General features: G+C 34.3%; 10 protein-coding genes across 13 annotated transcripts; 2 read left to right on the top strand and 8 right to left on the bottom strand.

The window, feature by feature from the left end:
* Positions 1 to 3,693: 3,693 nt before the first annotated feature.
* Positions 3,694 to 5,350, bottom strand: LOC133314551 (protein PHLOEM PROTEIN 2-LIKE A10-like). 3 transcript variants are annotated; one of them, XM_061516037.1, is made up of 3 exons: positions 4,673 to 5,350; positions 4,183 to 4,630; positions 3,694 to 4,104 (listed from the first exon to the last, which is right to left on the bottom strand). In XM_061516037.1, exons 1-3 carry the CDS (start codon positions 5,035 to 5,037, stop codon positions 3,772 to 3,774), a joined length of 1,146 nt encoding a protein of 381 aa, XP_061372021.1. In that variant the 5' UTR covers positions 5,038 to 5,350; the 3' UTR covers positions 3,694 to 3,771. The 3 variants fall into 3 exon arrangements, with proteins under 3 accessions (XP_061372021.1, XP_061372020.1, XP_061372019.1); XM_061516036.1 differs by having other exon boundaries at positions 3,694 to 4,087; positions 4,181 to 5,350; XM_061516035.1 differs by having other exon boundaries at positions 3,694 to 5,350.
* A 3,753-nt stretch (positions 5,351 to 9,103) lies between these two features.
* On the bottom strand, positions 9,104 to 12,831 carry LOC133314555 (uncharacterized). Its single transcript, XM_061516041.1, has 3 exons — positions 12,098 to 12,831; positions 11,581 to 11,768; positions 9,104 to 10,196 (listed from the first exon to the last, which is right to left on the bottom strand). Exons 1-3 carry the CDS (start codon positions 12,723 to 12,725, stop codon positions 9,681 to 9,683), a joined length of 1,332 nt encoding a protein of 443 aa, XP_061372025.1. The 5' UTR covers positions 12,726 to 12,831; the 3' UTR covers positions 9,104 to 9,680.
* A 3,895-nt stretch (positions 12,832 to 16,726) lies between these two features.
* LOC133314531 (U-box domain-containing protein 30-like) lies at positions 16,727 to 22,338 on the bottom strand. Its single transcript, XM_061516015.1, has 2 exons — positions 21,798 to 22,338; positions 16,727 to 18,057 (listed from the first exon to the last, which is right to left on the bottom strand). The coding sequence occupies exons 1-2, from the start codon at positions 22,336 to 22,338 to the stop codon at positions 16,727 to 16,729; spliced, it is 1,872 nt and encodes a 623-aa protein (XP_061371999.1).
* Positions 22,339 to 31,814: 9,476 nt separating this feature from the next.
* LOC133314550 (lecithin-cholesterol acyltransferase-like 1) lies at positions 31,815 to 33,717 on the bottom strand. Its single transcript, XM_061516034.1, has 2 exons — positions 33,066 to 33,717; positions 31,815 to 32,938 (listed from the first exon to the last, which is right to left on the bottom strand). The coding sequence occupies exons 1-2, from the start codon at positions 33,596 to 33,598 to the stop codon at positions 32,017 to 32,019; spliced, it is 1,455 nt and encodes a 484-aa protein (XP_061372018.1). The 5' UTR covers positions 33,599 to 33,717; the 3' UTR covers positions 31,815 to 32,016.
* A 6,540-nt stretch (positions 33,718 to 40,257) lies between these two features.
* Positions 40,258 to 40,954, top strand: LOC133314563 (uncharacterized). Its single transcript, XM_061516057.1, has one exon. It carries the CDS (start codon positions 40,432 to 40,434, stop codon positions 40,909 to 40,911), a length of 480 nt encoding a protein of 159 aa, XP_061372041.1. The 5' UTR covers positions 40,258 to 40,431; the 3' UTR covers positions 40,912 to 40,954.
* Positions 40,955 to 50,556: 9,602 nt separating this feature from the next.
* On the top strand, positions 50,557 to 56,016 carry LOC133314542 (serine carboxypeptidase-like 11). The gene is made up of 14 exons (XM_061516026.1): positions 50,557 to 50,764; positions 50,899 to 51,053; positions 52,793 to 52,869; positions 53,009 to 53,131; positions 53,258 to 53,360; positions 53,572 to 53,609; positions 53,863 to 53,961; positions 54,067 to 54,153; positions 54,509 to 54,658; positions 54,979 to 55,050; positions 55,139 to 55,257; positions 55,376 to 55,489; positions 55,578 to 55,623; positions 55,725 to 56,016. The coding sequence occupies exons 1-14, from the start codon at positions 50,595 to 50,597 to the stop codon at positions 55,806 to 55,808; spliced, it is 1,437 nt and encodes a 478-aa protein (XP_061372010.1). The 5' UTR covers positions 50,557 to 50,594; the 3' UTR covers positions 55,809 to 56,016.
* A 780-nt stretch (positions 56,017 to 56,796) lies between these two features.
* Positions 56,797 to 114,816, bottom strand: LOC133314541 (calcium-transporting ATPase 3, endoplasmic reticulum-type). Of its 2 annotated transcripts, none has more exons than XM_061516024.1 (34): positions 114,610 to 114,816; positions 114,078 to 114,128; positions 113,912 to 113,945; positions 113,429 to 113,446; positions 112,780 to 112,916; positions 111,923 to 111,997; positions 111,616 to 111,661; positions 110,286 to 110,345; positions 110,106 to 110,186; positions 108,465 to 108,550; positions 107,313 to 107,414; positions 99,746 to 99,799; positions 99,177 to 99,278; positions 98,813 to 98,871; positions 97,694 to 97,838; positions 97,478 to 97,585; positions 96,859 to 97,011; positions 96,650 to 96,754; positions 96,286 to 96,482; positions 84,685 to 84,796; positions 82,871 to 82,969; positions 82,638 to 82,783; positions 82,437 to 82,494; positions 76,374 to 76,466; positions 76,224 to 76,274; positions 75,969 to 76,100; positions 75,532 to 75,633; positions 72,129 to 72,183; positions 64,719 to 64,804; positions 59,493 to 59,641; positions 58,497 to 58,602; positions 58,328 to 58,381; positions 57,973 to 58,021; positions 56,797 to 57,325 (listed from the first exon to the last, which is right to left on the bottom strand). In XM_061516024.1, the coding sequence occupies exons 1-34, from the start codon at positions 114,640 to 114,642 to the stop codon at positions 57,258 to 57,260; spliced, it is 3,006 nt and encodes a 1,001-aa protein (XP_061372008.1). In that variant the 5' UTR covers positions 114,643 to 114,816; the 3' UTR covers positions 56,797 to 57,257. The 2 variants fall into 2 exon arrangements, with proteins under 2 accessions (XP_061372008.1, XP_061372009.1); XM_061516025.1 differs by having other exon boundaries at positions 96,286 to 96,478; positions 96,646 to 96,754.
* A 7,644-nt stretch (positions 114,817 to 122,460) lies between these two features.
* LOC133314532 (protein SOB FIVE-LIKE 6-like) lies at positions 122,461 to 123,292 on the bottom strand. The gene is made up of 4 exons (XM_061516016.1): positions 122,975 to 123,292; positions 122,783 to 122,863; positions 122,608 to 122,683; positions 122,461 to 122,489 (listed from the first exon to the last, which is right to left on the bottom strand). Exons 1-4 carry the CDS (start codon positions 123,290 to 123,292, stop codon positions 122,461 to 122,463), a joined length of 504 nt encoding a protein of 167 aa, XP_061372000.1.
* A 9,345-nt stretch (positions 123,293 to 132,637) lies between these two features.
* LOC133314533 (heptahelical transmembrane protein 4-like) lies at positions 132,638 to 134,071 on the bottom strand. The gene is made up of 3 exons (XM_061516017.1): positions 133,800 to 134,071; positions 133,402 to 133,696; positions 132,638 to 133,318 (listed from the first exon to the last, which is right to left on the bottom strand). Exons 1-3 carry the CDS (start codon positions 134,069 to 134,071, stop codon positions 132,638 to 132,640), a joined length of 1,248 nt encoding a protein of 415 aa, XP_061372001.1.
* A 1,337-nt stretch (positions 134,072 to 135,408) lies between these two features.
* On the bottom strand, positions 135,409 to 139,024 carry LOC133314534 (putative nucleobase-ascorbate transporter 10). Its single transcript, XM_061516018.1, has 14 exons — positions 138,931 to 139,024; positions 138,519 to 138,616; positions 138,231 to 138,407; positions 138,030 to 138,130; positions 137,861 to 137,936; positions 137,651 to 137,710; positions 137,223 to 137,407; positions 136,932 to 137,028; positions 136,667 to 136,753; positions 136,512 to 136,570; positions 136,227 to 136,318; positions 135,974 to 136,051; positions 135,729 to 135,883; positions 135,409 to 135,627 (listed from the first exon to the last, which is right to left on the bottom strand). Exons 1-14 carry the CDS (start codon positions 139,022 to 139,024, stop codon positions 135,409 to 135,411), a joined length of 1,578 nt encoding a protein of 525 aa, XP_061372002.1.
* Positions 139,025 to 144,179: the final 5,155 nt, after the last annotated feature.

The raw sequence follows: 144,179 nt of genomic DNA on the forward strand, positions 1-144,179 counted from the left end.
GAATGCTGCAAATGGAAAAAGAGGGAGATAAAAGAATGAAACAGATCTGAAATTTTGCTATAACAATGAAATCGAGAAACACAGAGGTAAAAAATAGGAAAATGTGGGGCTCGGACGGCTGGAGTTGTGCCACTTAGCATGCCGTCCGAGTTTCCCAGGGGGATGACACTCAAAAAATATAAATATAAATATTTTAAATGAGTGTCGTGAGGGTGATGGGCGGCACTTAAGAAATAAAATAAAAAACTGGTGCAGATGGAGGGTGTTGGCGGCACTGTGTCCGAAAAAGAAAATCACATGAGTGCCGCAGAGGTTTGTGGACGTCATTTAGAGTCCCGCGGCACTCAAAAACCCCAAACAGTAATGTCTCTTAACCAAATATCAAATTGGTATATTCAAATGGAAATAACTGGTCAAAGAGCCAATATTCTACCATTGATTTTGCGATTATAGATATCGAAATCCATTATGTAACATCCAACGTTTTCCATCCAAATTCCAACCTCTGTTGTAATTACCCTCGATTTCGGGATATTCTGTCTAATATTCAAATGTAATTTTTAATAAATTTATTTTGATTAAAAAATATTTTAATTTTTTTAAAAAAAGCAATTATTTATTTCTAAAAAATTACCAGCGACTGTTAAAAAATTGAAAATAATAGTTTCTTTTTTAAAAAAAAGTTCTAAAAAATTATTAAAACAGACTTTTTAAACCTTAAAATAAACTAATCCAAAAGTACTATAAATCTTTTTTTTTAGAAATATTCCAATCGATTCATTGCTTCGCAACTAATCCGATTCGGGACGGTCTAGGATTAAGGCTTTAAACCCCTCTCAAAGGTGGTACTGAAGAGATTCGAAAAGTACTATAAATCAAACGTTAGTATAGTGTCAAACATGCAGAAGTGTTTTATACAAGAGAAAGTTCAATGCGTCGACCATAAAAAAAAAAAAAATCGAAGTCCTCCCAAAAAAAAAAAAAAGTGAGGAATCTAGTGAGTAGTGTTTATGAAATTGGATAATCTTGACTCACGAGTCCAAAGTAGATTTCTAATGACCATCGTTAGCCAGTAATTACTGCATTACTTTTCGAAATGTGTGTGAAAACGGATACTGATAACAACTTATAATTGGTCTACTACAGAGTGGAAGAATCATTCATCTTTTGGGAAGAGATGTTTATTATTTGAGATGCTAAAAGCCTAAAAGTACAACTAGGCGTGTAAACTTTGAAATAAGGCTAGGGAGAAAATCACCAATCTAATGTTCACCAAAATGATATCGTTTTGGGAAGAAAATCACGTCGTTTTGTAATTTTAATTTATTTCAGGATTATAATAGTCTTTATCATTCTAATTTTTTTATTTTTCAACCCCAAAACGACGTCGTTTCAATGAATATAAGACAAAGTTATTTAAAGTAACATTAGATATTTTTTTTTCCATATATATATATATATATATATATATATATAGAGAGAGAGAGAGATAAAATTTTACATTCTCAATCTTATTTATTATTTTAACTTATATTTAATAGCTTATATGACTAATAAATTAAAAATAATTTGATGTAAATAGATCAACTATTGAAATTTAATGTTATTTTTTACACCAGTACAAATTCATTCTTAACGATACATATTGCTCGATCATTGCTAAACTTAACAATTGAGGATAAAAAGGATCGAACTGCAATGACAATTTCTCTATGATCGTATGGTTCTAAAATGCAAGTGGTCTCCCCGCGGATGGCATATTGTTTACTAGATTCCTAGACCTAAATTTTGCTGTGCAAACTTGCAAGAAGATTTATCCGGGCTCTATATAAGAATGAATGGGTTCTGTAGTTTACAGAAAATGTGATAACTGATAACTAATGAAGCAAGCAAATTATAATACTCCGAAAAGACAACCTCTCAGTCACAGATTTGCAAAGCTTTTTAACTATTAAGTCTTAACAACAGCTCATTCATGGCAAAAGAAAAAACAGAGCAAGAGAAGACAAAACTATAGCTCAGGCAACATCCAAGGAAGAAGGCCTCAAATCATAGTACGTTCATTATTGAAAACTACAAACCTATTGGCCCTGTACTGGAATCAGTGTTAAAGATTCCCAAATATCTACAGTTAGTTATAGTATCAATAGTTAGGTAAAAAAGTAAGAAGGACAGGAGTTTAGCTTGAATAGGAGAAGAGGTAGAAGGGAGTAGAGAGTTGTTAGCATTGAAAAAACAAAGCTCCACATTTCGGAAACCCAACCATATCAGGCGGGTCCAGAGGAAGCCCGTGGCGCGAGACCACCACCAATGAGCTAAGTAGATCAAATACATCAAGTGGGTCCGACACTACATCTCAACCCAAAACCTTTAGGCATTGGATTTATGGGTCCTTCCACTTATATACTCTTCACACATTACCAACCAATGTGAGACTTATCACACTTGAATATCCTAACAAACCAATCTTTTCGTGAATCTTGAGGGGGAAGGGGAGTATTGTTAGAGATTCCCACATATCAACAGTTAGTTACAATAGAGTATCAAGATAACAATTAGCTAGTTAGAAAGTTGGAAGGGTACGAGTTTAGCTTAAATAAGAAGAGGGAAAGAAAGGAATAAATAGAGTTCTTAGCTTTGAGAAAACAGAGCAGTGGCTCAGTCCTAAGGCGAAACCCTTAGAGGAGATTTCTCTCCTTCTCTGATTGGTATTCAATCATCAATAAAGATTCGCTCTTTTTCTTTAAATCTTCCGTGTGGTTTCAGAAAAACTGCCATGAAGAGAAGGTAACTGACCCATTTTCAAGTGTAGTGTATAATAACAGTCAAGAATGCTTAGGCACCACAGAGAAAACACTCTGTTAGGTTACTCACAAAGTGTATCACTGCTTCAACAGAAGTGACTAAATGGTACACAACAACTCAAAATAAAGACATGTTAGCCTAATCTCCATAGAAATCATTACAGAATAAAGAATGCATAAAACAGGAACAATACTCGTTCATAATCAGATATATTAACCGTGATGCACAGAATTTAAAGATGCACATGCTTGTGGTATTCTAGTTAGAGAAAAATGTATCAGGCCATACAAAGTATGCAGTTTGTTACACGTATACAGTTATTGACAAAACATGGTCTCACGCACAAAAATCTGGAATTGTCAACAGGAGGAAATGGATTCACACTCACCCATAAGAGAAGCTAAACTCACCTAACGAGGTCAACAGTCTCAAAATTCGTGAGATATATATCCAACAGAGTCAAATCTGCTACGTATTCTCAAATTTATAGAGAAAGGAAAACAATATAGTCAATCAATTATGATTGTCAATTTGTCATAAAAACCAAAAACAAATATACTTAATACTGAGTTTCTTTGTGACGGAGGAATAAGATTAAGAGGACTGAGGAGGCAAATTTAAATTGGAAGATTTTTATTCATATACTGCTGTATATGAATATAAATATTACAAGGTTAGAGCTGCTTACTTTGTTTCCATTCCAGAATGCACAAAGCAGTATAAAAAATTAATCCAATTTTCAGACGCGTTATGTTATACGCATCCTGCAATGAAGCAATGTTAATTAAAGCAACCTTTCTTTTCTTTTTTTGCATGGAAAAAGACTAAGAGGTGACTTGAAGATTACAACCAGAATTTTTTCACCCACTTTTAATACTTGGCAAAATATATATAGGCTAAAGAATTAATTTTGCTTCCATTATATTTCAACTACATTACAAGCAAGGAGTTGGGTTAATCACCATACTAAGCAGGCAAGAGAATCCTACTACCACCCAGAATATGTAAATACAAAGCAAGACAGAAGGTAAGAATAACTGATGACTTAGCTCCAACATATCTAACGACTTCCAGTCCTTTGTCCACAACTTCATCATGAACTTTACTAAGACTCCTTTTGAATCCCTCTGATATTCTCCATAACAAACACTCCACAAACGACCTCACTGTTTCAAATGTCACTCTCCCTGTCACGTCAATCACGAATCTTCGATTGGCTGGAACTGACAGTGTTGATTTAATCTGTTCAACCCACCCAGCATCCTGAGCCCCAGAAATTGAGCTTCCAAGTCGGAGTTGCTGAAGAAATGCTTCAGTTTTCAGGCACCCATCTTCAGTTAAAGTTGGATCTAAACTCTTTTGAACAATAGAAGACACAGATGAATTTGAATTCGATTTCACACTTGGATTTGTCAAAACCTGGTGAGATGTTCTAACAAGAGTTTCAACAGCACCATTACACAGAGAAACCAGAATGCCCTTCATCTTTTCCTGGTGTTTCGGATTGGTCAATCCAGCAAACACATCATCGTAGGGATTGACATCCATTGTTTTGTCAAGAAAAACAGCGACAGCAGTGCTCACAAAAATTTGTACACAGTCCCCAATGAGCTTCCCACACCTATCATCAGAAATCACACTCACCCATCCAGGAACATCCGATTGAGCCCGCGCATTGAGTTTACCATCGACCGATTCAGCATGAGAGCAAAATCCCAAAACCAAATTCCTTGCAAAACTTCCAACCACAACCGAGACGAAACCGGTTCCAGCCTGGGAGAAAAGCCTATCCAACACCTTATCCGAAAAGCTAGAACTGTCTACACTGATTTCCGAGGGATTATCGTTGCTCACCTGAGATTTATGCCCTAGCAAAATTCCAAGCGTTAAAGACTCCGAAACCCTTGCCAGCGACGACGAGAACTCATTCGATGTTGCAATTTTGGATAACTGCTTCAAACTGTTGGGGATTTGGTCGGAATCAGAAGTGAGGAATTGATTCAAGTCCTTAGAGAGAAGGGAAACGGTGTCTGCAGAGTTGGAAACCAACTCGGCAACAGAAACGAAGGCTCTGAGAAGCTTCACGAGACGGTTCCTCTTCTGAACCACGGAGGGTAAATGGTAGGCCCTGTAAGCACCGTAACCGGAGGCTCCGAACATGGCAATTAGGAGAAGCCACTTTTTATTTCTTCGAGAAAAATCGAGACCCTTCCTTAGCAGCGGAAGGTCCATGAAGAATATCGGAGAGGTAAATCAAAACCCAAGAGGAGGGGTGGTAAAGAGAGAGAGAGAGAAGAATCCAATTTTAGGGTTTCAGCAGTGGTTGACTGTGGTAATAATGTCTTGAATTCAGTACAAGAAAATAAATGCATAACAATTTAGGGTAACGAAAACGAAGAGACGGAAGAGGGAAATAAATGGAGCTGTTGGGGGTTTGTTAGAGGGTGTGAACAGCAATGTTCTGGGAAATCTTGCAACTACCGTTGGTAAAATGGTATCGTCCGTTTTTGTGTTTTCGCTTTTAAAGATGAAGACTTGTCGAGGCAAATAGCAGATACCGCGCCAAATAAGGGGTTGTTGAATTGTTATGGTCTGGTCAATCCTCTGTTCTTGCTAAGTTAGCACCAATGGGATACAAGAAATAATTTGTTGTAATCAATCCACGTTGCCGTACACGTTTGTAGACAATCTGGATCCTGTTAAAAAAAGGAAAAAGTTGAAAAAGCTCGTATCGTATTGCTCATCACTTACATTTTTATACCTTTTTGTTTACGGTAAAATTTCTCCCAAGATAAATTATTTTCGGTGAGTCTTAAATAAGGTTTTGTTTTTCTCTTTTTAAATAAGAAAATAAATTCTCCTGTAAAAAAACAATGCACAAATATCGATATATGAATGACATGAGAAATGTTTTCTCCATCAACATAAGAAAGTATTTTTCCGTCTAAAATAATATTGTTTTGGGACGGAAATCAAAGTTTTTTTGTAATTATAATATATTGTAAAGTTATATTAGTTTTTATCATTATAAATTTTTAATCTTCTAACTCAAAGCAATATCATTTTGAGCTCATTGAAAATAATTTTATCTTAGTGACTGAAAAAATACTTTATCCTTTCTTTAATCACTTAATTTTTTGTGATTTTTTTCATCGCATCCTTACTTAATATTATTATAAAATTAATAGAGTATATCTATTTTATCTTTCTTAAAAGAAAAATAAGACTAAATATTATTAAAACTCAAAACACTTAATAAAATATAAAAAGAAAAAATAGAAAAAAAATCAAAGGTGTCTAAATAAAAAAATAAAATAGAAAATAAGGTCAAATATGTTAAAAATAACAACAGTGACAAAAAAGACCAAAACTAAAAAAATAAAATTAGCTCAAATGAAAAAAAAATTACTAAAGACGAAGTATAGAAAAAAATTAAGATAAAAAATAAAATAAAACAAAAAGAAATCACAATTATGAGTTTTCAATATATTTGATTTTCTTTTTTCTTTTTTCTTTTTTGTCCTTAGTCTATTTTATTCTTTTTTTTATTTAGATATGTGTGGTCTTTTTTCTATTTTTATTTATTTTTTATTTTTTGGTCTATTTTATTCTAAATCTCTTTTCTCTCTTTTTTTTAGCCTTATGTCACCCAATCTACTAAAAAATTTGGTAAAATAAATTTTAAAAAAAGAGAAAATAAAATAGAGATATAAAAAAATCAAACATATGCAATTAAAAAATAAAATAGATCAAGAATACAAAGAATAACTTTTTTTGTCCTTATTCTATTTTTTTATGTAGACACGTTTGATATTTTTTTTATTTTAGTCTTTTATTAAGTATTTTAAGTTTTCATAACAGTTGATCTTATTTTTTTTTTTATCACTTTATTTAGAAGGATAAAATAGGTATATTTAGTCAAGTTTCTAATGGTGTTAAGGAGGGGCTGAACAGAAAGAACCACGAGAGGTTAACAGATCAAGTGATTAAAAAAAATATAGAAGTGTAAGTGATTCAAAGTAATGGCAATGGCATGAGGTTTTTTTGAACTTTTCCCTGAAAAAGAATGTCATAATCATGTAAAAAATCATAATTATACAAAGATGGATCAATAATAATAAAAGAATAGAAAAATATATATTAAAATAAGTAGTTATAAAACTATAACCTTTGATTTAACTTTATATGGTTATATCTTCCCATATTATCATGTTATTTTTTTTTGGCACGAAAGGATTCATTTCCCGTTTGTATATTATCTCTACTAACGAACTTAATTCATTTAATATTTGTTCAAACTTATTATATTATTTGAAGGAAAAAAAATAAAAAATTGCAGAATCGAGAAAGAGTCTAACATTCATCCAACTTGTATAATGATTTTATTTTCCTTTCCAGAAAAAGCTTATTAAATTCAAAATTAATTGATAGGAAAAATATCTGTCCTTTTAAATGACACGACTTATGTTATTTTTTTTATTTTTTTTTGATAACATATGTTATTTTACTCTTATAAAGAGATGAGACCCACACATTTATATTTTTTTATCAACTCTATCTTCTCTTTTATCTATTTCTTTCTCTCATTTAAAATGACATGACTTTACATCATTTAAAATGATACACACTTTTCTCTTAATTGATTTAAGATTAAAATTGTTTAATATATGTTTAGATTAGATTACTGTTCAATTGATGTTAAAATAATTTTTTTAAAACAAGTGATTTATCTTTAACAATGATATTTCAAATCAAATCTTTTGAAAATTTTGATTTAGCATGAATTTTATAAGTTCAGATATATAAAGTGTTCGGAAATGAACATTAATGTCTATCAAGATAGTTAATATTTGCATCTACGGAACTTATAATAAAGATGACAGGTAACGAGAAGTTCTGCGTCTTACTAAGGGAGAGTGGTTATTGATAATGGATGAAAGTTACGAGAGAATGGTGAAATGAAATGTTCCATGCAATGGGAATAGAGAGTGGAAACCACTAGATCCATAACACAAAGTAATCTATTATAAACCATGAAATTGTTAGACATGAAGTGAGCAAAGAGTTAAACTTAATACTTACTACAATTGAAAAGACAATATAGAAAAACAAACATCACTAAAGTGCCATGACATACTGTGAAAGTTCAACATGGTATCAAACGTCTACTCCAGAGGGAATAAATTGCAGACATCTGCAAGTAACTAAATAGGTTAGTTTCTAAGTCCATTCTAACACAGTCAAAAAGTAAAACAAAAGTACCCCCCGTTAGAACATCCCCCATTGTAAAAACTACTACTGGCGTTTGGCAGAAGAAAAAAAAAAAATTATCAAGGAATCATAATTATTAAAAATATGGTAGGAAAGTAAATTTTCAGAAATTTTACCAAAAAGTTGTTTGGTAAACTAAAATTTTACTGAAAATATTGGCTCAAGATTACTACTTCTATGTTTGGTTGATATTCAAATGCTAATAGGAATATGATATGATTTTACCAAAATAGCCTCGTGTGATTTTATCAAATATTACTGGTTGAAGATAATTTATTTCCTTTTTCCCATCAAGAGAAATTTTCCCTGGAGATGATTTTTGCAACTTATATAATGCAGATGAAGAAAATCATAACTAGACTTGCTGACACCATTGCCAAATAGCAGAAGGATCAAACTCGTGAATCAGAACCAGAGAAGGTTTCTGGTTTGTTTGATTTCTGGGTTTTGATTGGGACCCCAAAAATGGACAGTGGTTTCTGGTTTGTTTGCAGATCTGTTTTGAACAATGATTTTGAAAGAAGAACCTAGAAGGATATAAGAATGAAGAAGAAAGGGTTAGTTATGTCCAAAAAAAAATACAAAACAATTCCATGGGGTCGGATTTGCAAAATACGACCGATTCATTGGTATTTCAAATTGGCTTTTTTCTTCATAAAAAAGAATCTTGGAAATCCGGTTCATCTGGGGAAATTTTTGCAACCCTTCTACCAACATAGGTAAGTATGATTTCTAATATCAGTTTCTCAGGATTTTAAAAAAAACCTCCTACCAAACACCTCCTAATGAATAGTGATCTTTTTTTCAAATTAATAATCTTTGGTTCTTAACTTTCACCCTTTATTTTTTTTAAAAAAAGTAGTATTTAAAATGTTACATAATAATTAAATAATTATTAAACAATTATTAATTAAAAAAATGAATTTATTTAACTATATTATCTTCTTACTTTATTAATACTCTTTCAAAAGAACAAATAATTTGAAATAAATAAAATCTCTAAAATAACAATTATTTTGACCATTGGATCAGTCATTGTCATTCAAATAATCACTTTATTGTTCTCAAACACAGTTGACAGCAAGGCAATCAGGAGGACAACACCAAAAAAAGAGAAAGAAAGAGCACCCCAAACCCTACTACAACCGCCATAAGAATAGGAGAAAATTCAAATTCTGTATTTGACGAGACACATAACATTTTATATACACTTCTAGCACCTATATGATGTATGTTCTGAAACAGCTGTCGGTCGGATTGATGCATATATTTCAACCCACAATCTCGTTTCCGATCTCCAAAAAACACGGATCAAAAGTATCAGTCTTAGCTCCACTTTTCCTTTTCATTTGAGTTGTTTCCGGCATCCACCTTGCGGCAAAAAAAATGTAAGGAAAAAAGGCATAACAAGTTCGTTTTACAGCCTCAAATAGCATCTTGGAACTTTCACAACTTCGCTTACCATTCATTACGTACAGAAGAATGCTCGAGACACCAATACCCAGGTTTTTCCCAACATCAGGCAACTTTCTTTACTGTTTTTACTTCTGAATGAGAACCTAATGGCCCTAAATAACCACAATCATGTCATCTGGATTGAAGTTTCACATCACCTTTGAACCTGTGTTGGAACTAACAGGTTTAATGCCATAATCATCATCCTCGAGATCACTGAAAGATATGTCTTCTCCATTCACCACCGGGAGAGTTGTTCCATCATATCCCCCTAAATCAGAATCTTCCTCTGGCCAGTCATCATCATCATCATCACCATAGTCCTGAATAATAATTTGAGAAGATCGACCACATCTTAGATCCTTGTTCTCAGTTTTAGTGATTGGATTTTCTTCAATAACAGACTTATCAGTGAAATGTGTTTCAGAACTTTCAACAGCATGCTTCTCAGTCTCGTAATCTGCCATCGTGGACAAAGAGGTCGTTTCATAACCATATGTCCGATGTGGCATGTCATCAGGATAGGTGTCATGTGATAAGCTGGGAGCAAAATCATCGTGCTGAGCATTGTCTCTCGAGTAGAGAGTATTTCTTCCACAAAATTCAAATTCAGGCTTCATTTGTTTCTGCAATTCTTGCATCCACATTGCTCTAGCTGCCATGACCTGCAAACGTTAAAACTGAGACATAAGAAAAGTTCATCTACCCATACAGGTAGATGTAACATACTAGCTTAATGTAGGTGTGCTAGTAAACTTTAGACACGAACATTAGAGACAAATATTGCTGATGATACTGAACCAAACTGAGCAAGAGAACACTTCAATAAACCTCTTAAGAAAAAGTGAATTTTCTTCATGGCTAAACAATAATGGATCCAACTGTTAAATAGCCATAAACATTTCAGACTGGAAGAATAAGCAATTTACGTTACCAATTCAATTATGAACCATTCAATTATATTGAATAACTATAATGAGTCAAGATGAGAATAAAACATATGGAAACCTAACCTATAAAATGGCAAACTTTTCTTCTCCAGGCTTATTTTCAAGTATGAGATTTAATATATAGAAGTGTACATCATAAGTACTTATAATTTGTAATATAATACTAATAACACATGCCATCAAAATTCATTAAAGACAAACATCAGTGCTAATATCATTTTCGTAAAAGAGAATCACGTGTGAATAAAAATAATCAAAGATTAGAAATTTTCAATGGCATCGAAACATTGTTCAATGTGTTTGCAAAATGAGAAGAAACTGGAAAAATAAAAATAACTATAAAAAAATTGAGCACACAAGAAATAGATATGTGCTTTTCAAATGAGGTCCAAAGAGACAGAAGAAAGACTAAGATGAACGGGTAAGGAGAACATATTTTTGAAGCCCAAAGAAATCTCCCAACTGACATAGAAGTTTAATATATTTTTAATTAAGAGATTGAAATGGCTTCATCTTGTAAGAAAAAACATATCATAAAGTGCATAGTCCCCCGGGATTCAAGAAAAAGAAACTGAATTATCTAAACTTTTAGAATCTAAAAATTCTATAATAAAATAAATCTGAACCACTGAAAAGGACCTTGAATTGTATTAAGCATATAAGCCTTCTCAGCTCAAATGATCTTATTCCATAATGTACAAGGTTGAGCACCGAGCAGTGTGAACCAAAGGAATAAACGCAACAGTAAGGTAACTTAACCACTTCATATTAGTCTGCCTGGCTTATGATTTACCTGATTACTTATAATTTATAATTATTGCCAAACCATAGTACTTTGCAATACACTCCCCAGTTAATCATAAAGGATGATTGATCATACCAATTCCGTAATTCCCAAAAGAAGACATTTAAAACCACCTATTTCCAAATTGCGAGCTTGCTCTTCCATCAAATAAAGATACTGGAATATTCGTTTCTAGTGCAGAGGATCCAAGCATTTATAATTACATAAATAAAGAGCAAAAACAACTAAAAATGACTTCATCAACAACATCTTTCAAGAGATTGCAAGATCGATGCAAAAGCCAGTGTAACTGACCTGGGGTGTAGACAAAATCACTGCATCTTGTTTATTGAGCCTTGAATGCAAAAGTACAAAATAGACTTTCCAGAAGTAACTTTCACTCATATGGCAAGGACATAGTTCAATTCTGAGAGCAGCTAATCTAGGGGCAAGTCTTTCAATGACCAATGCATGCTCTCGTTGGGCGTCGGACATGTCAAAATCTACAAGTACAATGCATCACTAGAGAAATTGAAGCATGTAACAGATGACCAAAAGAATTGAATTAAAGCATGCAACACATGACCATGCGAAAACTAACATTGTCAAGAAGACTACCATAAATAAAAACCAACTAATGATAGGATATGATTATCTAAATTATGAAGGCATGTACAATACACTATAATTCACCTTTAAGAATGGCTACAAATACAAGCAATTTAAAATTGTAATGAGTAATGACCATCCTGTGATTTGATCCACTTAAGAAACAATATGAAATTCAACTAACTACAAGCACTACAACGATCATATAATTTAAGAAGGTTACCCTCGGTGTCTTCTTCCTCGTCAATAGGAAAATCCAACCATGTCTCGGGATGCATGGAGATATTCATGGCGAAGGCTAATACCTCCTCTGTAATTCCAACCGCGCGTTCGAGAGCACACTCCGGTTCCCGATTCCCTTCCGAATCCGATCCAAAGGAAACCAAATTCGGGTCCGGATTCGGGTCATCCACGGGGAATGTTCCTTGTTCCACGTCGGAAGAATAAGATTGATTGGAAATTGCAGCGTCAAACACTTCTTGTTGTTCATTTCCATTCTCAGACACAGAGTAATCGAATTGATTGGAAATGAATGGGGCTGAGGCTGGGGTGGGATCATCAGATTGGGAACCTGTTGGGGGCGGAGCGAGGAAGGAAGCCATTCCCCAAAATTGACGAGTTAGGGTTTGCTTGATTTCGTCAAGGTCCTCTTTGACCCCACGCCCTTGCGTTTCTTCATCATCACCTTCTTCATCTTCTTCTGATCCAAGTGCATTTTCTTGTGGTTGACGTTGGTGTTGCGGGTAGCTTCCTGATGAGGTAGTTGGAGGGTCGAGTGCGATGTCGTTTTCATCGTCGCCGTCGCCATCGAGTCGGAGAGAGTTTGCCAGGGAACGAGCCAGCCATGACATTTTCTTTTTAAAAAAAAATAAAAATTGGGGGATCCGTAGAATGTGACCTGCCAAAGGTTTATCGTTTCGAAGAGGTTAAACAAGGGGAGGTTGCGGCTGGGATCAGGTGCTTTATGCACTACTGTGGTCGCCTACCAATTTTAGACAAATCGCTCCAACTTGTCACCACCCAAACTAAATACTCAACAGTTGGAATACATATATGACACTCTGAAGAAATCGATCCAAGCACGTGCATTGCGTTGAGCTTAAATACATTTTGCTTAAGTGCTTATTTTATTTTTATTTTTACAAATATTATGGGGTACCTGAGTCAGCATTGGGCTATTCATCTGGACCCGAAGTTAAGCTTTTCTCAGTAAAAACACACAAACCGATCATGGAAGCACCAAATAATTTGAGGTACTGTGGTATATATAAGTATTCTTTGGGATTTAATGGGACAATATATAAATGGAGCTAGGCTAGCAACTCTTTTTTTGCTAATTAATAATCATATTTCAAACCCTCAATGATAGCTCAATTTGCAATTGAGTGTAGAAAGATTTGTTTTCGTCATAGATTCAAAAATAAATTCTTGTGAAGTTAGAGGGAAATTGTCTCTCTTTGAAAGGAGGATTATTCTCATCATTTATTCTGTGGAAATGGTCCAATGCACTGTCTGTTCTAACGAGAAGTTAGTATTAGGGTTGTATTACGAGTAGGGATGTGCATGAGTCGAATCGAATTTTTTGAAAAACCGAACCGAATAGGTTTAAATGATTCGGTTTGGTTCGAAAATGGTTTGATTCGAAAGTGGTTTGGTTCGGGTCGATCCTATTTTAAAAAAAAAAATTAAAAATTTAAAAAACAAAGTTATAAAATCAATTTGATTCGGTTTAAAAACGGTTCGGTTCGGTTCAAAACGGTTCGGTTCTTAAACTGATTCTAAAATTCGGTTTGGTTCATGAACTGGTTCTTTAAAAACTGATTTGGTTCATGAACTGATTTTTAAAAACCGATTATTTTAAAGGCGGTTCGGTTTGGTTCATGGTTCGATTCAATTTTTTGATTATTTTGCAGACCCCTAATTACGAGAACAAAATAGTCGGATGAGATTGTATCTCCATGTTATCTATAAAAAAAATATATTATTATTATATTTCAATTTTATATTTGCAATTTTTTAAAGAGTGGGATTATTGATACTTATATTTTTTGCCTTTCCACGCTAATCATTACCCACTTGTAGTTGTAATTTTTTAAATTACACTTGCCAAAATAATTTTTTTAGTAAAATTAAATTTTGATTGAGTGTATAATATTTCTCAATTACCCACTTGATTGAGTGTTCCCAATAGCTTAGTTAAACGATTAAGAAGAAGAAATAATGGGCCTGTTTGATTATGTTTTGGTTTTTTTGTTCTTAAAACTGTTCTGTAGAATAGTTATAAAAACAGTTATTTTCTGTATTTTTTTTGTTTTGAAAATTAAAAACAAAAACAAAAAACAAAAACAACTCAGACATATTTTCTAAATTTGATTCTAAAAACAAAAAAAACAGTTATAGCTTTTAAATTATTTTTTCCAAAACAGACTTTACCAAACAAGTTTTTTTGTTTTTTTGTTCTGAAAACTAAAAAACAGTTTTTAAAAACACTAATCAATCAGAGCCAATGCTACTTGAATAAAGCACAGAGGAGGAATCGAGGGTATGGATTAAACCCGATAGGTCAATAATCAATCCTCCAAAATGAAATGGGTTGGGTTACATAATAAAACATTATATATAGAAATTAATGTGATAGCTGTGTACGAAATGCTTGTACGAAATTTAAATTTAAACATAATAAAACATCATATATAGAAATTAAATTGGCGTTCTTTTTGTTAGCATTAGAAATGCAAGCATCACCAACAAAGCTCAGCACAGTTGGTAGATAGCTGTGTTCCTTAAACATGCTGACAGGGGTTCGATCACTGGCCGTGTGTATGAAAAAGGCTTTGTTGGGAGAGGTTTACCCACTTAATGTGACCTTCCACCTCAAAATGATTAGTCTTCGACCGTTAGCTGGAGGATACCTTGAGAAACCAAAAAAATAAAATAAAATGCAAGCATCTAAATGTGTGACATGTAAAAAATTAACTGCTTGTGTAATATGTTTAATTTTTAGCTTATCTTTCTTTACAAGCAAAAATTTAACCAAATAAAACTTTATAAAAGTTATTATTATGAAAAGAGTATTTTTTTTATGGGAGATGATTTTCTCATGGGACTGCTGAGAAATCATCTCCTGTTGCCACACAATTTTTTTTTTAAGTTTTTTCTTTATTTTTTTATTTTTAATGGTGATGGGTCTCATTATGCAAATGTCTCTATGGTAGAAGATATATATTAACTGCACTGCAACATAAGAGAATGTTTGCCCTTTTTTTATAGTAAAAAAAAGTTATAAGTTTCGAGAAGGAGCTGTTTTTTAAAATATATGTTTTAATATTTATTTTATAGTTTTATCCTTATAATAAATTTATATATATAAATTTTATTATTTATCCTAGTAATAAATTATTTTATTTTTTCTCCTTTAAAATCATGACAATAACTTTATATAATCACCAAATAATTTTAAATTTTATTTTTTAAGTTTAACTTAAAACGAGCTCTAGATCTTTCTCATTAACATTGTCAGTGCATCTAAAATTTAAAGATTTATAAATGGGTAATATTTCGATTACGTAACAGGAAAACAAAAAGTTTTTCTCCACACACAAGAATTGATGTGGGGTCCATTAAAACTTTCTCTCACGTTATATTTATTTACATGACCAATATATTACCCTTATAAATTGATGTCAGTCAAGCTAGAACTCTCAACTAAGCTATAACCTATTTAACAGAAATGGTATAATATTAGAGCTAACAGATATACTACTATATTTTTTTATTTTGATAAATTATTACTATTGTTTTCGTTTGCAAAACTCATCAACTGAGCGCGGGCTACAAAATTTTTGAGATCGTTCAATTCCACGAGCCCGCCCACACCACGGAAAGACAAGATTCCTATCAAAATTGAAATACGAATAACACATGTCATAAATGATAAATCGTTTCTGTTGTCTTGTCTTCCCTTACTTTAAAATTTACTACAGTTTTAAATAGAGTCGTATTACAGACTATAGTCTCCACTCTCCAGATCCTGACCATACCTCTACCCACCCAAATCAGATTATTATCGACCCATTACTTTGTTTGACAGGGAAAAACCATTTTCTGTCCTGTCAAAAACAATCGCTTCTTCTTACAAGAACACAACCATATAAGTGAAATAAAAAATTGGGTAATACTTTTCTTATATTGCATAAGAGAACAATATAAGAAAAATTATTATCTGCTACTCAAACAATAAATAGAAGAGAGAAAAAAATTAGAGGTGAGAGAAAAAAAATTTGTGAGACCCATTTAAAAAAATGTGAGGGTAGAAGATAATATTTCTCTTATGCAACATAAGAAAAATATTCTCCTAAAAAATTATATGTTAAAGAGATTTAGAGTTTCTTACAACTGTGATATAATAATATTAATGATAATAATAATAACCCAAACATACTGAAAGGTTCCACATCCAGGCAAATCTCAGCATAAAGGCAGAAAAAAAAAGTGGGGTTTAGTATAAATTGGACCATTACATTATCATTTTCTAGGATCTTACAACTCAGCTTCCAACAATTTCGATTTCAAAGGCAGACAACGTTATCTGGTGGATGGACATGAACCAGCTTCATGCTGATTTCGAATCCCCAACCAGCGCTAACCTACCAAGTACCAACTAGCAACTAGTTATATTAACGTCGATATGCAGTTGCTTTATGTTAACCAAAAAAAAATAAAAAAGAAAAATCGTATATTTCATAAAAGATAAAATTTCTGTATGATACACTCGAAAATGGTACCGAAGTAAACAGAGTTGGATGTATTAAAAACGTATATGAAGCTACTATGAACAAATTTCTTTTGGTTTTCATTGTATTGTTGTAGTAAGCATACACTGGGAAATCAAGACACTAGTAGAGTAATCCAAACTGCACATTTTCAAAAACTCAGCAGACATCTGCTTCAACACCGGGTTGCAACCACTCTGAATCACTAAAAGTAGCTTTACCGCCAACCCTGCCTCCACAGCCTTTGAGGCACATTCTTCTGGGGCAAGCTTGTAGATAGCCCACAATATTGACAACGCGAATTGGGTACAGTTCTCTGAGACCCTCATCAATAACTTAACCACATTGGGTATAATGTTTGGACATTCTTTCAAAGCCACTCTTCCCTCTTGAAGGGTTGACAACACCTCAAGAATATATAATGCTATTTCTAAGCACTCATTATTCAAAGTGGGCAAAAGCTCAATCAACTGGGGCACTGCTCCTATGCTTACAACGGAGCTTCTAACTGATTCCTGAGAACATATAATCTTGAGTAATACGAGTCCAGTTGAAACCCCAGTTGGGTGCTTCTTATCCCTCACTAACCTCAGTAACCCAAACAAAAGACTCAAGCTTGAGGCAAGTTCTGCCTCCGAGCCATTCCCTTCCATCAATAACATTTCAATCAATTTGGCACAATTCATCTTTGTCTCAATGGTTCCCTCATTCATAATATCCACCAACAACGATACCTTCGCGGGATGCATCAGATTTTTCTTCAACTCCGAACTCAAATCCAAATTAACAAGGATCCCAATAGCCTCGGACCCAACGGCGTGGGAAGTGAAAGGACCCAACAAAGAAGAAATCAAAGCAAGCCCACCATTTTCTACAACGTTCTTCCTCGTGTACGCATGGGAATCAACAATCTGACGAAGTTCCTTAAGAGCTCGAATTCTAGCTTGACCCTTTACCTTCTTGAGCGTGTCCAAGAGCTCCAGGGCTGTTCCTTGCACATCCTCGAACTGCTTCTTCATTGACAAGTACTTTTGAGATAACCAGCTAAGGATGAAGTGGTTGAGAGTCCTGTTGGGCGTGACAGAATCATCCCAAAGCTCTTGCATTGTTGTGGGACAAGTATTGTGACCGAGGGAGAACCATTTGAGAACATTGCACCTGTCATAGGTTTGACCCGTGCAAAGGGTCACAGGGTCTCGCATAGGCTCAAGAGAGATTGGACAGATAAAAACCGAAGGCACATCAATTGCCTCAAGCTCCTCAATCAACATCTTCAGATCCAATTTGTCAGGGATGCCACCGTCCACAACACCACCTTTCATGGTGGCTTCTAGATTCAGCACGTTAACCTTCTCATCCCCTTGTCTTCTCCCTTTTTTAGGTGGCTGGTACAGAGGCATTGTTGCATACCCTTTTTATGTAAGTGGAAGTTGAAGCCCAAATGAAAATTAGAATTGAAAAAAGGCCAAAGTGACAAGGATAAGAAGCGTGTGGGAAGGGTGAAAAGAAAGAAGGAAGCAATAAAGGGTGAGAGAGAGAGAGAGAGAGAGAAGGAAGAAATGCCTTTCAAAGGGACACCTTTTTTTTCTCCGCACTTTGCTTTTTCCGTCTTTAACTGAAAATGTCTTTCTCTGGTCAAAAAGTAGTGCCTTGCTTATTCATCATGAACGACATGATTGACTCTTAATTTTCATCACCAATACCGAAGCTCTCTTCCTCTTCAAGCTCCGCAAAAAGTAAGAGATCATCAACCCCGGAACATCATTAAAAAAATAAAATAAATGAAAGAAAAATACTGTTTACGTAGAACAAAATGATTCCTACAAGTCTACAACTACAAAGGCTTCAAAAACAGTTACTGCAGGTCAATGTAACAAAAGTTACATAAACATAGGTAGAGGGTAGAAGGAATAGAGATAGACATGAAAGGAGCGAGAATGAAGAAGAATGCTTCCCTGCGGCAGAACTTAGGTAGTGTTTGGTTGAAGGTTTATTTTGAGATTGCTTGAGAAAGTGTAGGTGGATATTGAAAAATATCACGTTTTATTCAGGTTTTTTTAAAAAATACTAGGCAAATAGGATAGATGGGAAAATGACTTTTGCGTTGATTTTTGGATGAAATTCACTGTTACAGAATACCACTTGAGATGTGGTATTTTGAGATAACCGGGGAAGTGAAAAAATAGGTGCAAAGTTTCTCCCGAACATAGATTTTGCATATTTAAATAAATTTCCCTGTTAATATTTCGGTCAACCAAACAACTTTTTTTAGATTTTCCTACTAAACTCATTTTCCAATCATTTTTCTATCAATTACATTTTCCTAGTAAAAATTTTTTTCTCCCGAACCAAACACTATTAGAAGCACTTGCTGCTTTAATTAATTTAGTTTTATTTTCATAGTGACTGGCTACCGGCTCACCTTGGAGCTTATGCGCGACCCTGCCGCACACGTGCACACATATGTAGTTTTAACTTCTTCTTTTTCAAGTAACACAATACCGTGTGTGTTTTTTTTCTGTATATTTTTTTTAAAGTGTTTGTCATTTTAAATGACATAAAATTATGTCATTTTAAAAAATAGATAGACACAAAAATTAATTTTTTATTTAAAATTTAAATTAAAAAATCACACACTTTCTCATTCATAATTTTCATTTTTTGTCTCTATCTCTCTCCTAAAATGACAATTCGTAGTCAATCCTATTTTCGATAGGAGTAGTTTTCATTTAAAATGACAAACACCAAACTCATTTTTTATACCAAAAAAAGAATAAAAATGAATAGATATCTTTAAATATAATTTCACTTTAATTAATTCCTAAGTTTCAATGTATTATTACAATAGATGATTTTATAAACTTGAAATTAATTTTTAGTGAATAAAATTTAATTGTTCATTCTTATTAAATCTAATTTATATTTTTAATTGAAAATCGTATTATCTTATTTTTTGAATTTCTTAATTAAAAAATAAAAATGAAACTCAAAATCAATTATTTTTCCTGAATCAATGAAAATAAAAAATATTCAAAATTTTAAGTAAAAAATAAATTAACTGTTTAAATTCAATAAAGATAAAAAGTTAAAGATTTATTCACCGTTATTAACTTAATCTCAAATTAATAAAAAAATCAGTTATTATCATAATTAGAGTTTAATAATTAATTTAGATAAATTAAAAATATCTAGTCACAAAAGACATAAATTTTAAAATGGTCCTACAATATTTTTTTTTATCTGATAAAAAAGTTCGATTCCCCGATCATGAGTCGGGGACCTGATAAGGGACAGCCTTGAACTTGAAGGAGCAATATGGGACAGATAGTCAAAAAGGTAACTAGATACCGCCAAAAGAATAATTAAATTATATGATCACGACGAGAATTATTGAAGACTGTGTTATACCGACGTCGTTTTTGTGCATTCTATTGTTCAAAGCCCAATCTTCTAATAAAATTTGGAAATCACTTTCTTTCATTCATGTATGTGTAATTTTGAATAACTACTTGAAAATAAAAACTATCTTTACCATTTCATTTATTTTTTCAATTGACTTGAATTGTCAAAAGTTTTCTTCTTTTTCTATTCACTGAACCGAAATTATCTCAATTAATGAATTTAGTTTAATAAAAAGATACCCTAAAATAGCCTTTTATTTATATAACTTTGAACAATTACGAAATTGTTTATCGTTTAAAAAATTATTTATTCTATATATTATTTTTAAAATACATTTTATTTTCAAATTTTATTCTTGTACAAAATATAGTTATTATTAAAGAATTTTAATTTTCATGGAAAACCTTAATTGAATGATATTTGAAGGATTTTATGAGTATTCAAAAACATAAATTTAAAATCATTAGTATCTCTAATTAAATACTTTTTAGATTTACAAATAATTAGTAAATTTTAATTTCCAATCATAACATAATAAACTTATTCACCATTTAACAATCTATTTGTTTTATAGTTTTCCCAATGCAATTGTTTGACTCACGCGTTACGACACAATTTTATTATAAGGAAAAAATTTCTTTATTATCACCTTGCCCAAAATTAAAGGAGCACCGCAGGTGAATCCAGACTTTATAGGCACATAACATACACCTTAGTCCGTGGCCACAAAAAATATTAAGCAAGTGCACGAGGGCATGGAAACACCGATTAAAATGTCATTTTTCACTAAGGTTTTTTATCTAAATATTACGTGAACAGTATTATTTTTAATATGCTACGTGAAAAAGTTTGTTGGACACTGTAGCAAATTATATTTGCTGACGTGTCATATTTCTAGTGGATAACAAGTATCAAGTAAAAAAAAGAAGTACCAAGCTCGTTACATTGGGCAGCAAACTTGGTTGAAATATGTATTTCAACCAAGTTTGCTATTCTGTGTAGCGAACTTGTGTCCACTAAAAACGTGACATGTCATCAAACTAAATTCGTTACAGTGCTCAACGAATTTGCTCACGTAACATATTAAAAAATAACACTGTTCACGTGATATTTAAATAAAAACGTAATAAACAGTGACATTTTACACTGTTTCCGAGGGCATCGCCCTCTTTCTCTTTCCATCAAAAGTAGTCAAAATCAACTATTAGAAAGGCAAATGATGCCTGCAAACGAAGAATGAATTATAAACAAAAGTAAAACTGGTCAAAAAATTTGGCTGGCACTTAGCCGAAGGCCAAAGGGTGCCTCGGACGAAGCCTGTGAACCTATGAGCTATTTTCTGTATTACAAAAATACATACTCTTTGCCAAAAAATAAAATAATATGAAACATAGGTAAATAAATATAAAGACAAAAATAATGTAAGAATATTACTTTTTTATTATATTTGATAAAAAGATATATCAAATATTCGGTTCAACAGAAACACCGAAAATATTTTCCTTATCGATGAAGCTCACGGAGGGATTCCACTTTAATTTCCAAGTTTCAACTTTGAAGTTCGGACACCTGCAACCCGAACCAGGATACAGAAAGCTACAAACTAAGCCTATATGTCCGTAAGTCCGTAACGTACATTTTTAGATAATCTATTTTTTTTTTTGATATAAATGGAAGGTCTAACCCAAAAAAACTACAAAGTCAAGTGATGTAAGCTAAGAGAAGTATGCTCTACCAGCAATCTCAAACAAAAATGATTTCCAATGGGTCCTATGCTAGCAGGGGGAGAGGGAATCAGCCTCGTCTCTTCACCCTTGCAGCTTAAACCAAATTTAGCTAAAATATCAGCAACCTCATTCTGCTCTCTAGGAACAAAATCAACATGTACCTGATCAAAACCCGCAGTAGCATTCTTGATCATACCAATTAAACTAGATAGTCCACAAGTTACAGGTTCAGCCTCAAGACATAAGATAGCTTCCTTACTGTCACAACCAATCCATACCTTGTCTATTGCTAGCCTTTCAGCAAGTTTAAGGCCATGAAAAATCCCCCTGAGCTCAGCTTCCAGAGGTGAGCAAGGGCCTATGTGTTGGGAGAACCCACTCATCCAGGTACCATTCGAGGAGCACACCACCCCTCCACAAGCTCCTATACCAGTTGCATGAATAACAACACCATCCACAAAAATCATAGCATCATTTAGCACTTCTCCTTGAACAACACCACCAGTTAGAACCACAGACTCAGAACCTGCTGAAAATGGGTCAGCACCACCAATCCTCTTCATACCTTCCAGATACTGCAAAATTTTAAAGATTGGATCCTGGGGTCTAGTAAATGAAGCATCATGAACTGTGGAGTTTCTCTATTGCCATAAGTACCAGCAAGTTACAAAAAAAAATTCCTTCCAAGAGTTCCATAAATGGGAGAAGAAAGGTTTAAGAAGATTAACTCCAAACCATTCTCTACCATCTGTTGAGATGAATTTAGCAGGGATTTTTCCTCCAAACCACCTCCCCCAAATAGACCTAGCTACTGTGCAGTCTCTAAGAGTGTGTATCACAATTTCCTGCTCCAATCCACACGAAGGAAAAGCTATTTCCCCACCACTCCAATTACAGGTAATGCTCCTAACAGGCAGCCTATTAAGGCAGGCTAACCACAAAAAACAGCAATTCTGAATGGACCCCTCCATTTCCAAATAAATGGCCATATTCTGTCTTTATCAGAATTATAGCTTATCAAAGTGGTTATAAGCATTTTTTACAATAGATTCACCTGGGTTCAACAACTTCCAGTTCAGCCAATCATCTGAGTTGCCTGGTTTTGGAGGAGTAATATTACTCAGCCTATTGCAGGTAGGAGTATCCAAATACTTGATCAAGTATTCCCACTTCTAGTCTTCAGTGCTAGGTTCCACAACATCCCACACTTTAAGATCCATATCAGCCAAAAGAGGCCAGCTCAAACAAGGTACTCTGCCATCCTCCCCAGCAATCTGTCCAGAACCTCACAGATTTACCATCCATTACTACCCACTCTAGATGACAAGATATATTAGAATGAGCTAAGCAAATGCTCTTCCACAAAGGTGAATCACAAGATTTAGCTATTAGGTTTCGGTTAGGATTTTGCTTCCTCCCATACTTTCCTATCAAAACCCGAATCCAAAGGCTATTTTGACCTGTTATGAGATTCCATGCCAGCTTCTGGATGAAGGCCTCATTCTGAATCTTTAAATTAATAATGTCAAGACCTCCACACTCCTTAGGTTGGCACATAGTCTCCCATGCAACATAATGGGCTCTTCTTTTGTCCTCTTGATCACCCCAAATAAAATTCCTCTGCAACCTTTCAATGTCCTGGTAAACATGAGTGGGGATAGTATATTTTGCATATGATAACTAGGAATAGCAAAAATCACACTTTTTGCTAATGTAATTCTGTCTGCCATAGATAGGCACTTGAATTTCCATCCTTGCAGCTTATTTTGGACTATAGAGATAACCTCAGCATAATGATCCTTCTTAATTCTTCCATGTCTCAACATGGACCCCAAGTAAGATAATCTATTTTAACATCTTAGAATTTTAATTCCCTGATTTGTTTAAAGGGAATACAATATTGCACGACACTTGTTATTTCATGTCATAAATATAAAATATATGTATTTTATTATTTAAAAATAAATAAGTATTAACATATTTTCTATGTATGAACAGAAGTGGTATGTTATCTCATATAATATAAAAAATAATAATTTTCTTATGTTGTAGAAAAATAATTATCTTATATTATAAAAAACAAGATTGCAAGTGAGACCTATAGATAAAAGGAGAGGAAAAAAAAGTGAGACTCGTTCATCTTTTGTGTGTAAAAAATTTAGTTATCTCATATGAAATGAGATAAATATAACTTATATAAAAAATATATAATTGTTTGTTTAAAGCATATACTACTTTCTGGCATTAACTTCCATGGAGTACAAGTAGAGTTATTTTAGTTGCGTTATGTAAATTACAACAAATTATTATAAAAGCAATTTAAAGAGTAAATATCCTTTTTGTTCCCCAGAAAATTTTACGATACCCGCTTTAGTCCCTAGCAAATAAAGAGGCTATCCGTTGTACCTGAAAATTCAAAGTGGACCCATTTTAGTCATTTTGAGAGACTATTAAGTTTATGAAGGACCACGATTTCAATTAAATAGGTCTATTTTGAATTTTTTAGGGATCACAAATAGCCTTTTTATTTGTTAGGGACTAAAGCGGCATCGTGAAATTTGTTAAGGACCAAAAAAGATATTTACTCCAATTTAAATATTGAATTTCACCTCTGTAAAATGTCTATTATGATATAACAGATCAAATAGTCAATATAATATAAAAAAATTCATAAAATGATGGAAATTAAATAGATAACATGATATAAACTACCTAAATTCTTCGTCATTAGACTAATTTTAATGACTTAATAATCAATATTTTTTAATCCTGTTTTAGTAAAATATTGTTAATCAAAAGGAAAATACTGTAACTACGAAAGATGTAATTTTTTAAAATCTTTTTGAAATACGACTACAGACAAAAAGAGAAATGCTCATTGGTTGGTTGGCTTTAGTTAAATATTGAGAAAAATATTTGTCCTTTTAAATGACATAACTTATGTCATTTCACTCTCACAAAGAAGCAAAATCCACTTTTTTATTTTTATTTTGCCTATTCTCTTTTTTCTATAATCTATCTCTTTTTCTCACTTAAAATAATATAATTTTACATCTTTTAAAATGACATATATTTTTGCCTTAGATATTATAAAGTGATACTTTCCTGGATGAGCTTCCCGAATCCCTGCCTATGAAATGGATTACGAATGCTTTGAAAAGGAAGAAAATGAACTAAAAACTGTTATAGGCTTGTATCACACATCTTTTGAATTTTTTTAAAGTATTTCTCAGTCGAAACTTAAATACTAATTTTTTCAAGATATAGAGATTATTGAAGTAAATTTTGCTTCTACCAATAAAGTTTTTTCATACACACAACACAGCATGTTTAAAGGACTCAGTCATCTACTAACTCTGCTGAACTTTATCGATTATATCATACCTCTTAGTTTGAAAAAGAGTTGAATTGTTATTTATAACAAGTCTAAAATGACGATCATTACTTTGTTAGGAATGGTATGTGGGAGCATAAAACCTTTTACAAAGCATATTTTCATAAAAGGGCCAAGCAACAAACCACGATAAGTGAACCGACACCACATCTTAACCCAAAATCTTAAGGCTGTAAGTCTATGATTTTGTCTAACTTATACGATCCTCACTTGATTCATGTTTAACCGATGTGGGACTTCATTACTACTCACATTTGAATATTTCTAACACCATTCCTTCAAGTGTGAGGCCCGACATTATGCTCTCCCTAAGGGCAACTTCTATAGAATTCTCTCATCTTCAAGTATTGAAATAACACTAGCCTTCTACGGAATGCTTGATACATCACCATCTTCAAATACTTGACCCAGCCAAACCCTAAATCTCTGATATCATATAAAGAACTAATTTATAAATCCAATATCATGTATATGATTATAAAATGGGAAATAATTCTTATGTAGTAGGAAATTGGTTATCTTATGTTGTAGAAACAAAACTATAAGTGGGATCCACAGATAAGAGGAGAGAAAAAAAGAGAGGTGGAACTCACCCCTATTTTGTGTGTGTATGAAAGTTGTTTCTCTTACACAAAATGAGATAAGAATAACCATTATAAAATACCTAAATAATATGAAAACAAAGTTGAGATTGTGTGTACTTTGTTGGACCATCACAAAGGCAGAGGAAAGAAGAGACTACATGTCAGGATCTTCCTCTTTATGACCTCTTCCGAAAATGGCATCCTCATATGTGAGCATGATAACTTATGGGAGTTAACCCCAATATAAACAAGCTAGAGAGGGGACCTAGCCAGATACCATGAAAATAGTTTGTGTCCACTGGGTCCATCCATCACGGAAAACTAAGGTCACACTAAAGCCTACACTGTTACCCAACTAGGCCCAATACCAACAGATGTCATAAGCCCAACTCAATATGATCACAATGAGCTAGTCAAAATAATACAATTGAAATATCCATTAACTCGAGTAATTTTAAAATACAAAACTAATTAAATAATTTTGCCCACATAAATAAAATTTTCCAACATTCTCCACTTGGGCTATATTAATTAATTTGATATTATTTTGAAGGTACCTTTATTTTGAAAACGACTCCATGTGCTTAATAACTAAAAATCATTTTACATGGCCACGATTTGAAAAAATAATATTCCAATTTTAGCATCTCAATATAATTTAATCTAACATAACTCTATCATAGGAACACGACGGTCAATGTACCGAAAATATCATAGCATATGACATTCCATACTCATATACAATAAGTATTATATCTTCACGAATCATGAGCCTAGTAGTATAGTAAGAATTAGTGCCAAGATATGATCAATAATATAACACATTAATTCTTATCGTTCTTCGATGTAATTTCTCAACAACATGAAATTACATTTGTGCAATTTCCAAGCAATATGAAATTACACTCCATAATGCAATTTCGCAACAACATGGAATTGCATTACCGCAATTTCTAAACATGAAATTGCCCTTTTCAATATAATTTCTTAATAACATAAAGTTGAATTAACACAATTTCCAAACGTCATAAAATTGCTGAGGTTAGATAAATCAATATGTCACAATACAATATGATATCTTAAAATTTGTGACATCCAGACATCTTTAAGCTCACAACATGCTTAAAGATATTATTCATACATATATTTATCATTCGATGGGAGAAATAACAATAACGATGATCATCAATTGTGAAAATTCAAACAAATGTCACAAAATCATCACCAGTTTGCATAAAAAAGTGATTATAAAAGCAAACTGGATATGACTCCCACTGATCAAGGGAATTAAAAGACTCTAAAATACTCAAAAAAGTCTTGAGTATAACTCCCACTAATTAAGGCAAAAGAATGCATCAAAATAAATTATAGGGCAAGATACAACTTTAATCAAAACAAGTTATTACAACGAGACCAACACAATACATTCCCCTTTGGTGAAAATGCACATACCAAAGTTGTGACCATGGTTAGAACCTCATATAAGTTACCCAATGAGCACAATAGGTTATCACAATAAGGCTAACAAAATAGTGCATTCCTCTTTGACCATAATGCACAAACCAAGGTTTAAACCAAGGTCATAGCCTCAGAAGAATCAATCAATAAGCACAACATTGAGTTTAAAAATCTATCCCCTTTCGACAGACAAATCTCTAGACCAATGAGCCTCCAAAAATTTTATTTATAACCTTAAAAAAGATGTTCAGTGAGCATACATTGACTTCAGAGATTTGTCTCCTATGGGCAAACAAATCACCTAAATTAATGCACCTCACTTCATATCCAACAAGCTTTCAATCAAAAGATTCAAAACACACAATAACCCCATTTAGACAGGAAATTATATAAAATAACTAGAAGCATTACTCAAATTACAAAGAAATTTTCATAAATTAATGCAAGCAATCCCACTTTGGTGGTAATCATCCATAGTAATTCCTAAAAACTTTTGCACCTCTTGCACAAAATCATGATGCAGTCCACAAGAAGATGTAACATTCTCACTCATCATAAATTAAAATACGTTAGCATTCTCAAAAAAAAATTGCACTTAAATAATTCAAACAAAGACATACAACTTGATAAACAAGAATATTCTATAAATTGTACATATTCATTTCTAATAATTTGACATAGTCAATAACTCAACAATAACATAGTTGTTGTTAACAAAAAAGGTAACTAATTGACATACATAATACAATAAATTAGTCATGGGCGATAACAAAAATAATTAAATATCATAAACTCTCCTTTCGGTAAAGTATATAATATATAATTATTTTTCATCACACGAAGATTTAAACAACAAAGAGGATTATATATAGTTGTCTAAAATTTATTCCCTTTGGACAAATAAATTTTATAAATTATATATCTTCAAAATTTCAACATAAAAGCATCACATGTAATTTTTAAGAATTTATTCCCTTTGACCGGATAAATATTTTCAATTACATGTTCCCATCAATAAAATTTTATCTTCATGTGATTTTCAATTATTATATATTAAAATCTCCTTTGGACGAGTAATTAATATATAGTAATCATTAAAAAATAATAGCACAACAATCAAGCATGCTCAAATAACACAAAACAATTTTTCGACATGTGTTTCTTGAAATTATATTATATTTGTAAAAAAAATAAAAAAAATCCAACATAATAGATAGGAGGTTTGAATTTAAGTGCAACAAATAGGCCAGCCGGTAAAATTTACCCACGCTTGCTGACAAGTTAAAATTTCGATTTAAATCTGTAATTTTACGATTTTTTTTAATCATAACGATTTCATCAAAATTTCAAACGCTTTTACGATTTTTTTTACGTTAAGATTTTACGATTTACGATTTTTTATCTTCCTTCCGATTTTAGGTAGAATCCTGGTTTTAACTACCATGGGTGGTGGGTGGTTGTCGTAATTAGGGGTGTAAATGAGCTAGACCGGCCTACAGGGACCTACAGCTTAGCTTATATTAGGCTAGATTTGACCTATTTTAAATAGTAAAATAGAAAAGGCCTAGGCTTTTAAAAAAAACTATTTAGAAAATAGGCAATAGGTTTTTTTGTACATGACGAGCCTATAAGCCTACAGGCCGGCCTATATCATATAATTTATTTAAAATATAATAATTATTTTAATAATTTTGAATAATAAAATAATATTATTTTAGTTATTCTTTTAATTGTTGAATGTTTAATGGACTTAAACATGCTAATAGATCGAGGCCAAGACTTTTATTTTTTAAATATAAGTCAAACCAGACTTGTAATTTGGAGCCTACACAGGCTAATAGGACATGTCATACCCAATAGTTTTTACATAGGCCTAGCCCATTTAAGCCAAAGTCTAGCCTAGTCCAACCCATTTACACCCCTAGTGGTAATAACACAATAAACCTGTAAACCCGTACATCATCAATTCACTTAGCATCCTTACTTTGCTGACATGATTCAAGAGTTTTCCCATCTAACAGTTGCATCTTTACCTTTTTAAGGAGAAGGCCCAAGGTTAGTGTCCGTAGTCTAGCTTTTTGTTCGCTAAACTCACTACACAAACTGACTAATCTCCATGTCACATAATCGATTAGTCGTTAGGCCTTGCATACGGTGTAATCGACCACCGTCTATGAATCCAGAGAAGACATGGGCCCACAATTGGGTCAGGTCGGCCCATCTCAATCAAAATATAATCATTTAATAAATTTAATAGAACTGAACTCATTAGTTGATAAGGTCTATAGAAGATTCTTGATCAAGCACTACCCATAGAGCCCGCATAAACCATGGACATGCTTAAACTCAAAACTGAAATATCATATATTTTATCTTATAAATAAACATAGTCCAAGGATTGTTCTAACTAGTTTCAATGTGATCTAAATAGTTTTGAGGCGATCTAACCATATCCAATGACATCAAACTGAAGAACGACCTGATCGCATAATAATAAAGCTTAAAAGGCTTCAAAAAATTGACAAATCGAAAAGTTACGTTTTGGGATCTACTTGGTAAATAAATAAAAAAGGTAAATATTTTTTGTAGAACGTAAATAAATTTGTTAGGTTCAAAACAACATAAATAATCTATTTCATATCTTTCCGGGGAAAAAAATCCAGTTTTTCATAAACAGTTTTTTTTTTTAATCTTGACTGAGTATTTTCAACCCATGTAGATAGCTAAAAGATAGTTAACAAATTCATAGCTAATTGAACTGCCATCTACAAAACACGGAAAATGAAAAACAAAAGATAGCAAATGATCTTTAATGTGCAGCATTTCAAATGATTTATATGCCACACAGGACAAAGAAAAAAAAAAAAACAAAACAAAACAAAACTTAACAATTCATAAATGTCGAGTATATGAGAATCATTCCTCTTTCACCAAAACCAACCACAATAGTGTACTCTATTCTGCTGTCGTTTCAATTTTTTTTACGAACCTTGAAATTTGAGAATATAAATTCTACTTTAGGGAGCGTTTGGTTGAGAAGAATTTTTTTGAATACTAGGAAAATAGTTGGAAAATAAGTTTGATAGTAAAAAATTTTACCGAGAAAATTTGATAAATATTATAAAATCTATGCTTGGTTTGAGTTAAAATATTGATAGGAAAATGAGTTACAATTACCAAAATTCCCCTTATATTTATAAAGTCTATATTAAATATTTTTAAATAGTGTACAGGCAAGCCATAGCCACTTTGGCATTTAGAAAAAAAATAAAATAAAAAATCAACATTTAGAAAAAAATTTAAAAAATAAAGACAAACAACTCTGTCCTATTTGTTAAAACCAACTGTGCCATTTACAAAAAAAAAAAAAAAAAAAAAAAAAAAAAAACCAACTGTGCCACTTTTTGTTAAAGGGAGGGTTAATTGTGTCCTAACAAGTCAAAGCCACTTTTTTGTTTTCCGGAAAAGATGAGAATACCACCTACTCGGTGATCTTTTTCCAATTTTACACATAATATTACATTCTTATGCAAATTTGAATCCCATGCAAATTATTTAAAAACCAACTTCAACCAAACGTGGTCAACTAAGAAATCCACATGAATTTCTCCGGGCAAAAAACTAAAACTCTCCAACCAAACGCCCCTTAATATTCTATAAAAACACACATTTCACGTATCAATCGAAAGATCTTAACATGTAAAACAAAAGCCCTAAGATTCTCAATTCAATTAAACAAGTTCATGAATTAATGCAAAAAGTTTTGACCTTTATAAAAAATAAAAATCCTCAATTTCTTTGACTTCAATGAACAACATGAATTCTATAATCATATGCACAAACCAAATGTAAGATTTATAACTCATGAATCATGTATATGATTATAAAATACTTAAACAATATAAAATTAAAGTTGGAATTGTGCGTACCTTGTGGACACAAAGTCGAAGGAAAGAAGAGACTACATGTCAGAATCTTCTTTTCTATAACTTATTCCAAAAATGACAGCATCATATGAGAGCATGAGGACTCATGAGACTTAACCCTAATATAAATAGGCTAGAAGAGAGACCTAGCCAAATACCCTAAAATAGAGTTTGTGTCCACCCATCATGAAAAATCAGGATCATATTAAAGCCTACACTGCTACCCAACTAGGATACCAACATATGCCATTAGCCCGCTCAATATGATCACAATGAGATAGTCAAAATAATACAATTGAAATATCTATTAATCCGATTAATTTTAAACACAAAATTAATTAATTAATATTACCTACATAAATAAAAGTTAACATACTTCTCTATCTTGTCCAAAATAACCCCTGGCTCCCAAAGAACCAACTTAGTTGCTCGTACTGAACTGGACCAAATTGATTCAGCTGGTTCAGTTTTCATTAGTTTCGGCCCGGCTACTTTGGAGCCTATACAGTTCGTTTTTGTTGAGAAAAACTACAAAGTTTTGAACAGCACACCACTGCAGAGATGGTTACAATTAATGAGAATGGTTGAATTAATTTGTTTTAAAATTTACAATTGTAATTAAGTCTTGTTCAAAAGGCATTAAAGAAATAAAAACATTATTAATAAGCAGTTCACAAATAATAATAATAAATCTTACTATAATTTGCATCTTTTACTCTCGTATCAATACATTACATTCTCATCTTAATAATCAACATGAACCAAATCCAATGTAAATTCCATACAAAATATAATTTGCAGGGGCACTGGAATTTTGGACATATAACTATCCATCAAGTAGCTTTCTGTTATTGGATCCATGTCCATGATCACTCCCCATCATTTATCCCAAAAAAATTTGCTTAAACCAAGCTGAACATGAGAATTAATTCTACTAATCTCTCCTCTTATTTCATCAAGTGCAACTTCATCCTTTAGTATTGAAATATGAGACACACCATCAATCTCGATCACTTTCAGGCTTTGATTTGTCTCATATTTCCAGAGTGACTGAAGAGCCAACAAGCTCACCCTACTAACCGTTCCATCACCATCCCCATATGAAACTTCGGGTCGTTTATTAAAATCACCATTCCTATAAAACAATTTCTCTGAGGTTCTCACGCCCGTCCCTATAATACAAGTTATAGGCACTTCTGGTGCATCTATATTCTCTATCAAGGGTAGAATCCGAGTTTCATAAGGATAAACCCCTTCAGGAAAATCAATGTCTTTGAGAAAATCAACCATGTCCATCGCTGAGTAGCCTCTATTTGGAGTGATCACCAATGGTTTTTGAAGACCAAATATCTTGGGATTGGGCAAAAGCCATAGGTTGCTCTCAGAGCTTCTCTGCTCACCTCTCACTATCAAAGGGTCCACTAGGGGCACTCCAAGAGTATTGCCAGATGCAAAGGTGAGCATTTCGTCTATGGCACCACCCCATGGAGCAGAAAGTGCTACAAAGTGTTTGATGAATTTCTTGCGCCAAGAGGAAGGGTTTCGATTAAGGAGTTGGAGGACAAATAGACCTCCTAAGCTATGTGAGAGAAGTATTACTGGCTTCCCTCCATTGGAAGTGCTTGCTTCTTCTATCAAATTTTTTAGGTCTTTCAGGAACTTGGACCCCACTCGAGATGGGTGATCTTGAGCAGCTAGACCATATCGAAAATCATAGGGAGCTCCAAACAGAGTCTCACCCTCAATATAACCTATCTGTTCTAATGAATCTACTAGGGATGCCATGTATTCCGTGACATGCCTACACATATAAGGGTATCGTTTATTAATTGATGATAAATCATATTGTAAAAATAAATGTAGAAGTGAGGGGAAAAAATCCCAACAACAAAGTGCAACAAACAAATAAAGGGTAGGGATGAACTTACTTTAGATGAGGATTGAGATAAAGAAGGGAATGAGTGGAACCAAAGTGAGGGACCCGGGTCTGAACCCCGGGGGTGTTGTAGTAATCATCGAGTTCTTGGTGGTAGTGAAGCGTCATGCGCTCAGCAAAACATTGAGTGAAAGGAGCAAGTAAGACACTGGAATCAAACCACAACCTGAACCATCCCTTCTTTTTCTTGACAAGAGGGTTCCATGTGTCGCAGATGAAGCTGGAGGGCTTGTACTGAGGTGTCAGCCTGGCTTCTAGTTGGTTCCCTCCGTTACCAGGTATTAGAATCAACGGATGGATGTTGCTGCTTGTGCTTGCTTCACATGTGCACATCAATGACAGCGTTACAAGCATTGTGATTATTGTGGCAACGCCAATCTTGAGACCCTGTTCCTTCATCACAATATCCCCTACACAGATAATAGATATACCTATCCCTTTGAGCTCCTGGGCTTTTGTTTTCAGTGAGCAATTAGTTGTTGACTGTGGATAAATGGATGGACGGGTTTGTCTGAAGCTTGGCATTATTAGTATGATATAGATGATAAAAAGTTAGGTACGTGTAATGTGTTGTTGTGCGGTGGGAATTTTTTCATTTAAAAAAATATATAAAAGCCACGTTGTCCCTTATTTAGCAATTCATTTTTTTTCTTCTCTTTTTTGGTGAAAGGATGACATGCATTCTGAAACTAACAAAATCAAGCTATAAGCTTGGGCCTAACTTCTTGTTTTGAGACTGGGCTCTGGCATGGCTTGTCTCCGTCCGAAGCTTTTCGTGACAAAAAGAGCTATTATTCTCGGCTAAGCTGGCGATTGAAAACTCAATAGGTATGAATGAGAGTATATGTTTGATTCTTTTAATATTATTTTTGAGAGAAATTTAAAGTCTTAACTCCGATATCCGCCTCGAATTGAACAAGTCGCGAAACGACGAATTGATTGGAATCGTAAAAAACCAATTCAACTCAAAAGCTTAATTGTTTAATTAAGCTGTTAGGTGATGAACTTTTTAATTGTTTATATTATTCCTTAACATGTTTCCTCACACGAGAGCCCACAAGCTTAAAAGGTGGACAATGTACAAACCCACATATTTGTGCTAAGAAATTCCACACGAGGCTCTAATATAATGTAATGAACCAATTCAATCCAAAAATTTAAGCTGTTGGGTGAGAGTGAGTGTCTTTTTAATGATTTATATTATACTTTAACACATTCCCTCACAAGAGAGCCCATTGGGCTTGAAAGATGGAATCTGCATCAGGCCTAGCCTACCTGTATTAAGAAATTCAACAAAGAAAATAGGGGGCGACAAGGATCGAACCCGGAACACCAAGACTCTGATACCATGTAAAGAACCATTTTAACCCAAAAGGTTAAGCTATTCGATGAAGTTACATTAATGATTTTATATATATCTTTAATTGAAATATCTCTAAAAAAAACTACTATTCCTAAAAAGCATAACTTTTTAAGCCTATGAATTTTAACGACCTGTGTGGCCCTTAATGAAGCAGGGATAAGGGATGAGAGACAGCGAATGAAAATTATTATGAAAGCAATTATAAGGTTAAACTCGGTTACTCTCCCTATGTATCCTATCATAGACTCCACCAACTGAGTTTTTAACACTATATAAAAGGCAAATTCATATCTAAAGTTGTTGTACGTTCAGCAAGGACAGATGTATGGTTATAATTTCTCACATTTAATGTTTTCACATTTTATATGGTTATAATTTTCCACATTAAATGCTTTAACTTATATATATTAAAAATTTGTTGCTGCTATAAAGCGGCCGCAGAAAAATCGAACCCTATATAAAAACCCATTATTTGGATTTACTTCTTGTTATTTGTCTATATTCTTTCATAGCATATATTAAAGTTCTTCTACTTGTTTACCAAAAAATATTTTTTACTTAAATTATCATATTATATTTTTTATAAATTTTATTTTTCTACTTATATTTTTATTTTTATTTTCTTTTCTCCTTTATAACTATTGGAAGTTGTTCCACCTTAATTACTTGGGTGGCTACACTTTCCATCACTAAGAAGTGCAAGATTCCATGCCTAGGAAATACCCTTTTAATAATTAAATAATAATCTAGTGCATGGAAGAATGAAAAGACTTAATGGAGAATGAAATGTTTCATTGAAATCCTCCACATTAAATGAAAAAGATTCTAGAATATGAAAAAGATATCCCCTGGCCATTTATAAATACGAGGAGTAATCAAAATTCTATAGGTAGAATACTAGTGAGAGTGTGAATTTACTTTTTTAAGAAGAGAGATCATTACTCGTGAGAGAAAAGTTTAAATTCTATCCTCAGTATGAACAAAGAAATTTGTATAATGATATACTAATGATGAATCTCTTGTAGTCATTCTTTATAATGGATGCATTTCTAAACTATATCTCGTGATTTTTACTCCTAGCATTAAGGGAGTTTTATATGTTAAAATCGTTGTGTGAATTTCTTTCTTCTTTTTCTCCTTCTCCTTTTTATGAAAATTAATCAACTTAATAATTGACCAACTTCTAAGTTCTGAGTTGCCGAACTCAGCTTGACGACTTGTTTGATTTCGCACTAGTTATATGAATTTCGTCCCTTTAGGGATATAAAAACTCTAAGATCAAGGATTATGTGGAAAAAAAATGGAGGGTAGCGGTACACATAATGGTGACATGTTCAAACTCACAGTGAAAAACTATTCATATTGGAAGCTCATGATGGAGGATCACCTTTATTGCAAGGATTTATATGAACTCATCCTGAGTGTCGAGATGCTAGCAGGCAGGCAAAAATGAAAAGAAGTGTGAACTCCTTAAAAGAAAGACGATAGCCATGATTTGGAAATACTTTGATAGAAGCTTATTTGAGCATATATCTACTTCACAAATGCTCATGAACTATGGACTAAACTTGAATCTACGATTCAAATGAAAATACCTTAGGATAAGACACACCTGGTGCGACAACTTGTGAACTTGGAGTATAAGGATGACTAGAGCATGATAGAGCACCTGAATACCTGCAAGGGGATTACAAACCAACTGAGAAAAATAGATATAAAAATTGATGATGAACTCCAAATTATTCTACTCCTCAACTCGTTGTTAGAGAGGTGAGATACTCTTGTTGTAACACCTAGCAACTCGGGCCCCGAGGGAAAACTGACCATGAACTTAGTTGCTGCCAGTCTCTTGAATGAAGGATCTAGAAGAAGGAAACTAGGAGTGACCAATCAATCCAAAGCCCAAATTATTAAGTAGTCTCTTGAATGAAGAATCTAGAAGAAGAAAACGAGTGACCAGTCAATCGAGGGCCCAAGTTATTGAGCATCGAGAAAATGTTTGAGTTTTGAGGATGAGACAAATCTCGAGATCGGTCAAGACCAAAATCCAAACACCTCTACTTCTACTATGGGAATCCGAGTCATGAAAAGTTCAATTGTCAAACTTTTAAGAGAGACCAAAAGACAACATCAATTATAAATTTTATTTCCCTTTTTTTGACTATTTGACTTTTCTCCTTTATATCTGTCTTGATTTGTTTATTCTTTTTAAATTTAAATTTTAATATTATAAGTTTTAATAATAACAATGTTCGAATAATATTTATAATTTTTATATCTAATTGAAAATATATTTTTATTTTATCTACAATAATAATATTAAAAATAGGCACTTCTAATTCTTTTAAAAATATAGATATCATCATAAACTAAAAAAGCATAACGCTTTCTTCTAATTTTTATTCAATTTTCCTCTAAAGAAACATGACTCTTTGTTAATCCGGGATAAAGATGGGAATATTTTATTTGGTATCACATGATATCAAGTGAGTGAGATGTATGACATCATGCGCAGAAAAATCAATAAATATTCATTTTTCATTTTTGATCATAATATTTTTCTCTTTCATCGTTAACTTGATTATATAGACTGTGATTATTTTTCAAAAAAATTATGTGATATGAAGATACATTCTACCACACAAAATAATAATTCTTACATGGGATAATCTATTCATTAAAATATACTGTTGCTATTTATCAGGAAGACGATTTGTTAAAAAAAAACTTAGGAATGACGCACTTTGCATACTTGTCCAGCCACACTTGGACCTTTTCTTCATTTTTTTTTCTTAGATAGAAAATTCACATATATTCAGGCTACGCTGTTCGTGATCTATTTTGCGTTCAAGTGGTAGGAATATTTTAAGTGATATAACATGTGCAAAGATCAATTCAATTACCCTTAAAAAACTAACAAAGGTGGTACCATATGATCGAAAGCACGACTGTGAGAATGTAACTTAACTTTTTTAATGAATGAATGATTTATATGCTCTTCAAACATATAATTAGTTTGCATAACTTAGGTGAGTTGAAGAGGTTCTTGTGCAGCTGGTGTCCCCTATTTTTTTTCAAGCGTTTCACATTTTTAATATGCCTAATTTCTTTTCAATCTGTTGACTTTTCCCTTTTTTATGATGTATTTCTACTCCAACGTGTAGTTGTTACAGTCTCTTATTCTTATTAAAATACATCGCTATAGTAGTCGTTCTTTTAAGCATTCTGCCCCAGACCAGTTCATCATAATGGAGTAATGGCTTGAGTAAAATATGTTTTATTTATTTATTAAGTTTTGTGCTTGTTAAGTTTGAGTTTAAGTATAACGATATTAAGGTGTATGTGTGTTTTTTGTTTAGCAAAAAATTGGTCAACCTCCTCTGATTTCATTAAAAATAATGACTTTATTTACAGAATTTTATCAACTTTAGAGGGAATAAGAAATTTGGAATGTTACCCGTAGGCAAATTAACTGACATAAATTGTTTAATTTTTAATCAACTATTGATTCTTAAAGCCAAATAAGGAATTGTTTTTCTACAATGGTCCCAGTCTCTGACTGCATAAATGACGTCTTATTTTGGTATTTCATATGTAATTTTACTGACTAGAGTTTCTAATTTCTTAATTTGAGGATCATAATAATAATTATTTTTGGTAAATTTTCATGTTTCAGAATAAGATAATTTTTATGTGCTGAGTTATGTTGTGTCAAATGCTTCCTTGTATAAATGTATTCTGAATTCATTTTATTAATAATTAGTCTAGAGGAAGAAATAATTTGGGTGCATTGAAATTTGAACACTTGCTGATCGAGGACAGCTGCAATTATTGGCAAATTCTAGTTGTTGATTTTAGTTGTTGGGTTTAATAAGAGTTATGTTGTAGGAAAAGTGATTGTGTTATGTTATAGAGATTCGTTTTGCGTGCCAGAGTTTTTTTTTTTTTTTTTTTTTGGTTTCAAAAATTGTGGGTCCCACAAAATGTTGTGTGTGTAGGAAAGTTGTTGTGGTCATGTTAAATTATAGATACAAAACCCTTAGTTGTTAGTTGGAAAGTGGTGACATACACTTAACACAATTATATCTTTATTAGTTGCCAACGTGGGAAGACTCTTTTATTTATTCTTGAAGAGTCAAGCCTCCAGTTTAATTTTCATTCTCAGAGGCGTGCTGATTATTCTAAGTTTGTTGCCAAACTTACTACAAGTGTTTTCCAATTGAACCGCCCTTATTAAAGGAGTGCCGACAAATTAATGGTTCAGAAAAGAATATTAACGCTGTTATTTGAGAAAGGCAAAGATTACTTTGCATTTTGAATATAAACATATATCCCTTTGAATAATATTAAGACAATTCATAGATTTAAAATATTTATTTAAATCTTGTGATGTCACTCCAATTTGGGTACCAATTCCCGTGTTTTGTGACTAGATTTCGTGGCGGAGGATCGATGCTCAAGTTTTGTACTGTCAGCCTTCCGTAGCAATGTCGTATTAATTTTTTTTTTTTTTTTTTTTGGTAGACAGCAATGTCGTTTTAACCTGTTCAGTTGTTTATTTTTAACGGGGTATTTTATTTTTCCTTCTTTTGTACACCTAATAAATGGTTTAACATAAAATAGAAAAACAATATTGATTAATTAGAAAAATATTTATCATTTTAAAGGATAGTTATTTTAATTAAAATAAATATTTTTTATTATATATTTAAATTAATTTTTTTTTCTAACCTTCTCTCCCATAATTTTTGTTCCTCTAACAATAAAACACAAATATTTTTTGCAAAAATAACACAATTTTGTATTATTTTAAGGAGAGTGACCATTTCGCCACGTTTGAACAAAAAAATTATCAGACTGTCACGCCAACAGTAAATTTTGTCAAAATGCCATGCGGCATAATTCGCTACACAGTGTAGCGAATTATGTATGCAAGTGTAATTCGCTACATAGTGTAGCGAAATATGCCACGTCAGAACCAAAAATACCACATGTCAAATTTTGCAAAATTCGCTACCTATGTAGCGAATTTTGCAAAATTTGACATGTGCCATTTTTGGTTCTGTGCGTTTTGACGTGGCATATTTCGCTACTCTGTGTAGCGAATTACTTGCATTCATAATTCGCTACACTGTGTAGCGAATTATGCTGTGTGGCATTTTGACAAAATTTACTGTTGGCGTGACAGTCTGGTAAATTTTTTGTCCAAACATGACACTTTGGTCACTGTTCCATTATTTTAAAGGATAAACATTAATCCCTCAATTAACTTATAAAGGAAATATTATTCTCATTTTACATGAAATAACTATCTCATTTTTTTTTTTTTTTGATATCAACTATCTCATTTTTTCTTACTTAAAAAATCGCACCTTTTTTCTTTTCTTTTCTTTTTTTTGCTTTTTAATAATGAGCTCCACTCAAACTCTCTCTATGACATAAGAGAACTACCCGCATCTAACGTAACGTTAATATTTCACTACTTATAAATACGAAAACGTGTTGTGCATTCCCCCTTAGCCCTTAACAGAAAAAATCCAAGGAAAGGTTCAAAGCAAGGCTGGACTGGAAGAAATTAAATTATGTTTTCTATTTTGTTTTTAACTGTAAAGTCAAAAAAATGATATTGAAATAGCACGCGTCATTCTAATCAAAGCCACCTTTTACTTTTCTGAAAGATATAAAAATAAAAAATGATCAACATCATTAATCAAAACCATATACGAAAATAATGATAATGATAATAATAGTAATAATATAAGTTTGTTCTTATCTTCATGTTTCCTGATCTGGTGTGCTATGAAAAAGTCCGTGTGGGTATTAAACAAATTCATACCCACCTTCATTGACAGTCCACTCCTGACTCCACTACAAAAATCAATCCCATCTCATACCCATTTGATTTGTCTCCTAATTCTGATTTTATTTCAATTACAAATTTTTGTTAATTTTTTTTAGCAAAAATTTCATAGTTGAAGGAACACACAAGACAAAGATGAGGAAGAGCAAGGAGCAAAGCCAGAACAAGTTCGTGAGGATCATAACATTACCCATCAGAGTTTTAGGGAGAGCAAGAGACATGTACGTTCGAAACATAACAAAGTGCGGTCACAACATGAACTATAGCAACCCCGTTGATGCTGCTGGTCGATTCGAGGCTTTGCCCAGAAGCTATAGCGCCGCCACATCGAGGTCCGGTGGCGGTGGTGATAACGAGGATTTTGCAGAGCTTCTGAGAGCAGCTTCGGCTAGGACTTTGGTCAATAGAATCGATGTGGATTTGGTTCTGAAACAGCAGTCCACGTCAGCACAACCCGTTTCCTCAAATGGGTTGCCCAAGTCCGTTAGTGTTGGCATGGGTCGGATCGATGAGGATACGCCTTATGATTTGGTTGATGTTGATGTTCCTGTTGTTCCAAATTCGTATCCAAGAAGTAGAAGCTACGCTGTTGGTAAGACAAGTGGTGTTTTGTAAATCCATACTTCAGGATCAACGCATTTTAACTTGTATGAGAATGAGAGAGACTGATTTCTACATTCTGGTAATTTCATTTCAATATTTGATTGGATTATCTTGTGATTTGATTCTTCATTAATTTTGGGTGGTGTTGAATGGTACATTGAAAGGAACGATTACATTTACTGTGAGTTTCACTATTTTGTGACAAGAGATACAATCATTTGACACCAGTGTCAAATTTAAAGTTAAACACCTTATTTTTTTATATATAATGACTCTTAGACGAGGGTTTCAAACTTCAAATTTGACACTGTTGTCAAATGTTAAAATATCTTTTCAATAATTATTATAACATTAAAATATATTTAATATTTTTGTTTAATAATGTAAAAAATTAGTTAAGATAATTTAAAATCATTCTATACATTTTCTTCTTGTACGCTTTTAGATTTCAGTTAATAAAACGGGACTAGACGGCTGAAAGAGAAAAAAAATATTTAACTTGTTATTGATCTGTCTGTCTGTTTTCGGTGGAAGATACCTGCGACTGCGAGGAATGATTCAATTGGGAACGAAACAGAACAATAATGACAAAAAAATTACGGGTAAACTAATATAATATATGAAGCAGGGCAATTAGAGTTTGAGAGTCAAATCTTGCTTATATGATTTTAGGAAATTTGCCTCCGTTCATAGCATTTTGCGTGCTGTCAATTTCCATGGTCGTATGTTTCTTAATTATTCAATTACTTCAGCATTCTATTTGAGGTTATTCTTTTTATTCAGACGTTATTCCAACTTTAACCAATATGTATAACTTTATATACGTGAAAAATAAAAAAGTCCTTTTGGAGGATAAATATGTATGACCTTTTTGCTCTTTAAGCGCTTCATGAGAAAAATAGCTTTTACACTTTACAACTATCATCGTGATCTTTAATCATCTTTAGTGAAAAATTGAGTCAAACGCCAGAACACGTAAATGCCATGAGATAAATACCAAAAATATACTTTATACAAACGATCATTTTGGCTTACAATTAAGCTAGCAAACCCGAACACGTCTTTTTTTTTTTTTTTTTATAAATAACGTGTCGGACACGTATCTGACACGGACACGCGTATGACACGTGGTTAATATTTTGAGACACGTTGTCAACTCTTCGACACATTTTTTCGACACGTAATTAATTTTTTCGGACACGTAGTCAACGCTCGGGCACATTTTTTTTAGTCTTAATTTTATTTTATTAATTAAAAATAAAAAATTATTTATAAATTAATTTTTTTTATTATGAAATTTGACATGAAAAATTAACAAGGTACGAAAAATTATTTTTGTTTATATTTATGTTATAAAATTTGAATATTTAATTGGTTATATGACTTATTATGGATTGTTATAACTATTAAATATAAATTATATTATATATATATATTAAAAATATTATTTAAAATTAAAACGTGTCCCAACGTGTCAAAATATGCCAATTTTTAGAATTAACGTGTCGGCGTGTCGTGTCCCGTGTCCCTTGTCAGTGTCCGTGCAACATAGGAATTAAGTACCGGTTTAGGTAACGCGTCAGTATTTTCTCAATAATGGCATGCATATAATTTTCAACGCCATACGCTGAGATGGTACAAATTTATGTTACACCGATATTAATGCGGGATACGATAGAACAAACATTCCAACACGTTAATTTAAAAAATATTAGATTTTGACATGTTAAGTCACGTTTTGATATTAAATAATATTTTTAATTTATGTAGTGTATATTATATTTAATATTCTATAATTTAATCAAAAAATAAAGCTAACCTTATAATATCTAACAATTTTGCAAAGAAACATAAGATATCTCAAATATTTATATTAAACTCAATAAAATAGTAATCATAATCTAATGAATCTAATAGTTGAAACTAAAAACGTAATGCAATGCAACCTTCGAACCCTTTTTTTAGTCTTTGCAATGTGTGTTGGAGTGTCAGGAAGTGTCGGAGTGTCAGAAAGTATCGGACACGACATGTCAAATTTTTTGAAGTGTCGGTGCATCATAGGTATGAATGATACAAAAAAATTATATTCAGATTAATCTATTTTCAAACTCGAAGAATGTTTGTATTTGATAAAATTGACACGAAAAAAATTATATCATGTTATATGTTAACATTTAAATACGATACTAATTCGTATTAATCTTTTTTTCATGTTTTTTTACCCCTTTGCCCTTTATTACTTTTAAAATTACTATTTTGCCCCCTTCTAAAAACTATACACCAATATGCTTATGTTTGACCGTTGATTGGATTATGTAATCGATTACAACATCCATGTAATGGATTACATCACATTAACTCATGTAATCGATTACACCAGTATACGGTAATCCATTACATCACTGAACGAAGCCATATAATTTTTTTTTCACGAGATTTTTTTGGATCAAACGAGTTTCTATGGTCATATACTTTTGATATTGGACTTGAGAAAGGGTTTTGTAATATCACAAAACCTAATGTGGCACTAAATTTAGGATATTTTATCATAAAACTTTGAAAGGTCATAATTTTGAACTCGTGTGTCCAAATTAGATATTTTTTTATTCCACGCAATTTTTTGAGACGAATGCGCTGGCAAGTACCCAAGGGGACTTGGTCAAAATTTCTCTCTCCAAAAAATGCTTCCTTATGCCTTGTTTGGCATATTTTATTTTTGTGGATAAAGACATTTAATTCCTATTCTTATTTTCAATTTTCAATACTAAAATATAATTGTTGCAGCATGTAAATCTCAAAAAGTTACGTGAAATAAAAAAATACTGAATTTGGACCCTCGAGTCAAAAGTCATAGTCTTCCGAAATTTTAAGGTAAATTTGAACCATGTAATTAATTATATCATTCATATAATCGATTATATTAACTAGTCAATGGTCAAACAAGGACAGATTGATGTTAAGTTTTAGTAAAAATTTAAATTTTTTAAATAATATAAAAACAAGGGCATACTAATAATTTTATTTTTAAAAGGGGTAAAGGGGTCAAAAAAAATTTTTTTTTTTTATATTATTTGTATTGTGTCATATTATGTCAATTCATTTAATAAATGAGAAAGTTTAGGGTTACAATATTCGGGAAACAGGGTTAGTGTTCAACATCAACATCAACAACACCTTTATCCCAAATTAATTGGGGTCGGTGGTAGATGAACCCACATGAAAGATACAAAACGGTTGAAAAAAAGTAAAAAAGCAAAAAATAAATAAATAAAAATAAACAAATAGAATAAAAGAATAAAATAAGATAAAATAAAATAAAATAAAATAAAATAAAAATATATGTATATATAAATAAATAAAAGTAAAAAAGAAAGAGACAAGAAGAAGTGGGGGAAATGAAGGGGAAAATGACTAAAAAAGGACCATCTGGAACATAGGGATAACAACGGGTCTAGCCCTCCACCATACTTATAGCTTTTCTCCATTCCGTTCTAAGACATACTGTCCGCCAATCTATATCCCACTCCATTAAATCTTGTTTTACTACCTTCCCCCAAGTAAGCTTCGGCCTACCTCTGCCTCTTTTTGTGTTTAGCTCTTGGTAACAAACTTCTTTTCTTACAGGAGCATCCATGGGTCTTCTCATCACGTGCGTAAACCACCTCAATCTATGTTCTCTCATCTTCTCGGCTACCGGTACTACTCCGACCTTTCATCGAATATCTTCATTTCTTATCTTATCCATCCTTGTGTAACCACACATCCACCTTAACATCCTCATCTCTGCTACTCCCATCTTATGCTCATGTTGCCTATGTGCTGGCCAACATTCCGCTCCATATAGCATTGCCGGTCTTACTGCCGTTTTATAGAATTTTCCTTTTAACTTCAGGGGGATTTTGCGGTCACACAAAAATGCAGATGCACTGCGCCATTTCATCATCCACCCTGCTCTGATTCTGTGATTTATATCCTCATCAATCTCTCCACCGTTTTGTAAAATGGAGCCCAAGTATTTAAAAACATATTTTTTGGGTACCTCTTGACCATTTAGATGCACAGGCTCTTGGTCCTCGTCTCATACCAGAGAATAAAATCAATTGATGTGAACAAAATCAATTGAAGCTCATTTTTATTTTTTAGTGCTACCTTAACATTGAGTTTTCAATACTACTACCATGCATAATCGGCGGTAAATTTTATTTTTATCTGTTCATATGACAACAGAATATATACATTGAGTTCAGTATAATTTTACTACAATAACAATTTTTTAACAATATTTTTGGGCTAGGATCGCCCCAAACCCAAAACGGAAAAGGCCTCTTAGTTTTAAAACTTTGTATGGATGCATGAGATCTGACCAAAAAAAAAAAACAGAACAAAAAACCGGCTCAAAATTTTGTAGCTCACAGGTGAAATTACTGATGAAAAATTTCCATGCTTTAAATTTTACGAGGATTGTGATGCCTTAAATTTTCTTTTTCAAATGCTAATAACACTAGTTTTTCTTTAATCCGAAGAGATGTTAGAACCCACCCCTCCCCTAAGATACCTTAATTAGAGGAGTTACTAATAATAATAAGTGTGTTCAAGCCTCTTATGTTTCTTTTTTTATCCCCGTTCCCCTTCTCTGTTTCGTTGGTGATTTTAATCTAAAGATAGGTCTTAATTAGTGTTACATGTATATTTATACATATCTTATTTTATATACATATAATTTTTATTATTTAATCTAATGTCGTATGAAAAAAAAAAATTATCTTGTAAATCTACTGTCATACAACGTGTATGACTTAGTTGTGAACTTATTGTTATTGTAGACAGTGAGTGATATTAAATCAATAAGAGGTTTGAACTTATGTATAGAACCAGAAGAGATTAATGATCAAAAATATGACTGTGCAATAATAAAAAATTAGAACAGACTTACTTGTTATCAGTAGTATAGAACAGACAGAAGAAGAATGAATGCAGAATTAGAAATTAAATCCGAGCCCACATAACGTGTCTCCTTAAGACAATTTGTCCCATCACAGATGCCTAAGGTTGATGAACACTTGTCTCCCAGGATAGAACAGATTTCGTCTGAAGAGTGACGGTACTGCCAGTCAACAGTCCAAATGAACACAACAATATGCTAGAGGAATTACACCGGAAAAAATAGAAGGAAGTATGCAAAACCGGATGAAGGAAAAAACCCGGCAGAGTAACAGTGCAGAAAACTGGATTATATTTTCTGAAGGGGTCAGGGTCTATATATAGAAAACGTAAGGTCACGTTTCAAAAGGCACCTATTCGACAGCGAAACAACACATCCGTTGGACACGAAAAGACATATTCGTTCACCACGAAAAGACACTCATTCAAAGATGAAACAACACGTCTGTTAGGATGAAACAACACATCCTTGAGGATGAAAAGATACATCTGTTTGTCGATGAAAAGACACATATTTTCATTACCAAACTTCTTATTTATAACCAATAGATTGTCTACACAATTTGTATATATATGAGAAAAATATCTATCCTTTTAAAGGATATAAGTTTATATCCTTTTAGATCCTAACCGTTGATTTCCGTCCATCAACAGTTATAATCTATTGGGCCAAACTTAATGGGCCAAATTTATTATTAATTAATTAATAATTTTAATCCAATAAATTATAACCGTTGATGGACGGAAATCATCGGTTAGGATCTAAAAAGATATAAATTTATATCCTTTAAAAGAATAGATGTTATTCCCTATATATATATATATATATATATATATATATATATATATATATATATATATATATATATATATATTCCAACACTTATCAATTGACCTGTGATATTTTGTGTTGTGCTTGTTTGTGTGAGTGGTTGTGGTTTTGTTCAGCTAAGTCCTCTTGACTTGAGGAGTCCCCGACATACATTTGTATGGCACTGCAGTAGCATCTAGCATGCGTTGCAGTTTTGTCCCGAAAAGGATAGATATTGTTGATATTTATATTATATCACTTTCACTTATATATTTAAGTTTTGAACAAATAAAATACTGATATAATAATGTGAATAATCCGAAATAATGATGGTTAGGGGTGTAAATGGGCTGGGCTGGGCTTTGGCCATCCTGGCCCAAGTCTACGTCAAAAATATTTTGGTCTATCTGGCCTACTGGCCTATTAAAGGCTTTATTTGTAGGCCAAACCCGGCCCATTTTCGAAAATAAGAAAGCCTGACATGGCCTACAGGCCTTGTAGGCCTCCCACTATATATACTAAGCAAAAAAAATAATTGTATATAGCAAAGATAGTTCCATTCATGCATGCACTAGTACTTCTCATAAGAAAAAATGACAAACAAGAAAGAGTCAACATAATACCTCAGCTCTAGAATGTATTCATAGAGGAATAGAGTCAAAGAAATGGGAAAAATAAGAAAAATACAATTATTGGATGTTGAAATAAAGTCTACAAGAGAATGTCATTCTTCTAAAAATATTTAAACCACCATCAAGACAAGGGAAAAAAGAGTATTATTGAAAGTTCTTCATCAGTAACATCATAATCCAGCAAGGTACCCATTGCTCCATGGTATTAAGCTGCAACAACATGTAAAATTTGGAGACATTAGACAAGTTTTCCTTTCATAAAATAAAATAGCACAAAAAGTAAGAGATATTGATATTTGGTACTTTGTATCTTTGTCACATAAAATAAATATTATTTTATTATTTTATTTTAATAAATTAAATAGGCCAGCCTACAAGGCTGTAGGCTGGGCTTGACAAAATTGGCCTATGGCTTATTTATTAAAAAAACTTTTTTATAAGCCTAAGCCTACTCTACTTTTCTGAAAGGCCGGGCCTAGGCTGAGCTCTATGTAGGCCGGGCCGTAGGCTGGGCTGGACCAGCCTGGCCCATTTACACCCCTAATGATGGTTTTGTTCGGATACTCGCATTTAATTGTCGTATGTGCATTAATAACCTCCATTTAAAAACTGATGCCTAATTACAATTCTTCCCAGGATCAGTTTTGTGTCTCGAAGAACCCATCAACAGATATTCAGCTGAAGATGATGCTCGACGAGTCATGCTTCGTCGCCGTTAATTTTTTGGTTATTTTTTTTTTTTTTGATAACAATTTTTTGGTTATTTTAGTATTAGAGAAGTCTAATATAAATTTTTTGATATAAAGAATTAGTTCAAGTGATACATACTTTATCTTGTTTAAGTAAGGTATTCAATTCAAGTCTTTGTGAATGTCAAAATTTCCCCCATCATGATATAAATGTTTCTGGTTAGAGCATTGTTTTTTGGGGAGAATATATATGATTTATATAAAAAAAAAGCTTAAGTCCATTAATATATATATTACTTATCAACTTTTAAATTTTGGGGTTAAATGGAATTTTTTTGATGCGAACCCAATAAATAAAAATGAAAATTTGATTTTACTGAAGAAGCCTGACTTCAAATGGCTTTACTGAAGAAGCCTGACCTCTTGCACAAGTGCTTTTTGGGATAACTTTTCTAATCTCATCTGATACTTTTATTCAAAAACTTAAAGATTTAAATAGATAATACAAGACAACTTTAAAGATAACTACCCACTACGCTCCACTAATAGCTATGACCTATTCTTTAGAAAAGTTAAAATTCAAATAACAACCCAGTACTTAAACAACTTAACAATTCAGAAAATAATAATAATAAAATAAAAAATCATAACACTTTTTAATTAAGATTTATTTTATTTTATATAATGATGATATTAAAACTTAAATCTATAACCTCAGATAAGTTATCTAAGCCCTCACTACTAGACAGCTTCTACTGATGTTGAAAGAGGAAAACTGTGTTCTAAGTTCTAACACGTGAATTTCATGAGTGTTGAGTCTTTACTTAATACTTAAAATCTTGTCCAATGTAACCCAACTTCAACGAACCTACAGATCTTATAAGATGCCAATTCCATTTCCGTATTGAAAACGCCGAACGAATCGAAATCTCTTAGTGAATAATACCTTTCTCCTTTAACGGTCCCCTTTCTTTTGCACCAAATTTTGAATACGGTATTGTTTGGTACGAAAAATATTTTTTTTTATTTGAAAAAAAAGATGATTGAGGATTTAGTAAGATTTTTTTTATTCCGGGTAAGTTATGAAAAAGTGTTTGGTTGACCAAAATTTTAACTGAAAAGTTGGGTTTATTTTACTGATGAGATAAAATATTGATGATAAAATATTTGACTCAATATATTATAATTAGAATCTAAGACCTTAGACAAAAAAAAAAAAAACACCAAATGATTGGTGAAATAATTATTTGTCTTTGTGTAATTGAAAAGATAAATATTTGCTGAAAATATTTGCTAATTTTTTTTTTATAATAATCATACCAAACATAATAATTAAATATTTTTTATCCCACTTTTCCATCCTTCCGTACTAAATATTCATACCAAACTCCTATGCATTGCGCGGAGGTTTAGGACACACGGTCACGGAAATAGAAATACAGCAAATTTTATAAATTATAATATACCATATGCTTATAATATCATATATAAAATTAGTATAAAAAATTAAAATTTATATTAAAATAAAGAATTAAAAATTTAAATTTAGTAATGATTAATAAATATTATTACCAATTTAATTAATTTAATTATTTATATCTATATAACAATTTAAGAGAAAAATAAAAACAATGTAAAATATAGCTAAAATATCTAAGTATTTATGAAATATCTCACAAGTATCCGACAAACTCGAATTATGAATTCTTTATTATTAAGTCAGGAAACAATCCTAAGGACTTGTGCTTTGCGCCTCTGCTTTTTTGTGGCCTTAGGTAATGCCAAGTGCTAAAGTTGTTCTGCCAATTTTTGACGATTTGACAACTGACAATTTTATTTGGTAAAATAAATTAAAATTAAGTATTGTGGTAATTCTAGCTATACGTAGGTATATGATTGAAGAAAAAATACTTTTAAATTTATCCTTTTTACATTTATTTTAAATAAAGAGAAGAGTGGATAAAATAATCTTAAATTTTATTCCTTTTACAAAGAGGTAGATTTAACTTTAATTTCGTTCTAATTAGTTTCTAAGTTCTAATTATTGTTATAATAGGTCATATTGATAATTTTTGATAAACTGCTAATAATAAATAAATCCTAAATATTTATCCTTATTAAATTTAAATTATTAATTTATTTTTCATTTTTTTTGGTTCGAGAGAAGAATTTTCTCTCTCTCAGTTTAGTGTTTTTATTTTTTATCTATTTTTTAATTTTAATTTTTTTAAAATAAGATAATATATTTATTAATTAAAAATATAAATTAATGTTAAGATTTATTTATTATTAATAAGTTAATTCAAAGTTAATAAATATCTCTATATTTGTTCGAAGAATCTATTTTTTTTTGTGATAAATTACATATATTTTCACGAGAGATAATTATGTTCGGAGCGAGTTTAAGATTAAAATTTTAAATTTTTGTTAAAAATGATATTGAAGAAGATCGATATATAACCTTATTTTCACTTGCTCAATTTTTATGCGCTAGTATATCATTTGGTTGTTTGAATGACCCACAGGACCCCCAATCATGTATTTAATATGACCGCAAATCATTTTTCCTCGTACGCACAGGATAGAGAAGATAAGTGGTCTGGGATATTACAAGAAACTCTGATGGCAAGGCTTATCTCGCATTATGGTGGTAATTCTAGAAGCTTGTTTGAGATTATTATACTATTTCTTGCGCTAGTGTTACAGATTTGCTCCCAGCATGCAACATCTCATTCCATAGTGCAGTTCCTTCCTGGGTTCCAGGGACCACTTCCTTTTGTACTTGAAACTGGGTAAAGTTAAAACTACGATACCTAATTTATGTTATGGCTTTCAAAAGTTGTCTATAAATTTTGAATAAATGCATGGTATGGTATGGTATGGCATAGCATAAAAACTGAATTGTTAATTGTTATGCTCTCGTTAGGTACGTGGGAGTGGGTGAAACTGAAACGGAGCAGCAAGCGGAACTTTTCTACTATTTTATTGAGTCAGAGAATGATCCTAAAGAGGATCCTCTTGTGCTTTGGCTAACGGGAGGTCCCGGTTGCTCTGGTCTTTCTGGTCTTGTCTTTGAAATAGGTAATGAATACCAAAGTTGCCCTATAAGTTTTGATGCGAGAAGTAGAAATTACCGTGAAAATAATGACGTGGACGAGAAATTTTATGCTAAGTTGGGTATACTTTGCTATACGTGTTTTTTTTACCCTTTTATGCAAAATTTAAGACATTATTGGTTTAGTTTTTTTCAAACTATTTATCAATTTAACGAAAGTGGAATGCGTACGCGTAATATGTATGTTTTAAGTCGCGCATTAACTTATACACGATTTGTGCGAAAGCCAAAATGCGCCTACTAAGTTCTATGCATATCATGCATGCATGACTTAAACGCGCACGACTAAATTCATGTCTTGCATTGTGTTGATTTTTTTTTAAAGTTGCACATGAAGGTTATGCGCTATTTAAACGTGCATGCTCCCCATGCCTGTCCACTCAAAATAAATTGATAAGTAGTTTGCTAAAAAAAAATCAAATGATGATACATTTGGGTTTTTGCGGCAAAAGGGTAAAAAAACCTTTATATACGCAGTGGTGGAGTTAGGATTGGGGTGGGGGGAACTTTTTTTGGGGCTGAAGAGCATCATATCAGGAATTTTTTTTATCTGTTCTCACTATGTTTATCTTCCCACATGCATCTCTTTGTGTTTTCTTTTGTTCTGAAACTGACCCATATCAGGAAAACCTTTAATCGTTCAAAGCAAAGGCCTTTTCTTGTGTTGAGCAATTTTCTGCACCCAAAGAAATCCCAACAATCGCTTTCACAGATGACCCAATCAGAAAAAGAGCCTCTGCTCCTATACTTCAGCCCCAAAAAGATGCCTCCTCCGCCATTGCAATCTCAACTTTGTCCATTGCAAGAGAATGATGCGATCCACTTTTTTATTTTTATTTGGAGGGGGGAAGGGTTTGGCCGCTCACCCTAGCCCTCCCCTGCCTATACGTAGTATATCAAAAACTTCATATACGACCTAGTCATTGATTTGGAAATTTTAATATGCTCTCGTACCACTATGGTCCTTTCACTCAAAAATTGACATCTGTATTATTTTATTTTTCTCTTATCTCTCTCCTCTCTCCTCAACTTTTTCTTTCTTTCTCTCACTTTAGTCCCACCGAATACTTGTTGGTCCTGGACCACTCTAAGTTCGCTCGATTGATTTTCTTCTAAAAAACAAAACGTATATCATAGCTTCTTTTGCCATGTTGCAAAATACTTTAAGAACATTTAAGAAAACTGTTTGGTAAATTAAAAAAAAGGGCACTTTTCTCATGTTACATGAAAAAACATTATCTCATGTAAAGGAGCAAACTTTCGGATTAATGAGTGTACTTACAACCTGACTAAATGAGGAAAGTTTTTGGAACACGGAGGAAAATATAAAAAAGTAAGGATTAAAATAAAAAAAATTATTCATTTTAGTAAATGGATATAAAGACATATTTAGGTGGGCCCCACAAGCAAAAAAAGACAGAAAAAAAAAATGCTTGCTCCAATTTCGATGAATTTGTTAAATGAGAAAAATTTCTCTAAAATAAAACATGCACAGCTTCGTTTGATAGTAAAAATTTGCCCATTTTTTGCATAGTAAATGAATTCAAAGATGCCCGTATCATTTTTTAGATCGAACGCCTTTCTCGATTTAATTTCAAAAGCCTTAGTCATTTATCAGATTCATCCACAAAATATGTTAAAGCCTCATTAGTTAGAATATCAAGTAAACAGTTAGATGCTTATTATTATATCGGCGGTACTGCAGGTCCACTGACATTTAAAAACGAGGAATACAATGGAAGCTTACCTAATTTGGAATTGAAGCCACAGTCATGGACTAAGGTTGAGTGTGCACGGACACTTTTGTTGGATGAATTAGATACGTTGATGACATTGATATTAATAATTCTTTTAGATCTTTCTTTGTTATTACTCTGTGTTTGATATAAAATTAAATTGTTTTAAAATTTCTGCTGGTCAGGCAAGTAGCATTATCTTTTTGGATTTACCTGCCGGTACTGGATTCTCTTATCCCAAAACAGAACGTGCTGTTCAGCAAAGTGACTGGAAGCTAGTTCACCATGCTCATCAATTTCTTAGGAAGGTACAGCATTTCTAATTCTCATTATATTAATTTTTCACTATTATTATCTTTTTGAAGTTTGAGTTTAGAAAATCAAGATCAGAATAACTCGAATTAAATGGAATAATCATCTTTAAATCTCTGTAGTGGCTGATTGATCATCCGAAATTTCTCTCAAATGAAGTGTATATTGCTGGCGACTCATACTCAGGCCGTCCTGTCCCAGTAATTGTTCAAGAAATTTCATATGGTAACGCACTTACAAATGGGTCAAAATGAATGCAAAAATTGAAACTATTAGCTAAAATAGCAGCTAATGGGTTCTTCAATGTTTGTGACAACTGACAAGGATACCATAGTATTCCAATGTGCCTGTGTTACTAAATACTAAAGACTATAGAATGATCATTCATATGAGTATTCTAACGGTTTACTTTCCCCCCAAATTTTCTTGCCCGCAGGAAATGAAGGTGGAGTGCAGCCGTGGATAAATCTCCAGGTTTGCGCATTTAAATTAATAATTTTCTGCCATTTTTGGTATCCCTCAGGTGATATATGGTACTAGTTACACAAACTCAGATTGTAGAAGAAACTGTCAAATGATATCAAGCAAGTCTTTCATCCTTATACAAATTAGTGCCATTTACTTTTAACAGCCTCCACAAAGTTGTCCGATATAAATGGACCAGGATAAAATAAAATACTGTTTTCGTTAATTAAGTACATTGATTAGGAACTGTTCTTTTATTCAGGGATACTTGCTGGGGAATCCCTTAACAATACCAACTGAAGGTGACTACGCAATACCATTTTGTCATGGCATGGGACTAATATCTGATGAACTCTACGAGGTAATTATATTCTTAAGAGTCAGCAAAGGTAATTGATCTTAATTTTCCTTTTTAAATCCAAAAGGTGAAAAGCTAACAAGTTCCGATGAATTACTGGGTGAACAGTCACTGCGAAAGAATTGTAGAGGAGAGTATCACAATCCAGACCCCAGAAACTTTGTTTGTCTAAGAGACATCGAATCCTACCAGGAGGTAAGCAATGTAACCATCGCTTTTGTTGCCTCTTCTGTTTTTGTCATCCGGTTTCAGCACCATAAAAATGCTAAGTAGGCGAACGTAAATCTACGTCAATTGTTAACTACAGTTGATATGTGACTTTGGTTTTTCTTTCTTTCTTTTATTGTTGTAACCATCGCATTTCTTCCTTTTTTTTGGGGTTAACTACGGTAATGACAATAGAAATGCTATGTGGTGATCTAAGCACGTGATTCATAAGAAGTTTTTAACGTCGGTTTCACGACGAATAGCCATGCTGTTCGCAGAAATAGATTGAAATAACCTAAGTCACAATCGCAAAGCTGGTAACTTATATTTTGTTTTTTTTCAGTCTATTTCAGGACTTGAGACGGGCAATATTTTGGAACCCAAATGCGAATTTGGTTTGCGTAATCCAATAGAAGTCCATAGGAGGATGTCTCTTGCAAAGCCGTCGACGTTTTTGAGTTCTCGTCTCTCGCTGCCACCCTTAGGATGCCTGGTAACTTTTCATACCTTACGAAGTTTCATACACACAGGCCCACACACATTTAAGGAAAATGTCAAAATACTGTTCTTATTATCGTAGTAAAACGGTCTAACTTTCATCGTTGAATCTTACACGGTTAAAATTAGATCATAAAATGATATACGATTTCTTTAAATCATCGTATAAACTTGAGTGATTTTAATTGCTGAACATTTGTATAAGATCCTACGTATAATGGTCAAGAATTTACGATGTATTTTGTAGTTCATATCTATTTTATAAACTAATCAGTAAGCTAAAAATATCCGATTTTCTTCTTTTACCATTTCTAGTCTCATGGTTATTTCCTCTGTACCTACTGGGCCAACGATGATAATGTTCGCAATGCGCTGCATATTCGAAAGGTATAGTTACCGTAAATATATGACTCTAATTTTCTCAAAAGCGTATGCTAAAAAGTTTCATACAACCTTATATGGCTATACCCTTCAGGGAAGTATAGGGAAATGGAAACGCTGTAACAATGACATACCTTTTGAGTACGACATCCTTAGCAGCTTCCAGTATCATGTAAATCTCAGCAGAAAAGGGTACCGTTCATTAATATACAGGTCAAGATTTTTTTGCACATTGCTCAGTAAACCTGCACCCTTGTTTTTGGCATTAAACATGTAACTGGCCAAGAGGTTTGAGTTTCATAAAGGCGATTAAACTAACTTTTGTTAACAGTGGGGATCATGACATGATAGTTCCATTCTTGGCGACTCAAGCGTGGATAAGATCTTTAAACTACACCATTGTGGATGACTGGAGGCAATGGTATTCAAATGGCCAAGTTGCAGGGTACGCCCTAAACTGGAAACTGATACAAGACTATATCTATCTGAAAAGCTAGATTAATCTCACTATTTATTTACTTAATTATTGATAGATACACGAGGACTTACTCAAATCGGATGACATTTGCTACTGTGAAGGTAAGCCCTGTTCTACACCTTCATCTCATGCAACAGTAGCAATTAATCACAATTGCCTATATGATTAACATCACCTCTGTTCTTGAGAAATTTACTTACAGGGTGGAAGGCATACAGCTCCCGAGAACAGACCTGAAGAATGTTTAGCCATGTTCAGTAGATGGATATCTAATATGCCACTGTAGGAATACCCAGCTGAGTCAAGGTGATAAAATGCTATGGGGAAAATGATTTATCTTAACAAAAAGAGCAATTAGCAAGTTCACCAGGCAGTTTGTCATTCCCCAAATAAATGTGTATTTTCTCATATAACAGCAAGGGTAGCTGTAGATGACAAAACATCTAGTGGAATAAAGGGAAAATAAAAAAATACGATTTATATGTATATAATTTATTAATAATCAGTTTTATATTTTTACTACATTATAAATGCTTGTTAATGCTTTCCAATTTTGTTTGCACCAGATGTTCACATGTCATAGAAACATCCCAAATTCCCAAGTCACATCAGGCTTCTTAAGATAAAGCAGAGGTTACTCAAGATTGGAATGAACTGTTTAAGCTACAAAACCATTGATCTTAAAAGGAAGCAATATAACAATAAGAAACTGGCACAAGTTCTCCTAGTTACTGCTATGACACCAATTTACCATGCAGCACTGACTTAACTACGACAATAGTAAAGCTTTTACATAAATGTTTGTAGCGTCAAGTTCAAGCCAGAGGTTCACATGCCATAGCATCATCAGGCCCGTGATAAAAGCAAAGGATACTCGAGGTGGAATAAACCATTACAAAAAAAAAAAAAACAAGTTCACAATGAGAAAATGGTATACGTTCTTCTAGTTACTGCCATGGCACCGGTTTAACATGCAGCATTCAGCTACAAAAATAATAAAGCTTGCATATACAGATAGTATGTACCAAAAAACCATCTTGTATATAAACCAAGGAATAGACTCATAGCACCCTGCCACAGAACCATCAGGAACTACTATATAGCCTAAGGAAATCCCAATGGAAATTAATCTTTGAAAGATGTCTAAAGGCAATTACTACACTAATTTATTAAAACATCCACCGTGTGCCAGATTATAGAATCTCATAAATATTCACAAAGTTATTAACTAGAAAAGATAAACATTTTTGTTATTAGAATGAAATGATGCCATGCAACTAACAAGTGATGAACAGCAAGTGACCACAACAACCAGTTTTGTTATATGATTCTCCAGTGTTATCTCTCTCTCTCTCTCTCTATATTGGTTCCCCGCAACACATTGACATAACTGTAACTTTCTCATAAGAGGCTAACATGTGTGCCTCTAGGTACTTGCGCTAGCAAAATTGATTAAATACAGACCGTGAAGAAAAAATAAAATAAATGAAGATAAAAACAGCCAATAGACACCTACATTTTTTTGTTTTACATCACTGGCATTTTCAGGATTATATAAATATTACAAAAAAAGAAAATATTATACAGTATCTATTAAGGTACCTTGCTTAACTCCTTGACTGCCATGCAAATTGAGGTTGATGATTAAGATCCGATCAAGGATACCACTGTAAATATCTGACTTCTTATAAGCAGGTACAGACGTTTCTCAAATAGTGAAATAGTACTCCACATCTTACTTATCACGCAATTCTCTTTTCGGAAGTAAATCAGACCTTCTGAACCATAATCTGAACCTCAAACCTAAAAACCATAAGAGTCATCACATCAGCTATATGAAAAATATTTTATATAGATGTGTTGGTTACATGACTAATGCCTATATGCATCCCACGACAAAGCACTGTAAAAAATGTAGCCACTGATATTTTTCCATGATGATTGTTAATTTCCAGAGACTAACAATCCTACTACTTGCCACATTGAATGCTACTACCTCCACATAAAAACTTGATTTGCTAATAAATAAGGGACAACACGATACAAAATAAATTATATCTTGTTTGGTTATTAATATAGTATAAGAACTTGGCAAAAAACAAGTTAAAGGACAACACATTTCATTAATTATTGTCATCCACCAAACTACGTGACAAAATCTTGTCCACAATATAAAATGAAAAAAGACCAATAACCCTAGCCCTTCATTATCCCAATTCTATTGCATACAAAATAATGCAACACAGGATATCATAATTTTTACATTATTCTGTCCACGGATATAATAATTTTTAGACCTGTGCATTGGTCATCAATCAGTTAACAATGAAAAAATTAGTGACTCAACCGCTTGAATTGTTCCGTTAGAGTTGTCTCTCAATATGCATCAAATGCAGTGCTAGTATCATATAGATTCAGCTGAAAGTTTAACATGATAGGATAAAGATTACCAATGGGATTTCTGGAGAAGAACTTTAACACCTCATCAATGATTATAACCTGGATAAGAAAACAAAGGATTAGGACACATTGACGAGTAGCAATACTCCACATCTAGCAATAAACATAGCCTCAGGAGAGAAGAAAGCCCCCTGACCAGTGTTGCTAGCTTTTAGCAATCACCCATATTTAGGTCATTCTGATATAACAATATTATAAGTTAAAAGCACTTTGTACTAAAATTCAAGACGCAATACACCTCCCATAACGTTCATTTAAGGAAATTAACTACCTAAACATTGGAATAGGACAAAAGGGCCCAAATAAAAAATAAATAAAAAAAGTTCAGAAAGATGAAGAACGTACAGGTAGTGAAAGATAGAGGACAACCATCCAGTCAGCCCATGATAATGGTGTTACCTGCCAAAACAAATGGTAATAAAAATTATTCTGATTGCTTATGTACAAGATAAATAGGCAGAGTTGTAACCTCAAGAAAATGAAACGTGGATCACAGCTTTAGAAAAGTACTTACAGAGAAAAGAACTGACAGTGGGTGAACATATAAAATCAGAATGTGAAGAAGCATAGTTAGGATTATAGAAGCAACAAGCCACAAGTTACTCCAGGGAGGGATGACCCTGAAACAGACAAATGAATATTGTTACATCATTAATTAGAAATTTTTACAGCAAAAATTGCTCTTTCAATTCCCAATTATAATTAAACAATAGGTGACGCAATTCCTACTATCTGTGCTATGCAAACCTCTCTTGTTCCCCTTCTGTAGAAAAAAAGACAAGTTTCTTATTAAGTATTCATTTTTTTTAAGACGCAATAGCAACTGATGCATCTCCAAGGAGTCCAAATCACTTCTTCATATTTACAGGAAAGACAAAAATAAATTGTTTTAGCTTTTCAGTTCCATGAGTCCACAACCATGGATGTAAAGTGTTGACACGTGGTTCGTTTCATGCTAGAACAAAAATCAAACCGACCTTGTTTTGGCTTCTATTTTCACTCCTGCTTCTTTTTTCTTAACTAAATTTGTTATCCATTCATTTATTGGTAACCCAAGGAACCTTTTTTTTTTAATTTATAACCGATTCATCAATTTGTTCCACACATTTCTAACCCACCCATTTATTTTCACTTTTTATCCTTATCTCGACTTGTTCTGTAGCAATTGTTGCTACTTGATAGTTTCTACTTTCTAGTGACATTATGACACATAATTATGTTATTTTAGAACTTGTCCGAGTTCTGTTTCCCTTCTATTGCATTTACATTACAGTTTGTACTTTCTGGTGACATTATGACACTGATACTTCTAGTAAGTTTGATATGCTAAAAAATGTTTGAATTAAGTTGTTAGATTTTTATTATATTATATTGTGCAAGTCTTATAGTATATTTTACAGTTGTTTAACAAGGCCGCCATGGACCACCATCTGCCATTAATAACACTGGCAGGAAGCCAGGAAGGAACAACAACTTAAGAAATCAAATTAAATTACATAAAATTACTTACACAAGAGATTGATTTTCACTAAGATTGTTCAAAGCATTGAACATCTCAACAACGACAAGCACAGTCATTGATACAGTAGATGGATGTCGATCATCAAATATACTGCATGGATAAGTTGTCTCCCTGGTTGCGCAAGTGTCAAAATTCATCTGGATGAAGAAAACAAGTCAAACTGAAATACATAAATAGATTGATGAATTATAGACAAGGAACATTTATTAGGAGAAAAAAGCACAGCCAATATTTATTGCTAAAAAAGTATTAAAACCTACATGAACAAAAAATACATCGTCCTAGCTTGAAGCAGCAAAAATCAACGAAGTAATTAAAATCCTGTTTTCACAATGAGTAATGTACTTTGATAAACAATGTAGTAGAGTGTCAATAGTGATTTTCAACTCTATTCTATTAATGGCTTCTCATTGGTCGTATGGATTTTTCAAGGGAGTTTCCATTTTTGATATGCAAAGAGACTCATCAACGGCAGCCTTGCTAGTTGCTACATTGTTTATTTTCTATTTCACTTTTCTATTTTTTCTTGAATCTTGATAGAAAAATAATTTTTATTAATTTATTGTTGTTGTTTGTTGTAAATATGGAAGATATTTGTTATTATTTATTTCCTTTATCAGATTATGTTTCCTTATTTCTTAGGATTTGGTTATTACTTTAGGCCAATTAGTTTTTCTATAAATATTGAAACCCTTTGTACCTATGTTTTTACAAAAGCAATAATATTTTGTCCATTTTTTTCTCTTTTCAAGTTGGTATCAGAGCTTCGATCTTGTAGCCTCTGCTTCAGCTAAACCCAGAGCCTGCCTCCAGAGTCACCTGCCTCTAGCCTTAGTTGCTGCCTACTGTGCGGGATCGTTCTTTGCCTTCAGTGCGCTTTTCACTAGCTGTGCTTTGGTTTTGTCGGTCCTGGCCCCATTCCAGTCCTACCACAGTCATTATACACCATTAGCTGTCATCGGAAAAATTTTCCAGAGACATTTCCGGTCCATCTTCTTTTTAGATTTGCCTCCACTTTGTTCAACAAACATCGTTTGGATCGCAAATTTGAGTTTGTTTTTTAGCTTTCTTGAACCTCTATTACTCATATATGATCTTTCCATCGCTATTTGGGGTTCTCGAAGACTTCATTGACTTCTGCGGTAATTATTCACACTCTTTGTGCTGCCTTCTTCTGTTTTTGTCCATGGGACATTCGTGCATCTACTGTAAAGGGCCTGGACACACAAAAGACATGTGTTTTCGCCTTCACGGGAAGCAACAAGTTCTAGACAAACTTGGTAAAGTATCACCATATGTGACTATCCGACGAGAAGAGTTGGAGCAAATTAAGGCCATTACTGATACTTTTAGTAAGCCACATGACACTTGTTTAACTGTGTTTGTTAAGATCACACACCCTCTTGCTTCTTGCACTGATATAAAAAATTCATAGATTATGAATTCTAGTGCAACTGATCATATGACTTGTCTAGCTGAGCCGTTTCTTTCATATCACCCTACTAGTGATATCCGTACTATAGTTGTAGTTGATGGATCCCATTAATCAGTTGTGGGTTCTGGTAACATTCATATTCAACCCTCCTTGTTTCTAAAAAATGTTCTTCAAGTTCCTCATCTCTCCATCAATCTTATCTCTACTTATAAGCCTACAACTGACTTGAATTGTGCTATCACCTTTTTTCCTACTCATTGTGTTATTCAGGATCTCACCATGGGGAGGACGGTTGGAGTTGCTAAGGTGCAGAGTGAGTTGTACTATCTCATTTCAGAGCATGCTACAAATGATATCGAGAATCAATTATTGATGACTCGTCACCCGTGTACTCCAGTATCACAGATTTGGCTTCGTCACAAGTGCTCGGGGCACCCGTCATTAAGCCTACTGAAGTCAATGTTTCCTTATTTGTTTTTGGATCAGTCAATTGACTCCTTCCATTGTGATGTTTGTGAGCTTGCAAAACACCATCATGTGCACTTTTCTTCAAGTTCAATAAAAAGTATTGAGTCCTTTACTCTTATTTATTCTGATGTTTGGGGCCCTTCTAAAGTGCACAATATTTCAGGTGCTAAGTGGTTTTTTTTTATTGATGATTGTACTCAGGTGACATGGATATTCTTGATGAAAGACAAGTCAAAAGTACCAGAATTATTTAATTGGTTTTATCTCATGATCGAGACACAATTTGGTAAAAGTATTAAGCGATTAGGATCGGATAATAGTACAGAATACGTCAACCAGCACTCGTCACAATTCATTTCAGATAAGGGTATGATTCATGAGCTCACATGTGTGGACACCCCTCAACAAAATGGGATTGTTGAAACGTCACTTGCTTAAGTAACCATTACATTACTTTTTCAGATATCTGTTCCCAACTCTTATTGGGGAGAAGCCATTTTAACAGCAGCTTATTTGATCAACCGCTTACCTTTTCGAGTGCTTGGCCATGTCAGTCATGTTCATTCCACGACATCCTTCCTTCATTTTATTCCAATCATGCAAAGCCTTCAATCTCGAGTTTTTGGGTGTATTGCCCTCGTCCATATTCATAAACAACATCGGAGAAAATTGGACCCTCAAGCTCTTAAATGTATCTTCCTTGGTTATGCTCCAAAAAAGAAGGGGTACAAATGTTATCATCCTCCAAGTCATAAATTCTTTGTCTCCATGGATGTCATTTTCCATGAATTTGAGTCATATTTCCCTCGTCCTTACATTCAGGGGGAGAATAATTCATAAGTTTCTTCGATTTTCTCTTTTGAGTCTGAGCCTCCCTTACCATTACCATACCTCCTGAGTCAGTCTCTACTTCCCCAAGCGCTCCAGAAGTTGATAACAAGCAAGAAGATTTAGTTGATGGGTCTAACAATACCTCTGATAATTCTAGTGAGATATCCCTTATCGATCGAAAGGAGGTACAGAAGGCTAGGACACCAGAACTACTATATCAAAGGAATCCACATTGCCCCACTAGCAATTGCAATCGTGTGAACATTTGGTAAGTGATGAATGCACTACTTCTATTTCCGAGCCTGATATTATAAACATTGATGACTTACCCATTGCACTAAGGAAAGGGAAAAGATCCTGTATCCAACATCCTATTTCAGCGCTTGATTCTATTTCAATCCCAATATCAGTGCACGAAGCATTAAAAGATGAAAATTGACTTCAATCCATGCATGATAAGATGAATGCCTTAGAGAAGAATAAAATATGGAAAATTGTTGACAGACCAAATCAGAATAAAGCAGTGAGATGTAGATGGCTTTATACTTTAAAATATAATTCTGATGATACTCTTGAAAGGTTTAAGGTGCGATTAGTAGATAAGGGTTACACACCGACATATGGCATTGATTATGAGAAACATTTGCTCCGGTAGCCAAAATGAACATCGTGAGAATTTTATTGTCCCTTACTGCTCACTATAATAAGGAATTAAATCAATTTAATGTGAAGAATTCATTCCTCAATGACAAGCTAGAAGAAGAGGTTTATATGGAGATCACACTGGAATTTGACTCCATAAATGGAGAAAACAAAGTATGCAGGTTGAGGAAAGCTCTATATGGCTTAGAGCAATCTCCACGTTCTTGGTTTAGGAGATTTACCAAGGTTATGGTATCATTGGGATACAAGCAGAGTCAAGGAGATCACAAACTCTTTTTTAAACACTCCCAAGGAGGTAAGATCACTATTCTCCTGGTTTATGTTGATGACATTATTATCACTGAGGATGATGTAGTTGAGAAGAGTATTCTCCAAGTGAATTTAACTAGTGAATTTAAAGTCAAAGATCTTAGGAAACTGAAATATTTCCTTGGGATTGAGATAGCCCATTCACGAGAAGGTATCTTTATCTATCACAAAAAGTATATCCTTAACCTTCTTAAAGAAGCAGGAAAGCTTGGGTGCAAACCTTCTAATGCTCTAATTGAGTAAAATCACAAACTAGGGAATGAAAAGGAGAGTCCTCTAGTTGACAAAAGACAATACCTAGCTTATGCAGTTAGCATTGTCAGTTAGTTCATGTACAACCCAAGAGAGAAACACATGCATGTAGTTGACAGAATTTTCAAATACTTTAAGGCCACTCCAAACAGAGGACTACTATTCAGAAGAGGGGGGGAATATATCCTTAGAAGTATATACTGATGCTGATTATGTTGGGTCCGTAATGGACCAACGATCAACCTCGGGCTATTGTATGTTTCTATGTGGGAACTTGATAATATGGAGAAGTAAAAATGTAGAATATGGTTGCCAGATCTAGTGTTGAGGTGGAATTTCGAGCTACGGCTCAAGGCATTTGTGAATTATTATTGCAAAAGATTATTCTAGATGATCTCAAAGTAAGATGTGAAGTAGATATGAAGCTGTTGTGTGATAATAAATCAACCATCTGTATAGCTCATAATCCCGTTCTACACGACGGAACAAGCATATTGAGATCGAACGTCACTTCATCAAAGAAAAACTAGAGTGCGGACTAATTACTACACCTAATATTCTCTCAGGTCATCAACTAGCAGATGTCTTGACCAAGGGACTTCCTACAGACAGATTTCAAGAACTTACTAACAAACTGAGAATGATAAATATACATTCCTCAGCTTGAGGAGCGTTGTAAATATAAAAGATATTTGTTATTATTTGTTTTCTTTATTACCCATATTATGTTTCCTTATTTCTTAGGATTTGGGTTTATTCCTTCAGGCCCATTAGTTTTTCTATAAATATTGTAACACTTTGTACCTATATTTTTAAGAAAGCAATAATATTTTTTCCAGTTTTTCTCTTTTCAAGTTTGTTTCTTGTTTTTTCTGTTTGGAAAGATATCTTATCCTTCCCCCTGTTATACTTTCTTTTTATCTCTCCAAGTAATTTCTTTTTTTTATAAAGCTCAATTGAAGTCCAATCCACAATAGCCATTTCTGCTCATATCTCTTTTGCACCATTTTCGACTTAAATTTTGTTTCCTGAATGTAGATGTCAAAGTTCAGACTTTTTAATTTGTAAAATTGAAGTTTGTCATGATACAAAGTTAATTCCATATAGCAATTGTTTATTTTCTCACATTAGTGACATTACCCCAGATGTTATGATCTATAAGGAAAACATGAGCTCAATTGTATATTATACATTCTGAGCATCTCAGATGTTGACACAAGGCACACACCAAACATGAGGATATGATAATATCTTACCAATTCAGTATAGGGTAGTTTAGGGCCACTATCAGAATAGACAAACCACCAAATAAAACCAGCAACAGTGGCAAGCCCAACATAAGCTGCATCAAACACATAAGATTAACATCATACAACTACCCAGACAAATGAAGATGAACAAAATTAAGACCATGTATCCAAGCACCAACAATCTTTGGAAGAATAAACGGCTAGTTATTTCTACTACCTATTAGAAACATGTATTATTATGTAAATGTCTTGGTTTAGTGTATCATATAAATATAGTAATTAGGGAATTTTATCTGTGTATCTATTACAACCATTATATAAATATCGAGTCCGTGGTGTAGTTGAAACATATAATTTCCAGTATATGCGTTTATTTTCTCTCCCTCTCTCAATAGTGTATCTAGATCCTAAGGAGAAGCAACCTAAAATCCATGCATACCCAGGGACCCACTGCCTTTGGGTAAAAATTTTCCGCACCCTGGTCTACCTGTCCTTCCGCTAATACTGCCATGTCCGTGTTTCCAGCAACCTCTTTCTTTTTCCGCTGCACTACAGCCAGTGTCGCTTCCTTCATTAGTGGGCTTCTCACCCGACAGCCACCACCATCCTCTCTGGCGAGCCTATATTGGTCAACCCTAAACTACACCAGCAATTGTTCTTTCTTGCACCTCCAAGCACCACCTATCATTCGCTGCTCCAGCATCCACGTGCCTTCTCCTGCCACGTGAGTGCATGTCCAGCCACCATTCTGGCTGCTGTTGGTGTCACCTGACTTGCCATCCTATCCTCTCCTTTCATCTGGCCTCTCCTCTGTTTGTGCCTTGAGTTGACAAACAAGCTTGCCTGATGACATTTAGATCCCTGGTGGTTTCTTTTTGGCCATTTTTATCTGACCCATGGCTGGTATTGGCTTTTTTCGGTGCTCCAAAATACCTTGCTAAGGTAGAGGCCCCTTGTTGTACATAATTGTATTTATTTATTTCTTTATTTATTTATTTCCATTCTACAATCTTCTTTGCGCTTAGCCCATTAGGTTATTTAGTCTCTTTAAATAGAAAACAATTGTACAGATGTAATACACAATTATCAAATAATATTATCCCTTTTTCAACTTGGTATCGGAACTCTCGATTCTGAGAGCTTTGCTTCCGCGACTGTCGCCTTTAGAGCGGAACCCTATTTTTTGCCTCTCGCTGCAACTAGCAGCCATCGAAAATTTTTTTTGAGGACCTTTTGGACCGAGAGGACCACCGTTTGACTCACTTTTCCCAGATTATCAATCCATGGACACTTTTCAGCCACAAAACACTGTTCCTGTGATCCAAACAACCCAAAAACACTGTTCCCTCTACTGTTCATCACCGGAAAACACTATTACAATGAGCTTGAGAACTCCGACCAGCTACAGACAGGACCGCCACCTCCGGACAGCCCTGCCGTGCAAAGCCCACTGTCGCCGGAAGCCTCACGCCCTCTCACGTGCAGCCTCAGTTCTCTGCACGTGGGACTCACGCGCCACCACCTCCCTGGCACGTGACGGCGCGTGCAGCCCCCGTTTTGCCTCGGACCACCACGGTTTTGATCGTCCCTTCTTCTCGGTTCCAGATCTTTGTTTTTCTCTTCAATTAGACACGTTTGGGTTTGCGTTTGTGTGATTTTAACCTCAAGTTGCGGTCTTTTTTTGCCCCTTTTGGAAGATCTGATAATTCTGCTCTGTTTGGACTCTCCAGATACCTTTGGGTAATTTTTTCATCAATTTAAGACTGATTTGTTTCTTTTGAGGTTATTTTAGCATTATGGCGGGTTCCAGTGGTACATCTTCAGAATTTATTTCTATTCGCTAAGATGAGTTGGAGCGGATTCAGACTTGATTCTCTGAGTAAGCCATCTAGTACTAGTGCTTTGGCTATGACTGGTATGAGCTCCACTACTCATTTTTTTCTTACTTCTTGTACTGATTTTAAACATTCTTGGATTATCGATTTTAGTGTTACTGATCATATGGCTTGTTGTGTTGATTCCTTTCTTTCTTATAACCCTACTATTGGCATCCATACAACAGCCGTAGTTGATGGTTCACACACATCAGTTGCGGGTTTTGGTAACATATATTTACAGCCTTCCTTACATCTCCAAAATGCTCTTTATGTTCCCAAACTCTCTAGTAATCTTCTTTTTATCCATACAATTACCAAAAGTTTGAATTGTACTATAACTTTCTTCCCTACTCATTGTGTTTTTTAGGATCTCACCATAGGGTAGACGATTAGGGGTGCTAAGGAGCAAGGTGGGTTGTACTATCTAATGCCAGAATCTTCTGCAGAGTATGCTAAGCATCAAACCTTATTGACCTAGTCTCGGTCTACTATTGACTCTTTGATTTGGCTCCATCATAAACGCATGGGGCATCCTCATTTGTGATGTTTGTGAGTTTGCTAAACACCATTGTGTCTCTTTTCCTTCTAGTACCATTAAAAGTGTTAAGCCTTTTAATCTTGTCCATTTCGATGTTTGCGGTCCTTCTAAGGTTCCTCATGCTTTTGGTAACAAATGGTTTGTTTCTTTCATTGATGATTGCAATTGTGTAACCTGAATTTATTTAATGCATGAAAATCTGAGGTACCACAGTTATTTTTTCAATTTTATAAAATGATTAAGACCCAATTTGGTAAAAGAATTAAAAGACTAAGGTCCGACAATGGTACCGAATATGTCAATCAGCGTCTTTCCCAATTCATCCAACATCAGGGCATGATTCATGAACCTACTTGTGTGGACACCCCTCAACAAAATGAGGATGCTGAGAGGAAAAATCGTCATCTTCTTGAAGATGCTCGTGCCTTACTTTTACAGAATCATGTACCCAAGTGCTAATGGGGACATGCCATTCTTATTGCAGCTTTCTTAATCAACTGTTTGCCCTCTTGGGTCCTTGACAATGTAAGTCTTATTCACTCAATGACTTCATTCTTTCCCTTTATTCCCTCTATGCAAAGTCTTCAGCCACGAGTGTTTGGGTGTGTTGTCTTTGTCCACGTTCATAAACATTATCGCAGTAAGTTGGATCCTAGGGCTCTCAAATGTATATTCCTTGGTTATGCCCTTGATAAGAAAGACTACAAGTGTTATCATCCTGCTAGTCGAAAATTCTTTGTCTCAATGGATGTCACATTTCATGAATGAGTCCTTTTTCCCAAGCCCTCATCTTCAGGGGGAGGAGAGCAGTCCTTCAGTAGATTCTTTTGTGTCTGGACCTTCCATGTCTTCTCCTACACCTCTTCCTCTTGTTTCTGATTCTTTTGTGTCTGACCCATCCAATACACCGTAAATACGGAGGATTGTGACACCCGAGTTAGTATATCATAGGAGAAAGCAGCACACACTGCTTCACCAGCAACCTCAATCGTCTGAACCACTAGTAAGTCCTGAATCTTTTGTTTCAGACCCTAATATTATTACTTCTCCTGTTTCTAAACCTAATATTGTTGCCTCTAATGATTTACCTGTTGCTTCTGATAGCTTACCCAGTACCTCTAATGACTTACCTATTGCCCTAAGAAAAGGGAAAAGATCTTGTATTTAAAAATCTTGTCCTTCTTGTACCTAACACCTTATCTCTCATTTTGTCTCTTCTACTAACCTTTCTGTGCAGCATAAAAGCTTTATTTCAGCACTAGATTCTATCTAAATCCCAAAATTAGTACATGAAGCATTAAAAGATGAAAATTGGGCTCGAGCCATGTAAGATGAGATGAATGCCTTGGAGAAAATAAAACATGGGAGGTTGTTGATAGACCTGATGGAAAGAAAGCAGTGGGGTGTAGATGGATTTATGCGTTGAAATATAATTCTAATGGTACTCTTGAGAGATATAAGGCCCAATTAGTTGCCAAGGGTTACACTCAGACCTACGGCATTGATTATGAAGAAACTTTTGCCCCAGTTGCAAAGATGAATACTGTGAGAGCTTTGTTATCCCTTGCTGCCCATTACAACTGGGAAATGAATCAATTTGATGTGAAGAATGCTTTCCTTAATGGTGAGTTAGAAGAAGTCTACATGGAAATCCTACCTGGCTTTGACTCTATGAATGGAGAAAATAAAGTTTGCAGGTTAAAAAAGGCCTTGTATGGTTGAAACAGTCTCCTTGTGCTTGGTTTGGGAGATTTACTAAGGTTATGATAGCCTTAGGATATAAACAAAGTCAAGGAGATCACACATTGTTCTTCATGCACTCCTAAGATGGGAAACTAACTGTGCTCCTTGTATACGTTGATGATATTATTATAACAAGTGATGATATTGAGGAGAAACATTTTCTACAAGCACGGCTATCCTCTGAGTTTGAAATTAAAGATCTTGGGAGATTGAAATATTTCCTAGGGATAGAGATAGCTCATTCAAAGGAAGAAATTTTTATCAGCCAGAGGAAATATGTCCTTGATCTTCTTAAAGAAGCGGGAAAACTTGGGTATAAACCCTCTAATACTCCTATTGAGCAGAATCACAAGATGGGTTATGAAGATGAGAGTACTCCAGTTGATAAAGGACAATATCAACGGTTAGTTGGGAGACTGATATATTTGGCTCATACTAGATTAGACCTTGCTTATGCTGTCAGTATTATAAGTCAGTTCATGCATAATCCAAAAGAAAAACACATGCAGGCAGTGGAGAGAATTCTTCAGTATCTTAAAGTCACTCCTGATAAAGGACTGTTGTTCCGGCGTGATAGCAATCTCTCTTTAGAAGTTTATGCTGATGTTGATTATGCTGGACCGTAATTGATCGTCGATCTACCACTGGTTATTGTATGTTTCTTTGTGGTAACCTAGTGATATGGAGGAGTAAGAAGCAGGACGTGGTTTCCAGATCACGTGCAGAGGCTAAATTTCGAGCTATGGCTCAAGACATTTGTGAATTATCGTGGTTGAGAATTATACTTAGTAATCTTAAAATAAGATATGAAAGACCTATGAAGTTGTTTTGTGATAATAAGTCCGCCATTTGTATAGCTCATAATCCAGTTCAACATGGTTGGACTAAGCATATTGAGGTCGACTGCCATTTCATCAAAGAGAAGCTTGATAGCAGGTTGATCACCACTCCATACATCCCTTCTGGATGTCAATTAGCTGATATTCTGACAAAGGGACTTCTCTCAGAATGGTTTCAAGAGCTTACTAGCAAGCTGAGAATGATAAAATATCTATTCCTAAGCTTGAGGGAGAGTGTTGTAAATAATTGTATTTGTTTATTTATTTATTTATTTCCATTCTATAATCTTCTTTGGGCTTATCCTATTAGGTTATTTAATTTCTTTAAATAGAGAGAAATTGTACAGATGTAATACACAATTATCAAATAATATTATCCCTTTTTCAACTCCCCTATTTTCACCAATTATGTCAGTGCTTCAGTATGTACCGACATATTAAATGGAAGCAACAATGATATTTGGCCCTCTAACATCCTGCAATATAGAATGATGTGCTTCTGTCTATAGTTTATTATTTATACATGATAACATCAATTGAATAAACTCCAGGTGTTCAAAAAAATTGCAAATTAATTTGCATATTTGCCGCACATACATAACTGAAGATGAGTTTTAGTTTACAAATTACAATGCATGCTTACCCTTGAAAATATGAGAACTACCAAAGTTGTAAACTAGCCAACATTTATTTTCCATATATAATTTATTGCAAATAAAATTTGCACATTCACCACACATAATTTATTTTCCATATGCAGTCAATATTTAACTGTATAATAACTCTCGGGAATAAACTTTTGTCATAGAATGATGGGATTATGACATTATACGGTCATGGGAAGGTAAAGAAAATTTTAAATGACCCTAACAACAATTTGGGTTAGATTTGCCATCTTTTAATATTTCTACGTGTATCTTCATAATCATATACCGTAAGTGCTTAAGATTTTAATATTATGTATGTGCCTAATATTGTATTACATTATGTTGTGTATCTAATATTATACTATATTACGTTATCTGCCTAATATTATATTATATTGGTTTTTTGACTCTTTTACCCTTCATTAATTAATTAATAACCATTTTGCCCCTTATTCAAAACTATCTACAAATTTGTCCCTCTTTAATCGATTAATTTGTAGATTTAATCGATTAAATGGTCAAAATTGGCAAAAATAGTTGACTTGAAGATTTAATCGATTAAATCTTCAACTTAATCGATTAAATCTTCCATCTTTTACTGTTATTTACCTGTGAGGAGTTTTGTATGAACATAAGCAACATAAGGCCAAGATTACCTTATTAGCATCCTGAGAGAGGGGAAAGAGGAAAGAAGGAAGTCAATTGTGGCAATCATTATGGGAAAGAGGTCTCAAAGATTCCCTATGCAGTATGAGAAAGATCAGTCAGGTTGTATGTGGGGTTTTATTAGTATATTTGATTTTCGCCATGGTCGCTTTACTCGGAAGTTGATTGCAGATAAGAGGCACAGCAGCAAGCATGCTGTTGGTAAGAAATGTTTCAACATCCAACTTTGTCCTTCCAAAATTGACAACTTCACGTGCATATATCTATATATCCAAAAGGCATTGAAGTAAAAGATGAGAGATTTAATCGATTAAGTTAAAGATTTAATCGATTAAATCTTGAAGTCAACAATTTTTGTTAGTTTTGATCATTTAATCGATTAAATCTTCAAATTAATCGATTAAAGAGGAGAAGATTTGTAGATAGTTTTGAATAAGGGGCAAAATGGTTATTAATTAATTAATGAAGGATAAAAGGGTCAAAAAGCCATATTATATTATGTTAGTTTTGAACAGTTTGCTATTTTATTTCTCCTAGAACAAAAATCTAGTTTTGAACAGTTTGCTATTTTATTTCTCCTAGAACAATGTCTTGCCATTGAGTTATTTAATTTTATTTATCACATCAAATGCAAAGAATGACATGGATTACTTCGTGAAAAGACTAAGCACATTAAGATAAATTGTCATTTCATCAGGGAAAATGTCCTCTCGAAAGTTATCGCCAACAATTTTGTTAACTCAAATTGTCAACTAACTGATATATTTACCAAGTCTTAGAGAGTTCCTCCAATAGATTATATATGTAAAAAATTTGGTGCATATGATCTATATGCTTCAACTTGAGGGAGAGTGTTGTATATATAATAGTTTAGTGTGAGAGACAGTCCCACATCAATTATATTACTTTGTAATTCATTTTCATTCAGTTAAATAATCGAGCTTCCACTTTGTAGTTGAAACACATGGATTTCAACATATATCTCTCAGGTCGTGATATTTAACAATTATAAAGAAAATTAATTGGCAGAAAGAAAGAAGCAAAGAAAAGTGGTATAATGAATAACAGTCAAGAAAAAAGTATCAGAATTGAGACTTTGTGGTTACCTCCAATTACTAAATAACGAAAGAAGAGCCAACCTGTAACAACCGCTTCATTCATCTGCACATTCAAAATGAAATAAAAATGATATAATAAGGGGTGTTTGGGAATGGTTTTTTTATTTTATTTAATAACAGCCTTTTTCAATAACGGAAAGCCATCTTGAAATAAATAGCTCTTTGATTGATTAGTAATTAAAATGAACAAATTTCTCTATATATACTTAAAATTATAAGAAAAATGAAGAATAAAAAACAGAAAAGATAACAAACAGAACTATAGTTATAAATCTACAATAAAAACCTACTTAAAGCATGGATGAAAATCAGAATCCACATGGTATCAGAGCCTTTGGGTTGAATTGGTTCTTTACATGGTATCAAAGCCTCGGTGTACCGGGTTCGATCCTCACCGTCCCCCACTTTCTTTCTAGTGGAATTTCTTTCTTCGCATAGCCGCATAGGTAGGTGAGCCTGTGCATTGTCCACCTTTCAAGCCCAGTGGACTCTCGTATGAGGGGGCATGTTGAGATTATATAAAACCATTAATGTAGCCTCACCCAACAACTTAAGCTTTTGGGTTGAATTGGTTCTTTACAGAATCCACAACAAATTGCTTTCGAAAACCTGAAGGACTCTACTTTAAGATGAAAGACGGGCATATCTCTGCCACGTATAAGGAGAGAAATTGAGCAAACATGAAAACCCAGGGCAAAACTTGCCAAAGCAGATGACAACATTAGTGGGTTGAAGTTGTAGGACTGGCCCAAAAAAATGAGACTCTTTCACTTCCACTTTTCAACATAGATAAATTTTGCAGGTTGCTGAGTTTTTTGTTCAATATAAATAATAGAATTGTTTTTAATCTCTTGTCTAATTTACTGTTTATCTAACCACTTCTTCTTTGGACTTCAACATTAATATCACTTTTCATTCATGCAGGAGGGCAATTTCATGAACATAATTCAATGATCTGTACGACATCAAAATGAAAAGGCGATAAGAGAAATATGAGGATTATAAGGGCGATAAGAGAAATATGAGGATTATAAGGGCGATAAGAGAAATATGAGGATTATAAGTGGAATATATGAGAAATATATAAATGGAATCATACCGAAACATGGAAGAATGTACAAAGGACCAGAAGCCAAAAAAAAGGCTAAAACGTTTTAGGTTGAAGGTGCAAAAAGCATAGTAAGATTTTTGCATTTGAAAACCTCTAACTTCTATAATTGCTTCTTTTGGTGCTCCTGTCAGTGTTTATGTTTTTATCTTATACCAGAATATCGTGTTTTGATGATTTGAAAGGCTGAAACTAGATTGGTTTAATTGTATCTAAGGGATGGGATTAGAGATGGTTAAAATGTTGCTCTAGGAAGAAGAGATTTCATTTAAATGATCATCAATGGAAATATCCTGGCAAGCAATTATATATAGCAAGAACTAAAACTTCACCAAGTTTATCAAGAACAACTTTTAGAAGCTCCAAACCACAAGACAACTTAGGAGTTTCAAAAAGTATGAATTGAAATTGAAATTGAGGTTCGTGTGCATCACGGCCATGGAGAATTCATTGTTAAGTTATCAATGAAATAGGAGAAATCACCATTGATGTGTGTTACGATCTAATTGCAAGGTATGAGACTTAAGTCTCACATTGGTTATATGGGTGACTAATGTGGGGTTTAAATAGACTTTGAGCTCTCCTACCTCATGAGTTAGCTTTTGGGATGAGGTTCTCTCAAAGTTCATATGAATGTGATTCACAATGGGAGACTAATATAAATCTCAGCCAATTCATTACTAATTCATCACTGTATGACTCATTAGTAAGAACAGAGTCACTAGAATGATCGTCGGTGGGAAGAGAACAACATGAGCAGGGCCAAACAGATGGGGCCAGAGCATTTGTGACACAGACGGGAGGCCAAAGCACGTTTGGGACAAAGGTCGGGGCTAGAGCGGTACAATGATGGGTTGCTGTAAGGAGGTGTGGCATGATGGGCTTGTTAGTATTGAGTCACAACGAGGAGAAAAGGACAGTAGTGCAATGGGCATGGCAGGTTTGGAAATATTTGTCGACATAGGGGGCTTAAGGTTTGTTGAGAGAGACGAGAAGAAAAAATTACGGAGATAATGATATCGTTACAATAGAGTTTCACATTTTAACAAACTTGATAAGAATAGTGAGGACACAAGTCAAGAAGGATGGTACCTATACCTATATGATCCCATGTTGAAATTATAGGGATTTAGGTAAGAAAAGAATAAAGACTAAATAATATGAAATTAGTATTGATTTGATGTCTTATGATGTGATTCAAACTACAAAGAATTAATCCCAATTTATATTGATATTAGACTCCAACACCTAATATTTTAAGGAAACATATCATAAAATATAAAAAGAGAAGGAAACTATTCCTAGAAACTCATCTAAGATACTCTCAACTATTTTAAGATAGATATTATTTCACATATTCTAACTAGGGCTAATCACAAAAACAAAATACACTAAATTGCACCAAACCGAACCTAAAAGAACCGAATTGTGCGAAATAATTTTAATAATTGAACCGGTTCTTAATTATACAAACATTTTGGTTAATTGGCTACTAATCGAGTCCAGTGCATTGATATTAACCAAACAAACATAACTTGTTCAAAATTTCATATTCATTTGTTCTACTTTCACTTTCGCATGTCTCCATTGTTCATTCTAATTATACAAACCCATGCATAGGCCTTTTTTCTTCTTCCTCGGCACCGCCGCATTCAATGATGCCATTGCCTGGATCCTCCTAGCATTCATGATTGAACTTGCTGGCGACAGAGACCACCACAACCATAAGAGCCCCTAGTGTCCGTCTAGGTTCTACCCTCTGAAGCACGACACAGCCACAAAGCTTGTATCTGTTTAACCTTGGCGTCAACAACGGTGTTTGGGTTCGTGAAGGACCTGATTCAGGGAGTTTGCATTTGGGTTGATGATTCCAAAAGGGCCTTTGGCCGAGAGATTGGTAGAGAGGATTGAAAGCTTAGTGGTCTTGTTCTACAGCTACCACTAAATTGATTCATAAAAACAAAACTGAACCAAACTATGCCCACCCCTAGTTCTAACAGTCCCAAACACATACTCTATGAATATGTCTTTCTCATAAGTCTGCAAAGTTTTCTAGTCAAAATAGTACATGGACTCCAATATATGGTCTTATAAAAACAAAACTGAACCAAACTATGCCCACCCCTAGTTCTAACAGTCCCAAACACATACTCTATGAATATGTCTTTCTCATAAGTCTGCAAAGTTTTCTAGTCAAAATAGTACATGGACTCCAATATATGGTCTTGATTCTTGAATTATTGAATCAAATATAAGTCTAACAATGAACTGGTGGTAGAGTACCTTTCGAGGCTTAGCCTTCATCACATCAGAGTCTTGCTTATTGAAGCCAATAGCAGTGGCAGGCAATCCGTCAGTAACCAAATTGACCCAAAGCAACTGGACCTGATCGAATTTAGGGGAAATAAAAATAGAATAAACCCATATTCTTTACTGAAACAAAAATTAAAATCTCATTTTATGCAAATATTTCTAACTAGATAAAGAGACACTCTACCATATGACAACGTACTAATTACCAACTACCAGCTTCAGGCCAGGGCCCAGAGTAATTGAAGACACAATAAAAAAGAATCCAGAAATTTACACAGGTTTGAAGCATGTATTAATATACAGCATAAAAAACAATCAGCACTACAAGATAGTCTGCAAAAAATATGGTAGAACTGCTTCTAATCTCTTATTTGAAACCAATTGGCTAAATAAGATTATAAACTCACAGGGGCCAGGGTATCAGGTATTCCAAGCACAGCAGCCACAAATATACAGACAACTTCGCCAATATTGGAAGAAATCATATATCTAATAAACTGTTTTGTATTGTTGTATATGGCCCTTCCCTCTGCCACAGCCTGCACATAAGCAAATAATTTATGAAGTTGCATAGGGAAATTCTTTTCAATTCAAGAGGAAAGGAGAAAAATAAAGAGAACAGAAGGAAACTTGACTAGAACAATGAATAAATGCTAGCATACTGCAACGATTGAAGCAAAGTTGTCATCAGCCAGCACCATGTCCGAAGCACTCTGAAAACAAAGATGGGACAAAAAACCAAACTGTTTAGGATTAGAATAGACAAGAAAAAAAAGGGGTTTGGGTGGGGGAGAACAGACAGTTGATGACACCTTGGCAACAGCTGTCCCTGAACCCATAGCAATTCCGATATCTGCCTTCTTCAGAGCAGGTGCATCATTGACTCCATCACCCGTCATTGCAACCTAAAATAATAACATTGTGAACATCCACAAATTTGAAGGAATTTTTCTTAAAATGATTGTAGAAATAATAATGTCCATGGTTCCAAGGATACAATGGACTATAAAATCTAGGGTCTAGAGTAGTTAATAGTGCTATGGCAAGCAATAACACAGCTGCTTTGCTTCGTGGTCCTAGCCCACTAATAATGTCATGCTTTTGCCTTGCGCACATGGCAGGCACTAATGGGGACTGTTGGATGCTAATTGTTAGAAATAATATAATATTAAATAGCATTGTATTATTTATTATTCTGTTATTCTAGCAGGTTATTTGGACTTGGCCCATTAGGTCATTTAACCTCTTTAAATAGAGGTCTTTTGTACAGTTCTATACACAATTGAATACAATACATACATACATTCTAATTTGGTATCAACCATTAAAAGTGCCCACCTAACAGCTTAAGCTTTTGGGTTGAATTGGTTCTTTACATGGTACCAGAGCTTTTTGTTCTGGGAATATTGGCTTCCGCTAAAACCCTAAGCCCACTGATTAGGTGTTCTCTCCTTCCTCTAACGCCGTACGTCCCTCCGGCTTGGTTCTACACTATTCACGCGGGTATTGTTCATTGACGTTACTGTCCACACGGCACTGTTCACCGTGTCCGTACAAATCACGGTTCACCGCGTCCGTACAGGCACTGTTCACGCGTCTTTTTCCGGCCATTCTGAGACAGAACAACTCGCCTTCCTCTCCTATTTTCAAATCTGGTCATCTCTTTTATTTTTGTGATGGAGGGCTCAGGTAAAGCGTCCAAAAACACTACTGGCATCATCTCCAGTACTACCCCATCCATTTCAACGATGAAACTGACCAGATCTGCTACTTACAAGACCTGATCTACCTCAGTTAAGATCTGGTTTACTGGTCAGGGATACGGAAAACATCTCACAACTAAGTCTGCCGATATTTCAAAGGATCAGACATTTGAATGCGAAAAGGTTGATGCTCAACTGCTAAGTATCCTTTGGCAGTCAATTGATCCGACAATTATAGACATTTTCATCCCTTTTGAGACCTGCTATGACGTATGGGATGAAGCTAAAAACCTCTACACCAATGACATTCAGCAGCTTTATTCCATGGTTTCTCAGATAATGAAATTGCGCAAATCACCAGAATCTCGAATGAAGACTTATATTGGTAAGATTCGTTTTTTGATGCAAGAATTCTTAGCTATACTACCTCATTCTGCAGATGCCTCTGCATAGAAGAAGCAGGTGGAGCGCTTCTTTATGGTCGTGACCCTCTCTGGTCTTTCAGAAAAGTTAGAAAGTGTTCGTGAGAATATTTTAACAAGTGCTGAGACTCCTAGCCTGTCACACACTTTCCAGCGCTTTCTGAATCTTAAGGATAAATCAACAGCTCCCACACATGTGCCAGCTACCGATTCCACAAGGTGGCCGCGGACGTGGCCGTGGACAGGGTGGCCGCGGACAGAGGCCTTGTTGCAATTATTGCCAGAATCTTGGGCATTTTGAAGAACGCTGCTATAGGAAGTACCCTTATTTAGAGTTACCGACTGCCAACTTTGCTCAAACTGATGCTACACCACCTTCTACTGGATCAGTAACTTTTTCAAGTGCCGACTATAAGGCACTTCTCAAGAAGGTTTCTTCTCAGCATCCTACTCAAGACACTGGTAATCATGTTGCTTGTCTTTCTCAATCGTCTCTTGGACCCTGGATAATAGACTCAGGTGCTACTCATCACCTTTGTGGTAATAAGGATCTCTTCACTTCACTTTCTTATTCTAATAATTTACCCTCTGTCACTCTTGCTGATGGCACTAAGGCTCCTGCTCGTGGAATTGGGAAAGCCAACCCAACTCCCTTTTTTAACTTTGAACTTTGTTTATTATATACCTGACATTCCTTTTAATTTAATCTCTATTAGCCAGTTGATTCATCCTCTTTCATGTATTGTTACCTTCTCTAAACAATCCTTTTCTATGCAGGATCCGGGTATGAAGAAGACGATTGGAGCGGGCATTGAGTCACAAGGTCTCTACTATCTGATTGCACCACCTTCTCCAGTAGCCTGTTCTCTCGTAGAGTCTCCTGAGCTAATTCACAGTCGTCTGGGTCATCCAAGCCTCTCCAAGCTTCAGCATATAGTTCCTTTTTTATCCAGTCTTAAGTCTTTAAACTGTCAGTCTTGTAAGCAAGGAAAGCATACTAGCTCCTCCTTGCTAATAGAGTCAATAAAAAAGCTGATGCTCCCTTTTCTATTGTTCATTATGATATTTGGGGTCCGAGTCGAACAATGTCTGTTTTTGGTTTTTTAGTATTTTGTAACCTTTATTGATGATTTCTTTCGTTGTACTTGGATTTATTTAATGAAAAATCGTTCTGAATTATTTTCAATTTATCAAAAAATTTGTGCTAAGATAAATACTCAATTTGGTGCTTCTATTCAAATCTTGCGCAGTGATAATGCAAAAGAATATGTGTCTCTTGAATTTTCTAATTTTTTGGAGAAATGTAAGACGTTACACCAAATCACTTGTCCACACACTCCACAACAAAATGGAGTGGCCGAATGTAAGAATAGACATCTGTTGAAACTGCTCGTACTCTACTAATTCATATGAATGTTCCACTTCGTTTTTGGGCAGATGCTATAATCACCTCTTGCTTTCTCATCAATCGCATGCCCTCTTCCGTACTCAATAATGAAGTTCCACATAGTGTTTTATTTCCAGGAGCACATTCCTATCCTCTACCTCCACATGTATTTGGATGTACCTGCTTTTTTCATGATCTTACTCTAGGAAAAGATAAATTAACATCCAAAGCCATCAAGTGTATTTTCCTTGGATATACTCGTTTTCAAAAAGGGTATCGTTGCTACTCTCCTGATCTCAAGCGTTATATTGTCTCGGCTGATGTCACTTTCCTTGATCAACAACCTTTTCATTCTATCCCGTCTCATATAACACAAGTTGATCAAGTTCTTCTTGTTCCTTGTCTTGATCTTTCTTTACCAGTTGCAGGAGACTCTATCCCGGAGGAGCGGCCCCTTGCCTCCATCCCTGAGGACCGTCATTTTCTCACCTATCAGCGTCGTCATACTGCACCTCCAGCGGATTTGACCCTTACTGACTCACCGCCTACTGCTGTCGACTCTTCCCTTCTGGATCCTTCATCAGAGATTACTCCCATTGCCCTTCGCAAAGGTATTCGATCCACTCGTAACCCTCATACACTTTATAGTTTCTTGAGTTATGATAGACTTTCTTCACCACATTTTACTTTTGTTTCTAGTATTTCGTCTGTTTCTATTCCTAAAACCACAGGTGAAGCACTATCTCATCCAGGTCGGGGTCAGGCGATGATTGATGAAATGCAAGCACTTCACTCTAATGGCACGTGGGATCTTGTTCATGCTCTTCCTGGAAAGTCAGTTGTCGGTTGTCGATGGGTATTCATTGTCAAAGTTGGTCCTGATGACACTGTTGATCGCCTCGAAGCTCGTTTGGTGGTCAAGGGATACACTCAGATATTTGGTCTTGACTATGGGGATACTTTTTCTCTTGTTGCCAAGATGACATCTGTTTGCCTATTTCTTGCACTTGCTGCCATTCATCAATGGCTTCTTCTACAGCTTGATATCAAAAATGCATTCTTACATGGTGACTTGCAAGAGGAAGTATATATGGAGCAACCACCAGGTTTTACTGGTCAGGGGGAGAATTCTGGAATGGTATGCAAGCTTCGTAAATCTTTATATGGCCTGAAGCAGTCCCCTCGGGCTTGGTTTAGTCGTTTTAGTTCTACTGTTCAATCCTTTGGCTTAACCAGAAGTAAAGCCGATCATTCTGTCTTCTATAGGCATAGCTCTTCTGGCGAGTGCATCTATCTCCTGGTCTATATTGATGACATCATTATTACTGGCAGCGATCAAGTTGGATTGATCAGTTAAAGAAGTACTTATTCAATCAGTTTCAGACCAAAGATCTTGGCAGACTTTGATATTTCTTAGGGATCGAAGTGGCACAGTCTAGGCAAGGCATCTCCATTTGTCCGAGGAAGTATGCACTGGATATCCTAGATGAGACTGGTATGTTAGGATGTAAACCTATTGATACACCTATGGATCCTAATGTTAAGTTGTTACCCGGATAGGGGGAGCCATCGGCAGACCCTGGTCGTTATCGCCGATTAGTTGGAAAGTTGAACTATCTTACTGTGACAAGACCAGACATCTCTTTTGCAGTTAGTGTGGCAAGTCAATTCCTTGACTCTTCTTGTGACTCCCAGTGGGATGCAGTTATCAGGATTCTTTGATATATCAAAAGAGCACCAGGAAGAGGTTTATTATACACAAATAAAGGGAATGCAAAGGTATCAAGCTATTCAGATGCTGACTGGGAAGGTTCTCCTTCAGACAGACGATCCTCCTCGGGGTATTGTGTTCTCCTTGGAGGAAACTTGATCTCTTGGAAGAGTAAGAAGCAAATTGTGGTCGCAAGGTCAAGTGCAGAGGCAAAATATCGGGCAATGTGAAATGCAACCTGTGAGCTCATCTGGCTAAAACAATTGCTTAAGGAACTACATCTCTGTGAACAGCAAGCAGCATTGCATATATCCTATAACCCAGTCTTTCATGAGAGGACCAAACATATAGAAATTGACTGTCACTTTGTTAGAGAGAAGATTCAGTCAGGAGAGATCGAAACAGCATTTGTCAGTTCCAGTGATCAACTTGCAGATGTTTTCACCAAGGCTCTCAGAGGTCCCCGAATAGATCATATATGTAACAAGCTGGGAGCTTATGATTTATACGCATCAGCTTGAGGGGGAGTGTTAGAAATAATATAATATTAAATAGCATTGTATTATTTATTATTCTATTATTCTAACAGGTTATTTGGGCTTGGCCCATTAGGTCATTTAACCTCTTTAAATAGAGGTATTTTGTACAGTTCTATACACAATTGAATACAATACATTCATACATTCTAATTCTAATGATCACGCCCACCATGCCATGCAATAACCCATATTTCCCCACCATTTTCTGAGTTTTCCCACCCATTATTTTAGGGATATTTTTGTGATTGCCATCCTTTTTGCATCATAAGCATTTTAGGGTTTGAAACCCTTCTCCCTTTGGAGAAAACCCACCTCTCGAACTCTGTTTTCAACTTCTGGCACAAACCTTCCAAATTCCAGCAGCACACTTGTTTTGTAGAAAAACCCAGCCATTTTCTGCCAGCTAAGTGGTTTTCAGGCCAAGCCCACTTGTTTGTGCAGTCTGCTTTGCACTTCAAATCAGTCCCTCCTTTGTCAGCACTTTGCATGCCTCTGTTCAAGCATTTTGTTGCATTTTCCAGCAGCCCAATGATTATCAAGCCAGGCCTGCCCTGTTTCCGCCTCATGCTGTATTTCTGCCGTTGTTCCAGTCTCTCCGACTTTCCATCAACTGTTACAGACTTGGAAACAGTGATTTGGTACTGTTTTTTATTCTGTCATGCTCCTCCACTCTTGTCATTGACATGTTAGTTGTGCTTTATACTGATGATTGTGCCTTTAAGGTATAACTTTAACTATTAATAATCAGTTTTGAGCATTTATGTGTGCATTATAAATTATTTACACTGTATGTATGCGCTATCTTCTATATAGTGGCCCCTCCAAGATCCACTATAACACTGTCCTTTTTTGGGGGTTGGGTTCTGGGATTGACAATATAGGTGTAAGAATAACAAGGATGGCAGCCAAAGATATAATCCTCACAATTCAGTCATGGATCAAAAAGTCCCCTACAACAAACTATATTCAGATGAACACATAACTCACGTAATTATGACAACAAAATGAGAATTAAAACCTCAGGAGAGAGAAAACAACAAAAACCCACCCAAAGGAAAAATCATTAATAGATAGTAATTACAGTTAACGTTTAGATCATGGAAACAATCATACCACTTCATTCTGGTGCTGCAATGCTTCAACCAACATTCTTTTATGAGAAGGCTCAACCCTAACATAAAATAAAAGACATGCAACTTTTATTATGAATACTTGATCTAGAAAAGGTTGAACAATGAGAGAAATTGTGCTTTCATTCATGCAATAATCTAATAAAATCAAATATTATAGCATAGATTAAAAAAGTCCATATACCTGGTAAAAAGTGCCATACGTTGCAATGCTATAGTTTGTTGCAGTGCTGGGAGTTCTTCAAACTCAGAAGCAGTGTAAGAATGTTCAGCAAAATCTATCAAATGGTCAAAAGCACCTATTTTGTGGCAAAGCGACTCAGCAGTGGACTGATTCAGTATTAAGTAATTTTAGACAAGGCAAATGGAATGATAAATGGGAAATAGGAACAATAAAGTTTCCAAGAGTTTGAGAACCTTGTTATCTCCAGTGACAACTATAACACGTATGCCAGCAGTCATACATGAAAGCATGGCATTTCTTACTTCATCTCTTGGTGGATCCAGCATCCCAACCTATAAGGGAGAACAGAAACCCAGAAAACAAAAAATTACTAAAGGAAAAAATATATTCGAAAACACAGAACAAAGGCAAAACAAACAAAGAGCATTTAAACCCTTCAGAAAGAAAATCACAAAAATTAAAATAATTCTAACTCAATCCATTTCAAATATGATGCGCTATTTTCCATTTTAATCATTCAATAATTTATTCAGAAGTCAAACATCCAGCTTTTTATATATTCTCATAATTTCAACAAGAAAGAGATCAACAAAGTTTCTGAGAGTAATGCTGGAACAATAAGTAAAAGTGGCATTAGTGAGAAATGCTACTTACACAAGAGATCATTTGTTGGGAATCCCAACCCATGCTTGTCCTCTCACATACTTTTAGTGTACAAAGATACAATAGAACCCAAAAATAATTCAGCATCAGTGAATCTAGCTAAAGTAATCCTCACATGCAAGCCACTCTGTGTGTCTCAGTAGATAATGTCAGATTGGCAAGGATTAGAAAAGGAGAAAAGAGTACAGGAATGAGTCCTCTTCTGTGGAAGATTTTTGTTTTTTCCACAATCTTAAATGGCCTCGTTGAAGAATTGGTTTTGGACATAACAAAATAGCATCGTTTCATTCATGCAGCTGACCCCACCCAATGGGAAAAGGCTTTGGTTTTTATTGTTGTTTAATTTTCACCCATAAAAATTGGTGGACACACTACCACTCAGTCTGGTAATATGGACTTGAGTAACATTGCGGCCAAGCCAACAAAATGCAATAGCTGCAGCCCCTACCGTGAAGATAGAGGTTGCAATGAAAACTTAAAAATATTTGTAGAACACGTTTAGAAGATAAAGAACTACAGCTCTGTAACTGTGACCAACTGGGATGATGTCATAGGGTTTTTGGACAGGGTCTGTTAAGGAGATGTGTGTACAACAGAGGATGTATATGTGCCAAATGGTATCTAGCGCAAAACAGAGGAAGAGCTACTATGTAAGTGCAAAACACAGGCTAGGCAGTGTAAAAATGGTGGATGGGTCATGGGTGACGCTGGTTTAGTGCGAAACAGAGATAGTTCATCAGTCATGGGTTCAAAATGTTGGTTGTGAAGCACAAGCATTAAGACTACATTACTTCAGTGTGCGCAAATAAAGATGAAAACCCTTAATAGAGGCTTAAAAATCGAGTTTGGTGCTGCTAGGTGAGCTTTAATGGGGTTAATGTAGGGGGATTATCACACCCATACAGCATAGCTATGACATGAAGATCAGTCAGAGGAACATATCTCAATCCATCTCCACAAGCCAAACAGAGAAAGCCATCCCAAACTAAATCTGATAATTCAACATAAATTCTCTTTCACAGACTGAATATGGAGTGTTTTATTGTGGGAAAAATTTGTCTCTAGGACATTGCAAGGTCTATAACACTCATAGTCATAATGTCTTTCTGAGTTTATTCCTTGCTTCAGTTACTACTCTCACATTTACATACGTCTATATTTCTAATTGAAAAAAGAGAACCAATGAAATATGTCAAGACATAAAAACAGATATTGAGGAAGTGCAGATAGCTCCATTGGATGTCTCAGTTTAGCCACTCAGTACAAACGTAATCTAATTAAAGCATACTAAAGCTAGCTAGGACATTAAGCATGAAGGCTAGACTTTGTTATAACTTGAAAACGCTATTTAAACATTGTATTATGCATTGAAAAGAAAGCATACCAACCCAATAAACGTAAGATCTTTCTCATCATCAAAGGACAACGTCTGTTGAACTGAGGGCATCCATTTCAGGGCTAAAGCTAGGCATCTCAAGGTTTCTTTTCCTGCAAAACTGGCCAATAAAATGTATGTTCACAACAAAAAAAGGGTGTTGACAGAAGGGTCTAAAACCAAAAATGGACAGAGGACAACTTAATGAGACACATTATTTGAGTCCAGAAGTCAGAGCAGAATTCTCAGAGATGTAATAACAAAAATTATTAAGAATTTAAATGGCCAAACTGACAATTGGCAGCGCCACCACACAGTAATGTCATGACAAAAACAAGAACAGAAAGTGTGTGAAGCCCAGGTCTTTCTGTTCCTCTACTCTAATCAGATTTATGCAATTATCTAAAAACTGCAGACCACAAAAAGATCCTATAATTATTGTATGTTCTCTTCAATTTTTGTATGTATATAATAATGAAGAAAAGAAGAAGTGGAAGAAGTGTTTTATCTGAATAATACTTTCTTGATTCATTGAGAGACCCAATGGGTCCTTTTTATATTGAGTACATCCAACTACCTCAACTACTTTAATAAATATGCAACCTCCAACTACATCAATAAATATACAACTACCAACTAAATATACAACTACCAACTACATCAATAAATACTATCTAGAATATTCTACATATTCTACACTCCCCCTCAAGTTGGGAGATATATATTGATCATTCCCAACTTGCTGATCAAATTCTCAAAGGTCGGCTTAAGTAATCCTTTGGTGAGAATATCTGCTGTCTGTTCCTTGGTAGGTATATATGTCAAGCATACACTACCGTCTTCTAACTTCTCTTTGATAAAGTGACGATCAACTTCTACATGTTTTGTTCTGTCATGATGAACAGGATTTTGAGCAATGCTGACAGCAGCCTTATGATCACAATATAATCTGATTGGTAGGGAATAGGAGATCTTCAACTCCTCCAGAAGCCTTCGTAACCAAATTCCTTCACAAATACCATGGGCTAGAGCCTGAAATTCTGCTTCTGCACTGCTTCTTGCAACAACAGTTTGTTTCTTACTTCTCCAGGTCACAAGGTTTCCCCAGACATAAGTACAATATCCTGAAGTAGATCTTCAGTCCATTGCAGAGCCAGCCCAGTCTGCATCTGTATAGATTTCAATCATCCTTTTGTGCCCCTTTTTAAAGAAAATTCCTTGACCAGGGGTATTTTTGAGGTATTTGAGAATTCTACAAACAGCACTAAGGTGTTTTTCCTTAGGAGAATGCATGAATTGGCTAACCATGCTCACAGCAAAAGCAATATCAGGACGAGTGTGAGACAAATAGATTAATTTCCCCACTAGTCTCTGGTACTGCTCCCTATCAACATCTTCCCCGTCCTCAACACCCATCTTGATATTAGCTTCAATTGGAGTCTCTACCGGCTTGCACCCAAGCATACCTGTTTCTTGCAACAGGTCTAGAATGTATTTTTTCTGAGTTAAAGAAATTCCTTCCTTACTCCGAGCAATTTTCATGCCAAGGAAATATTTGAGAGATCCAAGATCTTTTAGTTCAAACTGGTCAGCTAAACATTTTTCTAAAGAGGTTATCTCCTCGCTATCATTACCAGTGATAATTATGTCATCAACATAAACGATCAGAATAGCAATTCTTCCTTTGTCGGAGTGTTTAAAAAATAAGGTGTGATCAGTCTGAGCTTGGGTGAACCCTCTTCCCTTAACAGCTTGAGTAAATTTCCCAAACCATTCTTTGGGAGATTGTTTAAGTCCATAGAGAGACTTCTGCAACTTGCACACAGAACCATCCCCTTTTTCAAAACCAGGAGGTGGATCCATGTAAACTTCCTCATGTAGATCACCATTCAAGAAGGCATTCTTAACATCTAACTGTTGCAATGGCCAATCAAGGTTGGAGGCAAGAGATAGCAGAACGCGGATAGTGTTAATTTTGGCAACAGGAGCAAATGTCTCCTGATAATCTATCCCACGAGTCTGAGTAAATCCCTTAGCAACTTATCTGGCCTTATACCTATTGATGTTATTGTCTGCATTGAATTTTATTGTGAACACCCACTTGCAACCAACAGTTTTCTTTCCTTTAGGTAATGTCACTGTTAGAATATTAGATATGATATGATTAGATTTGATTAGATATGATTGGATTCTGTCTTATCCGTAAATAGTCTGACTGTATTCTGACTGTATTAGGATTAGGTTTGGATTAGGTTTGGGCCTTACACTTAAGCCCATTAGGATCTCTATATATTGTAACTCCCTGACACAGATCAATACACAACGTATTCTTTTACATTTAACTTGGTATCAGAGCTTTTTCGCTCTGGGGATCCGCTTCCGCTAAAACCCTAAGCCCACTGCTTAGGTGTTCTCTTCTACTTTACCGTGCATTCTTCCGGCGAGTTTCTCTCTAAGCCGTGTGTCTCTCCGGCTTGTTTCTTCAACTGTCAGAATCACTTCCCGCCGCCAACAACCGCCGCTCGTCACTGTTCAGGCCACCGGAACCACTTCCGGCCGCCAACAACCGCCGCTCGTCACTGTTCCGGCGAGTTTTCAGCCCAGACTACCTGCGATCAGGACCATCTCATCCCGGCGACCAGTTCTGTGGTGGTCCGACCACCGTCGCGTCATCAACGCGCCTCCACGCGCCGTTCTTCTCCTCTGCGCGTGGTGCTCACGCGCCACCTTCAACCGGCGCGTGTGCACTGTTCCGGTGGATTTTTCCGGCCGTTCTTGGACAGAACTTCTCGCCTTCTTCTCCTCTTTCTGGATCTGTGCTTGGTTCTTTGTGGGTCTCACTTTAGACGCGTGGTTCTCCTTGATTGGATATCGTTTGCCTTCGTTTACGGCTTTTATATTCTGTTTTTAAATGGCAGCAGCGTCCACTGATCTCTCGGAGGATTCTACCTCTCTTGCTGCGAATATAGCTCAGTCAGACAATGCATCATTTGGTTCAGTTTCTCTCTCACTTGCGGACTATGCTGCACTCCAAACTCTTCTCAAGAAAGCTTCTCCTCAGTCTCAACCATATACTGGTAATCCCGTTGCTTGTGTTTCTCATTCTACATCACTTAGCACTTGGATATTTGACTCAGGTGCTACCGATCATCTCTGTGGTAATAAGGAACTTTTTACATCTCTTACTTATTCTGATCATTTACCTTCTTTTACCCTTGCGGATGGAACCAAAGCCCCAGTTCGTGGGATTGGACAAGCTCGTCCGACCTCTACCTTGGCCTTGACATCTGTTTATTACATTCCTGGCATCCCTTATAACTTAATTTCTATTAGTAAGTTGATCCATTCCCTCACTTGCACCATTACTTTCTCTAACCATTCTGTTTCTGTGCAGGATCCGGGTACGGGGGAAATGATTGGAGTGGGTCGTGAGTCACGGGGGCTTTACTATCTGGATGTGCCTCGTCCTTCAGTGGCACTCTCTCTCACAGAATCTCCACAACTTATCCACAGTCGCCTCGGTCATCCAAGTCTTTCGAAGTTGCAGAAAATGGTTCCTCTTTTATCCGGTCTTCAGTCTTTAGATTGTGTGTCATGTCAACAAGGGAAGCATACACGTTCCTCTTTTGCCAATCGAGTCAATAAACGAGCTGATGCCCCTTTTTCTCTTGTTCATTCAGATATCTGGGGTCCAAGTCGTACCTTGTCTGTTTTAGGTTTTCGGTATTTCGTTACCTTTATTGATGATTTTTCCCGTTGCACTTGGGTCTATTTAATGAAAAATCGTTCTGAGTTATTTTCCATTTATAAAAAGTTTTATACTGAGATTCATACTCAATTTGGTGTTTCTATTCATATTCTACGTAGTGATAATGCTAAGGAATATGTTTCTATTGATTTTTCTAATTTCTTGGCCACACAAGGTACTTTACATCAAACTACTTGTCCTCACACTCCACAACAAAATGGGGTGGCTGAACGTAAAAACAGACATCTCATTGAAACTGCACGTACCCTTCTTCTTCATATGCAGGTTCCCCTTCACTTCTGGGCAGATGCTGTACTCATCTCTTGTTTTCTCATCAATCGCATGCCCTCATCTGTGCTCAACAATGACATTCCTCATAACCTATTGCTTCCAGATGTTCCTCTTTATCCTCTAACTCCACATGTCTTTGGTTGTACTTGTTTTGTTCATGATCTCACTCCTGGTAAGGATAAGTTAACATCCAAAGCCTTTCAGTGTATCTTTCTTGGTTATTCTCGTCTTCAAAAGGGTTATCGTTGTTATTCTCCCGATCTTAAGCGTTACTTAGTTTCCGCTGATGTCACTTTTCTTGATCAACAACCCTTTAATTCTATTCCATCTCAGTTGTCACAGGTTGATCATGTTCTTCCTGTCCCTTTTCTTAACTTGCCTTTGCCAGCTGCAGGTGCTTCTATTCCAAATGAGCAACCTATTGCTTCTATACCTGAGGACCGTCCACTTCTCACCTATCAGCGTCGCAAAACTATGCCTCCTGTCGACTCGACTCTTGCTGACTCATCGCCCACTGCTGTTGCTTCTTCCTCTCCGGATCCTTCACCAGAGGCTCTTCCCATTGCTCAAAGAAAAGGTACTCGTACTACTCGTAACCCTTATCCTCTTTATACTTTTTTGAGCTATGACCGTCTTTCTTCACCTCATTTCACCTTTGTTTCTAGTCTTTCTTCTATTTCTATTCCTAAGACCACAGGTGAAGCACTTTCCCATCCAGGGTGGCGCCAAGCGATGCTTGATGAGATGACTGCACTTCATTCCAATGGCACTTGGGACCTTGTTTCTGCTCCTCCACAGAAGTCTACAGTTGGTTGTCGCTGGGTGTTTACTGTGAAAGTTGGACCTGATGGCCATGTTGATCGACTCAAGGCCCGCCTAGTTGCAAAGGGTTTTACTCAAATATTCGGCCTTGATTATAGCGATACATTCTCTCCGGTCGCTAAGATGGCGTCCGTCCGCCTATTTCTTGCCCTTGCTGCTGTTCGTCACTGGCCACTCCTTCAACTTGACATCAAAAATGCCTTTCTTCATGGTGATTTACAAGAAGAAGTTTACATGGAGCAACCACCTGGTTTTGTTGCTCAGGGGGAGCCTGGGAAGGTTTGTCGTCTTCGAAAATCCTTATATGGTCTCAAGCAGTCTCCTCGAGCATGGTTCAGTCGCTTCAGTTCTGCTGTTCAGGAGTTTGGCCTAATTCGCAGTAAAGTTGACCTTGGGAAGCTGCGTTACTTCTTGGGAATTGAGGTAGCACAATCTAGACAGGGCATTTCTATCTGTCAAAGGAAGTATGCCTTGGATATCCTAGAAGAGACTGGTATGTTGGCGTGTAAGCCAGTTGATACACCAATGGATCCTAATGTTAAGTTATTGCCCAGACAGGGGGAGCCGTTATCTGATCCTGGACGTTATCGAAGGCTGATTGGGAAGCTCAATTATCTTACTGTGACTAGGCCAGATATTTCTTTCGCTGTCAGTACGGCCAGTCAGTTCCTTGATTCCCCTTGTGATTCACATTGGGATGCTGCTGTGAGGATCCTCCGATACATCAAAGGAGCACCAGGAAAAGGTTTGTTGTATTCGGATCAGGGAAATACAGAAATTTGTGGTTACTCAGATGCCGATTGGGCAGGATCACCCTCGGACAGACGCTCTACTTCTGGTTATTGTGTCTTCTTCGGAGGAAACTTAATCTCATGGAAAAGCAAGAAACAACCTGTTGTTTCCCGATCTAGTGCAGAAGCTGAGTATCGTGCAATGGCAAATACTACCTGTGAGTTGATCTGGTTAAAGCAGTTGATTCAGGAGCTTCATCTTTGTGAACAGAAACAACCCATGACACTCATCTGTGATAATCAAGCTGCGCTACATATATCCTCTAATCCTGTTTTTCATGAGAGGACCAAACATATAGAGATTGATTGTCACTTCATTCGGGAAAAGATTCAGTCAGGAGAAATCAAGACAGCTTTTGTCAACTCATCTAATCAACTAGCAGATGTTTTCACTAAAGCTCTTAGAGGTCCTCGGGTTGAATACATTTGTAACAAGCTTGGTGCTCATAATATATACGCACCAGCTTGAGGGGGAGTGTTAGAATATTAGATATGATATGATTAGATTTGATTAGATATGATTGGATTCTGTCTTATCCGTAAATAGTCTGACTGTATTCTGACTGTATTAGGATTAGGTTTGGATTAGGTTTGGGCCTTACACTTAAGCCCATTAGGATCTCTATATATTGTAACTCCCTGACACAGATCAATACACAACGTATTCTTTTACATTTAACTGTCACAAACTCCCATGTTCCATTTTTTGTAAGTGCATCCATTTCTTCTAATACAGCATTCCTCCATTTTGGGTCATCAAGTGCTTCTTGGATATTTTTGGGTATCCTGGTACTATCTAACATAGTGTTGAAAGCACGAAAACCTGGAGACAACTTTTCATATGAGATATAATGGGGAAATAGGATGAGCAGTGCAAGATCTAGTACCTTTCCGAAGAGCAATAGGCATATCAATGTTGGCTGTACTAGTAGATTCAAGTGGGTTGCTGGAACAAGGACTCAAATCAGGATCCTGGCAGTCTAGAGTATCTTCATGTGTTTTGCGCCTGCTGTAAAATTTCCCCCATTTACCAGGAGGATCACTAGATTCAGGTATAGTTGCTCCCCATGTTTCCTTCCCAATAACTCCCCCTGTTTCCAAAGGCCAAGGTAAGACAGCAGCATCATTTGGTTTCCCAGGCTTATCTTCATCCATACCAAAACCAATAGACTCCCCCTGAAGAGAAGTCGGGGAAAAAAAGGATTGTGTCTCATAAAAGGTAACATCCATGGAAACAAAAACCTTACGGAGAGAAGGTGAGTAACACTTATAACCTTTTTGATTAGGGGAATATTCTATGAAGACACATCTAACAGATTTAGGGTCAAGTTTGGACCTGTGATGTGGAGGAATATGCACAAAAACCACACAGCCAAATATTCTGGGAGGAAGAGAAGAAACAGCACTGAAAGAGGGAAAAATTTAGTAAGACAAGATAAAGGAGAATGAAAATTTAGTACCCGAGAAAGCATCCGGTTAATGAGATAAGAGGCTGTCAAGACGGCTTCCCCCCACAGATATATAGGGACATGCATCGTGAATAAAAGAGCTCGAGCAACTTTAATTAGATGTCTATTTTTTCTTTCAACCACCCCATTTTGTTGAGGGGTGTTAGGACAAGAACTTTGATGAATAATTCCATGCTGGTTTAGGTAATCTCCAAGAACAGAATTAAAATATTCAGTACCATTGTCTGTTCGCAGAATTTTGATAGAGGTCTGGAATTGAGTTTGAATCATAGCATGAAAATTTTTCAAGGTGGATGCTGCATCAGATTTATCTTTCAAGAGGTATACCCAGCATACCCTAGAATGATCATCAATGAAAGTAATAAACCAACGAGCACCCGAGACATTTTTTTCACGAGCAGGTCCCCAAATATCACTATGAATCAATGTAAAGGAGAAGATTCATGATATTTTTTAGGAGAATAAGTGGCACGAGAATGCTTTGCAAGCTGACAAATATCACAAAGAAGGGAACTTGGCTTTTTATTGATGAACAAGTTCGGGAATAACTTCTGAAGATAGACAAAATTTGGGTGTCCTAACCTACGATGCCATAACAAAACATCATTACAATCATCTGACAAACATAAAGAGTGGTTTGAAAAAATCCTCCTTTCACAAGGATCCTCTTTAAAATAGTAGAGCCCTTCTTCCTCTCTAGCACTGCCAATCATCGTCCCCGAGTCCTGTTCCTGAAAGGTACAAGCATTTGCAGAGAACTTAGCAACACAATGCAACTCAGCAGTAACTTTGCTAATTGAGATGAGGTTACAGGTAAGAGAGGGAACATGAAGGACTGAATTCAAAATAATATGCTCAGAAAGTTTAATGGATACCTTCCTCGCAATAGTGGAGAAATTCCCATCAGCTGTTCTTATTCGTGACGGGTGATAGTAAGGGGTATAGGAGAAAAATAAGGTTGCATTACCTGTCATGTGATCAGAGGCCCCTGAATCAAGGATCCAACGATTACTACGTTCAACATGGAATGCCATACCTTTTTGAGCAACATGACTAGTTGCCTCGGCAGGTTGAGATATCAGTTTCTGAAATTGCTCATACTGGGCCTTGGAGAGGAAAACACCATCAAGGTTTGAAGGGACATGAGACACCTCCCCTTTATCTTCGGAAGATACTTGATTAGCACGATTCTTGTTATGTCCTTTTAGTTTCCAGTTTGGTGGTTTTGCATGAATTTCCCAACATTTTTCATGGGTGTGACCACCCTTATTGCAATGAGAACACCAACGGTCAAAACGTTTTGAGTCCCCAGAAAGACGAACAATATTCTTTGCTATAAGGGCAGACCCATCAGAGGACTTAGAGTCCTTATCACCCAACATTACCTTTCGGCGAAGCTCTTCCCTTCGTACTTCAGAAAAAGCAGTAGCAAGGGAAGGTAATGGGTTTTGTCCCAAAATTCTTCCACGAACGTCATCCAGATCAGAATTAAGGCCAGCAAGAAAATCATAGAGACGCCTTTTCTCTATATATTTTTTGAACCTTGCATTAGCTTCTAAACCTTGAAGGTCTGCTTTATCATAAAGATCTAACTCTTGCCATAGTGTTTTTAGAGCAAGGAAGTATTCAGTAACAGTCATCCCTCCTTGGCGTAATTCTTTCACCTTGGTGTTGAGATCAAAAGCCTGAGATGCATTGCCCAGGTCAGAGTAATATTCTTTAACAGCTTCCCAAATCTCGTGAGCTGTATCAAGAAATAAATAAGTTTGACTGATATCTGGTTCCATAGAATTAGTCAGCCATGTCATGACTAAAGCATTTTCAGTCACCCAAGCATCATAACCAGGTTCACGTTCTGCTGGTTTTACCTTTTTTCCGTCGAGATACCCCATCTTCCCTTTAGCTTGGATAAACAACTTAACAGATTGACACCATTGCACATAGTTCCTACCGTTTAAACGGTGACTGGTGATCTGCATTGCTGGGTTGTCTCCAGAAGACAAAGAGTTGGGAAGGGGTGAGGTTCCAGATGAAATTTCAGAATTTCCAGCATCCATGGCTTTCTAACAGGTACCCAGAAAAAAGTTCCTCCACATACGATTTTGACCCTCAAAACAAGAAGAGGGTTGGCCACAGTGAAACAGTAATTGCTACAGTGATGAACAGTACTGCCACGGGTCTTCTGTGGGCTGGCTCAGAATTTTGTTCTGAACCTAATGGTGGCCTTGGTTTCGTGGTTGGAGGTGTCTAGGTAAGGATTCTGACTTGGGTAGTGGCTAAAACGAAAAAAAAAGGAATAGGAAAATGACTTAAAAATAAATTAGAACGGGGAAGAGACTGGAATATAACCAGCTCTTGATACCATGAAGAAAAGAAGAAGTGGAAGAAGTGTTTTATCTGAATAATACTTTCTTGATTCATTGAGAGACCCAATGGGTGCTTTTTATATTGAGTACATCCAACTACCTCAACTACTTTAATAAATATGCAACCTCCAACTACATCAATAAATATACAACTACCAACTAAATATACAACTACCAACTACATCAATAAATACTATCTAGAATATCCTACATATTCTACAAATAATTATTGTATGTTCTCTTCAATTTTTGTATGGATATAATCTTTTTCTCTATTCAATATTAGTTTAGGAGAAAAAGATGCCAGTTAAATTGCAGGATTCTTATCATTGAAAATGTCTTGTCAAAGATGCCAGTTACCTGGAAGCGGATCGCACCAATGTTGTTAAAGCCAGACTCTACAGGGAACGGGCAATATTTCCAGTTCAAGTTCAACCAATACAGTCAAACCGGATTACATCATAGTTATATGAAATATAAATAGTACATATATTATTTTTTAATTTTTTTTAAAAATATAGTAATATTAAAAACTAATATCATATTCAAAAGCTATATTTATTTTTAGAGTTCTATATATATGATTATTTAATATAAAAATACTTTTCCTCAAATCAAATTTTCAGATCTTGATTCACTCCCTTCACCCTTGTGATGGAGAACAGCTGAAAAAAACAAAAATAGAAATTGCACCTGGTAGGGGGCAGCAAATAGCAGGTGACTGGGCCATCGTTGACGATGGAGGCAGCAGCACCAGCCACACTCAGTTTCTCAAGCAGCGGGCGGACAGTGTAGGCTTCGTTTTGTCTTTATAATTATTTTCTTTAATGGTTTTTGAACCACTAGTTTACTAAAAACCAGCAAGTTTACCTGTCTGACCTCTGTCTTGACTGGTTTCATCCAGTCAGACCACTTAAATGGTCGTATTGGTGAACCAAAACCAGAAAAGGTTTTTCCGGTTCTTGGTTTGGGCAATCAGACCAGCTGGTCCTGGCCAAACAGCACTAGATGGCACATTATTACATAAACTGATATCCAAGAGATAAAATTCCTAAGCACTGAACTACCGTTAGCGGGACTGCTACAGCAATAACAAGGAAGGACTAGTCGAGATGAAGGGACACTTTCATTGTCTATAAAGGGAAAGGGCAAAGAAACTCCAACGACTGACTCTGGCTATAGGGATGTGACAGAATTCCCTGGGAGAAATCCTCCCACTGCTATTGTAGAGGCTTAACCTTATTCGATGGCAGAAGCATTGGATGCCCTTTTTTCTCCAACACTAGATGCGCTTGATCTAGCCCTCCCTTGGAACTAGATCCCTAGCTTGGAAAGAAAAGAAGAAATCTATAACTGGCTTACTTGCGGACTTAGCAATGGCCATTAGGAGCACTTGTACAAATATTGATATTGGGAATGCCACTACTTCAACTACTTCTTCAATGGGAATAGCAGAAAAATAGAATTAAGAAACTCATACTTCCAGAAGAAAAGCTATATCCCTCCAAAGGGATATCTGATCGTGAGCCCTAGAATCAGTTTGCCTAAAATCACTTGATGGAACAGGCTCGGCTGGATCAAAGCACTTTTTTCTGACACTCGCAACTAACTACTCCCCTGTACATACATATAGGGAAGACCACTACTGAGACTGGAACTCAAAGGCCTCCAACGGTAACTTCAACTCCAGGTAAGGCGGAAGCACTTTTAGGGCTTAGGACGAAAAAGACATCTTTTACACTAGCTTTTGACCTAGAACCAGCTTACTTAACAGATGGATTGGCCTTGCCTACTTCAATGCCAATTGATAGGGGGACTGGACCAACATCGAAAGAAAGTGCTACTTCTGGAACTGCTCCCTTAAAGAAAGAAGAAATGGAAAGGAGTATTCCACGTGATAGCAGGTATGACACTAGGTTTGTAGGCTATAATTCAGACCACCCCCAGTCCGGCTCAAGATGGGATTATGCCCTTGTAAGGCAAGCTTATGAACCACACATCGTTTTCTGTTTTTCTCTATATCTTGTCTATTTTAAATTAGGACAGAAAAGGAAAAACAATCTAGTTAAAAAAATTATAGAGTATGTATATGCAGATATAATGATATATGATAAAAACCCAACCTGTGGAACCTTGAGTCCAGCTCTGCTCGAATATCAGCAGTAAGTGGCACAATGGAACCATCATCATTGCACAGAATGGTTGTACATCTAGAAACTATACTTTCTGGAGCACCCTTTGAGAACAAAACATGCAACTGGTTTCGGCCACAAAGCACACTCATCATTTTTCGATCTCGAGAAAATTCCAAAATATCTATCTGCAAAGCATCAAGCACAAAGAGTGAAAGGAAATACACACGGCCCTATACCAACAAAATAACAAATAGTAGATATATACAACTAATTTCATATCCAGAGTTTCCTAAAATACGTGAATGGAAGAAGATAAAGGGAAAAGAAAGTGGACAAACTTGCTGGAGCACACCTTTCTAAATTGTTCCTCCCAGTAATGGTTACAGTAAGAAGCTCGTTCAAGATTGCTCAACATATTCAAGGCTGATGGCATAGAATCAAAACCAGGGAGACCAACCTAAAGACAAGAAATGATCAAGAAGTATACTTGAGTATTGAAGGAGCTTCACACATGACATTGACAAATAAATAGGAGCCATAAGGAAAGATACAAATACAGACCTTTTCTGCCAAGACACGTAGTGCCACTTCAGTTGACTCACCAATTTTTTCATACTTCCCTTTATCAGGATTATACTGCAGGGTTGATTCATTGCAAAGAGCAGAACACATTGCTATGTGAAGAAGACATGGCAATTGAGCTGGAAAGTCAAGCTGCAAAACAATCAAATGATAAATGGTTTTAACTCTAAACAAAGCTGCATATACCTAAGCATACAATCATTATGTTATTAGGTTAGCTATATCACAATATCCATTTTAAGTTTGTTTTGAAGATAAACATCACTAAAAACCATCCATGATGGTATGCCACCACCGGAGTTCTAGCAGGGAGTAAGTTGTGCATTTGAAAAAAGGCTCGATTCAATACGATCCTTACTCATGCAAATCTTTACAAAGTACAGCAGCAAGGATGCCCACAACAAAGCCATAACCAAAACATACTTCACACTCAATATCCTCTGATCCATAGATATTGTTTTGGGGAGGAAGATTAGATTCCCTTCTTTAGAGTAGTTGACCCTTTCTCTCCTTATATTATTTAATTAATTAGCTTTAAATGAGATGTGTGTTTTGCTTGTGCATGACTGCAAAAGCAAGAGAAACAAAAGAACAGTACCTGCATCCCTCTACTGTCAAAGATTATGCCTTCAGGTGCATATGTAGTTCCACTGACACTGTATTCGGTAACAACAGGACTACGTTTTGCAGATTCAACAACACATACCTGTTTACAAAGAAGCATAGGAAGAAGAAATTCAACAACATATACCTGTGAACAAACAAACAGAATAAATTAATCAATTATAATGTTTTAATGTCAAGCAAAACTCACCTTCGCAACTGACATCATATTGGTAGTTAGAGTCCCAGTTTTGTCACTGCAAATTACAGTGGTGCAGCCCAAGGTTTCAACGGATGGCAAAGAGCGAACAATGGCGTTCAACCTGGCCATACGCTTTGTTCCAAGAGCCAAACACCTATTATAAAAAGAGAAGTAACCAATACAAGAAAGAAAAAAGAAAAACTCTAGACCAGATTAGCTTAACATTACATGATAACTTCTTAAGAAAAAATAATTCAAATATAGCATCTCAGCACATCAGGATAAGTTTCCAGTTAGCAAGGAACCATGTACAGTGCAAAAATTTAAGGTTTCTGTGACACAACAGCTGATTTGCTGAGATTAGGTATTTGGCTTCTTTTTAGAGTAAAGCACATGGCCTTTTTAAGGGAGTTTCCCTAACAAATATGTCGAGGGATTGAGCAGCTTTGCTCGATTAATGTTTTCTCTTTCTTTGCTGTTTCTTGTTTTTTTTCCTTATGTTAAGGAGAATTCCTTATCCTCCAAACTCATTAAGAAAATTTCTGTCTAAAAATTATAGTAGTGCAAAAATTAGTAATAGTGCTCAGAATAGCACAATGCAGTATAGACTACAATAAAATCAAGGGGTGAACAAGATCGATTGAGTTTCTGAACACCAATTAGGAACACATCAGGAAATAAAATCAGCTTAGACATTTGAGGCTATGAAGTTCCTTCTTTTTGCTATTTTATGGGATTAAAGAAAGAATTCATATAACTTTGAAAGTTAAACGTCTAATTAAATGATAATGGTTGAAATTTGAGTTTAATAGGAATTCCAGCCCCTTCAGCTCAAAAAAATTAAATTAATACCTCATGGACGTTACTCATAAAAGGGCCTTAAGAAATGTGTTGCCTTATTGTTTCCATCAGTTATTTCTTTTACAAATAAATGAGCAATAACATGAAAAGGACATTAAGTCTAAAAATTATGCACCTTAGTATACTATAACTACAAAACAAGTTTTAGATTCAATATGACCACTGATGCCAAAATATCTATATCTATATTTTATATAAATCAAATTAAAACATCTGAAAGATATCATGGCTTCAAGAGAAATAAGAAAGAGAAAGTCCTAGACTCACGTAGTAACAACAGCAGGGAGCCCTTCAGGAATTGCTGCAACTGCCAGAGCAACTGCAATCTAGCAGGAATATGATTAGTGGTTAAATGATTTTCATGTTAAGGGGACAACATGGTATTTTCTTTTATTAAAAAGGAGAAAATATAACTAATTATACACCACAACCGAAGAGGGATTAAGCATAAAGTAAATAAACAATGCATGCAAAACAAAAACAATACAAAACTGCAACAAGATGCATGTGAAACTAGAATAACAGAATACAAGACTATACAGAAATCTTGACACAAATAACAGTACAGCTAATAGTAATAAAACTCCCAAAAAGAAAAAAAAATAGAAAAAACTCATATTGGAGAAAAAACCTTAAAATAGTGAATTGCACCGCGCAAGAAACCACCATGCGAAGGATCACGAAAGTGACCAATGTTTACAATCCACACCAATATGCAAATCCCTGCAATAACCTGATAACACAGAAATATAGGAACCACCATCACAATTTGAAAATAAATGAGAAAAGTAGGCTTATAAGTTAAAAGTTAACAAATATAAAGATTCATCACATAAACGTTCCTTTTAATATATTTCATTTTCTTAAGCATGATAATTCTTAGACGTAAAAATGATAAGGTCCCCTGATGGTAGACTTTCATCATAATGAATTATAACTCTTTGCTCAGCTTCAAATGAGCTTTCTCATTACAAGCCAAATGTAGGTCAAAATAAGGCAAACTGGTGTTATCAAAGACACTACAAACTCAGTCCCAACTTTTCAAATGAAAAAGTTTACACATACTAAATTTGCCAAGCTTACAACACAAATGAAATAACGTGTAGTTTATCTGATCAATAATTATAAAACAATGCAATATGCACCAAAAGAACAACCCTTATATTTGAAAAACAGTAAAATTAGACTACTAGTAATCACCTTGGCCAAAAAGGTACCAAACTCGTCCAACTTCTTTTTCAATGGTGTCACCTCCTGCAACCAATCATAGAAAAAAAAATTGTAAACACTGCTGATGTGCGTCTAACAGTCCACAGTAACTTTTTCTTTCCATGTATGAGGGAAAAACAGATGCACAAGTATTGCGTATTAGGACATTTTGAACAATTAAGAAGGAAAAACTTGATTTCCTTCTCGACTCAATATATATAATTGTTAGAACACTAAATTATTACTGGAAACTGATACGATATTGCAGAAAAGAAAATTCTGGGAAAGGGATTTCAAGCAAATTGAAAGAGAAGTCTAGCTTTCTTTATTGATTAACGGCAAAAGTATGGTGGATACAACAACTCTGTTTTCCAAGGGACAATTCTCTTCTCTGTTCCTGGGTCACTACCCAATTCTAACTTCCTAATTTCTTTCTCAACAAATACCCTTCTCCCTATATACCCCTTATGACCCACTAACTAACTTTTAGGAATATTCCTTCTAGAATACACCCTCCAAAAAGCTGGTCTATTCTTATGCATAACATTACCTCTCTGCTGAAAACCAACCTTGTTCCTAAGGTTGAAATCAGGGAATTGGCCTTGGATCATCTGTACTTCTTCCCATGAAGCCTGCTCAGGTGGTTGATCCTTCCACTGAATCAGAACTTGTTCAGTGTCATTTCCATGTTGTTGTATTTGAAAACCCAAAGCCTTGGCTGGGAAACATTGTGGGCCGTCTATTTGTAAATCAGCTAGGAGTTCTTCTTCCACCGTGTGGCTCCCAATTGCTTTCTTAAGTTGTGATACATGGAATATAGGATGTATCCTAGCAGTGGGAGGCAATTATAGCTGAAAGGCAACAACTCCTATTTGTTTCAAAACCAGATGTTTGCCTATGCGGTCTAATCTTCAAGTATACAAAATCTCCTACCTTGATATCAGCTATGTAGTATGTAGCACGGAAACTTAAAAAGACTGGAAGTGTCAGTGTCCGACACTTTCAACTCGGTGTCAACATTCTCGACATGTTGACCATTTGGACACATGGCATTTTCGTAATAAAATTATAATTTTAAAAAAAAAAAACATTTAATAAAAAGTTAAAAAAAAGTTAACATTTAATAAAATTAAAAAATATTTAATAAAATTATAACTCTCTCAACCAATTAGGTTTCTTCTTCGCGTCTCAGCTGTCTCTTCTTCGCACTCTTTGTGTTGAGATTGGGACTCTTCTTCGCACTCTTTGCGCTGCTCTGCTGCTGTCTCTTCTTTGCTCACGTTGCTGTCTCTTCTGGTTCGCATTGTCTGGTTAGCTATTGTCTCTTCTTCGCTTGGGGTGTCTATCTCTTCTTCGTTCGCGCTGCTGTCTCTGCTCCACTTCGCTGCCATAGCGGTACCCTTCTTGCTGGTAAGTGCTCTCTCTCTCTTATTTCTTGTCTCTTATTGTACTGAACCGGTGCTGTGATCATTGATCATTTTTGGGCATCCTCTTTTAATGCATTTTCATGCCATTTATTTGCAAAGTTTTTGGGCATCCTCTTTTAATGCATTTTCATGCCATTTATTTGCAAAGTTTTTGCCTTTTTGGTTTGTGTTGCCTGTGTCTATGCAAATAATCTGATTTTAGAAAATGGGTTTTTGGGTAATAACTGATTTGTCTGTTTTTAAGGTCGATTTCAAGGTTAAAGTTAAACCAACAAACTTCAGTGCATACATCCCTTTTTCGGTGATGACCCAGAAGAGAGAAGGGCATTAGTGTTTTATTTCATTTTTATAGAATGGGTTCAAGTATTGCAAGTAGTGCATCTCAGCCAAATTCAGGAGATGATGAATTTCTAAGTAAACCATTATGGAAATATGTTACCAAAGTAGGCACCAGAACGGAAGCAGAAGGAAATATATCTTGGAAAAAAAAAATTTGTGGAAAGGATTTTAAAAGTTTGTATACTAGAATAAGGGCTCATTTGTTAAAATTATCAGGTAAAGAGGAATTGAAAAATGTTTACATGTGCAGACAAAAGACTTGCTAGAGATGGAGAAATTAGAACAAGAAGCTAGTGAGAAATTGAAGAATAATACACCCAAAAATGTACCTTTACCCCCTTCTAGTTTTTCCATGTATTCAAACTCGAAAAAAAGAAGTGGAAGTGAAGGTGGAAGTTCAACTACAAATCCTCTTGAGAGGGCATCCAATGTTGGGGCGCGGGAAGAATTGAATCACTTGATTGCTAGGATATTTTATTCAGTAGGATTGTCATTCAATTTAGCAACAAACCCATACTTTCAAGTCGTCTTCACTTATGTCGTGGATCATAATATTGGAGGTTATTTGCCACCAGGATATAACTCGTTGCGAACCAATCTTTTGCAGAAAGAGAAGGAAAATATTGATAGGTTGTGAGCACCTATTCAAGTTGGGTGGAATGAGAAGGGTGTTAGTATTGTGAGTGATGGATTGAGTGATTCACAAATAAGGCCACTTATTGATTTCATGGCAGTATCTGAAGGTGAAGCTATGTCTTTGAAATCAATTGATTTATCTAATGGTGAAGCTATGTTTTTTAAATCAATTGATTGTTCAGGACAAACTAAGGACAGACATTTTATTTTCAAGTTGTTAAAAGAAATAATTCAAGAGGTTGGGTATGAAAAAATGGTTCAAGTAACTGCAAATTGTAAGGGAGCATGGCAACTTGTTGAGCAAGAATTTTCGTCTATTACTTGGACACCATGTGTTGTTCACACACTAAATTTAGCTGTGAAAAGCATTTGTCCTGCTAAAAATGTGGAGAATAATCAAATAGCATACGAGGAATGTAGTTGGATTTCTGAAATTGTTGGAGATGTTACTACAATAAGGAACTTCATAGTGAATCATTCTATGAGACTATCAATGTTTAATGAGTTTATAGGATTGCTTTCTATAGCTGAAACTCGTTTTGCTTCCATGATTGTGATGCTAAAGAGGTTCAAATTAATAAAAGGTGGTCTCCAAAATATGGTAATAAGTGAAAAATGCAGTGTATAAAGATGATAATCTAGGAAGTACGAGATTTGTTAAAGATAAGATATTGCATGATCTTTGGTGGGATTCAATTGATTACATACTTGCTTTCACTGCTCCTATTTATAATATAATCAGGATTTGTGACACTAATAAACCTTGTCTTCATTTGATTTATGATATGTGGGATGAGATGATTGAGAAAGTGAAGAAAGTTATGTACTTTTATGAATTGAAGAGGATGGATGAGACCTCAACTTTTTATGAGGCGGTGCATAGCATTCTTGTGGATCGTTGGACCAAAAATTCAACTCCACTTCATTGTTTGGCACATGCTTTGAATCCCAAGTAAGCTTTTAAATATGAATGGATTTAATACTTCTCTAATTTGATATAATCTGTCAATTGTTTTTCTTTTTTTCTTTTAAATACTATAGTGAACAATGGCTTAATGAAGATTCTAATCGAGTTTCTCCACACAAGGATCAAGAGATTAATCAAGAAAGACAAAAATGCATAAAGAGATACTTTTCTAACTTGGATGACCGAAATAAAACAAATTTGGGGTATGTGAACTTTGCTAGTATAAGTGGAGGTTTTAGAGATTATAATGCCATCCAAAATCGATATTATGTGGAGCTCAAAGCTTGGTGGGTGCTTCATGGTGCTTGTGCAACTATGCTTCAAAAGATAGCATTGCGACTCATTGCACAACCTTCTTCTTCATCATGTGCTGAACTTAATTGGAGTACTTATTCTTTTGTGCATTCTGTAAGGAGGAATAAGATGACTCCAAAATGTGCTGAAAACTTGGTTTATATACATAGCAACCTTCGACTCTTATCAAGAAAGAGTCCACAATATGCACAAGGGGAGAATAAAATGTAGGACATTAGTGGAGATACATTTGAAGATGTTGGAATTCTTGAAGTTGCTACTCTTTCACTTGATAAGCCAGAGATAGAGTCAAAAGTTATTCTAGATGAAAATGCTCTATGAATGTAGTTTACATATTTTATAGTTTTCTATAGAAATTCTATTGTTTTTGCTTTATATTAATGTAATGGTGTTATGGAAATGATTTATTTTCTTGGAATTTTTTTTGGTTAAATTGATGTGTATTATCAGTTTAGTTTCATTTTTTTGTTAAATTGTAATATACACTATATAAATTAAAAATATTATATAATATTACGTGTCCCAATGTGTTGAAATACATATTTTTTTAGAATTGACATGTCTGAGTGTCATAAAGTGTCGTGTCGGTGTCGATGCTACGTAGGATATCGAGGGTCTTCTGTGTACATTCACTTATTTGGCCATATGAGGTTGGGCTTGACTGAGGTGAAATTTTAATTGCTTAAGTGCCTCATCACGATCCAGTAGATCTTAAGCTACAGCCTTTATCAATGTCTCCCCTGGAATGAACTTAGTAATTGCCGATGATGGCCTTTCATATGCTACTTCAAATGGCATGCATTGGATTGAAGAGTGATAACTAGTGTTGTACCAATACTCGACCGACGGTAAGAAGGAGTCCCAAGCTTTGGGTTGTTCTAAGCAAAAACATCACATATTTGTTTCTAAAGTGCGGTTGACAACTTCAGTCTGCCCATTGATTTTCATATAGTAGGTAGTGCTAAATTTAAGGGCTGTCCCTGGCAACTGAAATAACTCTTGCCAAAAATTGCTCATGAAAATAGGGTCCCGGTTACTAATATTGGTGAGGGGTACCCCATGAAGACTTACAATCTCTTCAATAAAAATCTTAGCAACGCTTTTAGCAAAATATGGATGTTTCAGCATGCTAAAATTTGCTCAGTCTATCAACTACTTCTAAATCAGTGTCGTGACCCTCAAAAATCTTGGCAAACCAAATATAAAATTCATACTCAACTATTCCCACACAGCATTAGGAATTGGAAGGGGTTATAGTAACCTAGCAGGAGAGGAAGCTTGATACTTACTCCTTTGGCAGATGGGGCAAGCAACCAGAAATTCTATAATGGTTTTCTTCATACCCATCCAAAAGATCGATTGAGCAATCCTTCTAAAAGTTCTAAATAATCCTGCATGTCCTCCTATGGGTGAAGAGCGAAACTCTTGCAACAGTTTAGGAATCCAAACAGAATCTGAGGCTAATACTAACCTTCCTTTGTAAAATAGCCTATCTCCCTCCAAGGTATAATATGAACGGAAATCAAGATCATTTTTCAGGTCCTTAATAATTCTAGGCAGCAATGGATCCCTTTGAACCTCTTCATCCAACACAGAAACATCCTGCTCTATCGGCCTGCAAAGAGCCCCCAACTCTTTGTCATCCTTCCTCCTTGATAGCCAGATTATGAGATCTTTTTTTGTATACAATGTCAAATTGATAACCCAGTAGTTTTGCCAGCCAATTCTGCTGGTCTTGGGTAGTGATGCGCTACTCCAACAGATATTTAAGGCTTCTTTGATTTGTATAAACTATAAAACGTTTTCCAAGCAAATAGGGCCTCTAATGTTGGATGGCCAAAACTAAAGTCATTAGCTCCTCCACATAAATGGGCTTAGAGCTTTGCAAAAATAAGCAATAGGGTCTTTTCCTTGTATCAGGACAGCTCCAACCCCTCTACCTGAAGCATCACATTCTATGAAACAAGTGTTCGAGAAATCTGGCAAAGAGAGCAGTGGTGCTGTTGTTACAGCAGTTTTAAGGCTTTGGAAAGCCTCTTCAGCAGCTTTAGACCATTCAAAAGCCCTTTTTTCAATCAAAGGCTGCACAATCTTTCCATAATCTCTTACAAACCGGCGATAATAGCCAGTGAGACCCAAAAAACCCTCAAAGCCTTGACGGACTAAGGCCTAGGCCACAGCAGAACACACTCCACCTTCTTAGGGTCCATGGCTAACCCCTTCTTTGAGACTGTGTGTCCCAAATAATCCACTATAGTCATGCCAAAGCTACATTTTTTTCCGTTTGCAAAGAATTGGTCTGCTTAAGGGTGCCCAACACTTTTTCTAGATGTTCAAGATGCATATCCCAAGTTTTACTGTACACCGGGATATCATAAAAATAAAAAAATAAAAACTAAAACAAACTTTCGAAGGAACAGCTGCAAAGTCATATTCAAGGTACATTGAAAAGTGGAAGGGGCATTGGTGTTCAAGTATTCAAAGTGCCCTTGGTGGGTCTAAAATGTTGTTTTTGGAATATCCTGTTCTGCCATTCTAATCTGATTGAACCCAGATTTTAAATCAATTTTGGAAAAATACTCTGCTCCACCCAATTCATCTAGAACTCTTCAATGACTGGTATGGGAAATTTATCAGCAATTGTGGCCTTACTAAATAAACCCTTTGTAGTCAATACAAAGGCGCCAACTCTCATCCTGTTCATCTTCTTTTTTCACTAGTATTACTGAGCTTGAAAAAAAGGCTGTTGTTGCCCCGCAAAATACCAGAGGACAACACTTCAGGCACTAAATTTTCTATATCCTCCTTATGCATATGTGGATATCTATAAGGACGCACATTAACGGGGTCTGTGCCTTCCTTCAAAGGTATCTTATGATCTATGGCGCGGTGAGGAGGTAACTTGGTTGGAGTGGAGAAGACTTCTGCAGCAAGTCTTGTAACTGAGCCTTCTGCCCGAATGTGAGTTCTTCATTAAGGGGAAATTCTTGTGACTTCTATGAATCATCCAGAGATATCAGGAACATCACCATGGCAATCTCTTCCGTCCTTAATATTTTGACCAATGATTTCGAGGAAATAAGAGAGTAAAAAAAGTAAGGATCCACCTGCACTTTCACTAACCCTGATGCATGAAAGTAAAGCTTAAGGTATGCCAATTAACTCGTACCTCTCCCAGAGTTTCTAGCCAAGCTACACCCAATATAATATCTACCCGTCCAAGTTCAAAAAGATAAACAATGTTAAACTTACAAAAAAGAATCCAACTTTCTCAATCCATTGATCTATAAACCATCAATTAGGCTCCTTTAAAGTTCAAATAATAAGAGATTAGGTTTCCGTTAAACTTCACTCTGATTTCATTTCAAGTACCAATTTCTCACCCAACAATACTAATGTATAGCATAACTTGGCATCCTCAAGTGTACACCATACCACCCAAGATATCTCCGTTTAAATTCCTTATGCAGATTAACAAACCTTGCATCAATGAAGCAAATCCAAATACCAACATTAATATATATATTATCTAGTGAATGCAAAATTAAACACCGTTTCATTATGTTACACAGCTCCAATTTCCAATTCAAAATAATTGGTGGATAATGCCACCTCATCTATTATGATCACCAGGGAGATATCCATGTCCATACAAGACTTGATTATTCCTAACTTTAATGTGTAGGAGAGAGAAATTTATTTAGTGTGTGTGTGTGTGTATATTTATTGCAGCATCATTTTACTCTTGGTGCCCACAAAGGAAATCAACTGCTGTTCACAGATTAAGATCTAACATCTTATCTGAATGCCAGCAGACAGCACAAAGTAAAGATATAACAGTAAAAGCATCTATATAGCAAAATTCAAAGCTTACATCCTCTGTTCGCAACATAGAATCACGTATGCTGCCCATGGCAGTGTTATGACCAACTCCAACCACCACAGCTCTTGCCCTACCAGCAACCATAACTGTTCCCTGACAATCAAAATAAATTCTTATATTCAGGGCTTCCCAGACTAGAAGAAACAGTGCCCTTTATTCTAGCTTATTTAGATATTCAAAACCAGTATGTATTGAAACAAAAGACGCACCAATGAAAATGAGAATGCTATTTTTACAAATATCACATCACGCTCAGAGTGGCTAAGTATTGAAACAAATGCATCACATTGACCAACATCCTTTAAATACATGTAAATTTTAATGACTAATATATGAATATAATGATTAAAACAGGTTAACCACCAAGCACGTGGATCAACTAGCATGAGATTATTGTAGCTTAGCCAGTGCTCTCAAGTTCAACTTCTGAGTACGCAACTGTATTAAAACCTTGATAAGAAGAGCTTTCCCGCCCTTTTATTCCGGTTCGGCCAGACCGAATTTGTCAAGTAGTCAATGAACCAACGGAAAAATCTCCAAAAATAAAATTAATACAGGTTATTAAATTTCACTCAACAGCATTGTAGTTGTCAAAAGAATATCATAAAAAATTGTGTGAAACTTATAAGCCTGTGAGTATATGCAGTCGTGCGTGTTTGTAGGCATGTGCAATGCCAATTCAATCTGAAGAGCTACGAATCCTAAAAATCAGAAACATTGAAACAATTCAATCAGCACCAAGTGAGAGCAAGAGCTACAGAAAATTACTGGTCAAAATCCCATCAAGGATCAAATTGCCTCTCTTTCCTATTAATTAAGTTGAACATCTTAAATGAATCCATCTTCGTCATGTGGGCCATCATGCTTCATACCCATTAAAACTAATAGTTGAAATGTTTAATTAAAGATTAAATTAGTACAATGAAGCAACTCTTAACTCTTTGGAGATTAAGAAAATTCGTTGATAAGTAACACCAAACCAAATTTTCTTTATGAATTAAAAAATTCTTCTATATTATACTTTAGAGAAGTGCCACTATTTCATAGTAATCACAAATTGGACTGAAATTATCCAAACCAATAGTCTTGCAAAAATTCTTGCTTCTTAGCCACGTGGTTGAAGAAAGGATTGAATGTTCATACCGAGAACAGAATATTCGTTTTGTCTTGGTATACAGCATTTGTTGTTGTCGTAGTTTTAAGCTCTTTTTCCACGGAACAGCTCTCACCTGCAGTCAGTAAGAAAATTTATAAAAAATTAAATCAGGGAGATGCCTCTTAATGATAGATATAACTGATGTACATGTGTGCAATAAACAATTGATACACACACACACAGATGTAGGGGCGAAAACGGGCTAGGCTTTGCCTTCAGCGGGCCTAGCTTGTTTCCCAAACACAAAGCCTGAGCCTGAATAGGCCTTCTTCAGAAGCCTACACCCATTTTTGAAGGCCTGCTTTGCAATGAGGCCTTTGATTACACAAACAGCCTTTAGACAAAAGGGCCTAGACTTTGAATAGGCCAACATGTGAGAATAATAATAATTACCATTATATATTATATAATATTTAATTAAAGAGACTGATCTGTTAGGCCCTAAAGATCTTTTCAATAGCCTGCAGTCTACCTGTTTTAGCTAAATGAGATTTTTAAAAACCTTGGCCTAGCTTGTTTACTAAACAGGTTAGGCAGGCCAAGCCTCATAAGGGCCATGCCATAGGTCCTTGACCAACCGTTTGGCTAATTCCCAACCACACCTACATGTAGCAGTACAGATGTATTTACAATTTGCATGCATAAGCATATACTAGAATGTATAGTATATGTTTCTCTTCATATACATAGAAAGAGAGAAAGAGATGGACAGAGAGACAAGCAGGCAGACAAATAGAAGTATCCTCAACTTCTTTTTTTATGCATTGGATCCTATGAAAAAGAGAAAACCATAGCTATCCACTGGTATTGGCAGAGCCTAATAATAAAGACTCATCAAATAAGATACTGCATTACAATGGATAGTATCAATAGGTTTATTATAGCAGTCAAGTTATCCAAACGGGAATACTAAATTATGGATTTGTCAACAAGGATAAGATCCAATATTACCCAAAACAATAACAACAAATGTCACCTATAATACATCTCCTCTTCTGGATCAGTAGACTGAATCCAAGCAAATCAAATACAGCAGTAATTACCAAACAGCAACCCAAATGCATGCTAGTGTCAACAAATGTGTGTGTAAGGTACACTTTCACACTTTTCAGAAGCAAAAGTAAATGGCAATTATCCTAGTTGGAAATTGTCACGATCTAATTGCAAGGTATGGGACTTGAGTCTCACATTGGTTATATGGGTGACTAAAGTGGGGTTTATATGGACTTTGGGCTCTCCTACATCATGGACTAGCTTTTGAAGTGAGGTTCTCCCAAAGTTCGTATCAATTAGTAGCAGAGCCTTCCAATATGTCTCCCGGCTACAATCGAGTGGCGCGGGTGGTGACGCTGGCATTGCAGTGTTCGCCCAGGGCTAGTAAAAGACTAGCGCAAAGCCAGCCCGCGTGGACATCGGGGCTGCGAAGCATGGTGCAATGTTACGATCCTATTGCAAGGTATGGGACTTGGAGTTCCACATTGGTTATATGGGTGACTAATGTGGAGTTTATATGGACTTTAAGCTCTTCTACCTCTTGAGCTAGCTTTTGGGGTGAGGTTCTCCCAAGGTTCCTATCATAAACATTCAATGGTTCCATTCACAGTATAACATATTTACAGCAGCCATACCTGTAAGAATAGCTTGATCAACACGCACTTGATTACTTAGCATCTCGATCATCCTCATATCAGCAGGAATTTTGCACCCCACTATTTAATTCACAACCAAAACAGAGTCAATTCTCAGCTTTCCAGCATTAAATAGTCAATCAAACCAGTTTGTTTGCAGGTACTGCATAATTCACTTACCAGAAACTTCCACAATGTCCCCAGGAACCAGTTCTGTTGCAGGAAGTATGGAAAAACAACCTACAAGAAATAGACTCTAAATACTTCAAATTTTGTACTGCCTGAACTTCAAGATGAGAAGCTTTAAGCAATTAATTAAAAAAAAACCCAATATATCATCGTGGCAGATGAATAATAACAAATAAAACAATTTGAAAACACAAAATCTAATAATTAAAACTACACTTAATGGGGGAAGCACATGAGAGGCCCCATAGGGAGGAGGGAACGGTATGGGAAATGGAGGCAGAGTGCATTGTGAGGTTTTGAATCCGCACACTCTCCTTTTACATCCACAACTCTAACAATAGAGCTATCCCATAGGGGACATTAAAACTACACTTAACTAATGTTTTTTTAAGTTTCCTTGTTTCCATTCCTTTTTCCTTTGCCTCCACAAAGGATTAGGAAGTCTATTCAGAACATGGAGAACAGCTTAGAAAAAAGGTAGAGACACAACAATAGCAAATAGGTTAACTAATCATAAAGATTGGTTAATAATGAACTCAAAGCCATGGAGTATAGGAACAAGGTCAGTATGCATTTGCAATTTATTTTCAAATGAACAGAGAAAAGAACTGAATCTAACTTGTCAAAAGAATAAAACGCAGAAAATGATTGAAATTGCCACGTTTTGAAGTGAGTAATGATTTAGAGATATCAAGTCATTCAAGAATAAGAAGAAAGAAGCAAAGAACACAGAATAAGATATCCTCTAAAGAAGAAACATGAAAAAAAAAAAAAAAAAAAAAAAAAACCTAAAAAATCAAGAAAGCAAAGCTTGCCAATCTCTATGTATGTCTAACAGAAATCCCTCAAAAATCACCATTAGCAGAACACCACAAAGAAAAAGGACCACTTTATCCCATAAAAGAGGTATCAGCAATTTACTGCCCTCACAAATTATTCCTTCCTTTATTTAAAGAATGGTTATGATTACCTGGATCAATTCTGCAGAGTAAACACACCTTTTATTTTAACTCCCCCCAACCCAAAAAAATAAAAAAATAAATACAAGTAGAAAAAATACATGACCATGTAAAAAACAGCAAAGTAAATCACTACGAAGTTCTTTTAGAGCTAACCAAAAATAACACAATGAGCAAAGTATAATAGTATATTACATAAAATTTCAATGAAACAAACTTCGCAACAGAATTTGTGACTAGTTATTAAAACAAAAAAGCAACACCAATAAACATCAAACATGTCATAATCAAGAAAGTGCATCAAATCACTATAGTCCTACTCATGCTACAAAGAATCAGACAGGTATAAAAGCTTCTGTTACCATTTCGCAAAGCAGTTGCCACATCAGCTTGATAGGCACGTAGCTCCTAAAACAATATAAAAAGAAAGGAATAGTAGAAAGTGAGATAAACTTGAAACAACCAACATTAGAGAATTCCAAAATAAAGTTGACTTTCTTGCAACAAATTTTGATTAGGCAAGTTGAGAATTTAAAAAAACTTAGAAACAAGAATGAGCGCCAGCCTTGAATTAGGAAAAGTTGTCCAAAAACAGTGAAAATTTGCTATAATTAAATCATTATCAGTAAGATTGTTTGGAGCTCTATATTTTTAGTGTTTCAAATTTACCTCAAGAGCTTTTTCAGCATTTGTTTCTGTAATCACTCCCACAGCTGCATTTGCAGCCAATATCATCAGAATGACCTGTACATTTAATGGATTCCTTTTTTCTATCAAAAAAATGTACATGTAATGAAACTAATCAAAGATAATGTTACCTATTTGATAAGTCTGGTTTAACAAATAGTGCAATCAAGGTGGTAAAACAAGATTTAATGGAGTGAGATATAGATTGGTGGACGGTATGTCTTAGAACGGAATGGAGAAAAGTTATAAGCATGGTGGAGGGTTAGACCCGTTGTTATTCCTATGTTCCAGATGGTCCCTTTTTAGTCCTTTTCCCCTTCGTTTCCCCTCTTCTTCTTTTCCCTTTCTTTTTTACTTTTATTTATATATATATATATATATATATATATATATATATATATATATTATTACTATTCTATTTATTTATTTTTATTTTTACTTTTATGTTTCTTTTTTCAACCTTTTTGTATCTTTCATTTGGGTTCATCTACCACCGACCCCAATTAATTTGGGATAAAGGTGTTGTTGATGTTGATGTTGATGTTGAGTACACTCTAACTCAGAAACAGTATTTTACAACGCACTTTGACAAGTCTTCGACTTGCTAAGAGTATGTCAATTCAACTCACAAAAGGTCATGCACCATATACATGGGTACACTCCATAAGTTGCAAACAACTCAATCAGCTCACAATCTACAACTTCTATTGAAAGGATACAGCTATCACATCTTTATGTAAATTCTTAGGTACGAACCAATTCATGAAAATGATTTTTTTACCAAATAGAATTGTTCACAAAAATATCAAATACAGCATATAAGTGCAAATATATCTTACAGAAGGCTCCAGAAATGCCATCAAGCCTGTTTCTCCGTTAAATAATGCCAGGACAAAAGATATAAGCGCAGCTGCAATTAGTATCTTCACAAGCAAATCATCAAATTGCTTCAAAACCAATTTCCAAAAAGGAGCTCCTGCATATCAAATTTGACAGGAATTAATTAGTTACAACCAGAACCAACTGAGCTTATTTTGTTAAACAAAATAGTTATACCACAACAAAAGTAACACAATAAACTAGAGCCAGAACTGTGAACATCTCAATTAGCAATAATACATGAGATGAGGTTAATACCAGTTACACAATTGGCAATAGGCTTTTTGAATGATCTCAAAATTGCTTCCATCCATTATAATACGATAAATATAAACTAAATTATATTTCTACAACTTACATAGACCTTGACGATGCGAAAGCAAAAATCAAATACCAAAGACTAGCATTTTCATTTATCGAGTACAATAACAAACTGTTATGGGGAATCATTGTCAGTTCAGATCAAATTTTGACCATATAATTTTTACATAACAATGAAAACCATCAAGAAAAAACCACATTCCTCGATATCTCTAGTCCATAATTTTTACATTACATACAAACACGTTACAAAAGCAAAAGTAAGAAGTACAAAATCCATATACTTACTTTGATCTTCGGGCAGCACTGCGTAGCAAACAATACCATGCAATAAGAGAAGAGGAACGAAATGTTAAGATACAAATAAAATAGCACCAAGTTAAATACTTAAATGAATCTGGTAAACAAGATGCAAAAGGTAAATTTCTATAATGCCAGGTTCAGGAGTGTGATTTTGTTATTGTGTGAACCATAAAAAAAAAAACCACTCCCCATACTTGCGAGGGTAGGGGTGAGACAAATCTTTGTATACACATTTTTGCAAAGAGATTGCTTCTTGAATTCGAACCCGTGATCTCTTGGTCATAGGAACCTTACCACTGCTCTAAGCTCATGCTCACACCATCAATAAAAACTTTGCTTGTTGTATTATACATTAATTCAAATTCATTTCAAGATAAAACCACATTCCTCGATATCTCTAGTCCATAAATCACAAAATTATTGAAGAAAGAAAGCTAAGTATCAGTGCATGGCCCTACAAAGACGTACCGTTTGAACCATAAAGTCTACAATGTTGTGCCACCTGGAAAAGAAGAGGAGTAAATTAATTATTTGGAACAATTAACATTCATAAAAGAAAAAGGGAAAAGGAAAGGAAAAGGAGTAATCCTAAATCTGACTAGGAAAAAAAGAAAGGAAAAGAAGACTGAAGTACCTGAATATCAGATAGACCCTTTGTCGGGTCCACTCCAAAGAAATCAAGGACCTAACCAACAAGAAAATAATAAGAATAATAACAAAACCGCCATCTAGAATGTCCTAAGATAATAATAACGAGGCTCTAACGATTTCCGTATGAGCTGAATCATAGTTATAGAGAGAGAAGCTGATACGGAGTACACTATCAGATTTACAAGAGGTGTGCATGTGTGAAGTTTTGCCTACTTAAACAAACGCAAATGATACAGAGAATAGTTTTTCAACATTCTCTCATTGCGTGTTCATAAAAAACCAGCATCCGTGAGCGCTAGGAATTGTGCAAGTTAGCGCTACTACATCACAGGTCGCAAAACAGAAAAAATCCAAATTCACATTCCGAGAAGCTTGCGAATTAAGATATCCGTATTTTATATATAAAAGAAACAGGAATATTTGCTTCGAGATTTGCAGAATGAGGATTGTGAAGTTAGAATGAAATTTGGTGTTTGCAGCGGCAACGAAAAGGGAGAAAAACAGTAGGAAATTACCTCAGGAATAGATCTTGCAAATGCGTCGTCCATGGAGGAATGAGGAATTGGATCGGAGACGTGAGCCTCAGGGCTCAGGCTTTGGGTTATTCTACTTGAAGATTCAGAATGAAAGAGAAAGGGAGCATGTGCTTTTCATTCCTAATTCTTCAGTTTTCAGTGCCAGTGACTTTGAGCGCACCACTACGCCTATTACTGATACTTATTTAATTTCCCTCAACCTCGAGAACATCCGAATTCGGCAACTCCCAGTGTGATGTGAGGCAGCACAGCCGTTACAAGCAAGCAACGACATTGGGCCTATTTCAGCCCATTTGTTTTTAGATTTTCCTGGGCTCATTGCCAGTTAATATAACTTGACACTTGGCATACGGGGAGAGTGCAGTAGAAGGAAAATATTTTTGATATTATGGCATATATTTTTTATCAAATATAAAAAAAAATTTGTTTTTTCTACCGTCAATATAGATAAACCCAAAATGATGTCGCTTTTGCGCAAAAATTAAGGTATTTTTATAATTAATTTATTTCAGGATTATAATAATTTTTCTCTTATAATTTTTTAATCTTTTAATCCAAAACGGTTTTGAGAGTGAATATAAATAATTTATCTATACTCAATATAGAAACATTAAAACCATAAAAAAAAAAATAACATATTTATATTTTTTTTGCTTTTCTACCATATTTTTTTAGGAAAGGTTATACTTATCACCACAAAAGTTTACCACTCTTACAACCAACTTAATCACTCTTAGATCAGAATTAAATCTACCGGCTCACAATCAATCCTCGTAATCCTAATTTTAACTCGCCATCATCTCTCACATTCTCTCTAGATCTGACAATTTTCTCTCCACCATTTCTCTTTCGCCGCCGTCAAAAATAATTCCAATGATCACTGATGAGTCATTTTTCGAGGGATCAATCGATGAATTAGGGTAATTTGATGATAAAATTGATCTCACTTAATGATGAAATATTTCAAAATCATAATAAGAATAATATGATGGTTGCCTTAACTGTTTTCAATTCTTAATTCGCAGCGTCCAAAAAAAAATCTATGAATTAAAGTATCATAACGATTGGTGGTGCATTTACTGTATGCAATTTTTATTATTATGATAAGAGTATAACATAATTGATACTAGGTAGTAACAGTGGCTGACTGCTGCTAATCTTCTTGGTCGCAGGGACTCCTCCAGGGGCTTATGCATTACAAAACCTCAACAAGATGAACAAGAACACAATGTATAAAAGAATTAATATTCTATTAAAAAAAACAAAAACTTTAGGGTAGAGGATTTCGCTTCGTGAACAGTGATAGTCTAGATTATTAAACTTATTCATTATTTTTGTGTGGGAGAGGGTTGAGAACTGCAAGATGGAGAAATTGGAAGACCTAGAAAGAAGATGAAAGAGGATGAGAGAGAATAAGTAATTAAAAAATTAGGATTATAAGAATTTATTAAAAGCCATTAGATTTAATTGTAATTTAAGGGTGATTAAGTTGGTTGTAAGGATGGTAAACTTTTGTGATGGTAAGTATAATCCCTCCCTATTTTTTTCATTTTTATAAAGAAATAATTATTTCCGTTCTACCAAAAATCTACTCGCAATGGAAGACCCTTGCAACCAGTACTCCATTAGTTTAATTTTGTGGGAATTGGACCTTGACCTAAACAAAAAAAAAAAATTGGGAACTGGATTTATATCTCTTTCATAAAATAATTCAATTTTGTAGCAACTTAAGGACACTGGATATTTGGCCAACGATTTACAAAGTTAAATTAAGTCCAATATCCATGACTATGACATAAGAAGAAAGCCATGCAATGTTTGCTTTTGCTAATGGAATGTTTTCATCCAAACAGAATACATAATCAACAGCACTAATAATTTCATAAATATTTATAAATTCAATATATATCTAAACAACATAATATAGAATAAAATTATTCAAAAAGTTTGTTTAACCAATAAAATAAGGTGAAATAGGTTAGAAGAAAGAGGGGGTTATTATGAATAGTATAAAAAATATAAAATATAAAATAAAAGTTACTATATTAGGCCAGCCTGAGAGACTCTCATGTCGGGCTTTTAAATGGGAGTCAAAGGCCTTTTTATTAAATGAGTTTTTATACAAGTTCAAATCTGATTTCAACAATTAATTTTATTTTAAAAATATAAGTCCAGGCCTTCACGAGGCGAGTCAAAGGCCCCTGAAAGGCTCCGGTTCGTTTACCACCCTAACAAAACCTATCAAATAGAATGTCAACAGAAGTGAGAGCAATTATACCAAGAAATCAAATTCACTCCTTAAGATAACAAATACTACATCAAGATAATAAACCAGCAACAATGAAAAACATAACGACAGTTATAACGTACACGTAAAAAATAACACTGCTAATAATATAAGCATGTTTTTACTTTCAAGATATGAACTAAACAATCAAAATATGAAAACTATTCCCTTATGATCACCCTAATATGAAGACTTTTTAACTATATTTTTATTTATTTTTTCCACGTACCATAAGATAAAGCATTGAAGGGATGCCATATGAATTCTCAGCATTTAGAACCTTGAAAAGCAAGATTCGTTATCACCTTGAGAAATAATGGGAAATGATCTATTTACAATTTCTTTTTTACAAATTACAGTATGACCGGTCATACACTATTATGACCGGTCAAATATAGTGTAGTTTGTAAGAGTTTATAAATATAACATTTTTCATAAATAATTTATCAATGATTAATAAAAGAGAAAACACTAGGAAACTGAATATTGCAAAAAATGAAAATAAAAGAAGATAAAAGCAATGAATCTGATATGTTAATACGTTGTGATCAATAGTCTTTGTAAAGAAAGGGAAAAAAGGAAAGAAACAATCAAGAAAACGTGTTATTGTTAATGAAATGATTTTAAAATCACTTAGAAAGAATTATTTGTGTTAGAGAAATCGCTTTAACAATATACATGGTCCCGCGAAATACATATAAGAAATTAAAAAATGCAACAACAGAAAGTTAAAGTGTATTGTCGAAAATATATAGATGTAATAAGAAACAAAATTTGAGCCCAGTGTTAGATACTGTATCTTTAAGACAACTTTGTCCTCTCTATGGTGTCCAAGATTCATTGACAATTGTCTCCCATGATAAAATGAATTACATTCATTCTTGTGGCGACACTTTCACATAAAATAGCTCCATTGAACTCAACTTATGCCTAACCAATCGCACTATAATAGAAGAATGCAAATGCAAATAATGTGCGAAAACCAATAGAAAAAACTCTTCTCTTAAATTCTGATTTCTATTTATTTATAGAAGTCGTAAGGTCAAAATTTAAATGACACATATTCGACAATGAAAAGACACACCTTTTCCATATCAAATTTCTTATTCATGAACATAATTAATTCAAAATTAATTCCAACAATTCCTCACATGAATAATAAGTTCAACTATCGAGACCATATGCATATGAGACTCAAATGCAATATGCGATTGATCAATGAGGAATAAATGCATTGGGTTCGGTGGATGCAATGTCTTGTAACTGTCCTTATGTTGAATACTTATACACAGAGAATCAATATGGACTATTAGTAAGTGCATATCCAATGAACACACAGTCCAATGTCTTTGGTCTAATTTGAACCCTTTTTTATTTCAGAATCGCAACATTTGCCAAACACCCCCACACTTTAAGATAACTCAAAGCATGATTTCTACCATTTCATGTTTCATAGGGGTTGTTCATTGTCTTCTTGCGGGGTACTCTATTGATAATATAGTTAGCCGTTAGAATGGCTTCTCCTATAATTCTAGTGGTAAACCAGACGTCAATAGCATCACATTCATCATTTCTTTTAATTAATGTCTATTTTTTTTCCTCAGAATCCAATTGAATTGGCGGAGATCAGTGTTTGTCATATGTTTCCACTATGATAGCAAGGTAGCAGTTGGAATTGCAAGGAGTGTTATATATAATGGTAAGTCTTGATATATATATTAGAGACATCATATCGTGAGGCAATTACTCTCTAAAGGTATTATTATGGATCCGTTAACTAAATGTGTAACTATAGAGTTGATGTATAGTTTGCTGAAGGGAATGAATTTAAGACCATTAAAATGTTGATCATTACGAACACTTTACCTGAAAGAGTGGAGATCCCACAAATAATGTTCAAAGAAAAAACTAAGTGATAATTGATAGATAAACACTGTGGAGTTTTTCACAACTTATACTCATTCCTAGACAAGGAAGTGTATAAGTCAAGGGTAAGCAAGTAGACTTTTAATGATTTTTGTTTCTGTTGTGTTCGGACGATGTATGTTGGATGTACCGTTAGAAATCACCTATATGAGTGTGAAGTGAGGGTCGCTTCTGTGAGAATATGACAATGACGTATTCTCTAATACATTTGCAGAACCAGGAGGTGTCCATGGCCAAAACAGACACAAATAGAAGATCAAACACGTTTAAGTAACAATTGTGTGTTTCTTGTTGTCTTGATTTAAACTCAAAGGTCAATAGTTACAAGGCATTGTGTCTACCGATCCTGATGCAGTTGTTACTCATTGATCAGTCGCAAATTGTACCTAGCTTGAGATGCAAATGGTCGAGGAGAATAAACTTCTTATTCATGTGAGGAATTGTTGGATAAATGGTTGTGTCTCTTCGTTTTCGAAGAGTCACGCCTCTTCAATGTCTCTCCAATAACCATTCATCTCATATTCAATGAATTCAAATAACTTGTTTTTCCTAACCCTTTATCGAAATTCTACCAAAATTAATCCTCACATACTACTTTTTCTGTGATTGATCAAGTGCTTGTTGTATCTTCTGATGTTGTTTCTTTTGGTTGTGCCATCGTCGAACAAAGATTACTCGTTCTATCGTATGAGGCATTTGTCCACAAACTTTAGATACTATTGAGGGAACAAATGATAATCGTTGATTGGCGGAAAACGACTGAACTCTAGGAATGAGTATAAGTTGTGAGAACGACTAAACTCTCATTAATTAATTATTAATTCGCAATAAATGATAACCGTTGATTGACGAAAATCAACGGTTAAGATGTGGTAGTAACATTGATAGTAACATTATTTGGTTGTCACAATATCTTATTTTATTTTTTTCGAAACCAAACACTTAGCTAGAAAACGACTAAACTCTTTTATTGTTACTCTGAATTTTCTTTTAATTCTTTAAATATAAATGATTCACGTTATTTACTTTTTTCTTTATTTTTTTTTGTTTTATGTTAGATTTTTTAAAATATGATTTTATCTTGTTTTATTCAATTCATTTTTTTTATATTACAGCTTTAATTTCTATAACTGTTTATTTATTTATTTTTTACTATTTTTAAATATTTTTAAAAAAAGTATATTTAATATATTATTACAGCTGTTATAATACGAGTCAGAGCAGAGCAGAAAGAATTGTCACGACTCTGGTTCCTGAACATATATATGGTCACCCATCCTTATGGTTTCGGCACGAATCTCGCAGATGATATCCGAGCGTGAGGATTCCCCTTCTTCTTCATTCACGAACTCTGTCTTTTGAGGTAATGCTAACTTTAACCGCTTTTGACGAAGACGGTGATGATGTTGATGGTAGGCAGAGGATATGGGTGATGATGAGCTGTTGATGGTGTTTTGAGAAGTTATGACAGAGGCCATCACCGTTTCTCAAAAAATTAATACCTTAGTAAAAATAAATAAAGGGATAATAGTTTGTCATTGTAATGTGACACCATTTGTGTCATGTTATAGACACAAAAACACTGTGGGCCCTATTGTATAGTAAAAAAACAAAAAAAATTGAAATGGGTTCCATGCTATATTAAGTGTGTAGGAAAGTGAAGATTTTTCACGTAACATAACACTTGTATTTTCCAAAAATAAATTTTCAAGTCTAATTTTTAATAAATTTACTTTGATAAATAAAAACTATTAAGTATTAAAAATACTATGTAATTTACAAAAAAAAAAAAAAAATACTATGTATGAAGATTAAAACTCAGATTAGTGAAAACGACTAAAATGTACTTTAAACATTTGTGCTATGTTGTTTATTGGTTTGATCATCTTGCAAATGATATATTTTGTTGTTTTCATTTTATATCTTATCTCTTGAGTCTCTTCCAATTAGGGATCGCAATGTATGATATTATTCGCTGACATGTCTTGAACCCTATACAAAATTTTTGTGTTCCGGTAAACCCGTTTCTATTTTTGTGTTGTGTTCGGGTTAACAAAAGTTTATCCAAAAAAATTAGGGCTTATCTAGTCTCATGTTGCATGAGATAAGAAATCTTATGTTATAGACACATAGTGGTGGGACCCACTACCTAAAAAATAAAAAAAAATAAAAAAAAAATTGCACGGTTATCGAAAAGTGTGTAGGAAGAAAACTTACCTTATATGACATAAGAATAATTTTTTCCAAAAAATTAATGTCATGTCACATGTTAATTCACGAATCTGAAATTAATTCTCATTAATTATTTTACAAGTTATTTGTGTTATGTTGTAAATAAATTATTTGTGTCTTATCATATCGTATTGATCCATATAATAAGTAACATAATTTAAGATTTGCAGATTATTCATGTTGTCGTATCATGTCAACCCATATAATAAACTAGTATGAATTTATGGATTATTTATGTCGTATCAACTCATAAAAAAAGGAGTCGTGTTGGGGCAGAAGTTTTTAATCTAATTTCAAATTTGTATAATGGCGAATTCGGGTTGCGATTATCCCTCAATGCATGACACCATTATTTGTTCACTGTGACTTGCTAACACCAACTTAGAATACACAAGAAAGTAGGGATAACTAGTGAAAGCAGTATGCTGTCCGTATCGTAATATCCAAGTTCTTTTGTAATAGCTCCATGCGTTGGTTTGAATCTGAGGACGATATATAACACTTTGAAAAAAAAGATTTTGTTGGATATCCTATCAAAACAAATTCAATAATTGTACTAGTGTTATGTATGGATCACATTTGAAGTGGGTAGCTATCAGATGTGGTGGGGTTGCTCATTTTGGCTGGCAATGAAGCTTGGCTGTTGGTTTCATTTGGATACGTTGTCTATGTTTGGTGTCAAGCAGCTTACGTTAACATATTTACCCACCCAGAGTGGTTGAGAGCTAGCCTGGCAATAGCTGAACTTAACAAAGTGGGTCACTACTCACTACTAGGCCTTTTGGTTTTTCATATATGCTTCGTCTTTGTGAGCAGTGACTAAAACTTCCCTATCTCTCTCCGACTTCTAGCTCGCATTTCGGTTGGTACAAAAGGTATTGAAATAAACATGAAGGACCACAACGTTCCCGTTGTATTTGTGAGCTTCCTTGTATGCGGACTCAGTTCTTTTTATTTTACTTAAAGGATTTATTTAGCCTGTTTCTTTTTAACATGTGTTGTGAGATGAATTGGTTTTGTGTTTATTATATGGGGAAAAAAAGAAGGATAAAAATCATCTGAGGCAATGTTTAAGAATAGTGTCTGATTACTGTGAAGAAGACCGAAAGGTCTCAGACATGCCTGCCACTGATGACAACTAAGAAAATGGAATCATTCAGTTTCTTATATTCCCTAAGGTTGTTCCAAACTGCATTGGCAGTGGCACAACAGCATATTATAAAAGAGTAAAATTACATCAGAAGAGCTTTTCCTTTTTTTATTTTTTTTTTCTATTTAGAAAAAAAAAATGTAAAGGAATTCCCTTTTTCATTGAACAGATTCTCCTTTGACATCCCCTAGTCCTTCTCTTTCCGCAGCAGGGTCAAAAGCTACCGTTGAAATTTTCATTTCCTTTCTTCTTCAACGAAACCACCTAATCAGAAGATAACAAATTAATATGACATTTGTTAGTTTATTTTACTTGAATCCTTTGCGGGGAGGAGGTACACATACATAAACACACAATATTAATATACATGACAATGAATCACCTGGTTCCTCTGATGATTGTTTTCCACCAAGAGAGTGCTGAAAGAAACCGAGGTGCTTCTGGAATTTAGGCTTTCTCTGCAGAGACTGACAGGTTTACCTCAACAGAATCAAATGTGCAACCGGACAATAAGCACAATGTGATGGAAAGAATCAATAATAAAACTGGAGATTTACCTTTATTCTTGTTGCAGAGAGACACGGAGAAAAATCCTGTGCATTCTCCACTGCTCCATTCCCTGAGAAACTGACTTTCTTCTATTCAATTAAAAAAAAAAAAAAAAAAAAACATTAACCCAAAAAAGGTGTTACTGAGGTGAAATCATAGACACATATAACTATGCCAATGACATTCGCCTTGTGACTTGCCTTGGGATCGTTAAGAACAGGGGAACTGGCAGTATCATCAAGAGATGAAGGCTGTTGATTCCTACCATATTCTCTGACCTTCTTCTTCTTTTCGGATTCTTTGGTGTATTGGGATGTGGAAGGATACCAATTTACACAATAGGGTTGATCATCCTCTTCATGATAGTGTGGAGGTCCAGAAGAAGCATCAGAGACCATGGATAAATCTTCTTCCTCCTCCATTCTTGATCCCTTTCTTTCAGAAAGAGAGGATTGGTTCAAGTAATGGGTCCAACCAGATTCACTCGCATTATTGTATTGTGAACTTGACATATCCATTTAACCTTTCTTTCTTAGAGTAAGAACTAGGCACTAAGATTGGGACTCTTTATAGATTCTGGTATGGTGATCGAGTGAAAGAGCGTAGAGAGAGGTGGCAGAGGACCTAGAGGTAGAGTTGCTTTGCTCTCTTTCTTCTCACTCTATATATCTCCCTTTGTGCTTCTTAATGTGGCTCTTCTTATTATTATAAGTAGAAGAAGAGAAACAGTAGAGCAAGGAGAAAAAAATAATTCATTGAAAAACTAAAAAAGAGGCAGAAAGAGAGGGAGAAACAAACGAATCACAATAGAATTCTAAACTGCTTGTCCCTTTGCTCACTCCTTTCGCGTTCTTGTTTTATCTTTATGCTAATGAATCAATTTTGCCAGTTGGCTTTGAGTGCGTGTGTACTGGAGTGTCAGTTAGTGTAGACTTGCAGAGTGAGTGAGAGAGAGAGAGATATCATACAGTAACAAGGGGAGAGATTATAGCTGCATTACCAATTACCACGCTCTCATAGAAAGCTAATCATTAAAATATCATTAGTAGTGACTTCACCAAAATTATAATTAACTTTTAACTTGAAAGGACAGCACTATCTTTTTTTTTTTTAATTAACTCAACCCCAATTCATTTTTTGAAATAAGTTATCTTCCTCTATATTTTTATAAGTTTAGGTATTTTAAGTTGATTAGGAGATTAATTAAGAATGCAGGGTGGGTCAGGAATCAAAATATTTAAACACCTCACAGAGATGGTATGAATTTAAATATTTTTATCTTTATCCGTCTCGCACTCCGGATAATTTCATAATCAACTCAAAGAACTGAAATTTACGAGAATATCATGAAAGCCAATTTAGAATTAGGTTAACTTAAAAATAAAGAAAGATAGTGTTGTAGTTAAAAGTTATTTTAATTTTGGTGAAGTCACTGCTAATGATATTTTAATGATTAGCTTTTTGTTTCCATTAATGGTTCATAGTAAATACGGCCTGCCTCTATCTCCCTTAGCCTTGCTTATCCTAAACATTGTGCGTTTTGCTACAACCAACAAACTAAATTCTTCAGCTGTGATGTCCTCCTTTTTTTAATGTTTTTACTGAACAGCTTCGCCACAATCACAGTCAATACACTAAGTAAATTTCTGTATTGTTGTGCTTTCGGTTCTACTCTTAAATCCTAATTCCATCCTATTTAAGGACTATTTTGGTGTCTTGCACTTTTTTAGCGCAGAAAGTGTCCACATATGGAGATAGATAACTAAAGGATTAATTAAACACCACTTTTTGAGCTGCACAGATCCATGTTTCATAAAGAGAAACCACTGGTAAGCACCGACTTGAATGTAATGCCAACAAAAAGCAAATATGATTACAGAAAAAAAGACTGCTGCCTAATTGAGTAGAATATTCTCTTAAATGCTTAAATACTCTGCAGACATGACCATGAAAGAGATTTTACTTACGCAGACCCAGGTCTCTCATTCATGCTCTCTTGGACTTTCTTTTTCAAAATGCAAAACGTTACTCAAGCAGTAACAATTAATTTCCTTAATAAAGATATCTGGTCTGTCAAATTAAATACAGAAAGTGAAACAGTCAAGTTTGAACGACACAGTAGAAAATGTACATCATGAACATCCAAGAGACTGGAGTACCCACATGTGTACAATATTTGCTTTAGTGACAAAAACTCACCTCGCCCAAATGGTAGAAAATCCATATGGTACCTATAACACATCTAGGGCCCAGTATAATAGTTTGGCTCTTACTATACGTGTGATATTGTACTGGGAAATAATGTCACATTTGGGTAACACTATGCTTGGGTTCTGACACAATGAGGCAAATATCTATCTAGCTTACTATACTACGTGTGCAATGCGGAAATTTTTAAGATAAAGTAGTACCTATTGAACAGTAAAAAGTAAAAAAACCAATCCATCGATTGTCGTGGAAAACGTGGTAATATCAATTAAATGTTGCTTTTCTATTTTGGATTTGGACTTACTTATAAATAATCAATTAGGGGCAGTCACTCGCTGACCCTATCTCATTACAAGAAGCCAGTGAGTCTCTATTCATTTTATATAAAAAATTGTTGAGTCAAGTGAGAATGAAATGTGACTTTACGTAAAGATGCCCCGTCCTTTTAATAGATTGTGTCCTTTTCCAAATTTCTGATACATGCTACTCTGTTAAGCACTGGGGTTATCAAACTCAATCATATGTAGCCATAGTCAACTAATGCCTAAAAACCATCTTAAACAACAATTGTGTGCATATTCATTTTTAGAATTTGGGATTCCAAGGTTTATAGAATCGGAACGAGACAAATTTACATCACATCACATCACATCCCCTTCTTTTCAATCCTCCCGTTATTTATTTATTTATTTTGGGGGTCATGTATATTTGTTGTTATAGTTCATGTAAGTTTATACTTAAGAACAAAATACCAAGAATACAGATAAAAGTTGCAGCCCAATTATAGGAGCAGTTAAAATCATAAGTTATGAGGACACATATGTCACTAAGAGCCCGTTTCTTTCTACTTTTTAAGAAAGTAATTTTTATCTCTTTTTTATTTTAAAAGTATTTTTTATAAAAGTTAAAGTTATTTATATTTTTATAAAAATATTTAATTTTTGAAAAAAATATTTGACTTTTGACTTCTACTTTTTTGAGAAGTTAAAATTTTTAACTTCTGAAAAAAGTAAATTTTTGACTTTTTTGTGACTTCTGTTTTTTTTTTTAAGCAAACATCCAAACGAACTAAAAATGAAAAATTTTGGAGAAAAAAAAGCTCATCCAAACGGATCCTAGAATTTATTGAGAAAAAAATAAACGCTAAAATAATATCATGACAGAGAGAGTATCTCCAATACCTTTGCTCTGGTAGAGAGTCACTGTATAAACATGGGCTTTTCCAACTGCACGAGTTTTGCTTGCTATACTATAGTCACTTTTTGAAGCCAAGGTCAAAGATTGCCGATTGCAAGTTTGCAGCGGTGCCAAGAGAACCGATATATTGTTTAAACTTTAAACTCAAAAGTCTTTAAAGATTCCGTTCCCTTTTTTCTACCACCAACTTCCCTTTCCCTTTCACACCGGAGACAAAAAATCTTGTCCATATCACACAGGCTGATGTCAAATCTCACGCTTCAATTTCTCTCTAGAAAAAGGGTGATAAGAAAGGCAATATTGATGGATATTCAATTATGATTTCTAAGTTCCATAGCTTCAAAAATAAAAATAAAATGTCTACACATGATGATCTCAATTATTAAGTGAACAGACATTAGTGTCGCTCATGAGCCGCTAGTTTACTTTACAGGCAATCAGAAAAAATTTGGTGGATCAGTAGCACCGAATTCTATGTTCTTTTTTATTAAAATAAAAAGAGATTAGAACTTAAAAGAAAATATACAAAAAAAATGGATAATTTTTTTCTTTTTAATAAAAAAACATCGAACTAAAAATAATTTTAGTTCATTGCACTAAAATTTTTCTCCTTAGGCAATTGCATGTATTAGAGACATTTTTGGTACGACAGTCATGTGGATCACTAAATGCGACAATAATATTATAATTATATATTCTAAAAATTATATAATTATAATATTAAAAGTTATTTTCTTTTATCTCTATCCGCTAAAAACTTGTTGGTTAATGTGCCATGCTATTATTGGTTAAATGTATATACTATCTTAGTATTATAGATTTTTTTCATGTATTAAGGGATGTTTGGTTCAGGAGAAAAAAAAATTATCAGAGAAATATAATTAGTAAGAATATGGTGGAAAAGTAATTTTGATAAAAAAAATAAAAAAAAGTTGTTTGGTATCCCAAAATATTACCGAAGAAATTGGGTTAAATTTTCTGAGTGTATGTTTGGTTGAAGGTAAAATATTGATAGAAAAATCTGTTAAAAATACTAAAATAACCCTTTATCATACTTTATGAAAATCGATTAATAATACTAAAAAATTTCTGACCGTGTCTTTTTTTGTCTTTTCAATAGAATATATCTTGCTATTTATTCATCTAAGTACAAAATATCATCTTAGAAATGGTCTTCTAAATAGTACTTTTTATATCATCTGCTTCCCATTTTTCAAAAGCTAGAGAAATATATTAGAGAAAAAACTACTCTTATGCTAAATGTCATAAATTTTTTTTCTACACATGCTTCTATGTCATCTTTTTATTTTTATTTTTTTTATTTTTCAGATAGTGGAACCCAGAAATTTATCTCTATGACATGAAATAATTTATCTCTTTTAACATAAAATTAATAAAATCTATATATTAAATGAAGAAATTATTCAATATCTTGAACTAAATATGATTCTCCTTACAGATTAAAGTCAGATGCATAGAATTTTTTTTCAATAAGTTAAACCAAATATCCCCAAAGTGTCACTCAGTGGTTTTTCGTACTCCTGAATTCTGAGACGAGAATTAAACCACGAATGACAAATTGCCAGCTACCCTATATTTCTAATGAAGCACGTGATTTTAAGTGCGACGGACGTGGTTTTAAAATCTTTGTTCTCTCATCAAAGTACTTTTTTCCCTCCGCGAATCCCAACTCTCAATATTTTTCAAATAACTTCAAAGTTAAAAAAGTGTAAGAAGCATTTTTTTTTTCTTCAGTTTGAAAATATGATTACAGCTCCGAAGGAATCCAAATAAAAAATATTTTAATTTGTCTTTTCTGTCATAATTGGTTAGATTTATTTAGAATATTTAACCACACTAGGTTCCAAGTTCCCAAAATTTACGAACAAGAAAAGAAAAAGAGCAGAAGAATGGGAAACAGGAGAAAGAGTAAAAAATAGGGTTATATAGGAGCATGTTGGGACTGAAAGGAAAGCGGCGATCCAATTACAACTGACCATGTTTTCCGGAGAATACCCCGTGTGACTAAATAGATACAAATGCTTATTTTGTTTCCCATGGTCACACACTCACGGGTCAGCATGGCAAAAGCCAAAAGGACCCATGTGATCACCCTATCCCGCAGTTTTGATCTGCTTACGAGTTACGAGCCTTCTCCATCATTGCGAAATACCTGTACATGAATACGAAATACCGTATAGGCATTGGCCAGTAGCCAGTAACAGCTTTTTTATTATAACGATTATTTTTTCATTTTTTATTTTTTATTTTTTAAAAACAAATTCAATGCAAATAAACTAAATTAATTCAACCACATGTTTTATATTTATGTACTACAGTTCCCTTTCGTAGTTTTATTGTTGTACTGTTTACGTCTCAAATCTTAACCGAGTCCTGCCCTGCCCGTACCAATACTAGTATTAGTACGAGCATCATGTTATTTACTTATTTACAACTTACAAGAGTTAAACGGAACAGTATTACATGATTAAAATAAGGCTTTTATGTTTATCATTTAACATAATATAACTTCACTTTCCTACACACATTAAAGAGGTGGGGTCCACATATTTTTCTTTCCCTTTCATCATTTTACTTTCTCTCCCCCTTTTGATGTGAGAGTTGGAAACAACACTTACATCATGTTACATAACACTAATAAAACCCTTAAAATAAAGGTGAGAAAATTAACAATTGATATATAATAATTAATGTAGAATATAAAAGAAAAAACATGGAAAAATATAAGATTTTTTTTTCTAATTGAAGTAAATTATAATTTCAGAACAATAATACTCGAATAGAAAAATACTTCTTTTAAATCCCAAGGGTTTGTTTGAGTAAGATGTTCAAACCCTGTTTCAAGCAAATTCTAGAAAAAAATTTGGAGGCCAGAGAACATGCATCTCTCTTCGAATGAAGGATTAGTCTCATCCTTTCTTCGGTAACAAAGCTCAATGCACCCGCTGTTCCAATGAAATACTTCTCATACTAAGAAAATATTATATAGTTTTTTGTATATGATAATGTCGGTATGATGAAACTAACAAAGAAAACATTATTTATAAAGGATAAAGTGTGTGTCATTTTAAAGGATGTAAAGTTATGTCATTTTAAGTGAGAGAACAAGATAGATAAAGGAGGAGAGAGTTGACAAAAAAAATAAAGGTGTAGGTCCTACCTCTTTGTGAGAGTGAAAGGATGTAAGTTGTGTCATTTAAAAGGTTAAACCCTTTTTCCATTTATAAATAGGATGTAACATCCTTCTATTGTTAAACGAGGAATGTTACTTTCATATTTTAATCTTTAATTTTATACGTATATTATATAAAAGACTTGGAATATAAGTTTTATTAAAATTGATTTATTCCATAATATCAAAGTACAAACAATTACAACAATACAGGGTATCAAATAACCTTACAAAATATAAATACTATAACAAAAATGTAAATATGGTCCAATATAAAACATCACAACTTGATAAAAATATAGACTTTATTGGTTAATACTGTTTCCTTTCACACACACAACATCTATTTTAGGCTCTATCATCCACATCTCAAAACACACATTTAATGAGATTTTCATCTTAGTAAAACTAACAATTTAAAAAGTTTTTGCAAAAGGATAGTGTTTTTAGCCATAACTTAGTATGGAAAGATCATCAATGGTTTTAAATGAATAATATTAACATCATAATATTTCGAAACAGTATAACATCACAAATTCATATATACATTATCTGCCATGACATTTTCATAAAAATGGATTATATATATATATATATATATATATATATATATATATATATATGAGTTATGTATTTTACAAGGGTCTCCCTCTGCCCTATCTTGTCTAAGAAATATATTCCTTGACTCAAGAAATCCAATTTCTTGATCATGCATATATTTAGATTACTTTCTATGAGAAATCCTATAAATGTTTTAGGCAAACAAACATGTGCATATCTCTAAAAGAATGCCATAAAAATAAATTGTAAATCATAACATACCATTACTTAAATTTTATATTACAATAAAATTAAGAACAATCAGATCACTACAGTAAATCTAAAAAAACATAATGAGTTATTGGAATTTTAACCGTACAAAAATTTATCATACAAAATTTATTTTGATAATTTACATAAAAATTAAATACATAACATATTAGTATAATGAACATGAAAAATAAAAATAATTAATTAAATAACGTATGTATAGTATTTATCATATATATGACTCTATTCACATATATGTTACTATGCACATAAATGGTAGTATAAATTGCAAAATTCCAAATTTTTTAAATATAAATTTGAATATATATATATATATATATATATATATATATATATATATGGGGAAGGATCATTTGACTCCAGAGTAAGATTTAAAATTCTTACTCATCATCCTAACCCTTGATTTCCGTTCATCCAACGGTTAACATTTAATAAGTTACAACAATTAATTAATTATTAATTTTAAATAAATGCTAACCGTTGGATGAACGGAAATCAAGGGTTGAGATGAGGAGTAAAACTTTTAAATCTTACTCTGGAGTCAAATGATCCCTCCCCTATATATATATATCATGAGTATATGATGATAATATGTAGCATCATAAATTGCAGAAAAATAAATTGTTGTAATATAAATTGCAAAAATGTAAATTGCTAAAGTATAAATTGCAAAAATATAAATTGTTGTAATATAAATTGCCAAAATATAAACTAAAAAAACATAAATTATTGAAATAAATAACATAAAATAAATTGAAACACGGTATCTCACCGAGACCGGTTAGAGGAAGAAGAGAAAAAGTGAAAATGAATAACAAATACATGGAATTTATATTTTAGAAGAAAGGAATAAGTTATCTTCACCCTTAATATTTATTTTTATCTTTCCTTATTATCAAGCTTTCTCACTCTAAAATTCCTTTCTTTTACTCTCAATAGAGTTTTCTCCAAATTTTCCAATACCTTTCACTCCTTGATTTCTCTCAATTTGGAAGCAATATCACTAATGACTTCTCTAACTTTTATTTATAGGAAAAATATTATCATACCAATGATAAATTTAATATCACAACAATAAAATATTATTTACCTAATAATCATTAAAAAAATATTTCCAATGAAATGTCTTGAAATTTTAATCAATTTTGATTAATTTATATATTTTCAAAATGTTGTTTATAATAATTTATGATTGATTTATATATTTTTGGAGTGTTGCTTGTAATAATTTTTTTATTAATTTATATATTTTTAGAGTATTGTTTAGAATAATTTATGATTGAATTATATATTTTGATCCTTTGGAGTGTTGTTTATAACAATTTTGTGATTGAATTATATATTTTGAAGTGTTTTATATAATAATCTTTTGATTGATTTATATATTATTATTATTATATTTTTTTTAGGAAGTTATATAGGAATTTTTCTTAGAGCTCGTCTTAAAAAAGAAATTTATTTGCATTATTTAGAGTAAAAAACACTTTAAAAAAAGTGTCATCCAAACATTTATTTAGAGTGAAAAACACTTTTTTTTTTTAAAAATAAAAATAAAAATAAAAATAGCTTTAAAGGGAAAAAAAAACTCATTTAAAAGGGCTATTAATTGTCTACCAAAAAAAAAAAAAGGGCTATTAATTTTCTTCTTCACTGTCAATCATGTCTTCTTGAAGTTACAAATTTTCAACCACCTTTATTTGAAAGTCCTAAGTTTACCTTTTTCTCCTTTTTATTTTGCACTTTAGATACCATAGGCAATGTTAAGTGTTAACTAAATTTTTTTCATTTAATCATTCATGCATTTCCACAATATTTGTAGTTTTTTAATTGGGTTGAGAAGTAAATGAGGGTATTTCATTTCTCACCTCAAGGACTCAAAAACATCATGTAAGCGTTGATTAGTAAGCACACTGCTGCTATATTTCAAACAACACGATAGTTTTTAATTATGCAAGCCAATACGCCACCACGTTGTTAGCATCAGTAATATTCGAGTTCAAGCTCATAGCGCGATCCAGCAAAATGAAGCAAGTGAAGCTTTTGTTTGAAAATTGATTAAAAACTCTGATAGCTTTGGAATACATGTTAGAACAAGCAGGTAAAATATAAAATGAGTTTTATTTTATATTTTTTTAAATAAAACAGAATAGGACATAAGATTAAAAAATGATATATTTTAATTTCACTAAGAAAAGTAGAACTAGAAAGAGCAAAATACAATATAATGTTTCATTCTGTTCTATCCTGTGGAAATTGCATGGCCAGAGTATATTCATAGATCCAGCACAGCAATTAAAGAACAACGAAGTGTTTGCTAGACAGTATTAACATTGTTTTATTCATTTTTCCATCCAATTGATATCTAAGTTAACATTGATTCCTGACAGAAAGAAAGTCAGGAACCTACATAAGGATCACTATATAATATATCAACCTAACAACCTTTCAAATCTCTCCATCTGAGGTAGACTAAGCCATCAAGATAGTGTGTGTAAGCCCCTGCCACAACCAAGACATGAAAAAGTTGGTGACTGTGGCCAGCAATATCAAACTTGCCGGGCATCCACCTCTCTGGTATCCTTGTGGCATAGATTAGAGCTCCCAAACCATAAAGAAGTCCCATTAATATCTCATAACCAGTAGTTTGCAAGGCCTCTGGGTGATGCCAGTGCAATATCTGCTTATGTATTATGGGAGCCAACCCTGAAAATCCCATTAAAAAGAAGAGGGAAGCACGGTACTTGCGAAACTCTGACTTATTGAAGAATGGTAGAAGAGAGAAGAAAATAGTAACAATCCCCATTAATGTTATGAAACCCAAGTAGAGGAAGCAAAAAAAGGGGTTGCACATAAATGAGTAATATACAGTAGGATAAAATGAAGTTGCAATTAACGCAGCAATCCCAGCATAGTCAATTCTGAGCATAATGTAGGAAAGGCGCTGTGAGTGGCAAGCAAGTAGGTGGCATGTGCTGCTAGCTAGCAAGCAGAACATGGCCCCACCTAAGAAGGCATAAAAAGGCCACCTTGTAATCGGTTGCACCATTAAGGGGGATACAACGTCCATCATGTCATCTTTCACACCATTCTGTAACAATGTGATTGTGGTTACTTCCTTATCATTTTCATAAATCACTTGAAAAAGATTTAGTGTTTTTAAAATACATCACAGTTCCATGAAGAGGAATAGGAACTTACTATGGAAAATTGCTTGGACAAGCAATTGGAGAGAAGTTCCACAACATTCCAACTTGATAATGAGGAGAAGTCCAAAGAATGAAGAGATGCATTCAACTCATTTTTAAATTTAAGAAGATGAGGCATGTTGGCCATTGAAGGCAGGCAATTCAAGAGCTCTAAACGAATCTTATTAAAATCTGTTTTTCCTATCATTTCAGGCAAATGTTGTAGGGAGTTGAAATCTACAACCATCGGAGCTTTCCTAGCTGTGTATATGGTAAGAAAGAGGAAAAGGAAGAACCCTATCAAATGCCTGAAACAATGTCATTAGCGTTAAGTAACGGAATGTTAAAGATAACATTTAGACAAGTTAACTGCTAAGGAAATATATTTGTACTTGAAGGCAAAGTACTTACGTCCAGACATTAAGTGTCTCATTATGAATTGCGAAAATGCTAAGGAAGATCTGTTTCAATGGCCACTCTGCTCGATAATAATCCAATATGTATTCATTGTCCTTTAAGTAGGCTGGCAATGAATTGTATTCTACAAGCTGATATTTTAATTTTCGCCACAGTCTCTCTCCCTTACTTTCCTTTGAACATACTCTTCTTACGTTTTCACCATCAAGGAGGTCATTAATCTTTTCAGATGAAGCAGTCAACCCTTTATATGCAACACGGACCATGTCTGCAATGTGGATAAAAATGACTAAAGATAAATTTTCAAAATCTCAACTTCAAGAGGAAACCAATGTTATATCAAAAGAAAGAAGGCCTTGGTCAGTAATCTAACACCGGTGATGGCAATAGCTCTTAACTACATTTCATTCTTTATTTCAATTATGATGCAGGGGAAGTCAGTTTATGAAGGTTCAAGAAACTATTCACCCTAAAGTGAATCAAAGCATCAAGAAGTATAGTACACTCGAGCAAAAGGACAACGTGAATACTTGGACAACCGATATGAGTGTCTAAGAGTAAGCATTGGAAACCTGCAACTGGAGATAATTAATATCAAACTAATTCACAATCCTTCACGGCTCCACCTATCTTTCCAGTTTTTAATTCAAACACCTAAATTTAATTGCTAAGCACCCATATTTTTACTCTTTTTCTTCTATTTGGAAAAAATGACATTTGACAGAGACATTGATTTATAACTAATTAGTACATCGCTAGTTATCAATGGCCTTATTACTTTGAACAAGAAGAAAACGGGCCTTCTTGCACCGGAATACATATTTTCATAGATTACTGAGATTGATCAAAGTTCTACCGGAGAATGATTCAAGTGTAAATAAAATATCAAAGTTACAACGTAAGCAGTGCATTTAACACGCCAACCAAAGTTCAATAAATTGTACGAAATTTGACTTGCCTGAAATTTTAGCGTAACTAAAAGATACCCAAGAAAAAAACTGAAATGCCGGGAAGACGAAAGAGACAAAATTGGTGGGAAAATTGTCTCTAGAAGTTGATAATTGGGTATCGGAAGATGGTGTCCCGGCACGGCACCATACATCAAAACAGCGAACCACTGTTGAAAGCTCATTATGACACCTATAATATACCTATTTCTTAGGTTCACCATGTTGCAGCATCCAAACAAAGACAACTCACAACCTTAATAAGCGGTAATTGCCGCTCATGGCTAATGATCCCAAATTTTGTGGCAGAAGCGGTCAATGTTTTTTTCTCTCTCTCTCTCTCGGGATTTATTCATCCCATTTTTAATCTTCCATAATCTAAAACGAGAGCTCTAGCCTCTAGTACATGTGGCCAGTATCATTCTGTCTTTCGTTTTTATCAAAACTAAGTAAAAATACTTTCTCATCTATAAATATAACAATAGTAATATCAAGGATAAATACTAACAGCCAAAGAAAATGATTCCCATTTTCCAACAATAGTTGCAATTAAGTCAAAAGTAAAATAATATTATGAGAAACTACACACAAGTTTCTTGAAAAAAAGGATGGATTGGCTTAAAGGGTTAAACAATAACCATAGACAAAGAAGCTGCTTAAAGGGATGGGAAAAGCTCATTGAGTCTGCATGGTAAAGCATAGAATTCATCGTTTCGAACATCAGAATTATATAAACTGAACTTCTCCCACCATTGCAAACCACTGTCTTTACGGGCTGCATCATCTTCGCGAGAGAGTGTGATATCCAAAATGAAAGCAACCAAGGCAGCAACCGTTGTATGCGACGCAAAGATGACGGTCACGATATCATTGAACTGCAAATTATTAAAATGATAATCACTCACAAAGATAGTGCTATTGTCAATGTATACCACAAATGAATTTTCAACATTTGGTTTGTGTTCAGATATCTCACCCATCTAGAACTTGCGTCGTGTTCATGCTTTACATGATAATATTCTGTGAAATATTGTGGTATGGAGATGCCAAGGAAGAATGAGAAGCCCAACACGAATTTGGTTCTGAAACTGTTGAGGTTGCAGAACTGGAGAAAACCAAGACCCGCAGAAGCTACATATCCCATGTTACAAACTAATATCAGGTACTATTTGCGGACACAGCCAAAAAACACACAACGGCAATTAGTTAGAGGGAACTTACACACATAGCCGAAGGATACACAGTACATTGCTGCCATGATTGGCAAAGGAATGGAAGCAAAAACTGCTCCACATTTTCCTGGTTGAAGGGAAAGTATGCAACATGAGATATCACTAATTAAAGAGAATAATAACATAACAATAATGAAACATTAGGAGAGTCAATTCGGGATTTATTTAAGAACATTAAGTTACTCATATTACCAAAGACGTTGAAATTATGAAATGGTGCAGAGCTTATTGGTTAAGCATACCAAATACAGAGAATAAAATCATAAAGCCAGCTGAAATTTGAATGACTCTTCGGCTTCCCACTCTTGTCAATGCCAATAAACCAGCATTTTCCCTGAAAAAAAGAGTAATGCATAATGCAAGAATTGCAATGAAAATGAGAAATTTTCCAGCAGGACTAGATGACAAAAGAAACGTAGTATAGAAAATTATATTGGTTGAATTGAAATCGTAAGTGCTCATTAATTGGTCAAGGCCTCAAGGGTCCTCTACAATACATTCAAGAAAAAAAGGATTGAGCTACTTACACTGATGCTGTGCTTCCAGTTACAGTACCAAACATGCCATTGAGCAAAGAACCAACTCCCTAAAATAACATTAAGAATGACACAAATAAAAATCAAACATAAGTTTCTTGTCCATGCATGTTCCTGAAAGAATTACAAAATATAGTGAATCTTACCATCCAGCCAGTTCCCCGGCTGATAACAGAAGGTGGCACGGGGGTTGCACTTCCATATCTTGCCGCAGCATAAAATGTACCAGTAGACTGCATGTAAATATAAAAGATATTGAAATTCAAAGCGAACATAAGCTGGGGGCTAGATGCATTTTTAAATGCTTTCTCAATTTTACATAGTTTTTATTATGGAAGGACTAGTGCAGTTGCAATGCATACCAGCATAATGATTGAAACATGTGATTCTATTAATGGACCTAGTGACTACCTCAAAAAGAGAAACAAAAGAAGCGGCCATCATGGCAAAAGCTTCCCCGTAGTTGAAGGTAGGACTCCCCCATTGGAAGGGGTAAGGAAAATATAACCTGTATAAAAGAAATTATCAATTGAAGTTGCAGGAAAAGGTAAAAACTCTAGGTCAAGCTGGTTAAATTTGTAAACATATTTAAACAAAGAGAGATAAGCTCTCCAATTCCCTTATAAACTATGAAATCAAGTTCTTCTTCAAAAAAAGAATGAAACTCAGTGGATAAAACAAATCATGTGTCCACAATCTTACCATGGAGCAGCACTAATAAGACCAGCACGATCAGTGCGGCAACTAGTCTGTGTACTTTCTGGCTTGTGTTTATATACACTGCTAGAAGTCAGAATCTGTGCCAATAACCATGCACTTCCAATGGAAAACAGCACCGCAAATCGGTCAACAATAGGCTTCTTGGTGCTTATATAATGCTTAAGATACTGCAGGAGCATAGAAGACTAAAATCACATTCTGGACCAAAATTAAAGGAAAATAAATAATGGATTAAAAAATTTCCCGTATCATATATTTTATGGATTATAACTCCACCCTTCATAATTTTTGGTAACTTGCTGTAGCATTTGCACAGGTTGCTGCTATTGGGAACTAAACTATAAAGCTTTGATTGGTTGGCTCTTAGTTCAGTACCAAAAGTAAAAAAGAGAGCAAGATTAACTACTTGCCTGTGAGATGAAAACCAAAACAATCAGTGCTGGAAGCCCAACTTCAACACAGTTTGCCAGCTGCAACAGTAATTGACCAAAATAGAAGGCAAGAAGTCATATATAAATCGTATTGTCAAGTCTTAAACCTATAGAAAGCTAAATTGCATTAAACTTAAGATACAAGAGGGCACACTATTTGAATGAAGAGTAGCGTGAGTAACTTTTTACCATTGGGAAACCAAGTTGATAGAGACCGAGTCCAGTGAAAGTTACATAAGGGACCACAGAAAGTGGACTAAGGTACCTAAAGCAGGACAGGAAGATGGAGTTAACAAGCTAGAAATAAAACTCAAAAAGTGATTCAAGGATTTGATCAAAGTTGCTTGCAGTTACTAACCTGACAGCATTCCTCCAAATGCCCAAGAATCCCATAAGCATCTGGAAACATGCACTTATGATCAATGCGCCTTGTATCCCTCTAATTGTCTGAGTGAACCTCTGAGAATTAAAAGTCACCAATACAATAACAAGTAATTAGCATTCCCCAGTGGAACAAAAACCACAAAAAATAATAATAATAATAAACATTTCCATTGACCTCATAAGGATCTATATAGTAACTGTATCTGCTGGCTTGGATAATTGAGATTGTGGGTATTATGTAAGTGTATGAACCAACAACTACAGTTGGCAATCGAGTTCCGAACAAAGATTGAAGAAATGTGTTTACTCCAGAAACAAATAGCAGACTCTGTATCACCTTGGCCTTCTCAGCCTAAGTTGAATTAAATATCTCAGTTAATTCAAACTATAGTAAAATTTGAAACCAAAAGAAAGGGAAAATCTAGCAAGAAAAGAAAAAAAAGAAAATGGAAAAAGTGCTTACATCTCCTCCACCCATTTGAGGAACAATCACAGTTGGAATCAGAACGGTCATGCCAAGAGTCAGAATGTAATGCTGGAACCCCAATACCACCGCTTCAGCTGCATTACGACAACAAATCCAATTAAAATGTTGAAATAAGCAAGAAGATGAATTTGATGCAAAACCCCGCAAACTTGGATATTTTGACTATATTTTGTTGTTCTGTCAAAATCTTCCAAAAGGAAAACTCGGCAGCTCTAACATTCTCTGAACAAACTGTGAACCCCTTAGTCATTTAACATTTAAACGTACGGGGTCTGTGCTAGCAGAACATGCAGAGAAGCACGTACTATGCATATACATGTGTTTTGTTCAATATAAACAAACCAAAGAACAGAATTATAATATAAGTAAAGAACAGGAATGTGCTAACGCCAAGGAGGAGGACTGTTAATGCAATATTGAACCCCAGGTAATTGCTCTTTCACTGGGTGTGGTTGCACTTCCTGGGACTGGCTTTGAGCCATCTGTTGCAAGCAGAGAATGATGGAAGCTATTCTTCAAGGAAGGAAACGTTGATAGAGTGGAAATCACTGTTTACTTCTTTGTTTAAAAGAAACATCATTAATTGAATTATTCCAAATGATAGTTACAATGCCATAATGACCAAATAATTCAAATTATTTTAGTTTTATCAGTTACAGAAATGGAAATTATAGACCATTAATAGCCTTTAACGGCCAAATACATAAAGTATCATTACATTCTTTTTTTTAAAAAAAAAAACTTATAAAAAAAAGGATTTTTGTATTTGTGCTATACTTGTATGAGCTGGATTAAGATTTTTTTTTTTGAAAAAGAAAAAAGAAAAAATATTATAGTAATCCTATCCTCATAGGTGGGTCTAATCTCCTTCAAAATTATTGTTAATTTTATTGTTTGGTATTTCTCATGGTATTATTTTACAGTCAGGTAGTATTTAAGTTAATTTCTATAAATGTTAATTAATTTACTTTCTATCTGATTAAAAAAAAGTCATCTACATTGAAAATAAACAATTCACATAACCTTAAAAAAATAAAATCACTTAACTAAGATTTATTTGTATGCTAATAATATTGTATAAAGTTTATTTATTTATTTACTTACTTACCTACCTACCTTAAGAATATCAGTGTCCTGTGCTATGGGTTTAACTTAAACAAACTTAAGTCCTAAATATGTTAGAAAAAATTATATCATCATTTTTGGATAAAACATTTCAAACCCGACAAGTAAAGAATAACACACAAAATTAAGTTAATGAAAATACTGCAGGGGCCACAATATTCTTAAAAAATTTAAAAGATACATTTTCTCATTTTATTTTTAAAAATAATAATATTTTAAGCACCAAATCATATCATTTGTAACAAAAACAAAAAACAAAAAACTGCTTAGCACTGTAATGTTTTAAAAAATTATTAAATCCTTTGGCAGCAATATTAGCATTTAAGTTTATAATCCAATTTCAAAAGAAAACTTTACATATATTATCGAGCGGAATTTATATAGACTAAATGAATAAAAGTGTTACAGCTGCTATTTAAAGTTTATAAGTATAATATAATTAATTATATGTAAAAATATAATAGTAAATTATATATTTTACTAATAGTAACCCAACATATAAAGGGTTGTTTGATCATTTTAGGTTCTTTTGACCCAAAAAGTATCACTTTAAGTTGTGGTGAAAAATATTTACTATTTTTAATTGGTGATCAAATGTACACACCCATCTTATACAATTATCATGTCATAATGACCAAACAATTCAAATTATTTCGGTTTCATCAGTTACAGAATCAAAATTATACACCATTAATAGTCTTAAACGGTCAAATACATTAATTACCTTCATTTTTTAAAGATTACAAAAAAAAAATGTTTTTAATTGTGCTAGTTAACATTTTGGTTTAAAGAGATTAAAAAAAATTACTTTAAAGAGCTGATTTTGTAGTGCCTCCAATTAGCAATAACTCTACTCTCCATTTGCAACAATATTAGCATTTGAATTTCCAATCCAATTTCAAAAGAAAGATATATTAATCAGCACAATTTATATAGACTAAATCAATAAAATTTTGATGTCAATGCTATTTGAATTTGAGAAGAAAAATATAATTATTTATATATAAATAATAAATTACCTATTTTATAAATAGTACTAATCAAAATACAATTGTACAGAAGTTTTTATGTGCATATATGGTGCATCGGTCAAATGTATTAATAGTAAAAAATTTATTAAATAATATGGTAAAAATTCATGCTAAAATCCAAGTTAAATAATTCACATCAACCATTATTTATTGATTGAGGGCACAATTTAAATTGTGTGTGACTATATGTAAATAATACCTCCTCGTTCTTATATTTAACACAAATAATACCTAGTACATGAATTGTATTTTTTTCTTCTTCTTTTTTTCTTTTTTTCCTTTTTACCCCAATTTTGGACCATGTTGATAGTATTGGCCCGGTAGTTCATTGCATATAAATATTTTATTGGTTTGGTATTGAGAGGACAACAGGTAGAGTGAAAATCACTGTTTACTTCTCTGTTTAAAAGAAACATCATTAATTAAATTATTCCAAATGATAGTTACAATGCCATAATGACCAAATAATTCAAATAATTTTGATTTTATCAGTTACAGAAATAAAAATTATAGACCATTAATAGCTTTAACGGTCAAACACATTAAGTACCATTATATTTTTTTTTTTAAATATTATAAAAAAATATTTTTTGTATTTGTGCTATGCTTGTATAAGCTGGATTAAGATTTATTTTTAAAAAAGAAAATAAAAAAATTATAATATCACACTATCACTACCCTCTTATAAGTTTATGGAGAATATTAGTCTCATGTTTATGGAAAATATTAATCTCATGTTATAGTAGACTAATATCTCTTGTCATAGACATAATTTATAAAGTATGTGAAACCCATTTATTTATTTATTTATTTTTTATTTTAAAAGAGTAGGCTCCACATACTTTGCAGCTATGACATGATACATTAGTATCCTACGACATGAGACTAATATTTTCTTAAAAATTTATTGTTAGTTTCCTTTCTCAAAGTAATTGCGGAGAAAAACACAACTATATATACTTAGGTGAATTAAGTTATTAAAGAAGAAAAAAAAATTAAATACACTTAAAAATAAAAAAACATATATCTAACACAATTAATGCCTAGTACATGCATCATATTTGTTTTTTTCCTTTTTATCTCAATTATGCATCAGGTTGTTAGGACTGAGTAGTTCGTTGAATATAAATATTGCGCTTTATTAATCTCTATTAATAGGAGAGAAAATATCTTCTATCACTCTCTCACAATTATATGGTGGGACCCACATAATTATAAAAAAAAATAAAAAATTCAATAATCGATGTCTCTACTGAAAAATAAATTCATCTCATATGGTTGAAGAGTAGTTTTTCCCATAAATGTTTTATTGGTTTGGTAGTAACTATGGTATTATTTCTTTCATTTTAATACTATCAGGTAATATTTAAGTTAATTTCTGTAAATCTTAATTAATTTACTTTCTATCTGATAAAAAAATCATCTACGTTGAGAATAAACAATTCACATACATAACCTTCAAAAAAATCAACGAACAGTATTGTACAATTTTGTTTTTTAATTTGCCTTCAAAAAATATCAGAGTGCCGTGCTGTGGGTTTAACCTAAACAAACTTGGGTTCTAAATATGTTAGAAAAAAAATTATATACAGTTTTTGGATAAAAACATTTCAAACCTCGACAAATAAAGAATAAGACCTAAAATTAAGTTAATGAAAGGACTGCAGGGGCCACAATTCCATATTAAATAACATTATTTATACAATTTTGAGTAATTATATTATATTATTATTCTTAAAATTTCAAAAGATAAATTTTCTCTTTCTGTTTTTTTTTTTAAATAGTATTTTAAGCACCAAATCATATCATCTGAATTTTTTTTTTTGCTTAGCACTGTAATGTTTTAAAAAAATATATAAAATCATTTTGCAGCAATATTAGCATTTAAATTTACAATCCAATTTCATAAGAAAATTTTGGATATATCAAAGAGCACCATTTATATAGACTAAATGGTTAAAAATGTACCACCTTAGTTTTCCCTGAGTTTGTTGGCTTTTTGTAGTTCTTTGCTCTCTGGCTTTGTGCCATTTCATATAAAAAAAAACATTAAAAATGTCATGTCAGTTGCTATTTAAAGTTTATAACAAAAAAATAATTAATTATATATAAAATTTTAATGGTAAATATATATTTTGCTAATAGTAACCCAACATATAAATGGTTGTTTGATCATTTTGAGAATGGATCTACTCATATGGAATTCAACTTCAACTATGAAATATTTGTTAGAATATTAAACGTATTAACTCAAATATTTTTCAACTCTTCATCTAATATATATGTCACAACTATAGAAAATAAATATATAGTAATCTAGACGCAAATATAAGAATTTTGTGTGTAGATAAATATGAAAACTTATTCCATGCTTATATAAAATATTGATAGTTAGAGGTGACAAAATGCAGTAGGCCCGGAGGGTCAGCCCACCCTGCCAGCGAACACGTGTTTTTTTCTTATATCTACTGTCTAGCAAATTCGTCTTTGTGTGACTAAAATAATTGGATTTATTGCTATAAATATTTCAGAAACAAGCAACTAAATAAAATGAACAATCATATTATAATAAATGAAAGTCCATCTAAACAAAGTGAACAATCAGCACAACATTTAAATTTTTTCATTCATGTATATTAATTGATTTTATTTTGTAGCAAATTTTGTGTACGGTTGAATCAATGAGACATGATCATATTGAATAATAATGCAAAGGAGAAGGTTCATTGGTGGTTATATTTGAAGAATGAATTATTGAGAACATAATTATATTTTTTTTGCATAACAGTCAATGTCTATGAGTTGCAGATTTGTTTATGGATGATATTCACAAGTTCCGTGTGAATGTTGTAGCCTTTTAAAGTTCAAAAATAGCACATGTTAGAAATACATTGTAATTAAGGTTTCCTTATTTTGTAATTATGGTTTCCTTATTTTGTATTAAGTCAGATTACATTAGGTTTGGGCTTAGCCCATTAGTCTTTATATATTGTACAACTTTCATCAGTCAATACACACATTATTATTTCAAATGTTCCTCTCTTCTCTCTCGTTATTTAACATGGTATCAAGAGCCTAAGGAACGTTTGAATTTTTTTTTTCCGGTGAACCCACTGTTCATCGTATTTTACAAAAAAAAAATTCACGGAACTGTCTCGTTAGTTTCCGAACGATTTTCTTCCGCTTCACGCTTCTGTACCGTCAACCACGACCATCCGGTGGAATTTTCAGGCACGCAGCCTACCACCTTGATTGTCTTGACAACGCGGTCACACCGGCACCGGCCACTCCCTCAGAAGACCACCCACGCGCTCTCACGCGCGCGTGCAAGTTTCAGCACCCTCCTCCAACAGGCGGCGCGTGGAGGCGCGTGGAGCCTCTGTTTCGGCCGCGGCTGGTGACCATAGGTGATGCACTTTCACATTCGGGATGGAATGAGTGCTCTGTATCTGTTCCTAAGACCACAGGTGATGCACTTTCA

Source organism: Gastrolobium bilobum, unplaced genomic scaffold (genome assembly GCF_033153095.1).
Source record: "Gastrolobium bilobum isolate Gb01-03AN ecotype WA unplaced genomic scaffold, APGP_CSIRO_Gbil_v1 utg10825, whole genome shotgun sequence".
NCBI classification, from domain to species: Eukaryota; Viridiplantae; Streptophyta; class Magnoliopsida; order Fabales; family Fabaceae; genus Gastrolobium; species Gastrolobium bilobum.

What these genes read in the sequence shown, in the direction of transcription:
- LOC133314551 (XM_061516035.1), bottom strand. Translation starts at nt 5,037, where the DNA reads ATGGACCTTCCGCTGCTAAGGAAGGGTCTCGATTTTTCTCGAAGAAAT.
- LOC133314555 (XM_061516041.1), bottom strand. Translation starts at nt 12,725, where the DNA reads ATGTCATGGCTGGCTCGTTCCCTGGCAAACTCTCTCCGACTCGATGGC. An exon ending in CGAGGAAGAAGACACCGAGG is followed by an intron (nt 11,769 to 12,097) that starts GTAACCTTCTTA and finishes TTGTACTTGTAG; the next exon opens with ATTTTGACATGTCCGACGCC. An exon ending in TGATTTTGTCTACACCCCAG is followed by an intron (nt 10,197 to 11,580) that starts GTCAGTTACACT and finishes TAACGTTTGCAG; the next exon opens with GTCATGGCAGCTAGAGCAAT.
- LOC133314531 (XM_061516015.1), bottom strand. Translation starts at nt 22,338, where the DNA reads ATGAAGAGGATTGGTGGTGCTGACCCATTTTCAGCAGGTTCTGAGTCT. An exon ending in ACCCATTGGAAATCATTTTT is followed by an intron (nt 18,058 to 21,797) that starts GTTTGAGATTGC and finishes TTACATAAAAAG; the next exon opens with GGTATGCAACAATGCCTCTG.
- LOC133314550 (XM_061516034.1), bottom strand. Translation starts at nt 33,598, where the DNA reads ATGCCAAGCTTCAGACAAACCCGTCCATCCATTTATCCACAGTCAACA. An exon ending in TATCTCAATCCTCATCTAAA is followed by an intron (nt 32,939 to 33,065) that starts GTAAGTTCATCC and finishes TTATATGTGTAG; the next exon opens with GCATGTCACGGAATACATGG.
- LOC133314563 (XM_061516057.1), top strand. Translation starts at nt 40,432, where the DNA reads ATGAGGAAGAGCAAGGAGCAAAGCCAGAACAAGTTCGTGAGGATCATA.
- LOC133314542 (XM_061516026.1), top strand. Translation starts at nt 50,595, where the DNA reads ATGGCAAGGCTTATCTCGCATTATGGTGGTAATTCTAGAAGCTTGTTT. An exon ending in AGCCGTGGATAAATCTCCAG is followed by an intron (nt 53,610 to 53,862) that starts GTTTGCGCATTT and finishes TCTTTTATTCAG; the next exon opens with GGATACTTGCTGGGGAATCC. An exon ending in TATCTGATGAACTCTACGAG is followed by an intron (nt 53,962 to 54,066) that starts GTAATTATATTC and finishes CTGGGTGAACAG; the next exon opens with TCACTGCGAAAGAATTGTAG.
- LOC133314541 (XM_061516024.1), bottom strand. Translation starts at nt 114,642, where the DNA reads ATGGACGACGCATTTGCAAGATCTATTCCTGAG. An exon ending in TACGTGTCTTGGCAGAAAAG is followed by an intron (nt 96,755 to 96,858) that starts GTCTGTATTTGT and finishes TCTTGTCTTTAG; the next exon opens with GTTGGTCTCCCTGGTTTTGA. An exon ending in TGAAGGCTAAGCCTCGAAAG is followed by an intron (nt 72,184 to 75,531) that starts GTACTCTACCAC and finishes TTGAATGTGCAG; the next exon opens with ATGAATGAAGCGGTTGTTAC.
- LOC133314532 (XM_061516016.1), bottom strand. Translation starts at nt 123,292, where the DNA reads ATGGATATGTCAAGTTCACAATACAATAATGCGAGTGAATCTGGTTGG. An exon ending in CTGTTCTTAACGATCCCAAG is followed by an intron (nt 122,864 to 122,974) that starts GCAAGTCACAAG and finishes TTAATTGAATAG; the next exon opens with AAGAAAGTCAGTTTCTCAGG. An exon ending in ACAATCATCAGAGGAACCAG is followed by an intron (nt 122,490 to 122,607) that starts GTGATTCATTGT and finishes TCTTCTGATTAG; the next exon opens with GTGGTTTCGTTGAAGAAGAA.
- LOC133314533 (XM_061516017.1), bottom strand. Translation starts at nt 134,071, where the DNA reads ATGGTCCGTGTTGCATATAAAGGGTTGACTGCTTCATCTGAAAAGATT. An exon ending in GAGACACTTAATGTCTGGAC is followed by an intron (nt 133,697 to 133,799) that starts GTAAGTACTTTG and finishes ACATTGTTTCAG; the next exon opens with GCATTTGATAGGGTTCTTCC. An exon ending in TGTCCAAGCAATTTTCCATA is followed by an intron (nt 133,319 to 133,401) that starts GTAAGTTCCTAT and finishes GAAAATGATAAG; the next exon opens with GAAGTAACCACAATCACATT.
- LOC133314534 (XM_061516018.1), bottom strand. Translation starts at nt 139,024, where the DNA reads ATGGCTCAAAGCCAGTCCCAGGAAGTGCAACCACACCCAGTGAAAGAG. An exon ending in ACTATATAGATCCTTATGAG is followed by an intron (nt 138,131 to 138,230) that starts GTCAATGGAAAT and finishes TTTAATTCTCAG; the next exon opens with AGGTTCACTCAGACAATTAG. An exon ending in TTTTGGTTTTCATCTCACAG is followed by an intron (nt 137,408 to 137,650) that starts GCAAGTAGTTAA and finishes ATGCTCCTGCAG; the next exon opens with TATCTTAAGCATTATATAAG.